The sequence below is a fragment of the Ambystoma mexicanum genome, chromosome 6p (assembly GCF_040938575.1).
Source record: "Ambystoma mexicanum isolate Mex_15411 chromosome 6p, UKY_AmexF1_1, whole genome shotgun sequence".
NCBI lineage: Eukaryota > Metazoa > Chordata > Amphibia > Caudata > Ambystomatidae > Ambystoma > Ambystoma mexicanum.
This window is the reverse complement of record NC_090935.1, coordinates 331,571,665-331,715,843: the sequence shown is the minus strand read 5'-3', so window position 1 is coordinate 331,715,843 and position 144,179 is coordinate 331,571,665.

Below are 144,179 nucleotides of genomic sequence, written 5' to 3'. Positions count from 1 at the left end.
TGTAGCAGGATGCCCTGCCTTCATGGCATCTGCTATGCGGCCTAAAACCTGCCGGAGGGCCGAGACCTCCTCGCAGAGGTGGCTGGTGTTCTCAGAGAATGATTTTGCCATGGAGGCAGTGTTGTCCGTGATGGACCTGCCTAGTGCGGCTAAGTCCTGATGCCACTCCTCCCTGGCCAATCTGTTGTCCTGGAGCAACTCCCACACAAGGGCGGTAAGCAGGTCAGACCGCTGCGGCCCTGTGGGTGCACCTGTGGAGGTAGTCGGCCCCTGGCTGTCCTGCCCAGCCTGCTCAGCCTCCCTAGCCCTGAAAATTGGACTGAAGTGTCCCTCCATCTGGTCATGACCAGACTGCTCCGGGGTGGTGGCGTGCTCTGTATCGAGTGACGATACTTGGGGGGATGCCGGTGCTGTTGGGGTATGGACCACATTCGAAAGATCGTCCTCCATGGGGACCCAGATGTCCTCCTGTGTGTCCTCCACAGTCAGGGTTGCCGTGGTTGCTACCTCCCCAGCCAAACCCGACTCCTCCAAATGTGGTGCCTCGCATGTGTCATCAGGTTGACCAGTGGGTGGAGGTGGTGGTGGTGCTTCACCCTCCACTTGGCCTTGGTGGCACCGGTGCAATGGGTACCTGGGGTGGCTTGCATGTTGGTACACAGCACCCCCTGGGTTGGCCCCTCGAGGTTGAAGGGCAGTTGCTGTCATCCCTGGACCTCTTCCGGGGTGTGGCGTGTGCAGGCGTTGTGTCCTGGCCATCGCTATCATGGTCAGTGCCTGTGTGGGGTTGAAGAGAGGGACGGCATGAGTGATGTTTTGATAGGCATCATACATGCATTTGGGCAATTGCTCATCCACACAATTGGGGGTAATAGGCATTTGTGTTTGGATGAGCACGTTCTTTGATACATGGGTGGTTAATGCAGGCATACGTCGGTGTCACTCATGTTGCCCAGGAGCAGTGCTATCTGACATGCATAGTATTTTGACCATGCAGGCTGTGTGACTCGTGGCATTTCCAACTTTGTGTGGTATGTGTCATGTACGTTATTGCCTTGCACCAGGCATCTACATGTGTCTGTGATGCATCAGCCTACTTTGGTGGGAGTGTGTGTGTTTGGGCGACCATGGCTTGACTCTTTGAACTGACATATTGGTTGACTTTCATCAGAATTGGCATAGCAATGTTTACTTTGGACACTCACCTCCATGCCCGATGTTGTGGCACCATACTCCATCTCACCAACACCTTCAATGACTTACATCCCTATCATGCTGGCGCAGAGGTCCTCCCATGGGGTGAGCTTTATCGGGGAACTGAGACCTCCTCCTGTTCCCCTGACCTGGCTGCGGTTCACAGAGAGGATGTTGCATACCCTTAGTCGCAGGTTGTCCCAGCGCTTGCAACAGTCTTTAATTGTGTGTGGGGTGTTCCCCCCAGCACTGACCTTCTGGGCAACAAGTGCCCAGGTCTCTTTCTTCATTAGCACTGCCTCTCTCTACATGTTGCTGGAGAACACTATGGCAGCAGGCTCCTGCAGTGTGTCCACCAGCATCTGCAGCTCATCCTCATTGAACCGTTCTTTTGCAGGCGGGCAGCTCCCTTCTTCATGGCCGTAGGCATAGTGGTGTTGGAGGTGGATGTTTTGCAGCGGTCCTGTGTGGTGAGGAAGGCAATGTATTGTGTTTTTAAAGATGGCCGCAGTGCTCCTTCCCGTTCCTGTGCGATGACGCTACTTCCAGTTCTGCTTATTAGCAGTGACTGTAAATAGCGGTGACCGTTAATAATGGCCACCGCTATTTACGGTCATCGCAAATGCCGCATTGAACAATGTCGGTAGTGTAATCTGCGCTATGCTTGATGCCGCTAAGGGCATTTTGGGTGCCTTTAATGGCATGGCGCAAAATACCTTACCGGCATGGTGTAAAGCTTGTGCCCGCGAATTCGTAATAGTCCTGTATTAGCAGACTTGTGACAGCACAGACACACTATTTACGCCATGCCGGTAAGGAACGTTACTTACCTCCTAACTCGGAATGACCCCCAATGTCTCTTTTTGTTTTCACAGGGATGGTTGCAGTCTTGGAGTTGCTGCGCCGATGGTGAAGACCACGGTGAGTTATTGATGCGCGGAGCGCTGCTCTGTTCATTGGTGTTAATTGCTAACCTGTGTTCTCTTCTCATTGTACAGGTTGTGGTGATGTTCCGGAGTGATGAGCGATCGAGGCGCTGCTTGCCCAGGTAAGTGCTTTGTTAATGCTGATCTTGTTCCTTCTCCCTTGCAGGTTGTGTGAAACCCAGAGATGGGCGAGGTAAGAGAATTGCAGGGTGCTGCCAGGACTCGCTGCTTGCCCAGGTAAGAATTATTATTAAGACTGTCCTTGTTTCTTTACCTTTGCAGGTTGCAGCGAACTCAGGAGATGGGCGAGGTAATCTAAGCGCAGGATTGATTCAAGACCAGTTGCTTCACAGGCAAGTGTTCTTGCTCATTAATGCTCTTCTTGTTCTTCCAGGTTATTAATGGAATCCGGATCTAGGGCTTCAGGATCGGGCCGCCGGAGAAGCAGGTGAGCAGGAGCTGGACACGGTGAGCGTTACACTGCAGGAGGGCAGAATAACACAAAGCATGTTCTGCTGTTTGGGTGTAGTTTAAATAGGCCAGGTAAAGTAGTTCCTGGCCCAGCCACACCCAAAACACTAGACCGCATGGCTTGGTTCTAAAGAACTGAGCTGTGTAATAGGCGTCCATGTTGGACTAAGGTCCAAAACTGGTACTGCTTTATTCCTGATAATGAACCTGGCACCAAAGGCACCAGGACTGACTCCATGTATGTTTCTGATGGAGTTTTTAGGCTTTTTGGGCCAGTGTGAAGGGCTTTAACCCCACTGCTGCCAGGGGGCTGTTATACCTGAGGGGGTCAGGTGCATGGATCGTGACAGATAGTCTGTTACCTGTGTAGGGGTTGTGTCCCATGATTGTTACTCCCCCCATTCACTTCATCAGTACTGTGGTGTCTCACGGTTGTTGTGACTCGTCTTGTAATTGTGTTAGTTGTTGCACTGTGTGGACATGTTGTGCTGTTATCATTTGCTGTTGTGCCTGTTGTTGAGCAGGTTACACCTGACCCGTCTGCTGGGCTTCTTTTTGGTAATAATTGTTTGGTCCCCCTTTGTAGACCTGTTGTCCCTGTTCACCACATGCATGTGCGCGCTAGATGTCTTACCACGGCATATGTCCAACATGTAGGTGGCTCCCGTGCCTGCCATGGAAATCCCCTTTTGCTATCCATGTATCCCTGCTGTCTGTATTGGGCGTATCCTCGGAACCCGCCCCCCAGGTAGTGTGCCGATGGTCCAAATCCTCTCCCCCTGTTAAAACCCCTTCTCCCACTGTAGTTGTTCGTTTACCCATTGCCCATTGTCATGTGTCCTCCCCCCATGGGTTGTATATATTGTTGTGGCGTTGTGTATTGGGGCAGGGGTGGTAATTGTTGGAGCATGGGGGTTACTTGTGGTTGCTGCATGGTTGCTTATTGCTGTGCGAGTGGTTGCGCCAGTGGGGCAGGGCTTGTTATGAGCACTCCTTCTAGGGCGTATTTTGATTGTTTTTTCTGAACCAATTTTTCCTCATCTGCCTTCCAGTCTTCCTCTTTCTGTTTCATCTTCTTTTGCCATAGTCTACAATGGTGCACTATAGTTAGTTGTATCTCTAGCCACACCTTTGCTTCCATCCCCACCAACTTTTTCAGTTGCCTCTGCACAGGTTCTGGGAGCCCCTGTATTAGTTTATGATAAACGATAGCTAGTGTTTTGTCCCACGGCTCCCACGTTACCAGGCGCCACTTCTCCTGAATTTCTTGGATGTAATTAAAAGGATCCTCATTCTTACACATTTTGCGTGATGTAATCGCCCCTATATCTGATGTGTCGGGGTACTGTACCCTTAATGCCTGCCATACCACGTGTCTACAGTTTGCAAATGGCGACCCGTCGTGCAATGTGTTGCTGATTGTCACCCCGCCCTCTTCCAAATGGCATCTGCTGCGTCGCCCAAAATTGAGAACAAGAGCCCCTTGTTGTCACCAAGCGCTTGCCTGTGCCCTGCTGTCAATTTTTCCATTTCATTTATCCATTTCCCTGCCCCTCCGCTCGAGGAGGGCAGCCTGCACTCAATGTTCTCCTTGTCTGCATGCTTCCAGGGTACATATTGTGACCTTGTGCCACCCCTTTCCAATAAGTCCTCTGCGTGTATTCAGCCAATTCCTCCGGTGTGTGCGCATGCTGTGTTGTCTGTATGTCTTCCGTGTCGTCCTCCATGTTGGACAATTCGTCAAAGAGGTCTATGAGTTTGTGTGCATGAGGCGTGTCTCCTGTTCCCCGGTGTTCCCCACATCGGTATGAATGGCCCTTTGTTGTGCACTATCGCTAGCCCCTCCCTTTTGCGCCCCGGGAGGTCTCTGAGACTGTTGACATATGGCGTGTGTGTGGCTGATGATGTTACTGTCTGTAGTGTACCTTCCCTCCACAAACTTGTACCCTCCTGTCCTGCTGGTATCTCTTCTCTTGTTCTGCTTTCCCATGATGACCCTGTGCCTTTACGTGTGATGTAGAGTTTGCTGAGCCCCTCTCCATTTTCATCGCCTGGTCCTCTGCATGCTTCTTCCCCATCCTCATCACTGCAGAACCCCCCTGAGCATGCAAGCTTTGTGCTTGGGCGTGGGTACCGTACTGTTACAGTTTCCAAGTCTATGTCCACGCACTTACCTGCATTTGTAGTATCCGCCCCTACCTGAGGTGTTGTCACTGATTCACTACCGCGTGTACTCAACTTACTCCCCGCTCCCTGTTCGTATTCTTTCCGCGTTCATTCACCTGGTCATGCATCCTGATTTTCTGCGTCTGCCCTTACCCAACGTAGTTCCCTCATTATTGCGTCACTCACCTCGCCCAGAGCCACCGCATCCCGATCCCTCATACTCCTGTCTCCACTTCCCCTCGCTAGTATGCTGACGATTATCCGGCCCTCTTCGTACTTACGTGCACTTTCTGATATGATCTTTTTCTTCCAGAGTGTAATTTCTCTGTTAGCCTCCTCCCTTTCTTCTTCCCTTCCATTTTCCCGCTGTTCCATACACAATGCCCTTTCTGTGATGCCCTGTATGAGTTCCTCCTCCCGCTCACTTTCTTCTTTCCCTTGCTGCTCCCTTTCTGAGATACTCTGTGTGAGTGCCTCCTCCCGCTCCCTTTCTTCTTTTCCTTGTTGCTCAAGTTCCATCCTCTCTCCCTTCCCAGCTGCACCTGCCTCTCTAGGTCCTTTATTTCAAGCTGCTTAGTTAGTATGCTTTGTGTTCTCTTTAGTTCTGCTATCTTCGCTTCCAATCTTGCTTCTTCCTCACTCTTTGAGTTCCCTTCTTCTCTGTTCCCCCTTTTTACCTGTTCTGCTTCAACTCTTCCTTTTGCTTTGATCGCCCCGCCTCCTTTCCCGTGGTTGTACCCTGTAGCTTGAAAAGCACCTGTGCTGCTATCCATTCGTCTGGCCCTATTCCTACTAACTCAAGCTGTGCTTTTCTTATGCCGTCATCATTCATCTGTGTCCCTTCCATACCTACTGTGCCTTCTTTAAGTGACGTGTTTCGGTAGTGCTCTCCTGACGCATATGGTGGAGGGTTGTATGCAGGGCTTGAATATCCCTCTTCTGCTGTCAACTCTGGGAGCTTGGCTGCTTCCTTTAATTCTATAATAGGGTATAGACCTTCTGTCTATTCCTCGCTCTCCTCAGCGCTGTCTGCGACACCGCTGGTAGGGGCCTGAGGCAGAGTGCACCCCTGTCCCTCACCCTCCTTTTCTTCCTTTACTACTTGCACGCTCATCATCCCTGGGCTCTACCCCTGAAACATCCTCCAAAGCTGAAAAATGTCTAGATGATTTGTCAGCTTCTTCCCCTTGTACATGTTATGCAATTATGCTAGCAGTGAATGTTGAGTTTCCTTGCAAAAAACTACCATTGAGCGGCCAAGCAATTCTTATTCTTTCCTCTGTACCTTCAGTCCATTCTACACTATACTTTTTTAGTTTTTCACATGCATGGGGCAATAGCAGGCCTCAAACTCACAATTAATTTGTATACAGGAAGATAAACTTTCTGATGATGCTGTTTCTTTCTTCCTTACTTGAGTTTCCCTGTATATGCCTCTGATTTATGTGCATTGGGTCTACATATGTATTGTTTGTACTAGCACAGTTGTGTATTAAGTCTTGAATTGTTAGCTAGTTATTACATATTTAACATTTCACAATCACCCCTGACATCTTGCTACCAACATAATAGAAAGAACCCCTTGTAGGTAGGAACTTTTCGTCAACATTATTTTCACATGTGATGCCATCAGTGATGTCATCAATGATATGTGTGATGTCATATTTGATGCCCTGGGTGTTAGTCTTAGCACTGCACGTAGATGCTGTGAGGTATGGTTGCTGAGCTTACCATAATGGTTGAATGAGTAGTGTTTTTTGGTTTTACTGTGAAGTATAATATCCCTTTAACAAAGTTTTTTTACTGAATGTACATATATATATGTGGCAGGGAATGAAAACAAAGGGGTTAAACATGTGATGTCGTCAGTGATGTCATCAATAACATTTGTGATGCCATCTTTCATGTTCTGGGTGTTAGTGTTAGCAGTACACAGTGGTGATGGCAGGTATGGAGGCTTAGTTTACCATAACTGGCGAATTTCAGGGGTTTTTCGGTTTTAATTTGAACCATAATGGGGAGATCGAATTTTTTTTTTTTTTTTTAATGAAGTACACAGGTTTTTGGTAGGGCAACTTAACCATAACGTCCCCTCAACAAAGTTTTTATTGTAGTGAATTTTTCAAGTTTTTGGAAGGGGAAATTAATCATAACATTGGGCCTCATTAGGACCCAGGCGGATTTCGCGGTGCTAAATGCACCGCGAAGCATGGCGGAAAGCCGCCGATAGCGCCATGGGGGTTGGCGGATTTACCGCCCCATTCCGACCTCGGCGGAGCGGTAAATCCCCAATCCCCATTCTGCCCTTCCCCATTCCCATTCTTGCCCCATAGGGTATAATGGGAGTGGGGAAGGAGTTAATTACGCCACCGTAAAATACGGTGGCGTAATTAACAACGAGGTCCCGTAGCGCCATGGTTTTCTCCGGCTGGTAAAACCAGGCGGAGAAAACCTCCATGGCGCTACGGGAACTCGTAGTATGGCGGAGAGGTACGCCATGCACTACGCTGGCGTAATACCCTCTCCGCCAGGGTCCTAATGAGGCCCATTGTGTCAATGAAGTTGTTGCGCTGAATATACACTGTCATCATGTGATTGTGGAAGATATGTAGTGTAATGTACATGCTTGATGTACATTTAACATAGAACATACAGAACCCCCTCCCTATTGATATTAGAAAGGGACGGACTGAGCGCCTGTTTGCCGACAGGTGGCGGACGGGATGAACATTACCCAAAGATGCAGGAGGTATCTAAAAATGTACTATTGTCTTACACAACAAATCTGCAACATAGAAGGACATAAAGACATTATAAGTAGTAATAAGTAAATATGGAAACCTAAAGGTGTGAAATGAAAACGACACATTTAATAACCATGTAGAATGAAATGGATGGTACCATAAATAAAAAAGGATGCCTCCATTGTAAGCACTTCACAGAAACTCCGCGGCCTGGACCGACAGTGGACGGACGCAGTAGGACGAAGGAAAATTACATCAAAATAGTGAGTGAAGGTCAATTTGTTGTATGTGTGTGTACTTTTCTTAGTATGTGGTGCAAAAATAATAATATATTTCTGTTGTTTTGACACAGAAATGTCTAGAACTTTGGAGTGGCTCGAGGAGAATTTTCCACATGGGGAAATGTCTGAAGACAGCGACAATAATGGTACACACTGCTCTGCGTAGGCAAAATACTGATCGGTATTTCATAGGCATTTAATATATGTATATTTTTTTGTACAGACCAGGAAAGAAAAGAAGAAAGGACAACAAACTAGACAGAAGAAGACAGGATGAAAAGGATTGAGCAGAAAATTGATGTACTGAATGATAAAAGTTTAAGGGAGTTTGTGGAGGACTGTGTGAGAGGAAAAGTATGTTACCATTGTCCCACCTGTACCTGCCCCGCTTCTCCATTCCCTAGTGAACCATCCCCAAACCTTCAAGAAGTAAATAGACATTTTGACGAAATATCCATCCCTTCTTCCCCTCAGAAATCTTCTTCTCATAACCAGACCATGTTGAATACTAATTCCCCTACATTTGTGGCAGTATCTGCTTCCCCCGCTATTTCTTTGGATTGAAGTGTGTGTGTTTGTGTGTGTTTGGAATGTTTTTTAGTAGTTGTATTTTTAGAGTTTTGTTGATTTTTTTTTTAAAAGACTTAAAATGTTCACGAACAGCACGCCTGTTCGACTAATCCGCAAGGAATGGAATGTGGGTGTTGTAAAGGCAGTACACCCACCCTTACTAATGTCAAGTAAGATGGAGTTGATATTTGACCGCAACATCTGTTCAAAGTGTGCGCACATAAACAGAAAGGGGCGTCCTAAGGACATTATACTTCGCCATGCCGCTTACAAACGAAATGAAACATGTTCGTAGAACACACCAGGTGTCCGGGATGGTTGTAAATGAGCAAAATGGGAGTGTGTTAAGGACAGTATACCTGTCTGTATCGTCCGCAGCCAAAATGGTGGAGTCCGTAGAACAGGCGCGGTGGCCGGCAGGTTCTAAGTCAAACAAAATGGAGTTGTGCTAAGGACACTGGACCTGTCCGTACAGTTAGCATATCATTTATGCACATGCGCAGTACAACCATAAGTATAGTGAACATCGCGGCTGTCTCCTAACTGTCTGTCTCACTTGTGTCGCACTTTGAATTAGTTTGAGAACCTGAGCACTGTCCGTAGGACATTTGCGCGCATGCACATGTTTGTTACTCTGCATTTGCTGTCTAGCGGACTCCCATTTCTGTCACGGATGTGTTCAGGACGTCATCATGTGACCGCACCCATGCAGAGCGTGTGGACTAATCTGCGAAGTTTGTGTGCTTCCGCAGCAGTACAAAAGAACGTGTAGACACAAGGCACAATGTTGTAGAGTGTAAAAATATAATTTCACATATCCCAGTCAATAGTTTACCTGAGGACTTGTGTCAAATTTTCGTACTACTTTGCAGGGATGAAGACGGTCACGAGGCACACCCCTTCACCCCTATAAATGGCCACAACCCCTAGCGCATCTTCATTGTCCTTCTAGCTATAGCAGATTGAGGTTTAGTGTCTTTACTGCTGTAGTGACCAAAAGGAAAGTAATCGGCATGGCTTCCATGGCTGCTGTTGGTTCATTAGCCTCTGCACCATCCCCAAACCCGGCACCACCACCATCTCCCCAAGGTCCTGCAGAGAGATATACGGGTGAGGATGTAGAGAGTGAGGAAGAAGAGGATGAAGAGAATGAAGTGGAGGAACTCCGCACTAGGAGCACTCACCGGGAGTCGTGGGTGTGGCGGTTGTTTTCCGTTTATGGGAACGTACCAAAAGCATGTGCGAACCTGCTGAGGTGTAACCAGTGCGAGGAGGTGCTGAGTCACGAGACACCTGGTGCATACAGCTTTGGTACGACAACCATGAAGCAACACCTCAATTCGTTCCACACTGCGGACATTCGCAAGGCGGTGCCATGTGAAGAGCTTAGTCGATTGAGTTCCTCCACAGCATCCTCTGAGTCCGATCCTCCCACCACAAGAGACACTCCTGTGGGGGAGTCCCTCCCTCCAGCTGCCTCACAAGTCATTCGCAATACTGTTGACCCTTACCTTTCAAAGGTGACAATAGTGTGTATTTATTGTGATGTAGTATTCCGCAGGGGGGAGAATTTTCGAAGTGCTTTTGAAGCCACGGTCACGGAGCACCAGAAGATCTGCTCCTTACCTAAGTGTAGCTCACTTTATATCTTTCTCTGTCCACTTGCCCTTTCTTATCCCCGTGGCTGCTGTCCCTTCCTTACCCTTCTTTGGCCTCCTCTCCTAGTGTGTCATGTGCTGAGAACCAATAAATGAGAAAACAACAAAAATTACAGAAAAGGTTCTTTTCAGAGCCGCCTTTCTCAGTTTAACAATAGAACTATGAAGTGACCATTGTAGACCCCCACGAAGTTGCGGACGTAGGGAAAAAAAAGGAGGGTGTAAGTGGAGCAAACACAATGAAGTATACGCTGGGAGTAAGTGGTGGCTCTGAAAAGAGCCTTTCGGTGGTGTGTTGTGTGGGTCAAAAACTGTGGATTGGAGAAAACAGATTGTCACATAGGTTATTGTGAATCCAAAAGAAGTTGCAATGCATTTTCTACATTCCAAAGAAAAATCTGATTGCGAGCATATGTGAGATGGACTCCATCTCTGCGGAAAATGAAAGAGCTGCGAAACAGAATGTTTTCATTGTGGAATGAGGACATGCCAGCATCTCTTAAAAAGGCACAAACAGCCTTATTCACATTGCGTCTCGCTTTCTCCATTTGTGGACCAAAAGCAGTAGAACGCAGCCCTATTTGTCTTTGTGCAATATGAATAAAAAGTATTTCACAATTTGGAAACATGTCCATGAGCTTCGCAAGTCCTTCCTTCATTGCAAATTGCAAAGAAATTCCAGAGACATGGCCTAAACTGTTTCCTCCGCAATGAATGATAAGTATATCTGGAGGATGCTCTGTCAGTAAAGTAACACAGAGAGGTACCAAGTCCAGCCACCTCATGCCACGCACGCCATGCCAGTGCGCTTCCACATGAGGAAATCCGAGATCTACAGGTAAACTGCAGCTTTCTGCATGCACCTTCAACCAATGTATCCAAGAGTCTCCCAAAATCCAGATAATCTGTTTGCGAGCACGCAGAGCCATGGCTGTGTGGTCTCCTGTCAGGGAGAAGATTGTTTTACTAAATCTCGCAGTTCAGAACACACCCACTAACTTTATTGACCAATCTCTAGGTCCGCTCATTTTCATTTGCATGCGTCTCCACCCCAGAATTCCCGTTGGTGATATGCACTGGCTGCAAACAACCGCCATATCCGTGGACATGTATAGGGTCAGAGCGTGACGACGGTACATTAAAGTATTATTCCCATTTTTCCCCTTTAAGGTGGGCTCTGAAAAGAGACTTTTTTTTTTGGGCAGATACCTTACAGACATCTGTTATTTTGTTTATTTTTTTGTATTTTTGTCCTTACTTTACTCCTACAACCATTACAGAACATTCTCTAAAGCAAGACTTACGTTCCAAAAGAACATTGCATTTCTCAAAGAAGATAGCGCAACACCATCTGCTTTAAAGTAATCCGCATTACTTGGAACAATGTTTTCGTGGCTGCAGAAAAACATACCAGCTCGTAACATAAACGCACGCATGCCGCAATTAATGATACACCTCCCAATACTTTGATCTGGACAGAAAAAATAATTGTTGTCGCATTGTACTTTAGGGAGTAAACCAGAAAAAATTACTTTCGCAGTTGGAAAGATGTTCATGAGTGCGTCAACCAACTGTCCCAAATCTGCCAACAAAGTATGTGCAGTCACGTAGCCCAAATGGTAAGCACTGTAGTGCAAAATTACCACATGAGGAGAGGTCATCGTACGGATTTGTCTGCAAACTTGTAGAATTGCAGCAACATTGGCATCAGTCACAACATTGAGCACTTCAAAATTACTGTTGATAATTCTGAATGGAAGTTGCATATCATTGCAAAGCACCTACTTCAGAAGCTACTGTGCAAGTGTTGTGAATTTCTACGTACAGCTCCATGCATGCGCACATGCATGAGTATAGAGTACAGGTATTTATATTTCAATCGGAGAACATGTGCAACCTTTATGATTTAATGTAAAACAAATTAATGATGCTAAATGTGCATAGGCAATACATACCAATGCTCCCCCTTTTAAGTGCAAGATGTCCGATTTATCATTGACAAACCGCATGACTTCTTACTGTCTTCTGCATAACCTATACAAACGTTGCAAGGATGCCTATTTAGGTCGAAACTCGATTTTGCATTAGGAAATGTCGGAGTTGTATACTGTGTACGGCCTACAGTAATGCTACTTACAATGTACTCGTACACTACACTGTCCAGTATACAAATGGCCATGCACATCAATGTGTGCCATTCCAAACAAAGCTTTCCAATCTTTACGTCAGTTCCTCAATCGGTATGTAAAAGGTAAAAACAAAAGTAAAATGAAAGTGCTGCAAAATATGGATATGTGTCCAGTGAGCAAATACACAGGACTACAAAGACATTCATTAGACTGCATTTCTGGATCTATTTGCAAAAGCACCTTCCATGATATCAAAAGGATATCAATACATCATTCAAGTGTAAGAAATAGTAAAATATACTATGCAAAAGCTCCAGCTTCAGAATTAGGCAATTTAAATAACACGCTTCTGCATGGTACACCCAAATACTTACAAAAAGAAATTGACTGTATTCAGAGAAAGTATTTTGGAAGTGAAAGCCACTTACATAATGCAATAGTTTTAGAACATAGTAGCAACAATTCAGCACATAGCAACCTTCTATTACACACATACAGAAAAGAAATAGTAAAATTTAAAAGGTCATCGGCTGAAGTACCAAGCCATGTTTGTATGTGTTGCCGCAGAACCTTTTACAAAAGGAACACAAAAAATGTAGACATTGCATACAAAATAGAAGACAATGAAGACTCGAAATGGTTTGAATTAGCTCTCTACCTTTTAACAGAAAACAAATATGAACTAACTGAACGTCTAATATGTTGCAGTTACTGTACTACAAAATAAGACAACAACCACACTCCTTCACGTGCTATAACAAATAATTTGGAATTGTTCCCACTACCAAAAATCCTGAAACAACTCAATTTGTATGAGAGCATAATAATTCAAACAGTTCACCCATTTCAAGCAATTCTACGCCTTCATCCAAAAACAGCAAAATGACCTTCCTCTGAATTGGTGAAAGGCATTTGTGGCAAAGTAGTTTATTTGCCATTAGATCTAACAGAAAATGTACACACTCTAGGAGTGAAACGTTCAATAGGGCATTCTTTAATAGTCTTGGTAAATGGTGTACCAACAAAGGACAAAAAAAAATTGCAACAACTGCTGGATTTACATAAAATTAGACAAGCATTGCAATATCTAAAATACAATAACGAGTACTGCAAGGAAATAAATATTGATGAAAGATTAAGGGAAACAACTGAAATAATTCCAGAGCCATCAGAAACTGGACAATTCGAACTTCTAGATCCTGCTACAGTATCCACTCTTTTGGACCATTACACAATTCATCCATTGCATTCCAATAAAAGCATATATGATGCACTAGAAACGTACCAAATGCGACAAACCAAAGGGTCACCAATGAGTATATGGGAAAAAAGTATAGAAGCACGTGCTTTTCCACTGCTATTTCCTACTGGAAAAGGTGGAAGATACGATGATAGACCCACTCAGATTGGAGCATCAGAAGACCGCTCTTTACGAATGTATTCACAAGATCCCAGATTTAGACAAAATGTGAAATACATATTCCAGCTACTCTATGAAAGTGAATTAGCAACACATTGGGCCTCATTACGACCCAGGCGGTAAGGGGTTTACGGCAGCGTTAACAGCGCCGACCCTTACCGCCTGAGTACGAGGTCCCTTAGCGCCATGGCGCTTTTAACACCTGCTTTTAGCAGGTGTTAAAATCCATGGCGCTAAGGGACCATGGAGTTAATTACGCCACCGTAATTTACGGTGGCGTAATTAACGCCTTCCCCACTCCCATTATGCCCTATGGGGCAAAAATGGGAATGGGGAAGGGTAAATGGGGATTGGGGACTTACCGCCCCGCCAAGGTCGGAATGGGGCGGTAAGTCCGCCAACCACCATGGCGTAAACGTAGTTTACGCCATGGTGGTAAAGTCACGGCCCAGGCGGTAACTTACCGCCTGGGCCGGAATTGCAGACATTTTGAAATCTGGAACCTACTTTCAAAATATGTCAGCTATACAGTTAATACAAAAGGTACACGAAAAAGATGAGGTTTTACAAGCAAGTATAACAAATTTGTTTGCAAACATGCGTGGTACAAAGGAATACTGGTTTTGATGGCACGGAGACATGCGTTGTATGATCAGAAACCTTGGACCACCGACTTGGTTTGTTACGCTAAGTTGTGCAGAATATGCATGGGAAGATTTAGATGAGTTCCTACGCATAGCAAACAGCAACATAAACAACATAGATATATTAACACCTGGAGAACTTTGCTCTATAGATCCAGTTAATGTGTCAAGATATTTCCATCATCGTTTCATTGCCATGCTACACTTTATTTGCAATAAAAAGGTTCCTCCCCTTGGAGAAGTGCAACACTTCTTCTGGAGAAAAGAATATCAAGCGAGAGGAGCACCACATATTCACATGCTGTTATGGATCAAAGGGGCACCAAAATTTGGTCACGACAGTGATAGCACTGTTTTGCAGTTTATCCAAAAATATGTCACTTGTGAAATCCCTTCACAACAGACACATAGTGAGCTGCATGGGCAGATTTTACAATTTCAAAGACACAAATGTGGCAAATATTGTTGCTGCAAATACAAAAACAAAGGTAAATACTACACCAAATGCCGCTTTGGTTTCCCTAGACTATTTACAGAAACAGATGAAGTCTTCAGTTTGACATAGTGTTAAAGATAAATCACCTAAGAACACGTATTACATAAAAAGAAGGGAAGAATCAAAATATATCAATGATTACAATGCAATCATTGCCCTCTTATGGAATGCAAACATAGATGTGCAGTACATTGTAGACAATTCAACTGCTGTTGCACGATATGTTACAGCCTACTTAACAAAAGCAGAAAAAAAGAGCTTCAAGACCTCTGGGATGACCTAGCATCAGAAAAAATATTATCACAGAAATTGTACAGCCTATGCATAAAAATGCTCTCTCATAGAGAATGTTGTGCCTATGAAGCAGCAGATCATTTAACCGGTACTGCATTGTATGGTAAATCAGACAACATAGTATGGCTAAGTCTTGGTCCTTCAAAATCTAGAAAAAGAGTGCTGAAATCAAATGAGGAAATAGAAACAATTGCCAGAAATGATCCCAACAGCCAAGACATTCTAAAAAACAATTTACTGGACACATACTATCCTAACAGGAGTAGTACTTTTGAAAGCATGTGTCTATACCACATAGCTCAAAACTTTGCATACAAAAATAATGTAAAACCCGATGAAAGCAAACGTAGATATAGAATGACTGATTGTTAAGGGAGCTTAGTGAAACTTACCAAACGAAGCTTAATTAATCATGTAAAATTGTTATTAAAAACTCCTCAACAGAAAGAATTATATTACATGTCTCTGTTACAACTTTTCAAACCATGGAGAAAAGAGGAAGACATACTGGAAAACTATGACTGCTATGAAGATGCTTTCAAAGCAAATGAATGCGCTATCACTGATGTGACCTTTACGCAGTACAAAACAATGTTACACAATGAGCAGCAACAGGAAGAAGAACTTCAGGCCCAACTAGATAAGGACTCTTCCGACAGTAGTCAACCTTCTGTAACAGGAAGTCAAGAACCACTAGGACAACCACTAATAGCAAATGAGGCTGAAGTAACTCTGGCAGAAGTAGAAAACACCATGTATCAGTATCAAGAAGATACAGAAGACTTAAATGTACAACAAGCAAAACATAACAAATATCAGCGCACCATTTTTGAAGACATAACAAAACAAATTGTACATGGTGTACAACACAAAAATAAAGAATGTACCTGCCAAAATTACAAACCTTTACTGCTGTACGTGAGTGGTGAAGCTGGATCAGATAAAACATTCTTAATCAAAATCATCTGCAAGTTCCTTCAACAATTGACAAACAACAAACTGTCAGCTGTTGTAACGGCCCCCACAGGTTTAGCTGCCTACAACATAGGCGGTGTCATTTTACATCGATTACTACTGCTTCCAGTAGAGCATCAAAATAAATTAGACTATTAAAAACTTTCTGCAGAAGCTGCAATGGAATTACGCAGAGTATTAAAACAAATGCAAATGTTACTAATAGATGAAGTGAGCATGGTCTCCAACCTACTGTTGATTTGATTCACCTCAGATTACAAGAAGTACTTAAAAGTAACAACGAAGAAGTCTTTGCAGGGAAACACATTATATTTTTGGAGATCTTCTATAATTGACAGCAGTGAAAGGTGAACCTATTTTTAAAACCTTAGGCCACAAACTCTGCCGGAGAACTGTTGGTAGCATAGGTAATGTCAACCTTTGGCAACATTTCCAATACAGAGAATTAACTGAGAACATGCGGCAATCTGCAGATCTCACTTATGTCAACATCTTAAAAAGTATTAGAGTTAGTGTACTTTCGCAAGAAGCACAAGTTGTATTGAAAAACCGGCACATTCATGCACTTTATGGCGATAATGCATGTGCAACTGATGTAATGGAAGTAATAGGGCACACAAATGTCAATTGTATGGCCTTAATGCCAACTCTTGCAAGCTGTTTCAAATTCAATGAAACAATGTTAAATAAAGAAATACAATCAATAATGGCAATTAGCGCCACAGACAAACTAGACAGTACCCATGTGTGAGCAAGCCACAACAAGACTAAATAGTTTAGAAAATTCAATCTCCAACACAGCTGGGTTGGAAAAAATATTAAAATTATGCTTAAATTGTAGAGTAATGCTTAAACGTAACCTTGACGTCGAGCAAGGGATAGTTAATGGAGAACTTGGTACAGTTGTTGGCTTTCAATCATACCCACGTGACAGCAACATTCAGTTTGTCAATATTCGCTTTGATACATTTTCAGAAGTGAAAAGGATTGGGCGCTCAATTGCTCAATTCCTTCTCTTCAAAGACATCTATGTACGTAGAGAGCAATTTTCTCTAACTCTTGCATATGCAGTTACCATTCATAAATCCCAAGGTCTTACCCTAGACAAAGCATTTATAAATATAGGAAACACAGTCTTTAAAGAAGGCAAGAGCTACGTAGCATTACCACGCTTACGTACACTTGACAGTCTATTGCTAATGTGCTTTGATGCAAGTAAAGTGAACGCTGATATTCCTTGCATTCTAGAATACAATAGACTGTGTTCACTGTACACCCATCATCTGAAACAATATCCTTTTCCAGATAAAGTAAACGTGGTAAAAGAAAACTAAATGAAATAGAAATGCAACAGAATCCAACAGCAAATTCCTCAAAGAAAAGAAGCTAAAGTTTCAGCAATTACCACAAACAAAGAAGAACCTATTAGGGAATGTAAACCAGGGCCGTCGGCAAAGAAGGAACAAAAACTCTGAAAAATGCACTCAGATACAGAACTAGCTGGTCCATTCAAATTTGCAAATGAAAGTGGGGTAAGTTGCTATGCAAATGTAGCAATGAATATTCTATTTCAATTGCCACCAATTGTTAGCAATATTTACTTGCACAGTACAGACCAATTGTGTTTGCAAATGTTAGTGCTTCATAGAAATGCAACAAGCAATCCTGACAACACTTACAGTGTTCATGGAATGCGGCAAGAATTGGACGACTGTGCTGGAATGGTGAGATTCACTTTGAACTCACAAGAAGCTCAACAAGAATGTATAATGTACTTACTATTAGTATTGGAAAACAAAAGCATACCTGTAAATGAAATCTTCCAGATTTCGTACATGTGGAAACATACATGCACTCTCTGTAGCAATGTGATACAGGAAGAAATCCCAAATGAGCGATTTGTGTATGTTTCCATACCAAATTGTGAAAGCATTCCATTTCAGCAACTTGTACAGAATGCAAACCATGGCAGATTATGTACTATTTGCAATTCAGGCAATCGCTCCACTTTACTGATACAATCAGATAATGCCTACATAATACTTATGTTTCTACGTTATAATGCAGATGGTACCAAAAACAACTGCAAACTGACTGGATTCACACACGGTCAAGTGTCACTTGGAAAGAAAACCTTTACAACAATAGGTATAATCTACCATGCAGGAACTACAACCAATGCAGGTCACTACACTGCATACATTAAAACGAAATGTGGATGGTTTGAATGTAATGATAGCACCATTACTCTAAAGCAAAGATTGCCAGCTAATCTTACAAATGCGTATTTAATCTTCTTAAAGCCACAATTTAATAAATAATGTGTACTTTAAAATTGCCAAAAAACTATGTGAAAGACTACAAACAGTTAGAATACGCCAATAGGTGTCTAACTGCCCAAGAGGATATAACAATGACACAAATAAATGGATATCACAGATTTGTAGGAACAAATTCACAGTTAGAATACGCCTACAGTTATCAAACTGTTGTTAAAAATCAGAAGGAAGGCAACAAACATAACATTAATCAGAAAGATGAAGGAAATAGTATATAACAACGACACAAATAAATGAATATCACAGATCTGTAGGAACAAATGCACAGTTACAATACGCCTAAAGGTATGTAACTGTTGTTAAAAATCAGCAGGAAGGCAACAAACATAACATTAATCAGAAAGATGAATGAAACACTCAAAGGAAATAAGGAAGTAGTTAGTACCATATCAAAAGTTGTTTTTATTTAAAAATCCGACAAGGATTTTTATTCCCCAGACCCAAGGATTAGAAAAGCAAACACAGAAACTGAGCACAATGCACAGTACACTGGTTTGTAAACTAAATATGAGGGTAAAAAAAAAGTTCAACTGTCTATTATGCAATGTAGTAAGTTTTCATAAAATGCAAAGACTAACATACCTTTTTCTTTTGTCACAGAAATTAAAAAAGGGATACTTCCGCGAAGTACGAAAAACATTTCAAAAATATGGTTCTCTCAAGGCTGGACTACTGTAACAGCCTCTATCTTAATCTGCCTGCCTCCACTCTCCGCCCTCTGCAACTTATCCAGAACAGAACTGCGAGACTTGTCCTTGGCCTCAAGCCCAGGGACCGTATCTCTCCAGGACTGAAATCTCTTCACTGGCTCCCAGTGGCTGCGAGGATTAAGTTCAAAACCCTCTGCATTGTCCACAAGGCCTTCTGGGGCCTGGGGCCACAATACCTTCAACTCTCTCTTCCTAAATATCTGCCTTCACGAGCCCTTCGCTCATCCGTCTCCAACTCCCTCATGGTCAGCCGCTTCTCGAAGCAATGAGCTGGGGGTAGATCTCTCTCCGCAGCAGGGGCCTCCCTCTGGAACAGCCTTCCTGCCTCCCTGAAACTTGAGGAGAACCATCTCCGGTTCCGGAAGCACCTCAAAACCTTCCTCTTCGCTTCTGCCTTCTCTCTCCCTCTCCCCTGCTAAACCTGCTAAACTCCCCACTGAAGTTTGCACTAAACCTGCATCTGGGCCACTCTGTGACCTCGGTCCAGGGCCCAGCCACTCTCCACTTGCACTGCCTCCCTGGCTCCCCCTGCACTGTGGGACTGTCACTGCATCCCTACAGCCCCCTTCCCAGCACTTGCTCTGCACTTACCTCGCACTTGCCACCAGCTGGCCCTTTTATTATTATTTATTATTTTATTACGCTACTTACCTTGTACTGCACTTTCCCCCCCACCTCCTCCCCCTGCACTTTCTCCTTTTCCCCTTACCTCTGCACTTGCGCGATCTGAATCACACCTGGCCTAGTAGGATCGTTTGTCTGTCTTCCCCTTGTTTCCCCCCCTCCCTGCCTCGTCGCGCCTTGAAACACTTGTGTATAGGCGCGTTACAAATACCATATCATATCATATCATATCATATGTGGATTCTGAACAAAGTAAGGAGTAAGTATACTGGCAGTCATTTTCTACACATGCAAATCTACACATCTAATCTATGGTAGTAATATGCTGCAGTGGCTGGAGGCTGCCCCTTGCATCTTCAGTGTCTAATCTATGACCTACGCCTTATGACCAAAGTACAAAGAGTATACTTCCTAGCCACAACCATTGCTGAATATTGAAACCATGATCCTTGTAAACTAGCTACTTATAAATTTACTGTTGGGACCATCGTCTGCAGCCATGCAGCCAAGACATTAGGGCGTGCACACAACTAGCGCATTACACCACTCCCATATTCACTTCTAACTCCACTGCTTATGACTTCAGTCTTGGGTGCATGGCCTTTGGGCATGCAGTCAAGACTCTGGGTCCTGGCCAGAAACACCACATCATATTGGAACCATTGTGCCTTCTCATTTCACTATATACAAAGTTCGTTTTGGGAGCATGGCCTTTGGGCATGCTCCCAAAATGCTACGCCCTCCCCACAACTTAATGATGTTGCATAGTACAAGTGTACCAATAGCTGTGATATGTTGCAGTAGTTTGTAGCCACAGGCTACAGAAGTGAGTTTGAGGCAATAGAATTATCAATGAATGGGTGTAAAATGCACAGTTGCTTACAACTGCAGTTCTTATTACTCTGTTCAAATACTCTGCATCCTGGCCACTAATACCACACCATATGACATCCATTGCGGCATATAAGTACACTACATACAAATGTGTTTTTGGGGGAATGGCCTTCGGCCATGTACCCATCATTGCAGCCCCTCCCCACAGCCTCCTGAGTGATGCACTACCACACCATATCACACCCATTGTGCCTTGTAAGTACACTAGATGCAACTGTTCTGTTTGGTGCACAGCCTGCGGCCATGCATTCATGACTACAGACCCTCCCCATGGCCACCAGACTGATGTTGAATACTAGGGGTGTCTCTGTAGCTCTGAAATGCTTCACTGCTTGTGGGTAGGGCCTATAATCGTAGGTGTATATTCATACATTTCAATATATGGTTGTGAAGTGGCTTATAACTGCAGTGCTTACAAGTTTCCTTTTGGGTGCATGCTTGGGTGTATCGGCCTGCATCCATGCACCCAAAAGTAAACATCTTGGCCAAAACCACTGCACTAGATAAAACCCATGTGGGCTTGTAAGTGAAGAGGTTATAGCCTTTGGCCATGCACTCAAGACTGCACACACTCCCCACAACCAGGCAAACGATACACATTACTGTGGGTGTATCCATGGGTGTGACATGCTGCAGTGTGTGTGGCCAGGGCCTAGAGTTTTGGAAGTTTTGGAAGTAAGCCCAACAGCCATGCATCCAAGACTCTAGGCCCTGGCCACAACCACCATAGCATGTGACACCCATGGCAGTGTACTAATGAATACAATACCCATAGGATTTCAATGTTTCCTAACACCACGCGTGTCCTTACAACAGTTACAAGTTGCCTGTGCACTGCACAGACTGAAATACTGCCCTTATTGGACCCCTCATTTTCTGTGCGTACAAGAAGGCCATAGAAAATACATCATGAAGAGGTTCTAACTTTGTTATTGGGTGCATGGCCTTCAGTCATGCACCCAAGAGTGCAGGGTCTCCCCACAACCACCTCAGTGATGTGTGGTAGTGGGGTTTCTTCTATAAGTGTGGTATCCTTCACTGCTTCTGGCCAGAGGCTTCACTCATAGCTGTATGTCCATAGATATTACATGGGATGGGTGTGCAGTGGCTTGCACATCCAGTACTTACAACTTTGTTGTTGGGTGCATGGCCTTTGGCCATGCACCCAAGACTGCACACACTCCCCACAACTTAGCAATCGATATGCAATACTACGGGTGTATCCATGGGTGTGACATGCTGCAGTGGTTGTGGCCAGGGCCTACAGTCTTGGAAGTAAGGCCTTCAGCCTTCGGCCAAAGGCCATACATCCAAGACTCTAGGCCCTGGCCACAACCACGGTAGCATGCCACACCCATGGCGGTGTACTAATGAATATAATAATTCCCATAGGAAAAAGTTATGCAATTATGGCATGTTGTCAATTTCAATGTTCGCTACCACTACACGTCTCCTTACAACAGTAAGAAGTTTCCTGTGCACTGCATGGACTGAAATGCTACCGTTATTACACCCCTCATTTTCTGTGCGTACAAGGTGGCCATAGAAAATACATCGTGAAGACCGACCCCCAGAACAAATGCATTGATCACCCATGTCTTATTGTCTGAACCTGTCCCAATGCTCTGTGACACAGCAAAAGAGTTTTATAAATATAACATGTGTACGCTGGTTGTTGCTCCGCTATCAGCGGATCCAAGATGTCGGGTGCAGCCAAACAATCTGACGCAGAACACATCTCGCAGCTGCCAATCGGCAGAGACGTTGTGTGTCCGCGGTCTTGATGTGAGCCCATTAGCCAATCGTTATCTTGTCCGCGGAATGAACAGGGAAGTGTGACCGCGGAGCGGACAGAGATATCACACATTTTTGGAGACATACTTTTTGGTCGTTTTAAAGAAAAATACTGCACGGATTGTCACCAAATTTACAAAAGCACGCTTTCTGGACCAAGCCCATATACCTGCCGTGAAAATCCGTCCAGCGGTTTGGCCTATTCAGTCATTCAGTCTATGGGGAAAAAGACGTTTTGGAATCCCCCCTATAGCTTTCCTCCCCTGGACCAAACATCACCGAACTTTGCAAAACAATTCAGAGTGGCCTATATACTGTTTTTGCAAAGTTTGGTGAGTATTTATCCAGGGGGAGCTGAGTTATCAGCCACCCAAAAAGTGCTCTTCCTATGGAAACAGCAACTTAACCATAACTACACGGCCACTACATCTCAGAGCCATCAAGAATTCTGATCCGGCGTACCCTATGGCCAAACACTTCAAACTAGAACATGACAATGATTTGAAACTGTTAAGTTTCTTCGCAGTGGCTTATGTGCCTGCTCACCCCAGGGGAGGTGACCGTGTCTTGAAATTGAGACAACTCGATACCAGATTCATTCTGGATTTCGACACTAAGTTTCCGAAGGGTCACAGTGTAGATGAGGAGCTGTACACTTTCCTGGTACTTGATTTTTTGTTTGCTGTATACACATAATTTTTACCACTTTGATCGTGTTTTCTTTCTCTGTTGTTTCTCGTTCCTTGATTTGTATGTCCATTTGGACTTCTACTTTGTGTTCCTGCATGGTCTCTTTAGTTCTGGGATGACTATTTTATTTTTCATCCTTTTATCCAATTGTGCTCTATTTTTTGATTTAGCTGCGTACTTTGCAATCTATGGGGAGTGGCGCACATTACATTCTTATCATTCTTATCCGACGTTGCGGTTTATATGCAGTCCCTTTACCTCTGTGGCTTTTTGCTTATTGTTCTTTTTCGCTGTTTTTTGATAATTGGTCCTGCTAGCTCTAGCTTTTGATCCAATTATGCTATGTCATCCTCGGGCCTTGAATGTTATGTGTTTACTGTTATTTCCAACTGTGGCATTTTACCATTAGGAATGTTCCTGCTGCTCATGCACTTGCACTTTAGTATAGCGTTGCAACTATGAGGCTTGATTGACACATTGTTGTCCTGCTGCTATCTACGCACTTTATCTAGGAACTTTTCCTGTACTTGCACTTTATATCACACATAACATACGCCCTCATTTACTATTATAGCAGTGACCCTTAGCTATTGCAGTAGCCTAGGCTGGGTCTCTAATGTTCGATTATGGGTGTATTATTATTATTTCCCATATATGTTGAGGTGTGCCCAAGCTTTATTATCACCTGTGCGGTTTTACTGTAGCACTTTAGCTCTGTGTCCTTTTTTGTTTTTATTCCACAGCCCTATTGTAACTCTTAAATCTAACATTTTGTGTATATAATTGGGTTGTCTTGTCAGTATCCACACTTCATTGTGTACATACTTGTTATGGTCTCGGTCATGCCTCTCTTATGCTTTGATGGTTTTTATATTGTATGATTGTCATCTTCTTACCAACTTATTGCCAATACGGGGTATTCTTTTTTACTATGTGCATGTACATTGCAATCTATGGATTATTTGTTATATTTGATGATATATTTAAAAGCCCTTTTCAATGACTATGTATATTTATTTTACAATTGGTATTCTGTTGGGGCTGTTGATTTTAACTCTATATAGATTTTGCTCTATTATAACATTTGCTGCACTGTTACACATGTACAGACTGTGACTGCACTATGTACTTAGTCTGCAGCTTTACTCCTCATTTCTAAATCCGATGAGGGTATGTTTCAGTACTTGTACCATTTGTACTATATCTCTCCATGCATTCTTACCCCCTTCCATCATGTCCGTCCGTATTTCCTTACACAGCCATGGTCTATTGAAGTCACAGACATAGTAAAATGACTGCTTTCCTCATGTGTATTTGTAGTAGCCAATTTTTCCTCCCCTCACGTGATCAAGCGCTCAGTGTAGCGCGAAACGCGATGTCTGCAGACTGTGCACCACGGCGTCCTGTCTCTGTGTGTTGTTTTGTACAATATATTTTTCTTTTAAAAAAAACATTAAAGGCACCCGTATTTTCCACACGGTGTCTTTTTGTGTTTTGTCTAGAATTTTGGAGCCTGTTACGAATGTCTGGCCCGCGGGAGTGCAGTTCGTCATTTCCTCCCTTTGTTCGATATATATATGTATATATATATATATATATATATATATATATATATATATATACCAATGGTACCTGGCCCTTAGTTTGGGACTTCCGACTCTCCGCTGTTAGTAGGAAGATAAAATGTGCGTTAAAATCCTCTTAATCACTTCAGCATCTATTTCTCTGTTGTCTTGCACTGGGCTGCCGTCCTCCGACACACCCCTCTGGGCTTCTAGGTCTGCCTTTGACCCGTGGCATGCGAGGTCCCCTGAGACCCCGCACTTGAGCAGCGTGCTCTTGGGCCGCCCCGCCCTCTCGCGGTAGCCGCTGCTCGGCACGCCTGTGTTGTTGTTATTGTTCGAGCCTCTCCTCTCCTCTATTGCCTCACAGCCTGCACTGCGTTTCTTCATACCATCCCGCCCAGATGGGTGGTACTGCTACCCGGCACACCCCCCTCGAGGACCTGCCAGCGTTCTGCATGTGCGGCCAACTGCTCACTTGCACCCCGCACTAGCCGCTGGCTGCTGCTCCAATCTTCATTAAAAAAACACTATATCCTATGCAATACTCTATGGGTGATGTCACCAGCTGACACAACCTACTACGTACACACAGTTTGAACATGTAATGTGCGCCACTTTCCCATTAAAAAAAAACACAATCCCCACAGCTGTCTTTCCACTACGTCTGGTGCGTTGTATCCATTAATCACCTTTCTCAAAATAGTTAATCTGCACATGCTGCGTCGCCACGCGTGTGATACGTTCCCTCTGCAATCTGAGAGAGACTCTAGCTTCCTCCTGTGGGAATCCGTCATCTAGTCACCGAGCTAAAATACACTCCATCCAACACGTGGGGACTCATTACCCCACCCAATATGCTCATCAACACAATAAGGGACTAACTCTGCTCCGTTCCCTACTACAACTCACGAGCCGATCACCACCGATAGTCCAAATTTCACGACAATGTAAAACAACCCGCCACCCTATTTACAATTCCTGCCCCCACCCACACAACACAAAATTGCTCATGTGTGGTCCATACTCACATAAGGCTCCCGTTTCAATCAGCTCACCACGTCCCCTCGTCTGGACCGCGTCTGGACACTCGCCAACCATGGGAGGGAACATTTTGAAGTCGGCTCCCGACGGTCAATCTCCGGTTGCACAATCCAGTCGTCTCGCAATCCCGTGATGGTCCTGCAGTCCTCCAAGGGGCAAAGGCGGAGGGGGCCGCTTTTCCGGGCCACCTTATGACAAACGATCTGGTGGGGCCTCTAACGTGTTAGGGTAATTTCTAGTGGTCGGCAGAGCCGTACCCGGGGTCCGCGGACCACCAGCTCTCGTAAGACCCTAACTCCTTCCGTGTCCAAAAGAAGTAAAGGGGCCACATAAGAGCAATTAGTTACTGCAGTTTATTACAAGAAAAATGGTAGGGACAAATGCATGGAGCGTAGCTACCAGTCAACTTCTCATCCTAGTCGGGCTCGCAGGCCCGTTTTATACCTGAGTGACGTAACAGTTTTTGTCACCTGCGAAAGCTCATCCCTGAACCTATCGCCACTCTGGGTTGGTTCCCAGAGTGGTAGGTTCAGTATAGGACCATATAGTGGAAAAGGTTATTGGTGGATAAGAGATCAGGTGGTATGCTTGGTTCCTCCCCAGAAATTGTTACTTTGAGAATGATACATGGAGAGAGTTAGTGATTGGTTATGTGGTATTGTTGTCAGTGGTTAGCCCCCGTGTCGTAATTGGTCCATCAGCAAGCCCCCAAGCCTGGGACCATCATCGTTCCCAGCCCGCGATGTATCTGGTGCTGGCAACAATATATGACTATATGTCAGTGAAAGACAATGGACAGGTTCTGCTACTGTAATTAGAGTGCTCCTTTCCCATCACCGCCTGTGTCTGAGTTGCTACGACTTTGTTGCAAGAGGGGTCCCAGACTTGGGACACCAGTGCTTCTTCAGTCTTCAGGACTTGGCATTGTATCAGGTCGGCCTGGTCACGTGTTGAGAGACCGTGGCTAAGGCAAATTACTGGGATTTAATTTGAAAACAAATGCCCACAAGAGTAACGGAGAAAATCGAACCAGCAGAAAAGGGCGCAATCCGCCTATTTAAGCTGGAGCAACAAGACCTCAAAAAAAACAATTTAATCCTAAACCGGCCAACCATCTTGCAGATCTTGAAAAAATCTAAGACTCTCAAGGGCGTGAGAACAAAAGATCTGGTACTGGTCGAACCATACCACAAGGGCAAGATTGCGAAATCTTACTTACACGTAAAAGCTGAGAGTATCACACACATGGACAAATCGGTTTTCGAAGACCTCTCATCGATGGGATTTCGGCTGACCGAACTAACAAAGCCGCAGCAAGAGGAGCAAGTCCAAAAAACAACAACAGTCAACAATCACAGAATACATTACCATTCCAGAACAGAAAAACGGTATTGTCAAAATCGGTGGAATAGAAGGAAAGAGGACGAGATTTCTCGAGACGACCAGAAACACCGCCGAAGACCAACACCGTTTGACCAGGAAGGAACCTGGAGGTACGAGAGACCAAGCTCGCACCCACGAAGGGCCTCGGAATATACCAAGCGACCGTACGAAACGAGACCAAACAGAAACAATGGGAAAAAGGCTGAACCATCAAAAGCAAATAGGTACGACAGTGTAGAAACACCAGAGAGGAATTCTGCTGATAAAACAAAGGACACTCGCCCAATGAGAGGCCCGTGGGACTGGTTTACATCTACCTGGTCAAAGAAAGCTGTCAAATAGCAACAAAAAGGGCCGAGCCTCGAGGGAGAGAATGCAGCGACGCCCTCTAAGAAACGGCCCGACAAAGACCAGTACATTGTAGGATCCTGGAACACCAGAGGACACAACCACTTAACAACGCCCGGAGACGTGAATCTGGGGGCCTTTGACATTCTATGTCTGCAAGAGATGTGGTTACTGGAGAAACCAATGCTGGATGGATTTTGTTTGGAAATCTCTGCTGCAGTTAGGGGTCCTTTAGGAAGACCATCATCGGGCCTGTTAACAGCCATCAAAAACGGCTTAGGTCTAGACCCACCAAAGAAATGGAGAGAATCTTACGAAATGCTGGTGACCTTGTCCACATGGTCCCCAGACACGGGGAAAAGCATGAGGGCCAAAAGGAACGCCTTGGCAATCATAAATTGCTATTGGAACCCGCAGCGTACGCCAGCGAAAGTCTTCTGTTCCTCTATGAGTGCTACCATTGATCAACTTTATGAAGAGTTTGACGAAATTGAGATTATGATATGCGGCGACTTCAAGGCCAACTGCAATAAAGCAACTGAGAGAACCTGGAAGACCTCAACACTGGAATGTGGAAAAGCCTGGTTGGAAGTAATCAGTTCCAGAAACCTACAAAACATAGCGAACTTGTTTCCAAATCAACAGAATTTACCTACTTGGGAAAGGGGAGCATCAAAAGCAACCTTAGATTACATTTTCACCTCGTCAGCCCTGGCAGCAAACATAGTCAGCTTTAAAGTGGTAAAAACGACCAACAGCGACCATAACTTACTCACGTGTACGTGGGGCAGTCGGAGACCACCGAAACTCGTATACAAAACCAGGGTTGAAACTAATGTTCAACAAACTCGATTACGAATAACGGAAGCCAATATCCAACAAATAAAATCAGCTTGGGAAGAAAAAGTAACAGCAAACCACCGTTATAAACTAAGCGAGAAACCAAACTACCTTCCTCTCCTTGCACCCTATCAAAAACCAACAGGAACTAGAAACCCAGCGGCCTTTCAACCCAGCCATGCATACAACAAAGAGCTGGTTGAACAAAGGAAACTAGGCCGACAACTAAAAAGGAAGGCAAGGAAATCAAAAGCTGAACAAGACTGGGCAAATTGGAAACGTGAAAAAAAAAGATACACAACCTGGCGAAAACAATCTAAAGCAACACAGCACCAGTTGGACGCAGAAGAAATGATGAGAAAATTATCAACCAATAAATCCAGTGACTTCTGGTCCCTAATCAAAGAGAGCAACTGGGCATCCAATCTAGCGCCGACAAATGCAGTCTCAGAAGAAAAATGGATGGAATATCTATCGAGAGAGTTCGATAAACCCAAGACATCGGTAGAGCTCCTGGAAATAACAAAAAACACAACATGGGTGTCGACATCGAACCCAGAAGACATTGAAGCAAAAATAAGAAACCTCAAAACATCCAGAGCACCAGGTCCCGATGGTCTCACAAACATAATGCTAAAGCAATTCCCGAAGGAATGGTCAGAACTAATTGGAATGATATTTAGCATTTGTGAACAAACCCACGAAATTCCGGAGTCTTGGTCTAAAGCAATCATCGTTCCGATTTATAAAAAGGGCTGCCGGGAGGATCCCGTGAATTACAGACCGATCGCGCTGCTAGATATCCTAGGAAAGATCTTCTCCTCTCTCATCTTGGACCATCTGAGGATATGGGAAAAATCGGCAGAGTGCAAAGACATCTTACAAACGGGCTTCCAAAAAAATGGAACAATAGCAATCAACATCTTGATAATAAACATCTTTAAAGCAAAAGTCAAAGAAGGGGCGCCAAAAATCTACTTAGCTTTTGTAAACCTGTCAAAAGCATTCGATAAAGTGGACAGAAACATGCTATGGAAAAAATTGGAAGCCTGGAAATGCCCCAGATCACTGCTCAACCCACTAATAGCGCTCCACATAAACACAACAGTAAGAGTAAAGCTTAACCAACAGGGAACCTTATCAGAAGAAATACAAGTGGAAAGGGGTGTAAAACAGGGTTGCCCACTTGCTCCTGCACTCTTTATCGACTATCTGGGGGACCTGCAGTACTCAGAAAACAAGATCAGAACGTTTCCACCTAAACTAGGGAAAACCACAATTCCTCGTCTCCTATATGCAGACGACGTGATTCTAATTGACCAGACGAAAGTGGGCCTGCAGCGGAAACTGACAAATTTGACAAAATACCTAGAGGAAAATCATTTGGAGATAAATACAAACAAAACAAAAATCATGACACTGGAGAAACAACAGAAAAGTACTACAACAATGGAGTCCTGGTTTTTAGACGATACAAAAATCGAAAAAGTAAACAACATCAGATACCTGGGATTTGAACTAGATAACACACCAACAGACAAAGCAATGCAAGTTGCACTCTGGGATAAAGCGAAGAGACTGACAGCGCAAATGAGAACGTTGGACAAGAAATTTGGTAAATTTACGCTAACCCCGGCAATACATTTCTATAAAATGAAATTGGTGCCCGCGCTGACATGTGGAACGGAAGCATCATTGTGCATCCCGGAGAACATCTGGAACAAAATAGAAGGCATGGTTTGGAGAACCGTTCTGGGGCTTCCCAAATCAACCGCAATAACGGCTATCAGAAGGGAGCTTGGATTAATATCCTTGGCCTCGATAGTCGACGTTAATGCAATGAGACTATTCAGAAAAATCATCCTTGCTGACTCCCTGCCAATCTATGCATTGATTAAAGAAGAACTTGACACTGGAAATTGCATTTTATTCAAGAAGTGGGCAGAATCTAGAAAGGAAAGGTTGTCTGAAATACTGTGCACGGAAACAGACCTAAAAGAAAATCCAGACAAAATCAAACGGAAACTCGAAGAAAGGGATTGGATCAAAACAATAGAGGCAGCAACAGAAAATAAACTATTACAACATCTTCCACCAACGTTCAACAAACCAAAGGTTCCAATGAAATACGTGAGTAAATTCCCGGACAAGAAAAAAAGATATTTGTTTATGAAAGCAAGACTAAATTTACTACAAACTAAACAAATACTCGCCATTCGAAATATGGCAGAAAACCAAGTATGTCGACTATGTAAAAACGCAGACACTGTGGAAACGATCAGACACCTAATTTTAAACTGCCCCTGCACGAAACAGAATAGAATCACCTACCTATCACTGTTGATCACGAATCATTGGATGATTCAAGAAGAAACTTTGTGGAACAGACTCATCGCCGGTGAAGCCACTAGGTGGACAATAGCCATGACAAATTTACTCGAAATGGCTTTCAAACAGATAAACGAGGCCCGGCCCACGGAACCTACTGAAGCAGAGCATGGCTAGGGGAACCACCAGTCAGATGACTTTGGAGGTCTCCCACAAGCACTCTAATAAGTCGGATCTGTGAAAAGCCATTGTCGAGAAACTCATTTTCGAGGAATCCAAGAGGAACAAATCGCAGGACAAAACTGTGCCACACTCCTTTGACAAAATTACAGGTTTTTCCTGAATATAAGTCAAATAAATAAAATAAAAAAAAATAAAAATTGTATTTTGCTTAGGTAGCTGCAGCAGTGGCAGGTGTCACCTTGGCTTGCAGAGCGCAGAATGTGGATTGTAACATCGTAACCTTGGCTGCGGTGGCTGCAGCGAGGGGCTGTTTGGCGTGCTCGGCACCTTGTAGCTCCATTTGAGCTGCTTCTGGCCTGTTGGCTCTGGTCTGAGGCCTAGTTTGGCTTGGTTGGATAATGTTGTGGCATAGGGTCCTGTAAGTGATTTCAATCCGGCATACACCCAAGTCAACGCCTAGCATGTAATGCACAACTGAAATCCTTATTTATTTTTGTCTAAAAGTTCTTCATTCTGAACGATATACCACTCATATCATGCCCTTCTCCTGGAACCCCCCCGGTCACACTGAACCGGGAATCAGGCTGGTTTGCAAAGGTAAAGATTTATTTATGTATTTAAAGTTGTATCACAATATGTCTTAATAGGTACACAACACTCACCAATTGGGTGAGGTAACATGGAATAATATCTTTAATACACAAGGAGTAACAGTGAGAAAACAATTCAGCACAGAACATAATACTTGTGTGTTGTTTCAGATATGATATCACTGTGGTTAAAGGTTCCCCCTGCACACCCCTCAACCCCGCAATAGGCAATGTAAAGAGATAGAAGGAGAGAGCAGGTATTCAGGAATGGCAGAATTCAAACAGAATATCAATCCCCCCTTTCAAACACAAGAGAAAATGGAATTGACTGTCAAGCTGTCAGAATGACTTTTAAAGTTATCCTTAGAATGGACTGGGTAAACACTAAATGTGGTCAAAATAACTGAAATTGTTAGAAATTCTTATGGGAGCTGCTTTGGATAGTTGCACACAAACACAAGCAATGATTTAATACCAAGAAACAATTTGAAATCTTAAAATTGGAGTTGGAGGCAATTAAAAGCTGTTTTACACGTGTAAAAATTTCCCAAAATGAAAATTTGCGGCAAACTTTTCACTGCACGATAATCGCGATAACGGGAGAACCGTATTGATTTGGAATGCAATTTAAAGTTGTGGATGTTAGCTACAAGCCAACGTTAACATTTTGTTTCTAGCACAAAAACTGAGGGAGTTATGGACGGTAGAGGTTTTGCACTTTTAAAATGACAAAAGGGTTCCTTACGCTAGAGGATGACTATGAACAAAACGAATACCACACAGGAACACAGCCACTTGATCAGAATGACTGCCTGCGGAGGAAACTCGCCTTCTTCAGATGAGAAAAGATCAGCACAAGATAGTTTTAACATTACTAGTTGTGGGGGAAGATAGGATGGTTTGGATAGAGAGTTCAGACAATTCAAAAATACTCCTAACAATACAGGTTCTGAATACAAGATAGGATGGGTTTAGGATAGGGATTGACTATGCAAAATACATATGCCAGTGACACAATTCTTTCTATAGATACTCACTAGATATGTTTTTAAATGGAACTGTCAAGATTCTGGTCAGGGGATAGGATCTGGTTCAGGACAGACGGCTGGGCTCATCGGACTGGGCAGTGTCAGCAAGGCGCCCTGGTCATGGCATGGCACAGGACTGGACTGGATCTGCTGCACTTGGTTCTGAAAATAATTATTTTCGGCAGGCAAGCAGTACAGCGCAGCCCGGCTGTATTATGATGTTTCCCCTTTGGTTTGTGGGGTTCTGGTTCTGTAATTTGATGCCTAGCTGAAAATGGTTCAGCTATGCAATGGGTTTCTGCTTTGCCAAGTTTCTGGAGTCTGGACAATGAAGATGTAGAGTTCAGCAGCAGGGTTCTCCGCCAGCATCGGGATAGTGGGTGTGTCTGTCCTTTTGAGTGGTGAGCTGTGTCTATGTATGCTATGATAAAGGGGGGTGTGGGGCAGTTTTTCCTAAGCTTGTACCTTTTGACAGGTGATTGGGTTAGAGTCTACTCTCTGCCTTGATAGGAGGAGAGAAACAGTGTGTCACCTTTATGGTGTGATTTTATGAGGCTGAGAATCCACCCCACGCCCCTGGAACACAAAATCTACTTTTGGCACAATACATATTTCCACATGTGCAACCTCTATAACAATCACCTATACAGATTACATATTTTCCATAGCAGCTACTCCTCAAAACCCCGTAGATGTGGGATCTTGTCTCCGCTTTTCACAGAATGTTGCCCTTCTCATCAGGAACACAACATCTAATTTATAAGCACATTTCTACAAGTATGCCCATTTAACATGGGCATAAGTGTATAAAGATTCATACTTCTGGCAGAAATACATTTTGCGTAAAATCACCTTTCTTGCTGTTTCTTTCCACAACATGTCACACGATTTTGCCGCCTCTTGAAACGTGCAGACAAAATTTAGATTCACAAATCTGTTACTTTTATATTTTTCACAATTCTAAACAGTAAGTTATCCGTCTTTTAAAAAAGTGTTCTTTGTTAATGTTCAGCCCACAGATGGTTGCTTGGGTCTGCCTCTTTTTGCCAACCTGCAGTCCAGGAGCAGTCTCCTCCCTGCTTGCTCTTGGCAGAAGCCATTTACGACTGTCTTCACACCTCGCATTTCCTTAGTAGCAGCTGGTCATTGTTCCTCATGCCTCTGTAAACCAGGTTCTTTCCCAATCCCATAATTAGAGCTTTTGTGTGATTTCCTGCTGGGGGGAAAGACCTTCCTTTTGTGAGAAAACCTGTTATTCCAGTTTGGTAGCTTCAGCCAAGCTTATTTTAACAGTTAATTCTGTTGAATTTTTCCTTAGCTTAAAACAAACTTGTTGTAGCAAATCACAGCTAGAATACCTATTCAAGATTTTAAACCATGGGATTAAAACAATTACAACATGGGTTACTCTCAGTAACAGGCCTCTTAGATTGCAAACATTTGATTTTCAGTTTATACATGTTAAGGTTTAATCAGGCAGGCTCATGCCAGCTGTCATTCAGGTGGCCCAGGGTACTGCACCCAGAGATTTTTGACAGATCCACAGACAGGCTACTTTTACTATGGAAATCTCTTTATGCTTTCAGCTTTTCAGACCCGTATAAGTTCACAATGATTTCTTAAACTAAGTGAATTGTAGCACCCAGCAAGAATTTTGGATGTTTGAGGGTGTTCAGTACCAGCATTCTCAAGTTTCAGCCACAAAGAAAAAGGGATTTGAAGCCAGATTCTGGGTTTCATTTAGCAAAGAACTGCCTTTTCCTTCTGTACCCATTTTCACTGATTGTGGAGCCCAGTGACACATTTCAGGAATGAGAGCTCTGTTCCACCACTGACAACATGCGTGGCAGATTGGGCAGCCATCTTTTTGTGCGTTGCAAAGTGCAATCTCCAGAGGTTTTGGCGCGCACAAGGGTTTTGCGGTCATTTTGCTGTTTTCTGGCACCATCATAACACAGTGATGCAGCATAGCGGAGCAAAAGTTGGTCAAAACATCCCACAGAGCCCCCTCTCCTGACTTGAGTTTGACCATCCGTCAAGGGGAAGTTGGGAGATTGGGATGTTCTTTCTTTCTTGGGTCCAGGTGGAAAAAGTCATCTGCTTCTCCCATCAGTGCTGGATTGGCATGCTCTCCTCGCCGGTTCTGGATGGGAGTATGACTCTGGGCTCTTTTGGCCTTTCCTCCAGGTCCCCAAGTGGTCCTCCTTGGTAATTAGAAATTCTTGGTTCCAATGAACAGAGCATGGTTATGGAAATTTCCCCACTACTACTCATGTAGTGGGGCAGCTGCATACATTGAATACAATCTAGAATATTCCCTGCCTGTATTTACAAATGGGTTTAACAGGTGGATTCTTCTAGGTTGCCGGAATGTCCCCCTCTGGGTTTCCGGTTGGCTCCTCTATTTGCCGCAAAGTATGCCTAGGATGGCAACTCTTCAGCTGATTTATGTGGACCCACTTATCTTCCCCTTCTGCCAAACTGCCGGATGCAGTTTCTGTAGGCGGCTGGTGAGATTCTGTCCACAATTTCAAAAGGACCCCACCAAGTTGGGAGGAATTTGCGCTGTTTGGCTTCGTTCCTTTGGAAATTGTACAAGTAGACCTGGTTTCCTACTTGGTATTCTTTTTTAGTTGTCTTAAGGTCATAGTGGGTCTTCATACTGTCTGCAGATCTCTCTAGATTCTGCTGAGCATAGACAAAAGCATGTTGAAGGTGTTTTCTCAGATTCTCAACATACTTATGAGTTATGGCAGCATTTATCAAGGTCTGCTCTTGGGTTCTGTAGAGCAGATGCTGGGGTAGCACCATCTTTCGTCCAGTCATCAGCTCAAATTGAGACATTTTTGTTATAGAAGAAGGGGTAGATCTGATGGCCATCAGGACAAGGGGTAATCGAATGTCCCAACTTGGCCCAGAATCTGCCACAAACTTTTTTAATATGCTCACAATAGTCTTGTTGTATCTCTCAACTCCACCACTAGAGGCTGCCGGTAGGCAATGTCTAGTTTCCTTTTGATCCCAAGTATCTCCCAAATCTTTGTCATCACCTTGCTAGTGAAGTGACTGCCTCGGTCTGACTCAATCCTTTGGGATAGTCCAAAAAGCGAGAAGATGTGATTGATCATCAGGGCAGCTGCTGTTTCTGCCTTGCAATTTGGGGCCGGGAGACATTCCACCCATTTAGTGAACAAGCATGTTACAGTCAACAAGTACTTGTTCCCCTAGAAGAGTGAATCACAGGCCCGATAAAATCGACTTGTAAATGTGACCAAGTTAGTGTCATCCCCCTCTTTTGGAGGGGAGCACGGTGTGAGAGTGATGTTGGCTGAAATTGTGCACCACCCATTCCAGTATTGGTCAAGGTCCTGCCCCATGTGTGGCCAGTATGCAACCTCTCGCAAAATTTATAATGTCGTATAAAACCCCCGATGATTGGCTGTGGCTGCATCATGGGCTTGACTTAGCATCAGGCTTCAGAATGAGGTAGGGACCACCCAATGGTCATGGCCAGCTAGGAATCTCCTTACCAAGAAACCGTCTTGGATTCGGAACATTTTTGAACATTTCATCAACACTCTGAGGTCCTCTTTCCCAATGTAATCGGTACCCATCAGGGGAAAGTTCTCAGGCTCCTCAATGTGTTGATAAAACTTACCAATTATTGGATCCCCTTTTTGAGGCGTAATCAAATCAGCATCTGGGGTCTCCTTATTCCATTGTGCAGTTGAGAGTTCATTGTGAGCATTTGTCTGGGACCTAATGATAGCAGTGACCTGATTTCCCCCAAAAGGGACTCGATCTCAAGTAGACCCCCTTGGATGGCTCTGGTTATGACCAGCTGATCAGCTAGGTCATTTCCAGTTTTGTATGGTCCCTTTACTTTAGAATAATCCTTGATCTTTTTCCAGTAGATGGTCATCCCATTCGAGGTGACCAGATCATCAATATTTTGTATTAATTTCCTATGTTCTAAAGGTTTATCATTAGCACATAGCATGCCTCTGGTTCTCCCTTAACCAGGTGCTCCGCGAACCCGTTCCGTACATAATCTGAATCACTGATCATGACCAGTTTGTGGAGTTGGTGTTGGACAGCAGTGAGGATGGCTTGATGCACAGCCATCAGCTCTGTCACTTGACTACTTCGGGGACCAATTTTGTACCCAGCGCAGGGTTCTGGGGCATCACTCACCCATGCATTCCCTACGCCGGCCACAATTTCCTTTCCCCCATTCTCAACATGGTCGGAGGACCCATCCACATAGACAGCGGGCATTCCCTCCCACTTGTCTTCTTCATAGACTTTGTGTGGGGAAATAAGGTATGCCTCCATGTTGTCCTTGATTTTAAGACTTAAGTCCTTGAGACAGTTTTCTCTGGCACAATCATGCAAGTCAGCCAGACCTTGCGCGAGGGGACTCTTCTTCTTTTGGCCATATCTGACCTCCACAGGAAAGCCTTGCATTGACAGAATTCAATTCAGGAATTACTCACATTTCTGGCCCAGATTCTGTCACTTTCAAGATATTGCAAAGGTTGGTGGGGAGTCTCCACTATGATGTGTTCCCCGTGGATAAATGGGCGATAATCCTTTAATGCCCACACCGTTGCCAGGAGTGCCTTTTCAGAATCGTTGACATTTTTATCCACAGAGGATAAAGTCTTACTCGAATAGGAGATTACCATATTGACCTTGTCATGCTTTTGATATAAGACTGCAGTCAAGCATGTATTTGAGAACCCTGTCTCCAAGAAGAACTCTTTGTCTTCGACAGGGTAAGCTAGGCAAGGTACTTATGAGAGGCTTCTTTTGAGTTGTGTCACTGCCTCGGCTTATTCTGGACCCCACTCCCACTTGACCCCCCCCCCCACTTCAACAGATGGATCAGGGGTCTTGTGATCTCTGTGTAATCCTCAATGAACATTCTGCTGTAATTAGTTAGTCCAAGGAGGCTCCTCAGTTCCCACAGAGTTGTGGGGTCATTTATTTTCTGGAGGGCTACTACTTTTTTTTCCCAAAAGTACAGAAGACCGTGAGGAGTTATCTCATGCCCCAAGAAATTGACACAGGGTCTGCACCACTGTGGCTTTTGAAAAGAGAGTTTTGCTCCGGCAGCCCTCAACTGTGTCAGGACATAACGGATCTCCGCTATGTGTTCCTCCACAGTTGAGCTTTTGACTAGAACATCGTCTACATAGGCCAGGTTACCCCTTTCACCCAATTCAGGCATGGCCTTATGTAGAAAGATGTTAAATTCATTGCCGGAGTTGATGTATCCGAAGGGAGTCCAGGTCCAAGAGTACTGCTGCCCCTCAAAGGTAAAGGCCAGCTTTGGTCCTCCCTACTCATAGGTACAGTCCAGTACCCATTAGTCAGGTCAATTGCAGTGAATACCTTTGACCAGTGGATCTGGGCCAGCCCTTGGTCTATGTAGGGAAGAGGCCATCGGGAAGTATGTACCCATTTGTTGAGCTCCCTCCTGTCAGCAGAGAGTCTCCACTGGCCGTTTGGTTTCAAAATCCCCAGCACCGGATTGTTGAAGGTGCTGTGGACTGGACAAATTATCCCATGGGACTCAATGTTCTTAATTATTTCAGTAAGGGAATCCATTGATGCGAGAGGCAAGCGATATTGCTTCACAAACACTGGAGTCATTCCACTGTCTGTGGGAATTGTTGTTGTGTGGATGTCGGTGTGACCACAGTCATATGAGTCCACCGCAAAGAGATCTTGAAAATCTAAGAAAACTTGTTTCAATTTTTGCTTTTGCTCTAGAGTCTCGAAGGCATAAGCTAGGTTGACTCTCTCTTCAACCATCTGCCTGAAGCCCGGAATGACTTCTGGTTTGGCTATCTCAGCGGCCTCCTCCAGCTGGCTGGAGAAGTCCATGGTCAAGGTATTGACTTGGACTAATGGCTTCAGGTGAGGAAGACAGTCCTTGTGGACTTGAAAGATAACCTCATCCCTCCTGAAGTCACAGGTCACATCTTCCTTACCAAAAGGACAGGAAGAGTACACTAGGAAATTCCCCCCATGCCGGGTGAAGATCCTGTCTGGTGTTGTGTCATCGTCGCTATCACTGTCAAAACAGTCCTTGGGGATTGGTCCTAACTGCTCATTACCTAAATCTATGGAAAAATGTTGGCCATCAACCGCCATTCCAATAATGGTGCCTGCGCCTAGAGTAATACTCTTTAGGTTGCTGTTATCCACCTCTATTGGAATGGTGTTGTGTTCTATGTTGACTAGTGGTGTTGGGTTTAGCCCCAACCCTTGCTGTTGGAAATGAGCATTAAGATGAACATAGGCGTCAGGATTTTTCAGTTTCTGTCCTCTTTTAATTTTTACTTCCAGTGAGAATTGTCGGGTCCATTCTGGGATGGTGACTTCCTCTCCAATATGGCATCAGTTGTGCTGACCGAAATGCTTTCTCTGGGTTATCAAAGTCCATGGGATTACTCGCTAATCGGGACCAGGCTTTGAAGTTTATTAGGTCCACACTAATGACAAAGCGAGTGAGAATGTCACTGACTAAATAAAATGCAGCAGGGACATCTCACACGAGCCAACAAATATGGACTATGCTCTTGTTGCCTATGGAGATTTTGAGCATACACCTTCAGGAGATGTTTGGAATTGGGTGTTTCCAGGTCCATTTCCCATTTGTCTAATAGTTTAAATGTGGGAATGTCTGGATCTTTTGGGAGTTTGCGGAACATGGCTTCACTGATGAAGCTCTTATCTTTGTTCACAAACACTCGGGCGACAACAGAGTCCTTCCCCTCATTTAACTAAATAGGGATGAACAACTGTTCTCCAATTTTCTGAATAGCAGCCAAGCTTTGAGCTGATTTCTCATCTTTTTGGACTGTAGGAGTGGGATTTTCTGATTGTGAATTTGTATAGAATTTCAGAGTGTTTCCTTCCAGTGTGGAATGCCACCTTAGACTGGAAGGAAGGTTGATTTTCAGAAATAGAGAGGACCACCCATCACTAGTTTGCTGACCTACTGCAATTACTGTCACGTCTGGGATTTGATTATTCCGGAAGTGGAAATCAATTTGTTCAGGTTTTTGTTCAACCATGTGGCATGTGCCATTTAAACTAACATGGTTGATACTCTGTTTTAATTTTATTGGTCAGTTAGTCTGGGTCCAGAGGACCTTGTTTACACAATCTATAAGGGGAGACAATTACGCAGGATGTCATTCCCCAGTAAACAAGGTGTGCCCTCTGGAGTCACAACTATGACCGGGTGCTTCACCTTGTGTCGCCCAATTTTAATTTCTAAATCCACAGTCCCCTTGACAGGAATTTCCTTCCAATCGAAGTTCTGAAGTTGTCCAGGAATAGGGGTGAGAGGAATTTGGTATTTCTCCCCCCTTCCCAAATTCAGCTGATCAAAAAGGCCCTTTTTTGACAGAAGGGTAGCTTGGGATCCACTGTCCACCAGTGCCAAGATTGTACACTGCCCCTGTATTTGGACTGGTGCATAAAAACTTCCCTCCTTTTTCTCAAGGGGGCAAAGATAATGCACATTTTTTGGCCAACTGGTGGGTTAATTTCCTTGCTTTGGATACCAACAGAGAGGTGATTTGGGCACGATTTTGTTTGGGATCTTGGGAACTTGTAAGAAAAAGGTGACAGCTAGATATGGGGGAAGTTTTGGACTCCCCTGGTTCTGATTCTGGGCTGCCCCCCCTTTTTGGAGGCAGTCACCAGAATGGGTTTGAACAAGGGGATTTTCGTGCTGGCCATTCTGGGGTTTGATGATGGGTGGTTTTAACTCAGTGCCCATATCAACCCAGTCTGGATTTGGATCGTTTGGGACCCATTTTTCTTTGGGAAGAGTTCCCCCATCCCTGAAGGAGAAGATCCTTTTCCTAGGATCCTCTGAGGACCCCTCTGTTCAAACTGGAAGATTTGCACCTCCTCCACAAAATGGGCCTTTGTAGGCTCTTTATTTCTCCTCCCCGCCCTCTATCCCTTGGGTTACAGACTTTCGGGGGCAGGAGATTTTGATTCTGGATCCTGGGTTTCCAGGGGCTTTACACAAGTGGAGAGGGAAGCTTCCTCTAAGGCTTTACACCCCCATTCTCCCTGTGCCTCCTCTCTGGGAACAGGTGGGTTGTCGGGTTCTTCCCCCGTCATTGTTCTGGAGCACCAGACCCTGGATTTGAGGAGTTCTGGGCCGCCATGCTCCTCTGAGGGTTCAGTCGAGCCCTTAGCATGCCTGTGCCATATTCTGGAACTGGCGCTCTAGTTGGGACACCCGCTCTGGCTGGTACGGGTTCCTCGGACCTACCCTGGGTTGATCCTGGGAAGGGTAACTATCCCTTCTCGCATAATACCCCTGGTTAGGATAGTTTGGGTACCCCTCCACCCTTGGCCTCCCCTCTCCCGGAATGGGCTGTCTGGGCTCAGGAAAGTAGGGAAAGAAAGAAGGGTTGTTTGGGGGGTTGAAGTTTGTCGGGTTCTGGGGAAATACAGAATCCCATAGAACAGCTTCCTTCCCTTTCTGCTGAGAGTGAGTGATCCTAGATGCATGCAACCCTAGTCATGTTCACCCCTTAACCAAAAAAGGGCGAATAACCATGTGATTATCAAAAATACACATTTTAATATTTATCAAAAACACTTAACACATTACAATATATTTTTCTAAAACAACACAACAATATCTTTAAAACACACGCTAAAACTCATATCAGTGTGTGTTCATATTCTACAAATGGCAAACACACAAACATTTCAAATTCGTTTTTTGTGCCTAACTGGAGGGTATGTCTCTATTTAACCCTCTACTGTTATTAATGATACCCTTCTTAATTCATACGGGAAAAAGAAACTGCCAACACTTGAAGAATGTGTTTCTAGAACCAACATGAATCTCAAAAATAAACACAGGATTAAATCCCCATTGTATATCCTGTCGGTGCTGTCATCAGGGCACATCATTTTTGTTATATACTGGTTCTCACGTATATCTTCACGTGCCAATTGCCATAGTTTCAATGTTTCTCTTGCTGGTTCTCCAAAAATCGACCAACGTAGCACTAGTAACCATTCTGTATTAGCTACACGGTTCCACCCTTCACTCTTCTATTCCTCGAATGGGCGGGGGCGCTGCACGGAGTACCTGTCCACTGTCCACGATGTTCACGTTATATTCAACTCAGAGTTATGGGGAAATCAGCTAAAGCGGTGATTTGGCGCATCCTTAAATCCGGGAGTAACAGTGCTACCGCCAGATTTATGGGCTAACACCAAACTCGTGATGAGGCCCTAAATGTGGTCAAAATCGCAGAAATTGTTAGAAATTCTTATAGGAGCCACTTTGGATAGTTGCACACAAACACAAGCAATGATTTAATACCAAGAAACTATTTGAAACCTAAAAATTGGAGTTGGAGGCAATTAAAAGCTGTTTTACACGTGTAGGAATTTCCCAAAATAGAAATTCACTGCAAACTTTTCACTGTGCGATAATCGCGATAATGGGAGAACCGTATTGCGGTTTTAGATGTGATTTAAAGCTGACGTTGACATTTTGGTTCTAGCACAAAAACTGAAGGAGTTACGGACGTTTTAGTCGAGGTTGTTTTTTTGAGATATGCGCAAGAATGGAAAAGAGGAATGCACTTTTAAAATGACAAAAGGGTTCCTTACGCTAGAGGATGATTATGAACAAAACGAATACCACACAGGAACACAGCCACTTGATCAGAATGACTGCCTGCGGAGGAAACTCGCCTTCCTCAGATGAGAAAAGATCAGCGCAAGATAGTTTTAACAGTACTAGTTGTGAAGGAAGGTAGGATGGTTTGCATAGAGAGTTCAGACAATTCAAAAATATTCCTAACAATACATGTTCTGAATACAAGATAGGATGGGTTTAGTATAGGGATTGACTATGCAAAATACATATGCCAGTGACACAATTCTTTCTATAGATACTGACTGGATATGTTTTTAAATGGAACCGTCAGGATTCTGGTCAGGGGATGGGATCTGGTTCAGGACAGACGGCTGGGCTCATTGGACTGGGCAGAGTCAGCAAGGTGCTCTGGTCACGGCACGGCACAGGACTGGACTGGATCTGCAATGCACTCTGGTCACAGCACGACACAGGAGTGGACTGGATTTGCCCCACTTGGTTCTGATAATAATTATTTTCAGCAGGCAAGCAGTGCAGCGCAGCCCGGCTGTATTATGATGTTTCCCCTTTGGTTTGTGGGGTTCTGGAATTTGAGGCCTAGCTGAAAATGGTTCAGCTATGCAATGGGTTTCTGCTTTGCCAAGTTTCTGGAGTCTGGACAATGAAGATGTAGAGTTCAGGAGCAGGGTGCTCAGCCAGCATCGGGATAGTGGGTGTGTCTGTGCTTTTGAGTGGTGAGCTGTGTCTATTTATGCTATGATAAAGTGGGTGTGGGCCGGTTTATCCTAAGCTTGCCCCTTTTGACAGGTGATTGGGTCAGAGTCTACTATCTGCCTTGATAGGAGGAGAGAAACAGTGTGTCACCTTTATGATATGATTTTATGGTGAGGCTGAGAATCCACCCCACGCCCCTGGAACACAAAATCTCTTTTTGGCACAATACATATTTCCACATGTACAACCTCTATAACAATCACCTATACAGATTACATATTTTCCATAGCAGCTACTCCTCAAAACCCTGCAGCCGTGGGATCTTGTCTCCGCTTTTCACAGAATGTTGCCCTTTTCATCAGGAATACAATATCCAATGTATAAGTAAATTCATACAAGTGTGCGCGTTTAACATGGGCATAAGTGTATAAAGATTCATACTTCTAGCAGAAATACATTTTGCGTAAAATCACATTTCTTGCTGTTTCTTTCCACAACATGTCACACGATTTTGCCGCCTCTTGAAACGTGCAGCCAAAATTTAGATTCACAAATCTGTTACTTTTATATTTTTCACAATTCTAAACAGTAAGTTATCTGTCTTTTAAAAAAGTGTTCTTTGTTAATGTTCAGCCCACAGATGGTTGCTTGGGTCTGCCTATTTTTGTCAACCTGCAGTCCAAGAGCAGTCTCCTCCCTGCTTGCTCTTGGCAGAGGCCATTTACAACTGTCTTCACACCTCGCATTTCCTTAGTAGCAGCTGGTCATTGTTCCTCATGCCTCTGTAAACGAGGTTCTTTCCCAACCCCATAATTAGAGCTTTTGTGTGATTTCCGGCTGGGGGGAAAGACCTTCCTTCTATGAGAAATCCTATTATTCCAGTTTGGTAGCTTCAGCCAAGCTTATTTTAACTGTTAATTCTGTTGAATTTTTCCTTAGCAATCACAACATGGGTTACTCTCAGTAACAGGCTTCTTAGATTGCAAACATTTTATTTTCAGTTTATACATGTTAAAGTTTAATCAGGCAGGCTCCTGACAGCTGTCATTCAGGCGGCCCAGGGTACTGCACCCAGAGATTTTTGACAGATCCACAGACAGGCCCCTTTTGCTGTGGAAATCTCTTTATGCTTTCAGCTTTTCAGACAATGATTTCTTAAACTAAGGGAATTGTAGCACCCAGCAAGAATTTTGTATGTTTGCGGGTGTTCTGTACCAGCATTCTGAAGTTTCAGCCGCAAAGAAAAAGGGATTTAAAGCCAGAATCTGGGTTTCATTTACCAAAGCACTGCTTTTTCCTTCTGTACTCCATTTTCACTTATTGTGGAGCCCAGTGACACTTTTCAGGAGTGAGAGCTCTGTTCCACCACTGACAAAATGCGTGGTAGATTGGGCAGCCATCTTTTTGTGTGTTGCAAAGCGCGATTTTCAGAGGTTTTGGCGCGCACAAGGGTTTTGCGGCCATTTTGCTGTTTTCTGGCACCAGTGATGCAGCATAGCAGAGCAAATGTGGGTGAAAACATCCCACAGAACATAGGGCAGGGGGGTGTGGGGCATGGTGTGGTTCCTTGTACATTGGTCCATCTGTAGAGTCTTAACCCCAGGGTTAGTAGCATGAAGCCTCTGCAAGCATATACACAAACTCTTCTGGCGTATTGCTTTTCTGCAATGCGGTTGCTGGCCTATGTGGAAAATAATAACGATACATGTCTGTGAGTGTGCGTGGTCCGCTAAATCATAGCACTGAGTGTGTTCTTCGTGTGAATTGGTGTGTGAATGATCCAGGTGCGCGGCAGCACATGTGTTTCTGTCTATCGCGGCTATGCCGTCATTTCTTCTCTAACGAAGGCAGCTTAGTTTGCAAAGCGTTTAGTCAAGCAGGTCCATGCAATCAGTCCCAGCTCCGTCTTGGTTCCTGCCACGTATCTTGGGCTGCATGTGGCCTGGTTTCACAGGTGGAGCATGGTCACGGCATGTGGTGGCATTCGGGGCAGTGGGCACAGGTGCAAACTTGTGTGGCTGGTTGTTCCCTAGTTGTGACGTCATCTTCCAAAGTTTAGGCGTGGCTTGAGGGACGGGACACTCCGATTTTTCCTCTTCACCACATTTCTGCAACACTTTTATATGAGGAAGAAGCCTGGTAGACACGGCTGATGAGTGGAGAAAGAAGTTCATGGGTGATAGCGGTAGTACAAATCATGCAAGATGTCTTAACTAAATCGGAAAAGACATAACCGCGAAAGATAACCTAAAAACAACATGACAAACAGAAAAACCTCACAGAACAGACCACAAGTGACACAACGAAGAAAGAAATAGAACCACGAAACATAATATTGACTGTGCCAGCAGAGATTTTAGAACTGTAGATAAAGACTTTATTTGCCATCGTTTGAATATCTCATAAAAACCGATATGCGATTAAAACAAGTAAAAAATATATATATTACACGGCCACATTAGTGGTTGTCTAGTTATGGTTAAGTTGCTGTTTCCATAGGAAGAGCACTTTTTGGGCGGCCTATGACTCTGCTCCCCCTTGACGAATCCTCACCAAACTTTTGGAAAATAAGTATATGGGCCACTCTGCATTTTATTGCAAAGTTTGGTGATGTTTGGTGCAGGGTGGGGAATAGTTATAGGAGGGTCCCAAAACGTCTTTTTTTCCCATAGACTGAATGGGGGAAAAACTTTGTGCACGCCTACACGCGAAAACCGCTGGACGGATTTTCACCAAATTTGTGGCAAGGGCAGGGGCTTGCTTCCGAAAGCGTGCTTTTGTAAATTTGGTGACAATCCATCCAGTAGTTTAATTTAAAATGACCAAAAAGTATGTCTCAAAAAAGTGATATCTATGTCTGCTCCGCGGTCAAACTTCCCTGTTTGCTCCGCGGACAAGAAATTGATTGGCTAAATGTAGCGTCATGTCCGCGGCCATGTGGCACTTTCACTGATTGGTTGTGAAACAGCGTGAAGTGCGTGAGATTTCTTCGCTGCCCCGGCCATCTTTTGTTCATGTTTTGGTGTACGCGGATATCGCAGGTAACACATAGAAAACAAGACACCAATGCACTTGTTATACTTATGAAATACTGTTTCCGAAGGTGAGCTTTGATTATGCTGGGATGGGATGTGGCAGCACAAACTCAAAAAGTGGTGTTTTCTTGTCACTAAAGTCATACAGTATAGTGGAAGTTGGTTCTCAATGTAAGGTGAACAATTACTGTGTCTGAGTTACAATGTATTTAGAATAATATTGTAGTCAGACTGGCATCCTACATTTTGAAATCTGAGGCCGCCACATGGACTGCTTGATGCAAACAGCGGTTCTGGAGGTGTATAGGAGTAGCGGTTCTCATGACTGGATTCTCATATGTTGTTGCAAAGTGAGAATGTATTTGCATTCTGAGTGAAGGACACTTGATTTGCTTTTTTGGTTGCAAGCTCAGTAGGCCCACACATCCGAGTGAAGACATAAGGGGCAATTGTTTTTTGACCTTGAGTGAAAGGGAAACTTCAAAAGGAATGAAAGGAATGACTGGTTGGAAAAAATAGGATGTGATAAGGTTATGTTTTAAAAACGTTTGTACGAAACATGAAATATCAGTTCACGAAAACTCATTGCTGCGAACACATTGCTGTCTCACTTGGCCAAAAACAATGGAGCCAGTAAACATCATGGGCCTCATTACGACTCAGGCGGTAAGGGTTTTACAGCGGCGTAAACAGCGCCGACCCTTACCGCCTGAGTACGAGGTCCCTTAGCGCCATGGAGGATTTAACACCTGCTTTTAGCAGGTGTTAAAATCCATGGCGCTAAGGGACCTTGTTGTTAATTACGCCACCGTAATTTACGGTGGCGTAATTAACGCCTTCCCCACTCCCATTATGCCCTATGGGGCAAAAATGGAAATGGGGAAGGGTAAATGGGAATTGGGGACTTACCGCCCCGCCAACCTCGGAATGGGGCGGTAAGTCCGCCAACCACCATGGCGTAAACGTAGTTTACGCCATGGTGGTAAAGGTACGACCCAGGCGGTAACTTACCGCCTGGGTCGTAATGAGGCCCCATGTAAGTTTAATTTTGACAACTCTACACCAAACCGCATTTTAATTTTATATTACCAAAACACTAATTGTGACAATATAACTGCAGTATTATCTTTCTGCGCAGTTGTAATTTTCCTCAAATAACGGAGAGTGCAGAATCTATGCGTTTGCAGAGTATGTCTAGAGTCACCTTTGTTGACCGTTAATATTTCCTCTTTGAAATGTTATGCTTGGCCACATAGCTTTGTGTATCACTTTGCATACTCTTTTGCTCTTGTTTAAAATCACGAGATGTAATTTTTTCTTGCTTGTCCATTCATTTTGGCTCCATAACTGAATTACCATCTCACTGTGTAGGTGCCATTTTTTGAAACCATACAGCGACTCCCCTGCTCATTGTCGCCATTTGTAGGCTTTCACTATATTTACCCATGGTCAACGCTAATATTTCCTTAAAATGTCATGTTTGATCACTTCAATTTGTGTACTACTTTCCACAATGTTTGTGTCTTTTTTACATTTTTTGCTAAAGGTTGGGTATTGATACATATTTTCTCTTACGTTTTCCGCCTGCCATACTGTGATTCCAGATGCTGAGTGAAGCTTCTTTGGACGCCAAATGCAACTTCTCGTGACCGGCTGCTTGTCCATTAAAATGTTGTGGGATGACTGGCCATGCCTCCTTTGTCCCTACGCTGAACTAGCTATAAGGAGTAACATAACATTGATTATTGTGGTATAGGGCAAGAGTCATGGCGCTGTCTTGGAAATCAATGTGCAAACAAAGCGGGTGCTTTAACAAAAACGCATACTGTGCGTATGGGAAAATAATTACGTCTGCCTCACCATGAACATTTTCTATGACGCCTTTAGAACCATTGTTACAATGTAATTGCAAATGGGATTAGTGCAATGGTCTCTGACAGTTTGTTTGTTTAATAAAAATACTTTACAAATTCTAAAATGTTAACGTTTTCTTTTAAAATCCAGTATATCATTTCAAAATGTAAGGTACTACGTTGGCTGACCGGATTATAACTAGAAATCCTATTTTTCCATAGCACACGTTCTTGCTTTGCAAATCTATACTATGTCCTTTGCTGAGAAATATAAAGTACATGGAGTGTATGATATATATTTTTTTTTAATATACTTACACTGTGAAAGGTGGTTCTTAACGGAACATTTACTTTGCTAACGGATGGCTTTCTTTTTTGGCAGGACAGTTAATATGCAATTTGCGAACGGAAATAAGGAAAGAGTCACCAAATGGAAATATGGGGGTGTAGGTGGATGGCGTAAAAATATTGTGCGTTTGTTATTTGTAAGGTAGGGGCAGTGTTTGTCATGCTCCTTCATTACAGCAATGCTGCTGTTTCTTGGGGAGGAGGGATGGCCTTAGCTCATGTCATTTTCAGATAACTAGAACTTTTCCTAAAAGTCTGTAATGTGTACTACATTGTTAATGGCTGACTACCAATACGTGTTGGCGCTGTGCAAGGGAAATGTTGCAGGTGGACGTTCCTACATCAATATAAAATCTGTTTCCACACTGTCCACTGACGAATTTCAGGGGTTTTTCGGTTTTACTTTGAACCATTATGTTCCATTAGCAATGTTATTTTTTTAGTGAATTGCATAGGCTTTTAGTAGTGCAACATAACCATAACGTCCTCTTAACAACGTTTTTTTTTAGTGAATATATATATATATATATATATATTATTTTAATGTCTTTATTATTTATAACTTTATATAGCGCAAACCAGGAAAGTGCATCAGAGCACTGTACATAATTCCATATTTAATAAATACATTAAACCAATACGTACTGTGAAGAATCCCCAGATGTCGTCACTTCTCGCCTAGGGGAAGCACCTTTCCATGAGGCCAGAGAGGTGAGGCTGCTACCCGAAAGTCCCCCGGGGGTGCTACTCTGCAGGAGTATCTCATAGGTGAGGAAGCCCCCTATGGGATTAGTGACAATCCGGGGAGAACATAGTATCCCCATAACCCACCTAATCTTAACTAGCCTCCCTCTCTAAACCCCTACAACACCATCTCTAGTGTTCCTATCTGTTTCCTTAAAACCAGTAAGGCAGGGAATACTGGGATGAGGAAGAGTCTAACTGAGTCACTAGGAGTCCCCAAGATCAGTACTGATATGAATAAGGTTCCAAATGACTCACTAGGAGTACAAAAGATCAATACTGAGATGAAGAAGAGTCAAGGAGACTCACTAGGAGTCTTCAAGATCAGTATTGAGATGAGGAGGAGGTGTGGAAGAATAGAGAGCATGTCTGTGAATCATACTGAGCAGTCTAGTCTTTGTGGAATTCCTATTGGCCAAGACAAGAGTAAAATACAAGAGGGAAATACAGACTCAGATCCTCCCTGGAGGAACCAGAAACTGCTGTGCCAGTGGTCAGGAGCTGAGCGAAGCAATCACAGACGGGATGCTTACCCGCCAGCAGAGACGCTCAGGGGAGATTCACTTTGGTTGGGTAATTTCTGGGAGCAGCAAACCGAAGTGCCAGCTGATCGAGAGAGCTGGGGAGTGTGGTCCGCCTGGGATGCAACGCCGGAAAGCAGAAACCCGCTGAAGAGCCATCGCAGAAATCAAAGGCAAGAGAAGGCCTCCAAACGGGGGTGAGAGGTCCAGAAGCAGCTGACAGAGACCGGTGAGCAACCAGGGAAGGGTTGGGAAACTGGGAGGCTCACTGGGAACCTCAAGACTCTATACAGCAATGGGACACAGTGCAGGGGACCCGCAGCCAGTAAAGAGTGTCCTCCAGAGCCATCCTCTTTGTTGCAGTCACTGGGAAATTGGAAGACCAGAAGTAGTCTGGAACTCAAGAGCAAGAAAGCAATAGGGGTTTGGGATCCAAGAGCAAGAATCAAAAGGGGTCTGGGACCCAAGGCCAAGATGCCAAAGTGGTCTGGGGTCAAAGGGCAAAAAACCAAAGAGGACTGAAATCCAAACAAGAGAGAAAACAATACTACATGGATGTGGGACCCAACAACCCGTACGACCCGTAGGATAGTGAACCAGGTACCAAGCCACAGCGGTCTGGGTCCTGAAAGCAAGAAACCCAAGGGGTATAGGACCCAACAAGAGGAAGAAACCAATATGACAGGGGTCTGGAAACTGACAACTACAATATCTGGCAGAATAGTGAAGCAAGTACAAAGCCAGAGGGGTCTGGAACCTGAAAGCAAGAAACCCAGGGAGAGTCTGGTACCCAAAAGTGAGAGAAGCCAATATCACAGGGGTCTGGGACCCGATGACAACAATACCTGGCAAGATAGTGAACCAGGTACAAACAGTTAAGAATCAGGAGAAGACCAGGGTAAGAGAGATATACCTACCCTTTTCTTTAGTTGTATATATAGTGTAAGGTTCAGAAATAGGTTTTGGACACAGGACAGTGGACTCTTTGCTTTAGAATGACATCCGGACACACTCCTTAGTATTTTTTGAGGCAGGGAAACCCCTATTAGCACTAGATTCAGACAGGGTGTTCTCTTTTGTTTTACTACCAAATAAAAGTCTATTGCCAGACAAATCTATTCTCTTCAAAAAACAGAACTCCAATAGCATGCTTTAAGTTATTTCCCGAATCTCAAATACACTGACATTGATAGGTAAAGCATTTTAGAAAGATACTGCTGCACCAGAAATAGTCACTTGCATGGTAAACAAATGCCTGCATTTACAGGCTTCTAGTCAGAGAGACACCTGACTATGGAGGACTCTAGTGTTACTTTGGTTCAAGAAACTGACTGATCTGGTGTTAAGGAAAAACCTCACTGCTTCTATGCATTGGGCATATTCTATAGAATTTTTAAGCGTTTCAAAATTGAATGTTGCCAAGGTAGAATGTCTACTAATTGATTTTGGCAAGGATGTCTATGGTACCCCTTGTGTCAGATGGCAATGAGGTGACATATTCTTTGAGGCAGTCATCAATGTATTAAGATATTTTCTTGGTGAGATGTTCCTGAAATGATAAACCTACAAGTGTATATTAGGGAGTAAATACAGTGATGCCGTAATAGATGTTAGATAGTACAAATATTATTGAGTGCATCTTCCATGATCCAATCCTTTAATCTGCATCTCTTGATGGTTGTTTGGTATTTTAATTAGGGTACGCTTATCTGTTTTAGTGTTCATCGCAATGATATTGCCTCACTTTCAGTCTCTCACAGCATAATTTGTTTGCAGTCAATGAGGATGTGTATAACATGCTGTGATTCTGATATCAGGTTATCACTGCCCTGATGTGGGCGGTTGTAAACGTTAGTGTCCAGCTCCATTGTTTGTTGTTCCACAATTTTATGGACTAGGTCAATTGTGTTTCCTACAGTGAGGACCAGGGTAAACACTGATTTTAGTTTGTAGTTAGTGCCTGGGTTTTACTGCAATCGTGATCTTGTGATACATACAAATGTTGTTCAGGCTAGTTATACATTGGATGACATTTCTTTCAGTCACCTGTAAAGTAGCAGTGTACTATAATGGTGTCACAAGCCATGGGAGGAAAAGTAGCACTGGCATTCAAGCCATTGCTGCATTTGCTGCACTGTGAGGGATGGGAGGCCATATGGAAAGAGGGCAGATACTTCATGACCCAGGAAAGGAGGCAGGGAACAGGATCGCATCAGGGCAGACAAGGAGGTGTGCATCAGTGAGATATGGGAGCAGAATCCCTTATAAGGTATTCTACTCGAAGCAAGGGGGACCTAGAGGAAAGGAGGATTGTGGGGGAGTAATGCAGTTGAAAGCAGGTTATGGTGGACAAAGTGAGAGTGTACCTGGCATGGGTCAATGGACCGGCAGTTAAGTCAGGGGTCAAAGGGGTAAGCACTTGGATGATAGACAGACTAGTTCAAGTGATGGAGGCAAAGAAAGGCTAAGCTGGGGAAGAAGTAGAAAAGATTGGGGATCAAAGTGTGTTGACCATCATTCAAAGCAAAGCAATGTAGTACATCTATGTAAAATGTGTGATGTAAAAACAATCGACTGACGTGATTCAGGAGGCCTAGAGTAAGACAGCTGTAGAGTTGCATGTTCATCGCACCTTTGAATCGTTTGTATGCCAGGCCCACCTATGGCAGATTAGTAAACTAGGGATAAAGAGAGTTAAATGTTGGCAGCAGCTCAGTAAGCTTAGTTCAGTTGATGGAGATTCAGGCCTGTGCCTGCTGTTGTCTTTGAGAGACAATGGGGATAGGTAAGTGCCAATCTCACATTAGGTAATTGCCTCTGAAATGCCAGCAAGATGGGTACATTGATGGTCCCGTGTCAGAAGGGTGCTGATATATTTCTCTCATGTCTAGCAAAGAGTCAGCCACCAGCATGTAGATTGTGCAGACAGTTTGGTATGTGAGGAACAACAGTGATCTTCGGACAGATTTAGTCACATGTCAGACCAACACTTTTGGGATGCTTGTGGGCTGTAGTCACGTGCTAGGCAATTGAGTTGGGAAGACATTGGTCACATATTCAGTTATTGGGCCTCATTAAGAGTTTGCCAGTGCGGTAATAACATACCGGTAATTCCATTTACAGACATGTCACTGTACCAGCAAGGTCCAAGTTTACCGTGGGGTAGCCAGAGTTACCTCCAGCCAAGAGCCGGAGGTAATTTCACCACCCCACCAGTAAAAATAGCTGGACATTCTGGAGCCAGAAATATCTGAAAATCCGCCGGACTCCATGGAATGGGTATTTATCACTGTTATCAGCACTCGAAATCCGGCAGTAATTTCCCTGGATCGAGTGCTTGTAATGGTAAAACAAGTTGCCGGTATCCTGGCAGTATAACAGCCAGGATACCGGGAACCGCATAATGAGGCCCAATTTGTTTCTGAAAGGCTGGCCTGTTTGGGATACAAGTGGGCATGTGCTAGACTCATGTGACAGAAAGGTCAGCAGTGGCAGAGTCAGTTACTACACAGAAAGAACTGTAAATCTGTCAGCAGATTGAACACACAATTACGAGTTGGCAGTATTTCAGCAGTAAATCCAATGAAATAACCAAATTCAGTTGCCATTACAGCCACTAGGTTCTGTGGGTTTACCATGGGATTATAACTGGTGGAAGGGCGGTGTAAAAGCCCTTTTTGTGGAGTCCATAGAACTCCATAGAGGTTTTGGCAGAATTACCACAAGCAGTAAATCCACCACCATAATTCTGCTGATTTTTGGTCTAAAAGTGGAGGATTTACCCCCACTTCAAGGTCAAACTTGGAATATAGAAGTGCAGTAAAAATGGTGGTAGTTCTGTTGCTGGCAAAAGAAAGTGGCTAGAAAGGAATTACAGCCACTTTTTTACCAAACCACTGAACTCGTAATGAGGCCCCTGCAATAGTAACAAAGCTGTGCACATGGACAAGCCAGGAGATGCCTGTGAACATCTCAGATTTGCACCTGCTTCCTGATTCACAAATCTTATACATGGGGCAAATGGCATAAGGCATCAGAGATGTTCACAGGCATCTCCATATGTACTCCATTACAAACCTGTTTGAAACATCTGTGCCTTTGTGTATTGGCATGGAATAATTTCAATTGCTGTGGTATGCGCAGAAAGTTTGTTGCTTGACACAATTTACTCGAGCGTGGCTGGTTGTTGGAAAAGAAGTAGGGGAATTCCAGGTAGGACATCATGCAGATGTTAATTATGTTGCAGAATTTGGTGTCATTCCAAGGCAATCTTTCAAAGGGCTCCTGATTCTAGGTTGCACTTGACGACGAGTCACCAGCGTTTGATTTTCTATTTACATGGTGAATAAGGCGGTGTAGTATTGACATACCTGGAAATCCCGATCTGAAATCATGTTTAAAAATGTTTGAAAGGGTTGTGATTCCCCGGAGCTGGAGTAATGCAGCGGACACAACAGCAGTACTAAGAAAAGCAGACACAGCGCTTATCCTGTATGGAGATCTGTCACGCCATATTCTGTTTGTAATGTTGCAGAAATTGACAAGATCTCTCATTTTAAATTTGACTTTGTGCACGATAGCTATAAAAGATAAATGGAATCAGTCTTCCAAGAAATAATCTTTGATTGACTTCTTAAATGTATCTGATAAGGGGATTGACCTAGCAGAGGAGAAAATGATTATAATATGACCTCTGTGTCAAAGCTGGTGTTCCTCGGCAGATGTGTGTGCCATACATATTTTATTGTAGGTCTATTCATAAATACAAATGTGTCACCAGTAATAGGGTTTTAGTGGAATATCTCTCTAAAACCCTGAAATAGCACATAAATCAATACATGTCTAGTGTAATAGTGTCATAATATTATGCAAAGGACATGGATTCAAATTAAATGAACTGGCATCTGTGGGCAAGGAACTGTGCATTACTCCTGATATTAGATTGTTTATTTGCATTCTGTATTTATTTGTTAGAATTGAAATGTGCTTCCCCCATAAGAACTGTACAAAAAGCATATTGATAGCTGGAGGTGCCTTATTGTTGGGTGCTGTGCATAGCTGTGACATAGTAGGGCATTAACAGATACATAACATACAACATTAAATCCAATGGTAATAGTGGTTTGGGATTATTTTGGGGGTGATAGCACCTTACGACACTCTACAAGCAAACCCTTTAAAATTCTCACTAATACCACATGACTGCTTAATATGCAGTTCAACTCTCTAGCCAGGAATGTTTAATGCACCAGACCTTCTGTTGACTGACTTCTAACTTTAGAAATTACATCAGAAAAATGTAAAGGATTATGAGTACGTGGGCCATACCATTTTGGAGAAAGTGAACAGGTGAACTTTGTAAAGAAATTCATGGCTTTTGCGTCCAATATGTTTTCTTTGATGTCTATATTCGAGTTGTAAAGGATGTCACTCAGAGACCGGAAGTACAATTAACCTAGCTTTTGACAGGTGCACATGTGATATGATATGATATGATATGGCATTTGTAACGCGCCTATACACAGGTGTTTCAATTGTATGTTGTTTATGATCCATTCAATGTCCCTTTTCCACCACCTATGTTGAGCCCATGGACCAGAAATTATGGGGTTATTATATTAAGGCAGACATGAAGGATGCAGAGACAACCTCTGCCAAAATAATGCATGCAGTCTTCCCACTATCCCCACCTCCCTCCATTGTCACTTTTATTCCCACTCCATAGAATCAGAAACTCGGGATGTCAGAGAAAATTATGTATTGCCCTACTGTGAGGTCACATTAGGGAGATATGACTTCCAGATTCCACAGGCATGATCTAATAGCAGGAGCAAACGGTATCTAAAACCGTTTTTCTGTGCTAATAGCTTCCTATAAAAGCCATACACAACAGCATCACTGCTGACATATTTTACTGGTGACTGCTCTCCCACTGTCCCACTAAAATCCCCCACCCTTTTCTTTCTAAGATTCACATGCAGCAAAGTCACCAATAGTGGCATATGGGTGCTCTACAAGACCACCTAGATTACATTGTGGGTTTGATCCTGCTCATGTGCGCTATTGACCACTTCGTGATTTGAAAATAAAATGTATACAATGAAGGAAAATGTTTGGTGGCTGTGAACACACTATTCCCACAAACCACCCACAGAGTTTGTAAAGATTAAACAGTGGGCCTCATTCCGAGTACGGCGCTAACCAATGGCGCTATTAACGCCTTGGTTGACGCCGTACCCGGACCGGCAGCGCCTTGGTGGATGGCGGAATTACCGCCCCATTCCAAGGTTGGCGGGGCGGTAATTCCCCATTCACCAAGGCTCTTCCCCATTCCCAAATGAGCCCCCATAGGGCTCAATGGGAATGGGGAAGATGCAAATAACGGTGACCGTTCATTACGGTCACCGTTATTGGCTTGGAGGCCCCTTTGCGCCCTCAACTTTAACACCTGCTCAAAGCAGACGTTAAGGGCGAGGGCGCAAAGGGAACTCGGAGTATGGCGGTAAGGGATCACTGCCACCGGTCTCGTTACCGGTGGCCGCTATCCCTTACCGCCATACTCGGAATGAGGCCCAGTGAATTATGGATTAGGGAAGGTGACTCACGCTCAGACTGCTAACAGTTGTAGGACTGAGTAATGATGAGAAAATATATCACTATGACAAATCAAATAGTGTAAAGCCGAGATTTAATTTTCTGTGATGTGCAGCCGACGTGTGTTTCGACCACCTGGTCGTTTTCAACACCAATTTGGCTAAGCCAAAAGTAAATATCATTCGAATGGTTCAAGGGCACAACTAATAAAGCACTTATGTTGGGGCCTCAAGAGGGTATATTATCAAAACCGGTATTGTGTCGCATGACAACATACTTGCATGCCGCTCATAAAGGAAAGATGTTAGAGAAAAGGTTAGAACTCTGGGAAATGTACCATAGTGAGAAAGAAGATCTAGGTATAAGGGAGTGGATGCTTAATCAGAATAAAGGAGAAGATGTAACTGTAACGCAGTGGGCTTTTCATGAATTGAGACCAAACTTCACTTCATTAGTAGCACTTTTATTATGTCTTAGTGCCAGTTATTATGATAGTACAAGAGTTCGTATGTTAGTTAAGTACGGAGCAAAGAACACCCACCAGCCCCTTCATCAGAGCTCACTCTCTTTCTCCAACCGTCTTCTCTAGAACTCTCACTGTAACATTCCACTGCCTCACACTTCCAGCATCATGACATCATCATTCTGATGACAGCACATAGTGTAATGTACCCATTGCCAGATCCTCACATATCTCCCCTCCTTATTACTGATACAAAAAGGAATGTGTAATGTCTGATCTTTACATAGATGTCCCCATGAAGTTACTACTTTATGAAACTGACCTGATAAACTGGATGTAATGTACTTGGAATTGATTAAAGGACTTACAGTGCATTAAAGATGGCAGAGTCATCTTTGGTGAGGGCTACATCTTTACAAATGTGTAATGTACAAGTCGTCAGAACTTTACATATCTCCCTTCCTTATTTCTGATACAAAAAGGAATATCAATATACTACTCTCCAAATCTATGCTGCCTAAAGCCAAATCTCTATCCTCTTCCAAATCTAACTTTTACGATTTCTACTAAACCCTCAACAAACTGCGGGCCCTGCAGTAAACATCAATATAGAGACCGGCTCTATTCTTCTCTATCTCACAACAAAACCAACTACAACTACATTTGCCACCAACTATAATTCCTGCAAAAACGTCACCCAAATTGGTAACAAACTCAAGAAGAAACCCAATATCTCTCACTCACTATCCCAGTACTCCCCAAAACTACAATGAGGCTCAAACTAGATCCCTAAAAACACTTTGAATGTGAAAACAGAAACACAACATTTCTAATTAACTTTCTGTGCTCAGTGATACTCACCCCATAGTCCTCTTGTTATCTTGGATGCACAACAAGGTTATACTGAACTTCTAAACTAGAGTACCACTCCCCAAACATAACACCCTGATAATCTAAAGACTCTGGGCCTCATTACGACCCAGGCGTTAAGGGTTAACGCCGTCGTTAACCCTTAACACCTATTCTGATTTTAACGGCTGCTTTTAGCAGCCGTTAAAATCCATGGCGCTAACCTGCCATGATGCTAATTACGCCACCGTAATTTACGGTGGCGTAATTATCGCCTTCCCCACTCCCATTATGCCCTATGGGGCAAAAATGGGAATGGGGAAGGGAAAATGGGAAATGGGGATTTACCGCCCCACTCACCTTGGAATGGGGCGGTAAATCCGCCATCCACCATGGTGGTAAAGTTGGCGCAATTAGCGCCTGGGTCGTAATGACCCCCAGACACTCATGTCCCACCATACTCAGCCCTGAGTAATCCTGTTTGTCATACTACTAAATCATTGAACCTATGCTACCTCCAAATATGGCGATTTCTCTAGATGCATATATCACCCAGTACCTCTTAAAAAATGTCAAGAACCATAACGTAACCAACACCTGAACCTGGGAATCCGATGATACCAACCAATATACTATTTTATAAATAGTTGAAAAATTGAAGAACACATGTCTTGCCAGAAACGCGACCTTAATGTCTCCCAACACCCCGATATTTTCACCAAGAATATCATTATTTCATAAATCACTTTGCTCCATTCACAAGTCACTTTGTTCTATTCACCCTTAGTGATACAACACTTGTTTTAGTGCAACATAACAGCAAAATTTGCACAGCTGTGTTTTAAAGTCTCTGAATTTCTCGACGAGCTAAAAAGAGAAAAAAGTTAAACCGGAATCTTTTTTTTCATTAGTTTCATTTTTCCATCAAATGTCCATGAATTGCTCGACGAATTTTCAGTTTCTACACATTTCCACTTAAAGTAACTTTTGTAAAATAGAAAGCATTAAATCCCATCCTCGTCGCCATTGTAACGCAGTGGGCTTATCATGAATCGAGACCAAACTTCACTTCATTAGTAGCACTTTTATTATGTTTTAGTGCCAGTTATTATGATAGTACAAGAGTTTGTATGTTAGTTAAGTACGGAGCAAAGAACACCCACCAGCCCCTTCATCAGAGCTCACTCTCTTTCTCCAACCGTCTTCTCTAGAACTCTCACTGTAACATTCCACTGCCTCACACTTCCAGCATCATGACATCATCATTCTGATTACAGCACATAGTGTAATGTACCCATTGTCAGATCCTCACAGTAACATCTTCAGCCCCTATTTTATCTCCTGAAAAGCAAGATGTAAGGTTTGAAAAAAAGGGATTTTATCATTTAAAGGAATTAAAGGCAGCTGCGGGGTATGTTAATCTAATGTATAACAGTGAAGACACCTCAGAAGAGAGCAGGAATCGAGAACGCAAAAATATATCAACACGCGATGAAGATAAACAGCGTGATGAGAGAAAAGAAAGACAAGACAGACAGAGATAGAGGAAAAGGCAGAAAGACAGAAGGGAACAAAGGAAGTAGCTAAGGGCATGACAACAGTTCAGAATGATTGGATGGGAGGACACATATTGCTCAAACTAGACAATGAGGGCTTTCATGGAGTGCGGGAAAGAGGAAAGGGAAGAACGAGAGAAAAGAGAGAAAGAAGAGATAATATACAAAGAAGAAAGGGACAAAAATGGAAGCGAAGGTAGGAACGGTAAAGGTGTGAGATTGGAAAAGAAAAGGAGACATTTGAAGAGGGGAAACAAAAAGAGGTAGAAGCCCAAAGATTGAAAGTAGGTAGGTTGCAACGAAGGCAAGAGGAAGGGGTTTTAAGGGAACTAAGGAGAAGTAAGGATGAAATTAACAGCAGTAGGGGTTAAAGAGTGCAGGAAATAGAACATGTATGCCGCAGAAGCATAGTGCCTATTTAAGCACAAGAACAATTGGAAGAAGAAAGAGGGTCACAACAGCCCAGAAGGGAGCTGCGAGGAATGTCACAATTAGCATTGGCTCGTGGGCGGGATACACAAGACATAGAGAGCAGAGGCTTGGGAAATGATGTAGGCAAATGAGGGACAGAGGAAGATATGAGACTCAAGAGTATACTGAAAGTTCCCGATCAAAGGGAACTGAAGGTGAATCAAAGGACATCATAACAGACAATCATAGAACCATGTCATTGAGCAGACTAGATCTAGATGATGTAGAAGAAGATAACAGCCACACAAGCTGGGGCATAATGATGTCAGATGAAGACAGAGAGGAGAATGGGAGAGTGCAGAGAGAGGGTGGATGCTCATTTTCAAGGGAATTGAGCATAGATAAAGGGGTAAAATGGTCAGATTTAGAAGACTGGGAATGGAGACTAACATTTTACAGCTGTCTAACTTCCCGATCCACCAGGAATTGTCCCAGTGGCACTGGGAAGTCAGGTGCTGGAAAATTGTTACGAGTCCGGTGGCAACCCACCGGAAGCAACGGCAGGGTTACCGCCAGACTCGTAATGAGGCCCATTAATGTCTTCTAGCTCCTCACTGTGAATGCCAAAAGCAAACTGTATTAGTTGCAAGTGTTGTTTTGCAGCTGAGAAGTGTGGCGATATCTGCTGGTATCATATATATTTTCCCTGCCATCTTGACATCGTTGTGTTGGAATTTTTTCCTCGTTATGCCTGCAAAGGGGATTGCCATGTCCCCTCCTTGGTGGGCCTGAGTCAAGGTTGGCAGTTTCAATCGGCATGGGAGAATATTAAATCAACACTATGCAGCATGGCTGACATGTCTATCAGGCTTGCTCCTTAGGGCAGTCATTAGAAACACTTTGTTTTCATCTCGAGAGACTTCTGGGTCTTCCAATGGAATTGCAGCCCCTTGTTCTATCTTCTTTCTGTGGGACCAAGGTTCCCTTGTCAGTAATGGGTTGTTTCCAACACACTTTAGGCAACCACACTTTGAACATTCAACTGCTCCAAGGGAGCTACAACCATAATGCATTACATTTCCAGTGCAGTAATCGCAGGGTCCCGGTCCGTTCAGTGTAGTTTGTAGCTTCACTTTGTGGTGATTATCATGGCTGTAATCTTGCTTCTTCCATGGTAGATGCACCTTCATCCATCTGTCACACATGTTTGTGAATATGTGGCAGAGGCCAAGGTGCAGAATGTGTTGGAGCGAGAGGCCCAAATCTCGGAATACTTTCCTCCTCAGTTTATTCAAGCAGAAAGAAGCCTTCTATTACCTGCACTTGTACGTTATCTGTTTCATCCACTATACTGCACTTAGAGGTGAGATGCCATAGTCGAACGTGGAAGGCATCAATGGGCTTGTGTGCCTGGCAGATCTGGGTCCTTTTAAAGGCTACGTTGGCCTGTAGAGTGAAACATTCTGCCAATCTGCACAATATAGGAATTGTCTGCTGGTGTGAGCATTGCAAATGTTTTGTGCATATTTACAGTTGTGCCGAATAACAGGGGGCAACTTGTCACCTCGTCATCTATTTATTTGATGGTGGCAAAGAACATTGGATGATGATTGCTAGGTGCTCCTCCCACAGATACCATTTTGGGCCTAAAGATCGGATACCCAGCACCTCGAATTCTGGTATTGGGGCTACCATGCTAGGTGCTCAAACCACTGATCTTGGAGCTGCTGGTGGAGGAGGGAGTGTTTGGTTCCCTCCTTTATCCCTCATTCCAGCTTCAAAGCTAGTTGGTGTTGCCTGTGGGCTCAGCGATGGATGCTGCCAGGTGGGCTGCATGAGGCTACATACAGAGACGAAGCCAGGATTGTCTAATATGTGGGGCCTGAAACTAACGTAGTTGGGCCCACCCCATGGGAAGGGCTTTTGTTCTGCTCCCAGCCGAATGTTCAGGAGCAAGGCCCCCGAAGGCGGCTCGGGGGCATTCTTCTGCAGAGAAACTTGCATTTTAAGCACACTTTACAATCCATTTGTAGAGTAAAACATGAATAACATCCATTAGATGCCAAGTCATCAGCAATGCACAGGAGCATTTTCCAATGCATTTTCATTATAACTTTGCTCACTCAATGCCAGTATTCTGCCATTGTAAACACATGTTCATGTGTATGTTCCTCATACATGTTCATGCTGGTGCACCTATATATGTCAGTATTCCCACATAAGAACATACTATTTGCTTTGCCCATGATGCCAGTAACGTACTATAACAAAATATTTTCATGCTGGATATGCTAAAATATGTCAGTATCCCCACTTAAGAACATACTCCTTTTGGATTTGACTTGATGTCAGTAAATCAAGCCTTGCCTCAAAAAGTGAACTTGTCTATGCTGGTGACAGAGATGCCCCTACCCATGTAAGAACACTCATCATGGTGCATTTGCTCCCTAACGCCAGTACAAAATGCCTTGCCACAGTAAAACGAAAATGTCCTTTCTGGCTGCACAAATGCCCTGCCCAAGGTAATGTCACTCATCAAGTTGGCTTTGCCCAAACATGCCAGTAAAACATGCCATAGCCCTCTAAGAAAATGCCCATTTTCCAATGCCCACCTGGGCTTCAGCCGCTCCTATGCACTCAAAAAAACACACAAACACACATATTCGTACACATTCAGACACATTCTAAAACCAGTCACGCATCTATATATCTTCTCTGTCATTCACAAGATCACCCAGAAGATTCACAGTGCATTCTCATTCACACACACACACACACACACACACATACACAAAATAACACACTGCATTAATCCATACGTAAGCACTGTTGTGTAGTGAAACCTCCTATGTGTATGGCCCTTTTAAGGGGTTAGGTCCCTCCCGCAGGTAGTGCCCTTGTAAGATGGGCCATGACGTCGTCATGGCCCCAGCTAATAAAAGGGAAGCCCTGCAGGTACGTGGGATAACGGCTGCAGACACCATGACCAACTAATCTGATTGTGCCTCCCTTATTGGGGCCTGCAGGCCCGCCCTGGTTAGACAGGGCCTGCAGGCACGTTGCCCTGGGGACCCCCTGCAAAGCAGGCTGGACTGGCCCACATTAATCAGCAGGGTCAGTCCTGCCACCTACTGAGGCACTGAAGCCTCCCAAGTGCTGGTGTCCCATAGCACTGCAGGGTGGGCTGGTGCGATGTCCATGGCCAGCCCCCACCCTTCCGACCTCAGAGGCACTGGGCCTCCTGGTGCTGGTGTCCCATAGCATCATAAGGGGGTGCTGGTGCGATGTCCATGGGCAGCTCCCGCCCTGTAACACGCACTTACAATGACATCCCTAGACACATGCATATGCCCAATTACAGACACCCTTTGCATGCATGTACTCATACATACACGCATACCTAAATGCAGACAATCTTTGCATACATACATACATCCAGATAAAAATGCTTTGTTTTCTACCTGTTTCCCTCCAGACTTGATATGATACCGCCTTCTCAGCTGCTCTCTGGGCTTCTGGCTCCTGTGCTCCATGCAGACAGGAAACAGGAAGCAGAGAGATCTTCCTGGCTCCTGACATGCATAGAGGAGCCAGAGTGCAGCCGCTGGTTCTCAGCTGCGACAGTAGAATCTGTAAATACCAATACAGGCTGCTAAATGCATTTGAAGATTTTGGATGGACCTTGCAGGCTCAGGCCCTACCCTGTCTACGCCTCTGTCTACATAGGCGTGCAGTATATGCTGCAGAAATAATGAATGTCAACTCCATGATCTACTCCGAGGCCTTCTTCCCCACCAGTGCGTTGGAGGTTTTTCTTATATTCTCGCAGTGATAAGATATTTTGTCACAGTGTGTGTGAGTGTGTGCATGCCAGCGTGCGGACTGTGACATCCCACTATCACAAGGTCCTCTCACCTTCCCCCCGTGGCACCTGGGGAGCTGCAACTGGGAAGCCGTTAAAGCCTGTTCCCTCAAGGAACCTCTATTTAGAATTGACATCCTGCATGGTAGCTCTTTCCAGTTGATGGAGGTAGCCACCGATTTTGAAAAAGCATCATGCACCAATGTGCAGTGGACACACTTATGAGTAATCATAGGCCTGAGCTGTGCCCCAGCAACATGTGCCTAGAGGCCGATGGATCACCTCAACACATAGTCGGATTGTGAACCAACTTCAGTAATAATGAGCCAGGCCCAATTGTCACTTCCATAAGAGCCCAGGATGCATCCACCTAAGCAAGATAATTGCATAGGTAACACATATGAAATCTTAAAATTGTAAGCAATTTGTATGGGAATGTTAATGTGTTTGTGAGTTCTCACAAAAGATTGATTATGTCTAGTTTTGAAAAGCCATGCAACAAATTACCTTCTTTGCGTGCACGAGGGTCTCATAATTAATCATAGCTGCAGTTGAATTAACAATAAGCCTACTTGTAAAAACAATTGTAATTAACTGTCTTAGTGGTAACTGAGTGAAGAGAAACTATCTTTGAATGGAGTAAGTCTGCATAATGTAAACTCTATGGAATATTGAAGATAAAGTGGAATATGTTTTGCAGAATTTCTGTAGCAAATGAAAGTATGGATGATGCGATTTTTCAAAGCAATTTGGGAAAGACATCTAAGAGACGCTTTAGCAGAAGTGAAGAGTCCCTTGAGCCATACTACAGGACGAAAGTACAGGTCGTTTTGTTGTTTTAATTATATGGTAAAATGATACTCCCTTCCTAGGATGTCACCATCTAGGGGGTGGCATTGTGAGGAATTGCCACCTGGCAAGGATGTAAAAGGCCTGGCTTATTTTATATTTATTAGTTACTAAAATGATAGTCCATTTCAGGAATGCAAATCTCCTCCACAGATTTCCCATTCATAAACTCAATGCCAAAAGCATAATGTACACATGTGCTCGGCAGCCTGATCTGCAGTGCCCGCTCTACAGTGACCAAGAGCAGGTTCAGGGTTCTCAGGTGCCCTCTTGACAGCTGCAGTGACAGCCACGTTTCCACAGAACAGGGCCTGCATTTAAGATATGCACCCTTGTGCCAAAAACGACATAACTATGAGAATGATGTCCAGGTGGCACACTAAAATGAAAATACAAGCCATACCTGAGTTTTGAGTATGGTGCCCAGTATGGGAATACTGTGGAAAGAAATCCTGAATCCAAAAAAAAGTCAACATTTTCTTTTTGCACCTTTCAGCACAATTATATGTGGCGGGAGACCCGCCACTGCCCCAACTCCCCTCAAATTGTATAATTCCCAAACCCACCCCCCACATGTATTTGCGCCAAAATGCAAAGTAAGATTTTCTGTATTTTGGGATTCAGAAATTTTGGGCCATAAAATTATGGGGCAATACCGTGGCCAGAATCTCTCATATTAATTCAAGCCACAGCAATTTGATGTCACATATGTGTCAGCCTTTGTGCTCAGTACATCTATGGAAGGGTTTTGTGTATTCACCCCAGACAGGCTGTTATTGCTGTTGCAAGAAATACTGTAGACATGTGTTTTGCCAATATTGTTCCTTTCAGGCAGGCAACCCCGTCCCCAGAGAAACAGTCAGTCCACAAGAAGCTGCCCTTGGGCACAGGAATCAAAAGGCACAACCATGCACAAAAGGACTAGTCTTGCGCCAGGGTTCTACATACTAAAAGGCCTTTGATTCTATTGAGAAGTGATGGGATTAGTGTAGACAGAGGGAGTTCCTTACAGCTGGAGGAAAGTTCCGCCATCTTGTTTCTCTCTGTCTCTATCTTTCATTCCTATCCTCTCCACTTCCTGTAGCACACAGCACTTTGGGAGTGATGTCAGAAAGCAAAGTCCACTTGTTCCAAGGACAGGGATTGGACCCTTAAAGCAGGCTTGCTTTTGCCCAATCACCTGTAGAATGTTCCCCTTAAAAGAAGGGGTCTTCAACCACTTCTTTGAATCATCTCTGGTCTTCAAACCTTCAAGGAGGTTTTGTTGGGCCCTTTTGGGAGAGCAATCCTTACCAAAGCCCCCCAGTTGTGAGGTGAAGGCAGGTGTTGAAATGCAGAGGCAAGCTTTTCCCCCCTAACCATTCCTAGGGCCCATTTGAGTGAGTTTCTACTGGGTCAAGACCTGCCTCTCTGTTAGCCAAACTGCTGCCCAGGACCTCTCCATGCAGAAGGACCCCTGAAGGTGTGTGCCATGCTCCCTCATGTTTTGGAGCCCATTTAAAGGACTCATCCTGTCCCTGAGACCCTGGAGTGGGACCCAGAGCAGCTGATAGCCAGGACAGCCAGGATTCCTGTATTTTTATCATCAATCCTCTGTGTCCCTTGATTCACGGCCATTTGACTCTGTTCAAACACACATGACTCTCCAGGTACTGCCTTTGGCAATCACTGATCTTTGAACCATTTTCCTAAATGTTCAACCCTGTTAGTCTCTGCACTACAGTATCTGAAAGCACGTTGTTGCCTCAGCTCAAGCACAGAAGTACTGCTGCATCTGCACAGCTCGAACCTCCAGCTTCTTTATCGCCAAACAACTTGTCAATTGCACACACCCTGGTGTTCTTCCCAGGTGGCGTCTATCGAGCCACTCAATCGAACCGATGAACCTGCGCTTCCTGTCATTAGCCCATCCACTGTTGAACATCAACCTCTGAGCCGAACCTGGTGACCGCCACAATCTGCATTGCTTGAGTAACATTTTGAACCATAGCCTCCTTTAGTTTTACCCCCTTCTACATCTGCTCGCCACTGGACCATCGCGACTGCACATTTTGAATCACAGCGAAACGCCGAGCAGATCCGAGGATCCTGTTTCACCGTTGTTGAACTGCCAACAAACTACAAATTGGGAGTTATAGGTTTAGTTTTCTCTGATCTGGGAGTTCTCTGGCTTATATAAGGTTTCCACTTGTGGTACAGTGGGTGGTGTTCAAAGTGTTTGTATGAATCAGTGATAGTTGGTTTTGAGGGAAGAGGTTGGCTTGGATATGTTGTTGATGGTTTGGGGCTGGTCTCCTTGGTTGTGGTTAACTGCAGGGCCCACAGTTATTGTATGGTTTGGCTAGTGTTAGTACATATTCATGTATTAGTTGAGGGGAAGCTTTTGGGCTCTAACTTTAGGTTGTTCAAATTTTCAGTTGATTATTCTGGTTGTCTTTACTGTAAGGGAGGGAGGTATATAGTGATCTTAAATCCATGTAGTGATGTTAATACATATTGCTGCTTAATGTGATGTTCATACATATTGCTACAGGTGATCTTAATACATATTGCTCAATGTGTTGAAGCAGCTCATAGTGTGAGGTTATCAGGGTAGAATGTTATGTAGGGATAGAATGTGAAGTACGAGAGAGTTCTCGAGGTGACGGTGGGTGCCAGCTGACATGGGGCTGGTAGAAGTCTTAAGCTCTGAATCTAATTTATATCCTGTCATATGTAATCTACATGATTTGGTAGTAAACGTGCTTAAATCAACTGAAGGCTCATTTGTGTGGTCCACCATAACTTAACATATAGCTTACCACAAAAGGCAAAGAATGTGTTCTTGTTTTATTTATATAACTGTGTTGGCTCTTGGTTTGCAGAGGTTTGAGGGCTGAGTGGGCATTTTAGCTTCTGGTCATCCTTGAACTCCTGCAGGGCAGAAGTCAATTTTGCACAGGCATAGGGTGTTAGATTGGCCATACAAGGTGCCAATTTAACCCTCCCAACCAAAACATCCCTTCAACAGTAGCACTCTTTTAATTATTACATCACATGAATACAAACAGGCTTGAATTATGCTTCACCGTTGATTGAAGATCATTTGGGGGTTATATGTGATGTTAGATTTCCTTTTACTGTTATAAAAACTAAGGCCCTTTCCTTAAAACTATATGTTTCAATGTGGCAATGTATCTCTTGAAGATTCTTTGACATTCATAGTTTTATATAATGCCACAGTTTTGCATTGGAATCCCCCGCCTACTGATCACAGTTTGTGGTGAGATGTTTTACTGCATTTCACTGTGGTAAGATTGGTACAGGTTAACAGGTTAACAAATATGGGTTAGGGTAGGTTGCTGCTGTAAGATGAGGCAAATCACCTCCTGCCGTCACATGTGACAGATCTGTAAGGTGTCTTGGGAGGCTAGCTCAGGGGCAACGTGCTTGCCTTGGAAGCAACACCACATGGAGCAACACAGGTTCGATCGCCAGGTCTACACTTAAAACCTCTGGGTATTAAGCGCGTTATAAATAACCTATCATATCATACATCACCCGCCCAGAAGGGATTGAGGGATACAGGACACAGGAACATGAACGGACTTGGAGACATTGCCCCACTGCACAAAACAAGTGCATGGAATAGTCAGCTAATTATGCAAAGCAGTGGTCGAAGTGTAAGAAAAGAAGTAGTGGAACTATATTCTCTGCTGGCCTACCCCACTGCCTGCAAACCCCATCACCGCGCCCCCTCCCAGTGGCAAGCCAAACGCACAAACAAGCACATGTATTCAGTGCAGTGCACTGAAGTGCAAGTTTCAACTTCTTCATATACTTTTATTTGAAAACTAAAGCATTCCAGAACGGTTTCTTTTTAAATTAAAATATAGGACCAGGATTTTTTTTTTTTAAAGTAGAGGAGTACCGTTCCCAACTGCTCCCACCTACTTCAACGTACTTTAAAAGCATGTAGAGTCTGAGTATTCAATGTTTCTGCCGAAAAAAAACAATTTTCTGGAAAGGGTCATATTTACTGAAGTATCTGACTGCAATTCATCTGAGAGCAAAGCGAAATTTGTGCCCACCTAAAACTCCACAAGAACAACATCACTCATAGACTACAGGCACAATTGATGAACTGCAAACATTACTTGTGTGACTACAGTAAATAATTAGAAAAAGTTAAATCCATAAATCTCAAACAAGAATAAAACATCTCTAAAGCAATTGAGCAAAGAAACACAGCGCCATGATTGAGGACACAGGAGAAACTGAAATTCTGGCAGGAACAAAGACAATCCTGGAAGGGAACGTCAATGCAGAGCCAACGCTTCACACCTGCAGGCTTTGTTAACGTGCTGCGTGAAACAGCCTATTTCACAATGTACCTTCAGCTCTCTCTGCCTAAATAACTTCCTTCTCAGGCTCTTCGCTCATCCGCCTCCAACTCCCTCAGGGTCTGGCGCTTCTCCAAGCAACGAGTTGGTGCTAGATTTCTTTCCTTAGCTGGGGCCTCCCTTTGCAACAGCTGCCCTGAAATTTGAAGAGAATCATCTCTGGTTCCGGAAGCACCTCAAAACCTTTCTCTTTGCTTCTGCTTTTTCTCCTCCTCTCCCCTGCTAACTTCCTGGCTGAAACTACACTGGTTACCTGGCCACCCACTGATCTCGGGCCCAGGTGCCCTCCCCCACCAGTCACACACCTGCACTGCCTTCCTGGCATCCCCTGCACTTAGGGACTGTTTTCTGTATCCCTACAGTTCCACTACCAGCACTTGACACCTGATGTCTGCACTTACCCTCGCACTTGCCACCAGCTGGCCATAATTTACTTATTGTTTATTATTCTTTATCCCATTTACTGCACTTTCTCCCTCCCCCTTCCTATGCACCTGCGTGATCTGAATGACATCTGGCCTTGTAGGATCATTGTCTCTCTTCCCTCTGTTCCCCCTTCCTTGCCTCATCTCGCCTTGAAACACTTGTGTATAGGCGCGTTATAAATGCCATATCATATCATATCATATCATATCATATCATGGAAATGTTTCCAAAGTCGTAAGTTGTTTTTTCTCGCATTACCCAGAGACAGGTGTGGCTGAGTTCTTCCTCATTTGAGCCACAAATGGAGAATGCGAGGCGCAATGTGAACAATGTTGTTTGCGCCTTTTAGCGCAATGTTGGCATGTTCTCCTTCCACAATGAAAACATTACGTTTCACAGTACCAACATTTTACGTTCAGATGGAGTCCATCTTACTGATGCTGGCAATGAGCTGTTTCTGTGTAATAACCAAAATGCAGTGCAGCGCTTCTTGCAAGTATAGCAAACATTTCCCCAGAAGGTGCTTACCACTTCAAACCTTTCAAACACAAACAGCACAAAAAGGCTCTTTTCAGAGCCATCACTTCCTTTTGGGAATGCGTGCAATGTTTGTGAGGGAGCCACAGCTCAAATTTTTTGTCGCTCTGTCTGCAGAGCTTATAGGTTGCGCTGTGACATGCATCATTTCATTGGCATTCTATTTTTGAACTGTGAAAGGTGGCTTTGAATTGAGCCTTTTTTTTTTGTTTTTCCCTTTCTGATTGTCTGTGCTTTTCTCTTGTTCTTATAACGCACGACACAGAATGAAAGGAAGGGAAGAGGGTTAGGGAAAGGGCACCAACCACAGGAATAAGAAAGGGCAAGTAGAGCAGTAAGATGTTGGGTGCTCCTTACTTAGGTAGCGGGCACTCCTTGTCATGCTCCCGGACCGAGGCCTCGAATGCACTTCGAAGTTGCTCTCCCCTGCAGAGTACCGTATTGCAGTACATGCACAATACAGTGGCCTTTGAAAGGTACGTGTCTGCTGCGGTGCCTATGGCCTGCAAAACTTGTTTAGGGATCTGCTGCCCCACTGGAGTGTCCCTAGTGGTGGCAGGAGCAGAAGCCGAGGATGATGTAGAGGAAATTAACCTACTGCCTTGTTGGAAGCAGACAACACTCCCAACTGCTGCCTTGTGGTTTGAGGTGAGGTGCCGCCGCATGGAGGTGGTGTTGTAGCTATGCAAGACAGGTTTTCCATGACTAAGTAATGTGTTGCACTCAGTGCATCTCAACTGGCTTGCACGAGATTTGGGCACGTCTCCTACAGTGGTAAACGGTTTCCACACCCACAACTCTTGCTGGCTGTATGCAATGGGGAATTCCTCTACTTTATCCTCGTTCTCCTCTTGATCTCTATCTACATTACCACACCTGTTACCTTGTCCAGGCTATTCGGAAGGAGGTGGTGGTGGTGGTGAGGGTGAGGGTGTGGGTGCTGCTGAGTTGGAGGCAATAGCAGGAGCCATGGTTGCTGGTAGTTGCAAAGGTAATATAGCAGAGCAGAATTGCTCGCAAAGCAATTTAAGCAATTAGCAACGTGCACCACTGCTCTGCTCTGGAAAGCCAAACACAAAATGCAGAGAACTTGACCTCTGGGGTGTGGCCTTTTATAGGGCTTCTGTGGAACACGTGTACAAGGGCTGAGTGTAGGACCTCTGCACGGGTGCACTTTCATAATTACACTCCACACATTGCAAAAAACAGTACTTTTTCAATGTCCAGAGGCCCGGATCGTGTCTCCCATGGTGATATCGCAAATATTCTCTATTGGGATGGCTGTCCGCAGGATGCATATTGGGCAGAATACTTTGTGCGCATGTGTATAGGTGTCCTACGGATACCGTTGGGATCCCTGGACTAACTCACAGTGCTACTCACGTGCACCATACATTTTCGAACAAATTGGGTGTTTGTAGGGTACAGCAGGTGGGATGTTGAGGTGCACAGCTACCCGCAGCACGTGGGTGGCCGCTTCCAAGTACTAAAAGTATGTAACATATTTCCTTGGATATTTTGCACAGGGGCGGTGTTACTAGGACAAAGAGGAAGAGATATGCATGTGCGTACTTGTACAACAGACAAATGTGCACTCCAACACCTTATTACACGTGGTTCACAAGATGCTGACATGCGGCTCGTAGTAGCGTCCTACGGAAGCCTTCATTGTGATTGCAGATAGGCCGGATAGGTGCGGTGTCCATAGGGCACCTCCAATTTGGTTACTTGCTGGCATCCCCAACAGTACTCTACCCCACAGAGGCGTAACTTAACTTTAAAAACAAATGAAACATAACATGTACACTCACCAACAATTTACATATGATCCTTTATTTCCACATATTCATAGATACTATTAGGAAAGAGAAGGGGTAGAAGAAACGGATACACATGCAAGGGAATTGAGGATTTTGTACAAGTTGGTTGTGAGGGGAGGAAGGGATTGAGGTCTCATCGTAACGTCTCTGATGACACAGAATTTGCTGGCATAACGGGCTGGGAAATGGGGAAGAGGTACATGTGCAGGTGGGGCAGTGGTATCTTTTTTTCTCCATTATATGTCCTTCTTCGAAATCATTTAAGGAAGAAAAATTGTTCATCAATTCGTCCATTTTGGCATGCAAGCTATCCAGTTTTGTATTTGCAGCCTTTCCTTCACTTCCTGTGGCCGTATGCTGTTGTGGAAGAGGTGCCTCTTGTGGTGCATTGCTTTCCCTTCCAGTATGTTCTGTTAAAGAAAAGAAAATGTGTTTGGTGTACATGAAGTAATATATATTATTTGTTTTACTTTTCACACTGCAGTGCCTACCAATGGTGTTACTGTCGTCACTCAATTCGTCATGAGGGAAATTATCTTCCAGCCACTCTAGGGTGCTTGCTATTGCTGCGTAAAATAAACCAACATCATGATTTTCTACTATTGTACTCTGCAAATACTGTGCAATTATAAGACTGACTTTACTGTACTTACCATGTTGAAGTGACGTTCTGATCTCAGCACTCTGTAGTTCTTAGTCTGGCAGTTTGTTCTTTGTTCCTATGTAAAGCAGCACAGCGGTAACATTGTTCAAGGCAGAAGTTACTTTTCTTGTTGGTACATTACATTATGGTGTATACCCTATACCTTTGCTCTGTTTCTTTTATAACTACTGAGTTGGCAGACTTACTCTATTTTTCCTTGCAATGTATGTACATGGTGCTGTTTGTATATGTCCCTTGACTTTGCTACATGGTACCAGTATGTAAGAGAACCCCAGCGTTCCTGAGCAGGTTGGATGCTACCCGATGTCCGCAAACAGACACATAGTCCGTGACCACTGTTCTCATTAACATGGAGCCAGTGGGTTCAGTATGCTGTAAGGGGTACATCAATACAAAGTAAGGGTATCCTGGAAAAAACATATGAAATTCAGTGAAAAAACGTTGTTAAAGGAACGTTATGGTTAAGTTGTGCTACAAAAACCTATCAAATTCAGTGAAAAAGCTATGTTAAAGGAACATTACAGTTACTTTGCACTAATAACAACCTATCCCTATTGTGGTTACTAGTAAAACAGAAAAACCCCAGAAATTCACCAGTCATGGTAAGTTAAGCAACCATAACTCGCACCACCACTGTGCACTGCAAGGACTACCACCCATGACATCAAAAATGGCATCACAAATGTCATTGATGACATCACTGATGACATCACACACCTCGCCCACCTTCCTTTTGTTGACTGAAATATCTAGGGCAAGTGGTTTTGTCCCTTTGACAATATTTTTTCATTGAATTTCATAGGTTTTTATTAGGGCAACTTAACCATAACGTCCCTTTAACAATGTTTTTTCATTGAATATGATATATATACATAGAGGAAAAAGAAAGACTGAAACACAGCAAGTATTGCCATGCATGAAGTTAATTAGTGAAGGTCTGAACACTGTATGTTAACACTGCTGTTTTTTGGGTAAGTATTGACAGTCTGAATTGATTTGTCACCATGGAAGAAACACTGTTTTTACACCTATGCAAAACATTGCTGAATAGCAAAAATGAGGAAATATTCTAAATGGCTCCAAGGCACAACTAATAAAGTAATAAAGTAATATTACGTTGTGGCCTCAAGAGGGTTAATTTTCAAATCTGGTATTGTGTCGCATGACGACATACTTACATGCCTCTCATAAAGGAAAGAGGTTAGAGAAAAGGTTAGAACTCTGGGAAATGTACTAGAGTGAGAAACAAGATCCAGCTGAATGGGAGTGGATGCTTAATAAGAATAAAGGAGAAGATTGAATACCTTCAGCCTCTATGTTACCACCTGAAAAGCAAGATGTAAAGGTTGAAGAAAAGGGGTGTTATACTTTAAAGGAATTAAAGGCAGTAGAGGGGTAAGTTAATCCAATGTATAACAGTGAAGACACCTCGGAAGAGAGCAGGAATTGAGAACGCAAAACAATATCAACACACGATGAAGATATACAGCGTGATGAGAGAAAAGAAAGACAAGACAAACAGACAGAGATAGAGGAAAAGGCATAAAGACAAAAGGGAACAAAGGATGTAGCTAAAGGCGTGACAACAGTACAGAATGATTGGATGTGAGGATAAATATTGCTCAAACTAGACAATAAAGGCTTTTATGGTGTACGGGAAAGAGGAAGGGGAACAACTAGAGAAAAGAGAGAAAGAAGAGAGAATATACAAAGAAGAAATGTACAAAAAATGTAAGCGAAGGGAGGAACAGTAAAGGTGTGAGATTGGAAAAGAAAAGGAGAGATTGGAAGAGGAGAAACAAAAAGAGGTAAAAGACCAAAGATTGAAAGTATGCAGGTTGCAACGAAGGCAAGAGGAAGGGGAGTTAAGGGAATTAAGGAGAAGAAAGGATGAAATTAACAGCAGTAGGGGTTAAAAAGATAAGGAAATAGAACATTTATGCCGCAGAAGCATGGTGCCCATTGAAGCACAAGAACGATTGGGAGAAGAAAGAGGGTCACAACAGCCCCAAAGGGAACTGCAAGGAATGCCGCGATCAGCATTGGCTTGTGGGCAGTATTCAGAATAAACAGAACAGAGGCTTGGGAAATGATATAGGCAAATGAGGAACAGAGAAAGATATAAGAATCAAGAGAATACTGAAAGTTTGCAATCAAAGAGAACTGAAGGTAAATCAAGGGACGTCATAACAGATGATCATAGAATGATGTCCTTAAGCAGGCTATATCTTGACAATGTGGAAGAAGATAACAGCCACAGGAGTTGGGGCATAATGATGTCAGATGAAGAAAGAGAGGAGAATGAGAGGGATCAGAGAGAGGGTGCATGCTAATTTTCAAGTGAACCAAGCTTAGATAAAGGGGTAAAATTGTCCGATTTAGAAGACAGTCCTATGGGGCTCAATGGGAATGGGGAATAGCATTTTCCGGTGCCTAACTTTCCGATCCGCCGGGACTTGTCTCAGTGGCACCGGGAAGTCAGATGCCGGAAAAGTTTTACAAGTCTGTCGGCAACCCATCGGAAGCACTGGCAGGGTTACTGTCAGACTTGTAATGAGGCCGATTAATGCCTTCTAGTTACTCACTGTGGATGCCAAAAGCAAATTGTATTAATTGCAAGTGTGGTTTTGCAGCTGGGGTGAATGGCCATATCTGCTGGCATCATATATAGTTTCCATGCCATCTTGATAACGCTGTGTTGGAATTGTTTCCTTGCTATTCCTGCAAAGGGCATTGGCATGTCCCCTCCTTGGTGGGCCTGAGTCATGGTTGGACCTCAGCATTGCAAATTGTGAGCTGCACGTAATGTTTACAGAGGCCCCAGTTCCGATCGACATGTGAGAATATTAAGTCAACACACTGCAGGATGGCTGACATGTCTATCAGGCGAGCTGCATAGTGCAGTCTTCAGAAACACTTTGTTTTCATCTCCTGAATCTTCTGGGTCTTCCAAGGGAATCACAGCCCCTTGTTGTATCTTCTGTTTCTGGGCCAAGATTCTCTTGTCAGGAATGGGTTGTTTCCAACACACTTTACCAAAATGGTTTGGCCAACCACACTTTGAACACTCAACTCCTCTGCATGAGGTACAGCCATTATGCAGTAAACTTCCAGTGCAGTAGACGCAGGGTCACGGTCCTTTCAGTATAGAGCTTGTAGCTTCACTTTGTGGTGATCTATCATGGCTGTAATCTTGCTTCTTCCATGGTAGATGCACCTTCATTCTTCTATTACCTGCACTTGTACCTTATCTGTTTCATCAGGCGAGATGTCATAGTCAAGCGTGGAAGACATCAATGGGCGTGTGTGCTGCTTGTCGTGCCTGGCAAATCTGGGTCCTTTTAAAGTCCACATTGGCCTGTAGAGTGACACATTCTGCCAATATGCAAAATCTAGGAATTGTCTACTGGTGTGAGCATTGCAAATGTTTTGCGAACATTTATACTTGTGCAGAATAACAGGGGACAACTTATCACCTCGTCATCTATTTATTTGATGGTGGCAAAGAATGATGATGGTTGCTGGGTCCTCCTCCCACAGTGACCATTTTGGGCCTAAAGATCGGATACCCCATACCTTGAATTCTGGTATTGGGGCTACCATGTAAGTGCTCAAACCACCGATCTTGGAGCTGCTGGTCGAGGAGTGTTAGGTTTCCTCCTTCATCCCTCATTCCAGCTTCAAAGCTAGTTGGTGTTGCCTGTGGGCTCAGCGATGGATGCTGCCAGATGAGCTGTATGAGGCTACATACAGAGAGAAGCCAGGATTGTCTAACAAGTGGGGCCTGAAACTAACGTAGTTTGGCCCACCCCAAGGGGAGTCTGCAAAGGGAAGGGCGTTTGTTCTGCTCCCAGACGATGGTGCAGGAGCAAGGGCCCGCAAAGCCGGCTTGGGGGCATTCTTCTGCAGAGAAACTTGCATTTTAAACACACTTTCTGTGACAAATTAGGTAAAAGACCACACAGTTTACAAACGATTTGTAGAGTAAAACATGAATAATATCCATTAGATGCCAAGTCACCAGCAATGCACAGGAGCATTTTCCAATGCATTTTCATTATGACTTTGCTCACTCAATGCCAGTATTCTGCCAGTGTAAACACATTTTCATGTGGGTTTTCCCCATACATGTTCATGCTGGTGCACCTATATATGTAAGTATTTCAATTTAAGAACATACTGTTTGCTTTGCCCATGATGCCAGTAACATACTATAACAAAATATGTTTATGCTGGATCTGCCAAAATATGTCAGTATCCCCACCTAAGAACATACTCCTTTTGGATTTGACTTAATGTCAGTAAATCTAGCCTTGCCTCAAAAAGTGAACTTGTCTATGCTGGTGACAGAGATGCCCCCACCCAGATATGAACACTCATAATGGTGCATTTTTTCCCTAATGCCAGTACAAAATGCCTTGCCACAGTAAAATGAAAATGTCCTTTCTGGCTGCATAAATGCCCTGCCCAAGTTAATATCACTCATCAAGTTGGCTTTGCCCAAATATGCCAGTCAAACATGCCATAGCCCTCTAAGAAAATGCCCATGTTCCAATGCCCTCCTGAGCCTCAGCGTCGCCTGTGCACTCAGAAACACAAACAAACACACATATTCGTACACATTTATACACATTCACCCACCAGTCACGCATCTATACATCTTCTCTGTCATTCACATGATCACCCAGATGATTCACAACGCATTCTCATTCACACGCACACACATACACAAAATTCACACTGCATTAATTCATACGCACTCGCTTACAAAGCCATCCCTAGACACATACATATGCCTAATTAGAGACACTCCTTGCATGCATGTACTCATACATACACGCATACCCAAATGCACACAATCTTGCACACTTACATACACACAGAAAGAAAATATTTTTTTTTCTACCTGTTTCCCTCCAGACTTGACATGATACCCCTTTCTCAGCTGCTCTCCGGGCTTCTGGCTCCGGTGCTCCATGCAGAAAGGAAACAGGAAACAGAGCGATCTTCCTGGTTCCTGGCATGCACAGAGGAGCCAGAGTGCCGCCACTGGATCTCAGCTGCGACAGTAGAATCTGTAAATACTAATACAGGCTGCTGAATGCATTTGAAGATTTTGGATGGGCCTTGCCCGCTCAGGCCCTACCCTGTCTACGCCTCTATCTACATAGGCGTGCAGTACATGCTGCAGAAATATTGAATGTCCACTCCATGATCTACTCCGAGGCCTTCTCCCCCACCATACGTTGGAAGTTTTTCTTATATTCTCGCAGTGATAAGTTATTTTGTCACAGTGTGTGTGACTGTGTGCATGCCATCGTGCAGGCTGTGACGTCCCACTATCACAAGGTCCTCTCACCCCGCCCCCTGGCACCTGGGGAGCTGCAACTGTGAAGCCGTTAAAGCCTGATCCCTCTAGGTCCTTCTATTTATAATTAATATCCCCTATGGTAGCTCTTTCCAGTTGATGGAGGAAGCCATCGATTTTGAAAAAGCATCATGCACCAATGTGCAGTGGACACACTTATGAGTACTGATAGGGCCGAGCCGTGCCCCAGCAACATTTGGCTACAGGCCGATGGATCAACACATAGGCGGCTTGTGAACCAACTTCAGTAATAAAGAACTTGGCCCAATTGTCACTTCCAAAAGAGCCCGGGATGCATCCACGTAAGAAAGATTAATTGTATGGGAAACAAAATCTTTTTATTGTAAGCAATTTGCATGGGAATGTTAATGGGTTTGTGAGTTCTGACATAAGATTGATTATGTCTAGTTTTGAAAAGCCATGCAACAAATTACCTTCTTTGCGTGCACGAGGGTCTCATAATTAATCATAGCTGCAGTTGAATTAACAATAAGCCTACTTGTAAAACAATTGTAATTAACTGACTGAGTGGTGACTGAGTGAAGAGAAACTATCCTTGAATGGAGTAAGTCTGCATAATGTAAACTGTATGTCATTTTGAAGATAAATTGGAATATGTTTTGCAGAATTTCTGTAGCAAATGAAAGTATGGATGGTGCGATTTTTCAAAGCAATTTGGGAAAGACATCTAAGAGACACTTTAGCAGAAGTGAAGAGTCCCTTGAGCCATACTACAGGACGAAGGTACAGTTCGTTTTGTTGTTTTAATTATATGGTAAAATGATACTCCCTTCCTAGGATGTCGCCATCTAGGGGGTGGCATTGTGAGGAATTGCCATCTGGCAAGGGTGTAAAAGGCCTGGCTTATTATATGTTTATTAGTTAATAAAATGATAGTGGAAAGTCAATTTCAGGAATGCAAATCTCCTCCACAGATTTCCATTTCATAAACTCAATGCCAAAAGCATAATGTACACATGTGCTTGGCAGCCTGATCTGCAGTGCCCGCTCTCCAGTGGCCAAGAGCAGGTTCAGGGTTCTCAGGTGCCCTCTTGACAGCTGCAGAGACAGCCACGTTTCTGCAGAACCGGGCATGCATTTAAGATATGCACCCTTGTGCCAAAAACGACATAACTATGAGAATGATGTCCAGGTGGCTTACTGAAATGAAAATACAAGCCATACCTGAGTTTTGGTTATGGTGGCCAGTATGTGAATACTGCGGAAAGAAATCCTGAATCCAAAAAAAGTCAACATTTTCTTTTCTTTTTGCACCTTTCAGCACAATCATATGTGGCTGGAGACCCCCCACAACCCCTACTCCCCCCAAATGATATAATTCCCAAACCCACCCCCCACATATAATTGCGCCAAAATGTGCAGTAAGATTTTCTGCATTTTGGGATTCAGAAATTTTGGGCCACGAAATTATGGGGCAATACCGTAGCAGGAATCTCTCATAGTTATTCAAGCCACAACAATTTGATATCACATATGTGTCCGCCTTGTGTGTGCAGTACATCTGTGGAAGGGTTTTGTGTATTCACCCCAGACAGGCTGTTCTTTCTGTTGCTAGAAATACTGTAGACATGTGTTTTGCCAATAGTGTTCCTCTCTGAGGGCAGGTAACACCCTCCCCAGAGAAACAGTTAGTCCACAAGAAGCTGTCCTTGGGCACAGGAATAAAAGAGCACAACCATGCACAAAAGCACTATCCTTGCGCCAGGGTTCTGCATACTAAAAGCCTTTGATTCTATTGAGAAGTGATGGGATTAGTGTAGACAGAGGGAGTTATTTACAGCTGGAGGAAGTTTCCGCCATCTTGTTCCTCTCTTCCTCTATCTTTCATTCCTATCCTCTCCACTTCTTGTAGCACACAGCACTTTGAGAGTGTGTCAGAAAGCAAAGTCCACTTGTTCCAAGGACAGGGATTGGACCCTTAAAGAAGGCTTGCTTTTGTCCAATCACCTGTAGAATGTTCCTCTTAAAAGAAGGGTTCTCCGACCACTTCTTTGAATCATCTCTGGTCTTCAAGCCTTCGAGGAGGTTTTGTTGGGCCCTGTTGAGAGAGCAGTCCTTACAAAAGACCCCAGTTGTGAGGTGAAGGCAGGTGTTGCAATGCAGAGACAAGCATTTTCCCCCTATCCATCCCTAGGGCCCATTTGAGTGACCTTGTGCTGGATCAACACCTTCCTCTCTGTTAGCGAAACTGCTGCCCAGGACCTCACCATGCAGAAGGACTCCTGAAGGTGTGTGCCATCCTCCCTCATGTTTTGGAGCCCATGTATAGGACTCATCTTGTCCCTGAGACCCTGGAGTTGGACCCACAGCACCTGATAGCCAGGACAGCCAGGATTCCTGTAGTTTTATCATTAAACCTCTGTGTAACTTGATTCAAGGCCATTCGGCTCTGTTCAAATCAACAGGACTCTCCAGGAACTGCCTTTGGCAATCACTGATCTTTGAACCACTTTCCTGAATGTTCAACCCTGTTAGTCTCTGCACTACGGTATCTGAAAGCACGTTGTTGCCTCAGCTCAAACACAGAAGTACTGCTGCATCTGCACAGCTCGAACCTCCAGCTTCTTTATCGCCAAACAACTTGTCGATTGCACACACCCTGGTGTTATTCGCAGGTGGTGTCTGTCGAGCCATTTAATCAAACCGATGAACCTGCGCTTCCTGTCATCTGCCCGTCCACTGTTGAACATCAAGCTCTGAGCCGAACCTGGTGACCGCCACAAATCTACATTGCTTGAGTAACATTTTGAACCATAGCCTCCTTTAGTTTTACTTCTACATCTGCTTGCCAATGGACCATCACGACTGCACATTTTGAATCACAGCGAAATGCCGAGCAGATCTGAGAAGCCTGTTTCACTGTTGTTGAACTGCCAACAAACTGCAAGTTTGGAGTTATAGGTTTAGTTTTCTCTGATCTGGGAGTTTTCTGGCTTATACAAGGTTTCCACTTGTGGTACAGTGGGTGGTGTTTGTAGTGTTTGTATGAATCAGTGATAATTGGTTTTGAGGGAAGAGGTTGGTTTGGATGTGTTGATGATGGTTTGGGGCTGGTCTCCTTTGTTGTTGTTAACTGCAGAGCAGGGTAGTAAATGTGCTTAAATCAATGGAAGACTCAGCCTCGTTTGTGTGGTCCACCATAACTTTACATATAGCTTATCACAAAAGTCAAAGAACGTGTTCTTGTTTTATTTATATAACTTGTTGGCTCTTGGTTTGCAGGAGTTTGAGGGCTAAGTGGGCAAATTAGCCTCTGGTCATCCTTGAACTCCTACAGGGCAGAAGTCAATTTGCCACAGACATAGGGTGTTAGATTGGCCATACAAGCAGCCAATGTAACCCTGCCAACCAAAAGATCCCTTCAACAACAGCACCCTTTTAATTATTAAATTATATGAATACAAACAGGCTTGAATTATGCTTCACCGTGGATTGAAGATCATTTGTGGGTTATAGGTGATGTTGGATTTTCTTTTACTGTTCTAAAAACTAAGGTCCTTTCCTTAAAACTATATGTTTCAATGTGGCAATGTATCTCTTGAAGATTCTCTGATATTAATAGTTTTATATAATGCCACAGTTTTGCATTGGAATCCCCCGCCTACTGATCGCAGTTTGTGGTGGGATGTTTTACTGCATTTCACTGTGGTAAGCTTGGTAAACAGGTGAACAAATATGGGTTGTGATATGGTAGGTGGCTGCTGTAAAATGAGGCAAATCACCCCCTACCGTCACATGTGACAGATCTTTAAGGTGTCTTGGGTGGCTAGCTCAGGGGCAACGTGCTTGCCTTGGAAGCAACACCACATGGAGCAACACAGGTTCGATCGCCAGGTCGACACTTAGAAACCTCTGGGTATGTTATAAATAGCCTATCATATCATATCATACATCACCCGCCCGGAAAGGATTGAGGGATACAGGACACAGGAACATGAAAGGAGCTGGAGACATTGCCCCACTGCACAAAACAAGTGCGTGGAATAGCCAGCTAAATATTCAAAGCAGTGGTCGAAGTGTAAGAAAAGAAGTAGTGGAACTGTGTTCTCTGCTGGCCTACTCCACACCTGACAAACCCCATTGCCACACCACCTCCTACTGGCAAGCCAAACCTGCAAACAAGCACACCTTTTCAGTGCAGTGCACTGAAGTGCAAGGTTCAACTTCCTACACTTTTATTTGAAAACTAAAGCATTCCAGAACAGTTTCTTTTTAAAATAAAACTATAGGACCAGGAAAACTTTTTTTTTTAAAGTAGAGGTGTACCGTTCCCAACTGCTCCCACTTACTTCAACCTACTTAAAAGCATGTAGAGTCCCAGTATTCAATGTTTCTTCCGAAGGACACAAACAACACAATTTTCTGGAAAGGGTCAATTTTACTCCAGTATCTAACAGCAATCCATCAATCATAGACTACATGCACAATTGATAAACTGGCAAGCATGATTTGTGTGACTACAGTAAATAATTAGAAAAAGTTATTTCCATAAATCTCAGACAAGAATAAAAACATCACTAAAGCAACTGAGCAAAGAAACATAGCCACCAGGATTGAGGACACAGGAGAAACTGGAATTCAGGCAGTAAAAAAGACAATCCTGGGAGGGGGCGTCAATGCAGAGCCAACGCTTCATACCTGTAGGGTTTGTTAACATGCTGCGTGAAATAGCCTATTTCACGATGTACCTTCAGCTCTCTCTTCCTAAATATCTTCCTTCTCAAGCTCTTCGCTCATCCGCCTCCAACTCCCTCAAGGTCAGTCCCTTTCGAAGCAACAAGTAGGTGGTAGATCTCTTTCCTTAGCAGGGGCCTCCCTTTGGAACAGCTGCCCTGAAACCTGAAGAGAATCATCTCTGGTTCTGGAAGCACCTCAAAACCTTTCTCTTTCCTTCTGCTTTTTCTCCTCCTCTCCCTGCTGACTTTCTGGCTGAAACTGAAACTGCGCTGGTTACCTGGCCATCCTCTGATCTTAGACCCAGGTCCCCTCCCCCAACAGTTGCACACCTGCAGTGCCTTTCTGGCAACCCCCGCACTTAGGGACTGTTTTCTGTATCCCTACAGTTCCAGTACCAGCACTTGACACCAGATGCCTGCACTTACCCTCGCACTTGCCACCAGCTGGCCATACTTTACTTATTGTTTATTATTCTTTACTGTACTGCACTTTCCCCCTCCCCCTTCCTATGCACCTGCATGATCTGAATGACACCTGGCCTTGTAGGATCATTGTCTTTCTTCCCTCTGTTCCCCCTCTCTTGCCTCGTCTCACCTTGAAACACTTGCGTATAGGCGTGTTATAAATGCCATATCATATCATATCATCAATTTGTGAGTTATTTTTTCTCGCATTACCCAGAGACAGGTGTGGCTGCGTTCTTCCTCTTTTGGGCCACAAATGGACAAAGCGAGGCGCAATGTGAACAATGCTGATTGCGCAATTTTGCGCGATTTTGGCATGTTCTCCTTCCACAATGAAAACATTACATTTCACAGTACCAACAAGTTTCGTTCAGATGGAGTTCATCTTACTGATGCTGGCAATGAGTTGTTTCAGCGTAATATCCAAAATGCAGTGCAGCGCTTCCTGCAAGTATAGCAAACATTTCCCCAGCAGGTGTTTACCACTTCAAACCTTCCAAACACAAACAGCACAAAAAGGCTCTTTTCAGAGCCATCACTTCCTTTTGGGAATGTGTGCAATGTTTGTGAGAGAGCCACGCCTCACATTCTTTGTTGCTCTGTCCGCAGAGCTTATAGGTTGTGCTGTGACATGCATCGTTTCATTGGCATTCTATTTTTGAACTGTGAAAGGTGGCTCTGAATGGAGCCTTTTTTTGTTTTTCCCTTTCTGGTTGTGTTTGCTTTTCTCTTGTTCTTATAACGCACGACACAGAAGGAAAGGAAGGGAAGGGGGTTAAGGAAAGGGCACCAACCACAGGGATAAGAAAGGGCAAGTGGAGACAGGAAGATGTTGGGTACTCCTTACATAGGTAGGGGGCACTCCTTGTCATGCTCCCAGACTGAAGCCTCGAAAGCACTTCGAAGTTGCTCCCCCCTGCAGAGTACCGCATTGCAGGTCATGCACAATACGATGACCTTTGAAAGGTATGGGTCTGCTGCGGTGCATATGGCCTGCAAAGCTAGTTTAGGGATCTGCTGAAACACTGGAGGGTCCCTAGTATTGGCAGGAGCAGAAGCAGAGGATGATGTAGAGGAAATTAACCTACTGCCTTGTTGGAAGCAGACAACCTTCCGAACTGCTGCCTTGTGGTTTGATTTGAGGTGCCGCCACACGTAGCTGTGCAAGCCAGGTTTTCCATGACTAATCTCACCTGGTTTGCACAAGATTTGGGCACATCTCTTACAGTGGTAAACAGTTTCCACAACCACGACTCATGCTGGCTGCATGCAATGGGGAATTCCTCTATTTTATCCTCATTCTCATCTTGATCTCTATCTACATTACCACGCCTGTTCCCTTGTCCACGCCATTCGGAAGGAGGTGGTAGTGGTGGTGAGGGTGAGGGTGTGGGTGGTGCTCAGTTGGAGGCAATAGCAGGAGCCATGGTTGCTAGTAGTTGCAAAGGTAATATAGCAGAGCAGAATTGCTCGCAAAGCAATTTCAGCACGAAGCAATGTGCACCGCTGCTCTGCTCCAGAAAGCCAAACACAAAATGCAGAGAACTTGACCTCTGGGGTGTGGCCTTTTATAGGGCTGCTGTGGAGCACTTGTAAAAGGGTTGAGTGTAGGACCTCTGCACGGGTGCACTTTCATAATTAAACTCCATACATTGCAAAAAACAGTACTTTTTCAATGTCCAGAGGCCCGGATCAGGTCTGGCAAGTAAGGGCCCACGATCAGCATGGGTGCAGTCCCGTGGTGACATCGCAAATATTCTCTATTGGGGTGGTTGTCGCCGGACGCATATTGGGCGGAATACTTTTTGCGCATGTGCAAAGCTGTCCTACGGATACCGTTGGGATCCCTAGACTAATTCACAGTGCTACACACATGCGCCGTACATTTTGGAACAAGATGGGTGTTTGTAGGGTACAGCAGGAGGGATGTTGAGGTGTACAGCTACCCGCAGCATGTGGGTGGCCACCTCGAAGTACTAAAAGTATGTCACACATTTCCTTGGATATTTTGCACAGGGGCGGTGTTACTAGGACAAAGAGGAAGAGATATGCATGCGCGTACTTCTACAATAGACAAACGTGTGCTCCAACACCTAATTACAGGTGGTTCACAAGATGCTGACATACGGCTCGTAGTGGCGTTCTATGGAAGCCTTCATTGTCATTGCAGATAGGCCGAGCAGGTGCGGTGTCCATAGGACACCTACAATTTGCTCAATTGTGGGCATCCCCAACAGTACTGTTCCCCACAGAGTCGTAACAGAACTTTAAAAACAAATGAAAACTCACATGTACACTCACCAACAATTTATATATGAACCTTTATTTCCACAGATTCATAGATACTGTTAGGAAAGGGAAGGGGTAGCAGAAACGGATACACATACAGGGGAAATGGGGATTTGTACAAGTTGGTCGTGAGGGGAGGAAGGGATTGACGTCTCATCATAACTCCTCTGATGACACAGAATTTGCTGGCATAATGGGCTCGGAAATGGGGAAGAGGTACACGTGTAGGTGGGGCAGTGGTATCTTTTTTTCTCCATTATATGTCCTTCTACGAAATCATTTAAGGCAGCAAAATTGTTCAGCAATTCGTCCATTTTGGGGTGTAAGATATCCAGTTTTGTATTTGCAACATTTACTTCACTTCCTGTGGCCGTATGGTGTTGTGGAAGAGGTGCCTCTTGTGGTGCATTGCTTTCCCTTCCAGTATGTTCTGTTAAACAAAAGAAAATGTGTTTGGTGTACATGAAGTAATATATATTATTTGTTTTACTTTCCACACTGCGGTGCCTACCAATGGTGTTACTGTCATCACTCAATTCATCATGAGGAAAATTCTCTTCCAGCCACTCTAGGGTGCTTGCTATTGCTGTGTAAAATACACCAACATCATACTTTTCTACTATTGTACACTGCATGTACTGTGCATTTATAAGACAGACTTTACTGTACTTACCATGTTAAAGTGACATTCTGCTCTCAGCACTTTGTAGTTCTTAGTCTGGCAGTTTGTTCTTTGTTCCTATGTAAAGCAGCACAGCGGTAACATTGTTCAAGGCAGAAGTTACTTTTCTTGTTGGTACATTACATTATGGTGTATACCCTATACATTTGCTCTGTTTCTTTTATAACTACTGAGTTGGCAGACTTACTCTATTTTTCCTTGCAATGTATGTACATGGTGTTGTTTGTATATGTCCCTTGACTTTGCTACATGGTACCACTATGTAAGAGAACCCCAGCTTTCTGAGCAGGTTGGATGCTACCCGATGTCCGCAAACTGATGCATAGTCCGCGACCACTGTTCCCATTAACATGGAACCAGCGGGTTCAGTGTGATGTACGGGGTACATCAATACAAAGTAAGGGTATTCTGGTAAAAACCTATGAAATTCAGTGAAAAAACGTTGTTAAAGGAACGTTATGGTTAAGTTGCGCTACTAAAAATCTATCAAATTCAGTGAAAAAACTATGTTAAAGTGACGTTATGATTAAGGTGCCCTAAAGAAAAGCTATCAAATTCAGTGAAAAAGCTTTCTTAAAGGAACATTACAGTTACTTTGCACCAATAACAACCTATCCCTATTATGGTTACTAGTAAAACAGAAAAACCCCTGAAATTCACCAGTCATGGTAAGCTAAGCAACCATAACTCGCACCACCACTGTGCACTGCAATGTCTATCACCCATGACATCAAAGATGACATCAAAAATGTCATTGATGACATCACTGATGACATCACATACCTCGCCCACCTTCCTTTTGTTGACTGAAATATCTAGGGCAGAGGTTTTTATTAGTGCAACTTAACGATAACGTCCCTTTAACAATGTTTTTTCATTGAATATGATATATATACATAGGGGAAGAAGAGAGCCTGAAACACAGAAATTATTGCCATGCATGAAGTTAATTAGTGAAGGTATGAACAGTGTATGTTAATACTGCTGTTTTTTGGGTAAGTATTGACAGTCTGAATTGATTTGTTACCATGGAAGAAACACTGTTTTTACACCTATGCAAAACATTGCTGAATAGCAAAAATGAGGAAGTATCATTCTGAATGGCTCCAGGGCACAACTAATAAAGCACTTATGTTGGGGCCTCAAGAGGGTTTATTATCAAAACCGGTATACTTACATGCCTCTCATAAAGGAAAGAGGTTAGAGAAAAGGTTAGAACTCTGGAAAATGTACCAGAGTGAGAAACAAGATCCAGCTGAAAGGGAGTGGATGCTTAATAAGAATAAAGGAGAAGATTGAATACCTTCAGCCTCTATGTTACCACCTGAAAAGCAAGATGTAAAGGTTGAAGAAAAGGGGTGTTATCCTTTAAAGGAATTAAAGGCAGTAGAGGGGTAAGTTAATCCAATGTATAACAGTGAAGACACCTCGGAAGAGAGCAGGAATTGAGAACGCAAAACAATATCAACACACGATGAAGATATACAGCGTGATGAGAGAAAAGAAAGACAAGACAAACAGACAGAGATAGAGGAAAAGGCATAAAGACAGAAGGGAACAAAAGATGTAGCTAAAGGTGTGACAACAGTACAAAATGATTGTATATGTGATGACAAATATTGCTCAAACTAGACAATAAGGGCTTTCATGGAGTACAGGAAAGAGGAAACGGAAGAACTAGAGAAAAGAGAGAAAGAAGAGAGAATAAACAAAGAAGAAATGGACAAAACATGTAAGCAAAGGGAGGAACGATAAAGGTGTGAGATTGGAAAAGAAAAGTAGAGATTGGAAGAGGAGAGAGGAGAAACATAAAAAAGGTAGAAGCCCAAAGATTGAAAGTAGATAGGTTGCAATGAAGGCAAGAGGAAGGGGAGTTAAGGGAATTAAGGAGAAGAAAGGATGAAATTAACAGCAGTAGGGGTTAAAAAGGTCAGGAAATAGAACATTTATGCTGCAGAAGCATGGTGCCCATAGATGCACAAGAATGATTGGATGAAGAAAGTGGGTCACAACAGCCCCAAAGGGAACTGCAAGGAATGCCGCGATCAGCATCGACTCATGGGTAGGATACAGAATAAATAAAGCAGAGGCTTGGGAAATATTATAGGCAAATGAGGGACAGAGAAAGATATAAGACTCAAGAGAATACTGAAAATTCCCGATCAAATGGAACTGAAGGTAAATCAAGGGACGTCATAACAGATTATCATAAAATGATGTCCTTAAGCAGGCTATATCTTGACAATGTTGAAGAAGATAACAGCCACAGAGTTGGGGCATAATGATGTCAGATGAAGAAAGAGAGTAGAATGAAAGGGCTCAGAGAGAGGGTGCAAGCTGATTTTCAAGTGAACCAAGTGGAAGCACCGGCAGGGTTACCGTCAGACTTGTAATGAGGCCAATTAATGTCTTCTAGATACTCACTGTGGATGCCAAAAACAATTAATTGCAAGTGAGGTTTTGCAGCTGGGGTGTGTGGCCATATCTGCTGGCATCATATATAGTTTCCCTGCCATCTTGATAACGCTGTGTTGGAATTCATTCCTTGCTATTCCTGCAAAGGGCATTGGCACGTCCCCTCCTTGGTGGGCCTGAGTCATGGTTGGGCCTCAGCATTGCAAATTGTGAGCTGCACGTAATGTTTACGGAGGCCCCAGTTCCGATCTTCATGGGAAAATATTAAATCAACACACTGCAGCATGGCTGACATGTCTATCAGGCTTGCTGCATAGAGCAGTCTTCAGAAACACTTTTTTTCATCTCCTGAGTCTTCTGGGTCTTCCAAGGGAATCACAGCCTCTTGTTGTATCTTCTGTTTGTGGGGCCAAGGTTCCCTTGTCAGGAATGGGTTGTTTCCAACACACTTTACCAAAATGGTTTAGGCGACCACACTTTGAACACTCAACTCCTTTGCTCGAGGTACAGCCATTATGTAGTACATTTCCAATGCAGTAGTCGCAGGATCACGGTCCTTTCAGTGTAGAGCTTGTAGCTTCACTTTGTGGTGATCTATCATGGCTGTAATCTTGCTTCTTCCATGGTAGATGCACCTTCATCCTTCTATTACCTGCACTTGAACCTTATTTGTTTCATCCTCCAGAGTGCACTTCAAGGCAAGATGTCATAGTTGAGCATGGAAGACATCAATGGGCGTGTGTGCTGGTTGTCGTACCTGGCAAATCTGTGGCCTTTTAAAGTCCACATTGGCCTGTAGAGTGAAACATTCTGCCAATATGCAAAATCTAGGAATTGTCTACTGGTGTGAGCATTGCAAATGTTTTGTGCACATTTATACTTGTGCAGAATAACAGGGGACAACTTATCACCTCGTCATCTATTTATTTGATGGTGGCAAAGAATGATGATGATTGCTGGGTGCTCCTCCCACAGTGACCATTTTGGGCCTAAAGATCGGATACCCCATACCTTGAATTCTGGTATTGGGGCTACCATGTAAGTGCTCAAACCACCGATCTTGGAGCTGCTGGTGGAGGAGTGTTAGGTTTCCTCCTTCATCCCTCATTCCAGATTCAAAGCTAGTTGGTGTTGCCTGTGGGCTCAGCGATGGATGCTGCCAGATGGGCTGTATGAGGCTACATACAGAGACGAAGCCAGGATTGTCTAACAAGTGGGGCCTGAAACTAACGTAGTTGGGCCCACCCCAAGGGGAGTCTGCAAAGGGAAGGGCGTTTGTTCTGCTCCCAGACGATGGTGCAGGAGCAAGGGCCCGCAAAGCCGGCTTGGGGGCATTCTTCTGCAGAGAAACTTGCATTTTAAACACACTTTTTGTGACAAATTAGTTAAAAGACCACACAGTTTACAATCGATTTGTAGAGTAAAACATGAATAATATCCATTAGATGCCAAGTCACCAGCAATGCACAGGAGCATTTTCCAATGCATTTTCATTATGACTTTGCTCACTCAATGCCAGTATTCTGCCAGTGTAAACACATTTTCATGTGGGTTTTCCCCATACATGTTCATGCTGGTGCACCTATATATGTAAGTATTCCCACATAAGAACATATTGTTTGCTTTGCCCATGATGCCAGTAACATACTATAACAAAATATTTTCATGCTGGATCTGCCAAAATAGGTCAGTGGCCCTCATTACGACCCTGGCGGAAATCGAAAAACGATGGCGGAAATGCAATACCGCCATCGAATAGCGCTCGGTGCGATTATGACCCGTCACCGTAAAGTACGATGCCATTAGCGACACCGTAGTGAACGCCAACGCTAACTGCACCAAGTACGCGCGCGCGCGCCATGCCAAACCGTAATTAGCACCATGGCGCAAGGGTACGCGAATTCCGACCCTAGCGGACATGTACTTAACGCCATCAGGCACGGCGGAAAGTACCATTCCGCCATGGTGAGAAGTACGGCATCGCGAATCAACCGTAAACGGCCCCACTGAGTGCCTGTACACCGCTCCCTGGCCACATAGTACAACTCCCCGTAGGTGCAACGAAGTCACAATGCAACCAGTGAAATGTACAAGTCACCCATGCATGCCAACGAACAAAAGAATCACAAGAGGGGCCAATGGGAGCTGCAGGGCACAGATGGCACGAATACAGAAGCTATTCCAATGGACATGACCTCAGTCTCCCACCATGAAACGCACGCAAACACAGGCACCTGTGACCAGCAATATTCCGATAATCACATCATTCCACCAATCCACCTGGCTGACCGGCATCTGTTACACAAAACCTAATCCCCCGCCCCTGAGCATGACATCATTCAAACAGTCATATTGGCAGCCCTCACCCCTGACCTCACTGGGCTTCGTAGGCAAACACGCCCAGCACAGTACCACGCAACTATACTCCGAAGCTGGAACCCAATGCAGATCTCCTCACAATACATCGCTCCCCAAATAGGAATATGCCACATCACTTGCAAAGAAGAACGCCACACGGCCCAAATCAGAATAGAAATTTAATGCACAACAAATTCACCAAGCCCATACAGCCATTAGGCCATGAACTCCAAAACACATTTCACCATTGTGGGCTGCATCCGCAATAAATGACCAGCTACTTCTTGTGTGACGCCCTGTTCCTTCATGGTACACAGGGGCTACATTCTCGTACGAAAAGGCAACATGGAAGCGCCTAGAACCGCAGGGCCGTCCCAATAGGGAGGCACTAGTCCAGCTGAAAGGCCGAAATGTTGCTCCGAGCCACTAGTACTGCGTAAGGGCATGTGGCCCATTAGCGATCGTCCCATAAGATCGTAATGCTGCTCCACTGATTAACACGAAGCAGCAGGTGTCGGGAGTAAAACCCATCTGCAGGAGTGGCATACAGATGGCAGTGGCAAAAGGGGAGGAGATACCTATCAACCAAAAGAAAAGAAAAAGAATAGAATGGCCATCAGAACTACATTCGAACAACTCACTTCAATGACCACACTAGATCCACAGCCATATGCATGCTAGCCCACTCCAAAGGATCATCACCACCCCAAAACCACTTGCGACTCATAACTATCCATATCGAGGTGAAAACACCATCACAAACGAGTGTACCTGTGCATGCGTCTGTGAAAACAGAATCCATCAGATGGGATTGGTAACGTGCATGGACACAAGTGTCTGAAGGCGCGTCGAGACAGGGAGGGCTCAACAAGGCCAGATAGACGATGGTCCCACTATGGCAGCCCTGCATCACATAGCGCAGGGGAGGCGGACAGATTCCAAGAAGCCCTGTACATGGCAAACACCGTATCAAATCATCTGTCCATGCATCCATTCATCATTCCCTCATCCCGTAATGAGAACGCCTGTTTCCATACTCACATAACATGTGAGAATTCCATTGAGTCTGTGCGTTATGCAGCCTGAAAAATCCACTGTGCCCCAGCCCGTAATTCCAGTGTTGTGAAGTAACATGTATTTGGGAACGTCCGGCCTCATCATCCACTTCGCTATTGCGCATCCCAAACTATTCATATCAATCATTGCATCCTCGCCATGGCCCCTGTCCCAAGGACACTGAACAATAGAACGTTATATTTGCAGTCAGACCTGTGGGCATCTCCTCGCCGCTAGCTGAAGACCGAAAGCGCCGCCCTTCGAATTCCTCATTTGCAACATCACGTCGAAAAGGCATCTGTGGCCGCTTGAAATCACAAATTAATCCATCTAGTGCGGCTGTGTGTGAAAATGGCAACTGCCTTCACTCACAAATGGGAGGCCCCGCCCGTCGGTGAACCTCGGTACAGTGATGCATGAGGGTCCACCGTTACTCGAGTACTACGTTCCACTGACCCTTCACAAGTCTGTTCGCGACTGCAAAGAATGCATGTGAAACAATGGGACCATAGCCGAATGAACATATCAACCAATGTTACACGGCCATCGGGTACTAATACATGATTGTAATAGCAAGATGCCATTCCTCGAATTGCAGCGTTGTGTGCGGGACGTGCTTGCCCAAAGGGGAGAGCAGCTTGCACAGGTGGAATGAATCACCACAGGTGGAGGCCATACAGCCTGAAAACACATAAATTGCACACCCAGTCTCCTCCCACAACCACACCCACTCTGAAATGCTACCGGCAGGACTCGCGATGTTGGCCCTGGGGGACCTGATAGCACTGCAAGTACTCCAACTCCAAGAAGAAGACGAACACCAACTACAACCGGCCGCACGGAGGAGACGCAGGAGGAGGAGGAGGGCAAGGCAGGGCCAGCAAGGGCTGCCAGCACAGCCACTACCACCACGCAGGCAGCCCCCAATCCCACGCCTCCGAGCACATCCGTTCAACCTCACTGCTGAGCAGATCCACACCCTCTACCGTTTGGACCGGGACACCATAGCCGCCATTGTGGACATGACACAGGCTGACCTTGTCAGCATGATAGATAGCCCAACCGCCATCCCACCCCTACTGAAGGTGGTGTCTGTACTCCACTTCCTGGCCACAGGCACCTACCAGCACACAGTCGGACAGTTGCATGGCATTTCTCAGCCACTGTTCTCACGGACACTATTGCAAGTGCTCGATGCCCTCCTGCAGCACGCAGACGACTACATCTCTCTACCACGCTCGGAGCAGGAAATAACCAACACAAAAGTGGGATTCCATGCACTTGGCGGCATACCGGGTTGCATTGGTGCCATCGACTGCACCCATGTGGAATTGGTCGTCCCACATGCCATGGAGGCCCAGTACCGCAACCGAAAACAGTTTCATTCACTGAATGTACAAATGGTGTGTGACTCCAACAGGATCATTACACATTGTTGTGCCCGATTCCCTGGATCAACCCATGATTCTATGGTCTTGAGGAACTCTACAATACCACGCTACATGGAGCGACACGCAGGGAACAGATCCTGGCTACTCGGTGAGTCTCATTTCATGCATGATGATGTGGGGTATGTGATGCGGCAATGACCTGGCAGGAAGGGGGGGGGTGCGTACGTAGCAATGGCATTCCACATAATTCGTTTATCGTCCACATACAGGTGATGCCGGATATCCACTGAAGAGATGGCTCCTCACACCAGTCCGGAACCCACGGGACCAGCATGAGGAGGACTACAACCATGCCCACTCACGTACCCGTGTAGTCATTGAACAGGCATTCGGCCTACTGAAGACCCGTTTCCGGTGCCTCAGCAGGTCTGGCGGGGCACTCCTGTACCGCCATGAGAAGGTTGCAAAGATGGTGATGGCATGTGTCATGCTACACAACATGTGCGTACGTAGAAATGTGCCCATGCCCCCTGACGCAGAACTGCAAGCACCTGAAGATGGTCATGATGAGGGTGGGGATGTGGCAGCACCTCAAAGAGTCTGCGAGGCACAGGAGGGCCGTGAAATTCGTCAGCATCTCATAGATGCATGCTTCTAGCACTCACGCCTGGTGGCTGATACATGGACACGGGACTCGTGGCACTGTGTGTGTCTGGTACATGCACGATATGGACTGTACGCCTATGATGGCCTAGTACACAAAGATCATTGTCCACACATCTCATTGTTTGATCGTGCATTGTTTATGGCATATGTGATATCATGTTGAACACCCTATCGACCCGCCACCCAAGTGAGCCCAACACACCCCCTCCACCCTCCTACCTCCCCCCCGAACACCAGTGTCCAAAGATGCTCATTGTCAGTGGGCAGTCGCTATTGCAAGCCCCCTCTGCGGGTATCAGGGGCACCCCTGCCTGTGGAGCGCAGGTTCCTCCCAGATCTACGTTGGGGGCTGCCCTGGATGGAACTTGCAACGGATGATGTCTCTGCCTGCTCACGTCCATGCATGTCCCTAAGGGTTTGTGAGAGCTCAGTGAGCACACGGCGCACTGCGGCAAGTTCGGCACATACGTCTTTGGACGTCGCATGCAGTTCCCCCCTCAGGCTCTCGGTGCTTCTCTCCATTTGGACTCTCAGGCTCTCGGTGCTACTCTCCATTTGGACTCTCAGGCTCTCTGTGCTACTCTCCATTTGGACTCTCAGGCTCTCGGTGCTACTCTCCATTTGTGCCCTAAGTGTCTCAGTTGATGTTTCTATGTCTGCCTTAGTGCCCCCACATCCATCGGCATGGTCCTTGAGGAGCGTGGCCAGTTGCTGCTGTTGCACGATTAACTGGTCGAGGGACTCTTGCCTCTGCTGGGCCATGGCCATTTGCGGTGGTGTCACAGAGGGGCTGTTCGCCTCATGTTGCCCTGCCACAGGGCTTGTGGGGGATGGCCAGTCGTCATCTTGTGGGTGCCCCTGCGTGGTATCCTCATGGTGTACGGGATGGAACAGACAGGGGGATTGGGACAGGTCATGGATGGATCTGACTTCGACATCCCCGTCTTCTGTGTCGGAGCATGCTGCCATTAATGGGGTGTCACCTATGGTGCTGCTGCCACCAGAGGCAGTACCTTCTGTGGCATCCATTGGGGGGACCTGTGGTGGTGCTGTTGTGGGCATGCTGGCTGCTGGGGTGCCTGTTGATGTTCCCTCCTGTGTGCTGCCACTTGATATGTGCTGCTGCCGTGTCTTGATGCGTGCAGCTGAGGTGGAGGGTCTTTGGCCGTCGGTCTTGGCCCTCTTTGCAGGTGTGCTGGTAGGGGTGTCCTGGAGCTCGTCGTTTGGATCGGACCCTGTGGTGGAGTAAAGGAGGGCGAGCGTTATTAATGGGTCTGTGGGAATTGGAATGGCAATGTATCACATGCATTGGGGTGGTACCTGAGGGTGATTTGGGTCGGGGCCTTGGAGGTGCTTTCATTTGTGTGTGGAGTGAGGGTGCAGTTGTTTGGCAGCCTGCAGTTAGGGTGTGCCTGCTGCACGTGTAGTGGGTGTTTTTGGGGTTTTTACTTATTTATGTATTTATTGTGAGTTTTAAAGTGCGCTATCAGGCCAATGTGTGTGGACGTTCTCCTGGCCATGTGTTGCTGTTGCGCTATGTGGACACATGTGAGTCACATGATTGGACATTGTGGATTTGGCATTGTTTTATTTGGGCCACCTACCTGATTCTTCGGATGTCTGCACTCCTTTCTCCATCCCTCCGACTCCCTCTATGCTCTCCATTCCAATGGTGGAGGCACAGATTTCTTCCCAGGGGGTCAACTTGATGGGTGATTCCGATCCTCCCCCGGTGGCTGTGGCAATGTTGCGGTTGGCAGAAAGTATGCTACGGACGCGTATCCGCAGGTCGTCCCACCGCTTCCTGCATTGCTGTGGGTTGCGGGGTGCGGTCCCCACCGCACTTACCCGCTGTGCCACCAGGGCCCATATGGCCTTCTTGTTCGCAAGTGCCGTCCTGGTCATTTGCGTGGAGAAGACGGCAGCAGCATTCTCCTGGAGGGTCTCTGTGAGCACGGTGAGTTCCTCACGGGAGAAGTGGACCTGCCGCTTGCGGTCGCACGCTTTCTTCGCTACTTTTCCCATTTTTCTTGGTTTCACTAGGGTGGATGACGGGTTGGGATGTGTCTCAGGGTGGTGTTTTTAGTGGTTGTGTGTATTTTGTGGTTTTATAGGTGTACGGGGTGTTGTTTCCCGTTCCGGGCCCATGTTTTTACTTCCGTTTCCGTATATTTACGGTCACCGTACTTTCCGGTTGGCGCTCACTGCGGTGTCCGCTATGATGGGTGGCGGTATTGCACCTAGGGCGCCGTACGGCGGCGGTGTGGGCCGTTTTGGGGTCATTTCCGCCATCGCGGACTTTGCACTTCCGCCATGGCGTGGTGCTCGTGCCCGATGGGTCGGAATGGGCCGCACTTTGCTCCATCGTGCAATGGCGGAAACGCTATTTACGCTGTGGCGGTCCGGTCAGTCACTTTCCGCCAGGGTCGTAATGAGGGCCAATGTCAGTAAATCAAGTCTTGCCTCAAAAAGTGAACTTGTCTATGCTGGTTACAGAGATGCCCCCACTCATGTAAGAACACTCATCATGGTGCATTTGCTCCCTAACGCCAGTACAATATGCCTTGGCACAGTAAAAAGAAAATGTCCTTTCTGGCTGCACAAATGCCCTGCCCAAGGTAATATCACTCATCAAGTTGGCTTTGCCCAAATATGCCAGTCAAACATGCCATAGCCCTCTCAGAAAATGCCCATGTTCCAATGCCCTCCTGGGCCACAGCCTCACCTGCGCACTCAGAAACACACACAAACACACATATTCGTACACATTCATACACATTCACTCACCAGTCACTCATCTATACATCTTCTCTGTCATTCACAAGATCACCCAGAAGATTCACAGCGCATTCTCATTCACACGCACACACATTCACAAAATTCACACTGCATTAATTCATACGCACGCGCTTACAAAGCCATCCCTAGACACATACATATGCCCAATTCACGACACTGCTTGCATGCATGTACTCGTACATACACGCACACCTAAATGCACTAAATCTTGCACACTTACATACACACAGAAAGAAAATCTTTTTTTTTCTACCTGTTTTCCTCCAGACTTGACATGATACCCCTTTCTCAGCTGCTCTCCGGGCTTCTGGCTCCTGTGCTCCATGCAAACAGGAAACAGGAAGCAGAGAGATCTTCTTGGTTCCTGACATGCACAGAGGAGCCAGAGTGCAGCCACTGGTTCTCAGCTGCAACAGTAGAATCTGTAAATAATAATAAAGGTTGATAAATGCATTTGAAGATTTTGGATGGGCCTTGCCCGCTGAGGCCCTGCCCTGTCTACGCCTCTGTCTACATAGGCGTGCAGTACATGCTGCAGAAATATTGAATGTCCACTCCATGATCTACTCCGAGGCCTTCTTCCCCACCATACGTTGGAAGTTTTTCTTATATTCTCACAGTGATAAGTTATTTTGTCACAGTGTGTGTGACTGTGTGCATGCCATCGTGCAGGCTGTGACGTCCCACTATCACAAGGTCCTCTCACCCCGCCCCCTGGCACATGGGGAGCTGCAACTGGGAAGCCGTTAAAGCCTGATCCCTCAAGGCCCCTCTATTTAGAATTGATATCCTGCATGGTAGCTCTTTCCAGTTGATGGAGGTAGCCACCGATTTTGAAAAAGCATCATGCACCAATGTGCAGTGGACACACTTATGAGTACTGATAGGGCTGAGCTGTGCCCCAGCAACATGTGCCTAGAGGCCGATGGATCAACACATAGGCGGCTTGTGAACCAACTTCAGTAATAAAGAACTTGGCCCAATTGTCACTTCCAAAAGAGCCCGAGATGCATCCACGTAAGAAATATAATTATATAGGAAACAAATATGAAATCCCGTGGTCGTAGTGGGCAGGTGTGGTAGGGAGCGGGGCTCCTCTACTTCTTATGATGAAGTTTTATCGTTCCTATACTTTTATTTTAAAAAGAAACCGTTCCGGAACGGTTTCGTTTTAAAATAAAAGCGTAGGAAGCAATTAAAACTTGCACTTTGAGTGCAGTGCAGTGACCATTCCCTTAACCTGCAGGCGCATGCATTTGGGGGTTTATATTGTGCATGGGAGGGGGTGTGGCGATGGGGTTTGCGGGGAGCAGTGCAGACCAGTAGGGAACATAGCTCCACTACTTCTTTTCGTACAATTCGACCACTAATGAAATCTTAAAATTGTAAGCATTTTGCTTGGGAATGTTAATGTGTTTGTAAGTTCTGACATACGATTGATTATGTTTAGTTTTGAAAAGCCATGCAACAAATTACCTTCTTTGCGTGCACGAGAGTCTCATAATTAATCATAGCTGCAGTTGAATTAACAATAAACCTACTTGTAAAAACAATTGCAATTAACTGACTTAGTGGTAACTGAGTGAAGCAAAACTATCCTTGAATGGAGTAAGTCTGCATAATGTAAACTCTATGGAATATTGAACATAAAGTGGAATATGTTGTGCAGAATTTCTGTAGCAAATGAAAGTATGGATGATGCGATTTTTTCAAAGCAATTTGGGAAAGGCATCTAAGAGACACTTTAGCAGAAGTGAAGAGTCCCTTGAGCCATACTACAGTACGAGGGTACAGGTCGTTTTGTTGTTTTAATTATAAGGTAAAAAAATACTCCCTGTCGCCATCTAGGTGGTGGCATTGTGAGGAATTGCCCTCTGAGAAGGGTGTAAAAGGCATGGCTTATTTTATGTTTATTAGTTAATAAAATGATAGTGGAAAGTCAATTTCAGGAATGCAAATCTGCTCAACAGATTTCCCATTCATAAACTCAATGCCAAAAGCATAATGTACACATGTGCTCGGCAGCCTGATCTGCAGTGCCCGCTCTCCAGTGGCCAAGAGCAGGTTCAGGGTTCTCAGGTGCCCTCTTGACAGCTGCAGTGACAGCCACGTTTCTACAAAACAGGGGCTGCATTTAAGATATGCACCCTTGTTCCAAAAACTACATAACTATGAGAATGATGTCCAGGTGGCACACTAAAATGAAAATACAAGCCATACCGGAGTGTTGGGTATGGTGGCCAGTATGTGAATACTGCGGAAAGAAATCCTGAATCAAAAAAAAAAAGTCAACATTTTCTTTTCTTTTTGCACCTTTCAGCACAATTATATGTGGCGGGAGAACTCCCACAGCCCCTACTCTCCTCAAATTATATAATTCCCAAACCCACCCCTACCTATAATTGTGCCAAAAGGCACAGTAAGATTTTCTGCATTTTGGGATTTGGACATTTTGGGCCACGAAATGATGGGGCAATACCGTGGCCAGAATCTCTCATAGTTATTCAAGCCAAAACAATTTGATATCACATATGTGTCAGCTTTGTGTGCCCAGTACATCTGTGGAAGGGTTTTGTGTATTCCCCCCAGACAGGCTGTTCTTGCTGTTGCTAGAAATACTATAGACATATGGTTTGCCAATATTGTTCCTTTCTGAGGGCAGGTAACCTCCTCTCCAGAGAAACAGTCAGTCCACAAGAAGCTGCCCTTGGGCACAGGAATCAAAGGGCACAACCATGCACAAAAGGACTAGCCTTGCGCCAGGGTTCTGCATACTAAAAGACCTTTGATTTTATTGAGAAGTGATGGGATTAGTGTAGACAGAGGGATCTCTGTACAGCTGGAGGAAGGTTCTGCCATCTTGTTTCTCTCTATCTTTCATTCCTATCATCTTCACTTCCTGCAGCACACAGCACTTTGGGAGTGATGTCAGAAAGCAAAGTCCACGTCTTCCAAGGACAGGGATTGGACCCTTAAAGCAGGCTTACTTTTGTCCAATCACCTGTAGAATATTCCCTTAAAAGAAGGGGTCTCCGACCACTTCTATGAATCATCTCTGGTCTTCAAACCTTTAAGGAGGTTTTGTTGGGCCCTGTTGGGAGAGCAGTCCTTACCAAAGCCCCCCAGTTTTGAGGTGAAGGCATGTGTTGCAATGCAGAGGCAAGCTTTGTCCCTCTAACCATTACTAGGGCCCATTTGAGTGAGCTTCTGCTGGATCAAGACCTGCCTCCCTGTTAGCCAAACTGCTGCCCAGGACCTCACCATGCTGAAGGACCCCTGAAGGTGTGTGCCATCTTTCCTCATGTTTTGGAGCCCATGTAAAGGACTCATCTTGTCCCTGAGACCCTGGAGTTTTATCATCAAACCTCTGTGTACCATGATTCAAGTCCATTCAACTCTGTTCAAACCAACAGGACTCTCCAGGAACTGCCTTTGGCAATCACTGATCTTTGAACCACTTTCCTGAATGTTCAACCCTATTAGTCTCTGCACTACGGTATCTGAAAACACATTGTTGCCTCAGCTCAAACACAGAAGTACTGATGCATCTGCACGGCTCGAACCTTCAGCTTCTTTATCGCCAAACAACTTGTCGATTGCACACACCCTGGTGTTCTTCCCAGGTGGCCTCTATCGAGCCTCTCAATCGAACCGATGAACCTCCGCTTTTCTGTCATCAGCCCGTCCACTGTTGAACATCAACCTCTGAGCCGAACCTGGTGACCGCCACAATCTGCATTGCTTGAGTAACATTTTGTACCATAGCCTTCTTTAGTTTTACCCCACTTCTACATCAAATCACAGCAAAAGGGCGAGCAGATCCGAGAAGCCTGTTTCACCGTTGTTGAACCGCCAACAAACTGCAAATTGGGAGTTAAAGGTTTAGTTGTCTCTGATCTGCGAGTTTTCTGGCTATATAAGGTTTCCACTTGTGGTACAGTGGGTGGTGTTTGTATTTGTATTTGTATTTATTTGTATTTATTTTATTTGTATAGCGCACCAGGCCCAGGGGCAACCGGGCGCATTACTTAGCTACAACATGATAGGGCATACAGATCAATAATAACAGAGGTTACAGGTATAAAAATAACAGTGAGACGACAGAGCAAATTATATTTACAAAGGATACGGATATGTACAAAGTTACACAGTGAACCCAAGGCTAGAGGTCTTGGGCAGACATCCAGGCTTTGGTTAGGTGTTTGAATCTAAGGAAGGAGGGCTCTGCTCTAAGCTCATTTGGGAGCGTGTTCCATAATTTAGCTGCCATAATAGGGAAGCTGGTTCCACCTGATCTTTGAAGGTTGAAATGTGGAACAACAAGGCAGTTAGTTTGAGCCATTCTACAAGGTCTGGTGGAGTTGTGGAGCACAAATCTGTTGGCCAGGTAGCAGGGTGCTTGGTTGTGAAGGCATTTGTGGGTAAGAGCAAGAGTTTTCAGAGAGATCTGATGTGGGACTGAGAGCCAGCGAATGTTGTGTCTGGTGTCAGAGATGTGTTGGCGACTGGAGATGTTGAGGGCTCCTCTAATAGCATTGTTTTGAACAATTTGCAACTTATTTAGGTTGCAGCGGTTAGTGCCCAGGTAGAGTGCATTACAGTAATCAATCTTGGAAAATACAAGAGTCCTGGCCAAGGTAACACAATTGGCTGAAGAGAGAAAAGAGCGGCTAGCTGTGATAAGCTTGCACGTATATGCAGCTACGGAAGATACTGAGTTGGTTTGTCTGACCAAGGATAGAGTAGAGTCGATATAGATCCCTAAGGTTTTGGTGTCCGTGGCAGTTAGGATAGTGTTACCATCAATGGTGAAGGAGTTGAACGTAGGGTCAAGTTTAGTAAGTTTAGTGGTGAGCCAAGGATGAGGAGCTCTGTCTTTTCATCATTTAGACAAAGTCTGTGTTGCGCCATCCAGGCTTGGATGACCTGGTAGATGGCATTGATGGCGAGGGAATCCGCTATGTAGTCGCCTGAGTTTGGTATCAGGATCTGGGTGTCGTCAGCATAGTTGGTGTAGGTGACACCCAGATAGTCCAAGATATCAATTAGGGGTTTTGTGAACACGTTATACAACATGAGTGAGACACAAGATCCTTGTGGCACGCCACAGGAGAAAGGTGAAGGCAAGGCGTCTGCTAGTGGAGAGAACACGCGCATTTATCTATTGTCTAAGAAGGAGCTAATCCAGGTTGTGGCTTTATCGGAAAAGTGTGCAGCTGATTGAAGGTGATGGCATAGTATTTGGTGATTGACAAGATCAAAGGCCGCAGAGAGGTCCAAGAGTAGTAGAAGAGCATGTTTGCCCTTGTCTTTTAAATCTTAGATCTGTGTTTTGAGATCTATAAAGGCAGTTTCAGTGCCGTGACGCGTCCAAAACCCATATTGCCTGAGTCCCAAAAGTTTGTTGGATTCAAGGTAATCTTGAATTTGTAGGTATGCGGCTCGATCCAGGATTTTTAGTAAAAACGGTACCGTGGTGATGGGCCTGTAGTTGGTAGGTATGCTCGCGTCCAGTGTTGGTTTTTTCAGGAGAGATATAACCCACGCATCCTTTAGGTTGTCAGGTACAACCCCAGAGCTAAAGGATGAATTGATGAGCGAGGAGATGAATGGAGCGAGGTCATGAGCTGCTTCCTTGATAATGGGCACCGGGCAGAGATCACCTTGGCAATTGGAAGGTTTAAGGCTGATGATTATCTTTTCCACTTCAGTGATGGAAAGTGGAGGAAAACTGAATGGAGAATCTGGGATGGAATTAGGATTAGGTTGTAGGTTGGATTGTAGGCTAGTTTGTTTATTGTTAATTTTGATTTGGAGAGAAGCAATCTTGCCAATCTTGCCAAGGAGAGCCTCTTGGATTTTGGTGCACCAAGTACTATCTTTTGTGCACGTATTTGGTGCCGTGACAGGCATTTCAAGTTCTTTTAGGATTCTGAACAATTCTTTGGTCTTGGAATTAGCTCGCTCGATGTGTTTGTTATAAGTGTCTTTTTTTCCTGGAATATGGCTTCCTTATATTTAAGGGTAGCAAGGAAGAGGCAGGATTTGTTAGGCGCGGACTGATTGCTTTTCCAGTGTGATTCCGGAATTTGTTTTTCTTTGAGCAGAGTTCTAAGCTGGGGTGTCAACCAGGAATTGAGGTGGGCTCGAGGTTTAGGTTTTCTCAATTTAGATGGGGCGATGATGTCTAAAGCTTTTTGCATAGCTTGGTTAAAGGTGTCAACCAAAGCAGTGGGGTCAGAGCATGAGCAAGCCTGATCATTGAGAACTGGAAGGATGAGAGGGAGAAGTCTGTTGCAGGTAATGTCATGTTTATTACATGTGGCGATAGCAGGCACAACAGTTGGAGTGAGGCTGATAGGTTTGGACAAAATGTTAAAGGTAATTAAATTGTGGTTAGTCCACGCACAAGGTTGGTTGGAAATGATATTGATAGGGCAGTTGTGAACAGCTAGCCAATAAAGGATTCTACCCTTAGCGTGTGTAGGTTGGTTAATATGCTGCGTGAATCCTGCATTTGTGAGCATGTTATCGATAGTCATGGCAGCAGTGTCTTTGGGGTCAGTAACGCCAAGGTTAAAGTCCCCTAGTATCGAGATTTGGGAGTTAGTTTTTGTGTTGAGGGTGATAATGTAGGAAAGGTCCTTAGCAAAGGTGGATAGCGGCCCTAGTGGCCGGTACAGTAGATGGAAAGTGATGGTGTGGTTAGGGGTGATGGCTAGTTTGGCTGTTAGTGCTTCCATAGAGGAAATTTGATGGACGGAAGAGAGGTGGAAGTTTAGAGAGTTTTATGGATGATAGCAATGCCACCACCTTTGGACTGGTTTGAATTGCGATCATGTCTGATAATGTTGTAACCTGCAGGGATGGCAAGAGAGAGTAGTGGGCCAGAGGCTGAATGAAGCCAAGTTTCGGTGATAGCCATGAAGTGAAGGTCAAGAGTTAGATTGAGGTCGGCCACTTCTAATGCGTGTGCATTGAGGGATCTGACATTGATTAACGCTCCCTTAATATTGCTGGTATCAGGGAGGTTAGAATGTGATGTGGGTAAGTGTGGCAGAGGTGTGGTCGAAGTGGTAGTCTGAGGGTAATTATTGAGACGCACAAGGTGGTAAGAGGCGTGAGCCAAGTCTGGCATTTCTCATGGTGATGCAGCATGGTTGGTTTGGGGTAGGTCTGGATGCAAAGTGTTGGAGCCATAAGGCTGGGTTATTAAGGTGTGGGTTGGTGTGGTGAGCGATGAAAGGCATGGTTATGGTGTTTTGAGGGTAAGGGTATGGTATTGGGTCAGTGGGGTAGATGGATACAGGCCCACCAGTATAGAATGTGAGGTAGAGTAAGATGGGCAGTATTAGTCCAAATGAATTGGAGAGGGGAGTCTGATGCAAAAGAATAGCTATTAGGCTGTTTGGGGGGGAGTATGTTGGCATAACACAATCCTAAATACAGAAGCCTGCAAGAAGTGCAGAGGGGTAATTAGGTACAATTGAAAATGACAGACAGTTCAACTGGAGTAGTGCAATAGCGAACACACATAAGTTAAGCTTTAATACCATTTACTTCAGTAACAGTAAATTTGGGTCCTGAGCAATCAGAGTGGGTCAGCAATCAGCTGTAGGCGTACATGTGAGTGATTATCCAGTAAAAATGCAAGTAGGCTGGAGGCAAAATATATGCATAACAGTCAAGTACATTACCCCATATGGCATATAAAACAAAGGAAGCTACAGGTTATAGTGGACACGTGGATGCCAGTGAGGGGACTTACAAAGCCATTTGTGATTCGATACATTATATTATAGCGTAACGTGCCAGCGTATGATGATGGGACTAACACCAGGGAGAAGAGTCACAGGTATGATGCCCCATATGGAGTGCAGGAAATAGTACAGGATACCAAGTTTCGAGGGCTTCCTCGAAATGGCAGCGGTGACAGAGCAAACGTCCCGTGTAAGCTGGTCAGCCCACTGGTTGGCCCAGGGACACTTCCGAAGAGGCTTGCATGCAGGGTTTGATGAAGGTGCCGAAAATAGTTGGTCCTACTACCGCGGAAACTACACGGTGGCGAGACGTCCGGATTGTCGCATCCGAACCTTCCAGCAAAATGAACTGAACTGGCGAAGTCTGGGTCTGCCTGCGTCGGGGACCCGTGAGTAGTCCATACCCCAACCGGTGGCCTCTAGCGCAGGAATCCATTTCTTTTCTGCCGCTGTTGCGAAATAGCGGCTCCATCCCGCACTCTCACCCTGCCTCTGCCCGCAAGTGGAGGTCTTGCTTGAGTAGGTGGGACTTGTTCTTCATCGCCTCATCCACCTTCCTGAACTGTCAGAGACCCTTGAAGAGACCCTATTTTGTCTGTTGGCACAAGCGCGTGCCTGTACTATTGAGCATAAGGCTCCTCTCTTCGTAGGGCTTGGACTGCCTCTTAGTTAGGTGTATTTCTGATGTCGAACTGGTTCTAATGATTACTTGCACTGCCTGTTTTCCTCCCCATCTAGGAGGTCCACATATTTCATGCTTTTAACTCCTTAGACCCCTCGGTCTTGTATATATATTGTATATATATTGTATTGATTGTAATGTGTTGGTTTACTTCAGTATTATTGTGATTCTTTGCTATGGTCGATGTTACAAAGGCTTTGTAATAAATGTGTCTATATTTTTAATATAACACCTGTCTGGAGTAATTTGTAAGTGTCCTTGCTTTGTGTGCTCATTGAGGTCTTTCAGTCAACCTCACCCCTTTTGGGTCTTAGTCTTGACCGCCGCCATCGCTACCCTGATTGGTCTGGCTTGTCCAGAGGTTACCCTGTTCCAAGAAACTAGGCTGGCCTTCTGAACCTCTGCCCCTCCCTGCTTGTAGGAATCAGTGATAGTTGGCTTTGAGGGAAGAGGTTGGTTTGGATGTGTTGATGATGGTTTGGGGCTGTCGCCTTTGTTGTGGTTAACTGCAGGGCCCACAGTTATTGTAGGGTTTGGCTAGTGTTAGTACATATTCATGTATTAGTTGAGGGGAAGATTTTGGGCTCTAACTTTAGGTTGTTAAAATGTTCAGTTGATTATTCTGGTTGTCTTTACTGTATGGGAGGGAGGTATGCAGTGATCTTAAATACATGTAGTGATGTTAATATATATTGCTGCTCAATGTGATGTTAATACATATTGCTACAGGTGATCTTAATACATATTGCTCAATGTGTTGAAGCAGCTCACAGTGTGAGGTCATTAGGGTTTAATGTTATGTAGACATAGAATGTGAAGTGCGAGAGAGTTCTTGAGGTGACGGTTGGTGCCAGCTGACATGGGGCTAGTAGATGTCTTAATCTCTGAATCTAATTTATATCCTGTCACCTGTAACCTGCACGATTTGGTAGTAAACATGCTTAAATCAACTGAAGACTCAGACTCGTTTGTGTGGTCCACCATAACTTTACATATAGCTTACCACAAAAGGCAAAGAACGTGTTACTGTTTTATTTATATAACTGTGTTGGCTCTTGGTTTGCAGAGGTTTGAGGGCTGAGTAGGCATTTTAGCCTCTGGTCATCCTTGGACTCCTGCAGGGCAGAAGTCAATTTGTCACAGGCATAGGGCATTGTATTGGCCATACAAGCAGCCAATTATCCCTCCAACCAAAACATCCCTTCAACTGCAGCACCCTTTTAATTATTAAATCATATGAATACAAACAGGCTTCAATTATGCTTCACCGTGGATTGAAGATCATTTGGGTGTTATAGGTGATGTTATATTTCCTTTTACTGTTCTAAAAACTAAGGTCCTTTCCTTAAAACTATATGTTTCAATGTGGCAATGTATCTCTTGAAGATACTCTGACATTAATAGTTTTATATAATGTCACAGTTTTGCATTGGAATCCCCTACCTACTGATCGCAGTTTGTGGTGGGATGTTTTACTGTATTTCACTGTGCTGAGCTTGGTACGGGTAAAAAGGTGAACAAATATGGGTTAGGCAAGGCGGCTGCTGTAAGATGAGGGAAATCACCCCCTGCCGTCACATATGACAGATCTGTAAGGTGTCTCGGGTGGCTAGCTAAGGGGCAACATGCTTGCTTTGGAAGCAACACCACACGGAGCAACACAGGTTCGATCGCCAGGTCCACACTTAGAAACCTCTGGGTATTAAGCACGTTATAAATAACCTATCATATCATATCATACATCACCTGCCCAGAGGGGATTGAGGGATACAGGACACAGGAACATGAAAGGAGCTGGAGACATTGCCCCACTGCACAAAACAAGTGTGTGAAATAGCCAGATAATTATGCAAAGCAGTGGTCCAAGTGTAAGAAAATAAGTAGTTGGACTAGGTTCTCTGCTGGCCTACCCTGCTCCCCAGAAACCCCATCACCATTCCCCCTCCCACTGGCAAGCCAAACCCGCAAACAAGCACACCTGTTCAGTGCAGTGCACTAAAGTGCAACTTTTAACTTCTTCCTACACTTTTATTTGAAAACTAAAGCATTCCAGAACCGTTTCTTTTTAAACTATAGGACCAGGAAAACGTTTTCTTTTTTTAAAGTTGAGGAGTACCATTCCCAACTGCTCCCACCTACTACTTCAACCTACTTAAAAAGCATGTAGAGTCTGAGTATTCAATGTTTCTGCCGAAGGACACAAAAACCACAATTTTCTGGAAAGGGTCATATTTAGTTCCAGTATCTGAGAGCAATCCATCTGAGAGCAAAGCAAAATTTGTGCCCACCTAAAACTCCACAAGAACAAAATCAATCATAGACTACAGGTACAATTGATGAACTGGCAAGCATGATTTGTGTGACTACAGTAAATAATTAGAAAAGGTTACATTCTCAGACAAGAATAAAAACATCACTAAGGCAATTGAGCAAATAAACATAGCCACCATGATTGAGGACACAGGAGAAACTGGAATTCTGGCAGGAACAAAGAGAATCCTGGGAGGGGACGTCAATTCAGAGCCAACGCTTCACACCTGCCGGCTTTGTTAACGTGCTGCGTGAAACAGCTCATTTCATGATGTACCTTCAGCTCTCTCATCCTAAATATCTTCCTTCTCAAGCTCTTCGGTCATGCGCCTCCAACTCCCTCAGAGTCAGTCACTACTCCAAGCAACGAGTTGGTGGTAGATTTCTTTCCTTAGCTGGGGCCTCCCTTTGGAACAGCTGCCCTGAAACTTGAAGAGAATCATCTCCGGTTCCGGATGAACCTCAAAACCTTTCTCTTTGCTTCTGCTTTTTCTCCTCCTCTCCCCTGCTGACTTCTTGGCTGAAACTGAAACTGCACTGGTTACCTGGCCACTCTCTAATCTCGGGCCCAGGTCCCCCCCCACCAGTCGCACACCTACACACTGCCTTCCTGGCAACCCCCACACTTGGGGACTATTTTCTGTATCCCTACAGTTCCACTACCAGCACTTGACACCTGATGTCTGCACTTACACTAGCACTTGCCACCAGCTGGCCATACTTTACTTATTATTTATTATTCTTTATCCCATGTACTGCACTTTCCCCCTCCCCCTTCATCTGCACCTGCATGATCTGAATGACACCTGGCCTTGTAGGATCATTGTGGGTGGTAGATCTCTGTCTTCGGCTGGGGCCTCCCTCTGGAACAGCCTCCCTGCCACTCTAAAACTTGAGGAGATCCATCTCCAGTTCCGGAAGCACATCAAGACCTCCTCTTTTCTTCTGCCTTCGCTCCCCGTCTCCCCTGCTGATCTGTTCTCTTTTGGCACCGTGCACCTGGCCACCCTCTGTCTTTTGGGCCCAGGTACCTGCTCATCCTGCCACCCTCCCGCCCTGCCTCCGGGCCACCCCTTGCAATGGGGTCTGTATCTCTACCCATACAGCCCCCCCTTTTTCTTCTGGCACTTATCAGACCTACCCTGTCTGCTGCCTTAAACCTAGCACTTGCAAATTGCTGGCTGAATTACCACTGTTTGTTGCCTTTATTATTTATTTATTGTTATTTATCTATTTCTCCTCTGCTTCGCACTTTCCACTTCTCCCCCCTTCCATGCACTTTTCCCCTCCCCCCTCTCCCATGCACTTGCGCGTTCTCAATGTCACTGGGCCTAGTAAGATCGCTGTTTTGTTCTCCCCTGTTCCCCTCCTTTGCCTTGTCGCGCTCTGAAACACTAGTGTACGAGCGCGATAGAAATAAAATATCAATCACTCAATCAATTGTCTGTCTTCCCTCTGTTCCCCCTCCCTTGCCTCATCTTGCCTTGAAGCACTTCTGTATAGGCGCGTTATAAATGCCATATAATTTCATATCATATCATGGAAATGTTTCTAAAGTCATGAGTTATTTTTTCTCGCATTACGCAGAGACAGGTGTGGCTGCGTTCTTCCTCATTTGGGCCACAAATAGAGAAAGCAAGGAGCAACGTGAACAATGCTGTTTGCGCCTTTTTGCGCGATGTTGGCATGTTCTCCTTCCACAATGAACACATTACGTTTCACAGTACCAACATTTTTCATTCAGATGGGGACATCTTACTGATGCTGGCAATGAGCTGTTTCTGCGTAATATCCAAAATGCAGTGCATCGCTTCTTGCAAGTATAGCAAACATTTCCCCAGAAGGTGTTTCCTTCCAAATGCAAACAGCACAAAAAGGCACTTTTCAGAGCCATCACTTCCTTTTTGGAGTGCAATGTTTGTGAGGGAGCCATGCCTCACATTTTTTTTCGCTCTGTCCGCAGAGCTTATAGGTTGTGCTGTAACATGCATCATTTCATTGGCATTCTATTTTTGAACTGTGAAATGTGGATCTGAATAGAGCCTTTTTTTCCCTTTCTTGTTGTGTTTGCTTTTCTCTTGTTCTTATAACGCACGACACAGGAGGAAAGGAAGGGAAGGGGGATTAGGGAAAGGCCACCAACCACAGGGATAAGAAAGGGCAAGTGGAGACAGGAAGATGTTGGGTGCTCCTTACTTAGGTAGGGGGCACTCCTTGTCATGCTCCAGGACCAAAGCCTCGAAAACACTTCGAAGTTGCTCTCCCCTGCAGAGTACCGCATTGCAGTACATACACAATACAGTGACCTTTGAAAGGTACGGGTCTGCTGTGGTATGTATGGCCTGCAAAGCTGGTTTAGGGATCTGCTGCCCCACTGGAGTGTCCCTAGTGGTGGCAGGAGTAGAAGCAGAGGATGATGTAGAGGAAATTAACCTACTGTCTTGTTGGAAGCAGCCAACCCTCCGAACTGCTGCCTTGTGGTTTGATTTGAGGTGTCGCTGCATGGAGGTGGTGCCGTAGCTGTGCAAGCCATGTTTTCTATGACTAAGTACTGTGTTGCACTCTGTGCATCTCACCTGGTTTGCATGAGATTTGGGCACGTCTCCTACAGTGGTAAACAGTTTCCACACCCACGACTCACACTGGCTGCATGCAATGGGGAATTCCTTTACTTTATCCTCGTACTCCTTTTGAACTCTATCTACATTACCACGCCTGTTACCCTTGTACAGGCCATTCGGAAGGAGGTGGTGGTGGTGGTTGTGAGGGTGAGAGTGTGGGTGCTGCTGAGTTGGAGGCAATAGCAGGAGCCATGGTTGCTAGTAGTTGCAAAGGTAATATAGCAGAGCAGAATTGATCGCAAAGCAATTTCAGCATGAAGCAATGTGCACCGCTGCTCTGCTCCGGAAAGCCAAACACAAAATGCAGAGAACTTGATCTCTGTGGTGTGGCCTTTTAAAGGGATGCTGTGCAGCACTAGTACAAGGGCTGACTGTAAGACCTCAGTACGGGTGCACTTTCATAATTACACTCCATACATTGCAAAAAACAGTACTTTTTCAATGTCCAGAGGCCCGGATCGTATCTGACACGTAAGAGCCCACGATCAGCGTGGGTGCGGTCCCATGGTGACATCGCAAATATTCTCTATTGGGGTGGCTGTCCGCAGGACGCAAATTGTGCGGAATACTTTGTGCGCATGTGTCCTGCAGATACCGTTGGAATCCCTGTACTAATTCACAGTGCTACACACGTGTGCCATACATTTTGGAACAAGGTGGGAGTTTGTAGGGTACAGCAGGTGGGATGTTGAGGTGCACAGCTACTTGCAGCACGTGGGTGGCCGCCTCGAAGTACTAAAAGTATGTCACACATTTCTTAGGATAAGTTGCACAGGAGCGTTTTTACCAGGACACAGAGGAATAGATACGCAAGATGCTGAGATGCTGACATGCTGCTCGTAATGGCGTCCAACTGAAGCCTTCATTGTGTTTGCAGATAGGCTGGACAGGTGCGGTGTCCATAGGACACCTCCAATTTGGTTAATTGCGGGCATCCCCAACAGTACTGTACTCCGCAGAGTCATAATGGAACTTTAAAAACAAAGGAAAAATGACATGTACACTCACCAACAATTTACATATGAACCTTTATTTCCACACATGAATAGATAGTATTAGGAAAGGGAAGGGGAAGCAGAAACGGATACACATAAAGGGGAATTGGGGATTTGTACAAGTTGGTTGTGAGGGGAGGAAGGGATTGAGGTCTCATCGTAACGTCTCTGATGACACGGAATTTGCTGGCATGGCGGGCTGGGAAATGGGGAAGAGGTACACGTGCAGGTGGGGCAGTGGTATATTTTCTTCTCCATTACATGTCCTTCTACGAAATCATTTAAGGCAGCAAAATTGTTCAACAATTTGTCCATTTTGGCGTGTAAGCCATCCAGTTTTGTATTTGCAGCGTTTCCTTCACTTCCTGTGGTCGTATGCCGTTGTGGAAGAGGTGCCTCTTGTGGTGCATTGCTTTCCCTTCCAGTATGTTCTGTTAAAGAAAAGAAAATGTGTTTGGTGTACATGAAGTAATATATATTATTTGTTTTACTTTCCACACTGCGGTGCCTACCAATGGTGTTACTGTCATCACTCAATTCGTCATGAGGGAAATTCTCTTCCAGCCACTCTAGGGTGCTTGCTATTGCTGCGTAAAATAAACCAACATCATGCTTTTCTACTATTGTACACTGCACGTACTGTGCAAATATAAGACAGACTTGACAGTACTTATCACGTTGAAGTGACGCTCTGCTCTCAGCACTTTGTAGTTCTTAGTCTGGCAGTTTGTTCTTCATTACTATGTAAAGCAGCTCTGCGGTAACATTGTTCAAGGCAGAAGTTACTTCTCTTGTTGGTGCATTGCATTATGGTGTATACCCTATACCTTTGCTCTGTTTCTTTTATAAGTAATGAGTTGGCAGACCTACTCTATTTTCCCTTGTAATTTCCGTACATGGTGCTGTTTGTATATGTCCCTTGACTGTGCTACATGGTACCACTATGTAAGAGAACTTCTGCCTTTCTGAGCAGGTTGGATGCTACTCGATGTCTGCAAACAGACGCATAGTCCTCGACCAATGTTCCCATTTACATGGAGCCAGCGGGTTCATTATGTTGTACGGGGTACATCAATACAAAGTAAGGGTATCCTGGTAAAAACGTATGAAATTCAGTGAAAAAATGTTATTAAAGGTACGTTATGGTTAAATTGTGCTATGAAAAACTCAGTGAAAAATCTATTATAAAGGAACATTATGATTACGGTGCCCTAATCAAAAACAGTAAAAACCTATCCCTATTATGGTTACTAGTAAAACCGGAAAACTCCAGAAATTCACCAGTCATGGTAAGCTAAGCAACTATAACTCGCACCGCCACTGTGCACTGCAAGGACTATCACCCATGACATCAAAGATGTCATTGATGACATCACTGATGACATCACATACCGCACCCACTTCCTTTTGTTGACTGAAATATCTAGGGTAGGTAGTTTTGTCCCTAATACAATGTTTTTTTCATTGAATTTCATAGGTTTTTATTAGTGCAACTTAACCATAAAGTCCGTTTAACAATGTTTTTTCATTGAATATGATATATATATACATAGTGGAAGAAGGAAGCCTGAAACACAGCAATCATTGCAGTGCATGAAGTTAATTAGTAAATGTATGAACACTGTCTGGTAATACTGAAGTGTTTTGAGTTAGTATTGATAGTCTGAATTGATTTGTCACCATGGAAGAAACACTGTTTTTGCAACTATGCAGAACATTTCTCAACAGCAAAAATGAGGAAATATCATTCTGAATGGCTCCAGGGCACAACTAATAAAGCACTTATGTTGTGGGCTCAAGAGGGTTCATTTTCAAAACCGGTATTGTGTCGCATGACGACATACTTACATGCCTCTCATAAAGGAAAGAGGTTAGAGAAAAGGTTAGAACTCTGGAAAATGTACCAGAGTGAGAAACAAGATCCATCTGAAAGGGATTGGATGCTTAATCAGAATAAAGGAGAAGATGTAACATCTTCAGCCCCTATTTTACCTCCTGAAAAGCAAGATGTAAGGTTTGAAGAAAAGGGATTTTATCCTTTAAAGGAATTAAAGGCAGCTAGAGGTATGTTAATCCAATGTATAACAGTGAAGACACCTCTGAAGAGAGCAGGAATTGAGAACGCAAACAATATCAACACACGATGAAGATAAACAGCGTGATGAGAGAAAAGAAAGACAAGACAAACAGACAGAGATAGAGGAAAAGGCATAAAGACAAAAGGGAACAAAGGATGTAGCTAAAGGCGTGACAACAGTACAAAATGATTTGGTGTGAGGACAAATATTGCTCAAACTAGACAATAAGGGCTTTCATGGAGTACGGGTAAGAGGAAAGAGAAGAACTAGAGAAAAGAGAGAAAGAAGAGAGAATATACAAAGAAGAAATGGACAAAAATGTAAGCAAAGGGAGGAATGGTAAAGGTGTGAGAATGGAAAAGAAAGGGAGAGATTGGAAGAGGAGAAACAAAAAGAGGTAGAAGCCCAAAGGTTGAAAGTAGGTAGGTTGCAAAGAAGGCTAGAGGAAGGGGAGTTAAGGGAATTAAGGAGAAGGAATGATGAAATTAACAGCAGTAGGGGTTAAAAAGATCAGGAAATAGAACATTTATGCCGCAGAACCATAGTGCTTATTAAAGCACAAGAACAAATGGAAGAAGAAAGAGGGTCACAACAGCCACAAAGGGAACTGCAAGGAATGCCGCGATCAGCATCTGCTCGTAGGCAGGATACAGAATAAATAGAGCAGAGGCAAATGAGGGACAGAGAAAGATATAAGACTCAAGAGAATACTGAAAGTTCCCGATCAAAGGGAACTGAAGGTAAACCAAAGGACGACATAACAGATGATCATAGAATGATGTCCTTAAGCAGGCTATATCTTGAAAATGTTGAAGAAGATAACAGCCACAGGAGTTGGGGCATAATGATGTCAAATGAAGAAAGAGAGGAGAATGAGAGGGATCAGAGAGAGGGTGCATGCTGATTTTCAAGTGAACCAAGCGTAGATAAAGGGGTAAAATTGTCAGATTTAGAAGACAGTCCTATGGGGCTCAATGGGAATGGGGACTAGCATTTTCCGACGGGACTTGTCTCAGTGGCACCGGGAAGTCAGATGCTGGAAAAGTGTTATGAGTCCGGCGGCAACCCACCGGAAGCACCGGCAGGGTTACCATCAGACTTGTAATGAGGCCCATTAATGTCTTCTAAATACTCACTGTGGATGCCAAAAGCAATTGTATTATTGCAAGTGCGGTTTTGCAGCTGGGGTGTGTGGCCATATCTTCTGGTATCATATATAGTTTCCCTGCCATCTTGATAACGCTGTCATCTTGGAATTCTTTCCTTGCTATTCCTGCAAAGGGCACTGGCCTGTCCCCTCCTTGGTGGGCTTGAGTCATGGTTGGGCCTCAGCATTGCAAATTGTGAGCTGTACGTAATGTTTACGGAGGCCCCAGTTCCGATCGGCATGGTAGAATATTAAATCAACACACTGCAGCATGGCTGACATGTCTATCAGTCTTGCTGCATAGAGCAGTCTTCAGAAACACTTTGTTTTCATCTCCTGAGTCTTCTGGGTCATCCAAGGGAATTTCAGCCCCTTGTTGTATCTTCTGTTTGTGGGGCCAAGGTTCCCTTGTCACGAATGTGTTGTTTCCAACACACTTTACCAAAATGGTTTAGGCAATCACACTTTCAACACTCAACTACTCGGCGCGAGCTACAGCCATTATGCAGTAAACTTCCTTCCAGTGCAGTAATCGCAGGGTCACGGTCCTTTCAGTATAGAGCTTGTAGCTTCACTTTGTGGTGATCTATCATGGCTGTAATCTTGCTTCCTTCATGCTAGATGCACCTTCATCCTTCTATTACCTGCACTTGTACCTTATCTGTTTCATCCTCTAGAGTGCACTTCAAGGCGAGATGTCATAGTCGAGCGTGGAAGGCATCAATGGGGTTGTGTGCTGCTTGTCGTGCCTGCCAAATCTGTGTCCTTTTAAAGTCCACATTGGCCGGTAGAGTGAAACATTCTGCCAATATGCAAAATCTAGGAATTGTCTGCTGGTGTGAGCATTGCAAATGTTTTGTGCACATGTATACTTGTGCAGAATAACGGGGGGCAACTTGTCACCTCGTCATTTATTTGATGGTGGCAAAGAACATTGGATGATGATTGCTAAGTGCTCCTCCCACAGTGACCATTTTGGGCCTAAAGATCGGATACCCAGTACCTCGAATTCTGGTATTGAGCTAGGTGCTCAAACCACCGATCTTAGAGCTGCTGGTGGAGGAGGGAGTCTTAGGTTTCCCCCTTCATCCCTCATACCAGCTTCAAAGCTAGTTGGTGTTGCCTGTGGGCTCAGCGATGGATGCTGCCAGATGGGCTGTATGACGCTACATACAGAGATGAAGCCAGGATTGTCTAACAAGTGGGGCCTGAAACTAACATAGTTGGGCCCACCCCAAGGGGAGTCTGCAAAGGGAAGGGCGTTTGTTCTGCACCCAGACGAAGGTGGAGGAGCAAGGGTCCCAGATGCTAGCTTGGGGGCATTCTTGTGCAGAGAAACCTGCATTTTAAACACACTTTCTGTGACAAATTAGGTAAAAGACCACATAGTTTACAATTGATTTGTAGAGTTGATCAATATATATATAGATCACACTTTTATAAATATGAATAATATCTGAATAACACACTTCTGAATATGTATGCAATGATCAGCAATGGGTAATATTACAATATCAACAATCTCTTTAATCAATTAGGAGTAGGAATAGGAAGAATAATGTAGCAGAGAATAACTTTGTATGGTTCAAGCAAATGCAATGATAGGAAAGAATGCCCACACAGAAATAAACTTGATATGACTTCAATCAAAGACAATGTGACCACTCTTTCCCCCCGTTATTATTCACTCCCCCCAATATGCAATATGAAGAGATGGAATGGGGGCACACAAGTTTCAGGAATAACAATCAACAATTGCAGTTTCAATCCCGATTCCCCCCCAGCAAGATTAGAGAGAACAGTGATGATCTTAAAACAGGTCAATTGCTTTTAATTGTGGTTGGACATGAATGGTAAAAGGCTAAAAATTATGTTTATTCGCTAAATGAGATTCAGAACTAGTGAGAGTTGCTTTGGATTGGTTCAGGAAAACATGAGCAATGATTGTTGAAGGATTAGCAGATTGAAAACGAAATTCAGAAGTTAAATGCAAGAAATAGCTATTTTTATATGGAGTGAAATTGAGCCAAATGCAAATTCGCGGCAACTTTTCAGCGCGCGAGAAATGCGATTACGGAAAAACTATAAGGAGTTGAAATGTTGTTTTGGGTTCGTTTGAAAGCTGAGGATGTCGTTTCTAGGGCGTATGGTTCAAAAGTTACAGAGGTTTTAGTGAAGGTCGATTTTTCTCAAAAAGGGTCACGATTTTACAAATGGGATTGCGCTTTTGAAGATTTACAAGAATGGGCTTATACTAAGGGGCTATGAAGATGCAAGATACCCAACAGCCAGCCACCAGAGCAGCGGCGCCTCCGCTCTGACTTTTGTCTGCCAGGACATTTGACTTTCTTCAGAAAATATATTTAGCGCAAGGATGATTTATCGCTACAGTTATCACAAGACTATATAATGAGAAGGATTCAGGATGGACACAAGATTCTATAATGCAGTTCTGGATAGGTTGAAATTGATTGAATAGGATTACTTTAAACTAAGAGATGACTATGGACAGTTCTATACTAAATGCTCACTACTATGGCTTTGGAATGGAATGGGCCCATCAAAGATCTGGTCAAAGGGTTGGCTGGGACTCGCTCACCACCGAACAGGTCTCAGGCACTTGGTTCTGCTCTCAGCAAGGCACTCGGGTCTGCATGGCCTCTTGCACTGGACCTGACGGGTTCTGGGTTACAGCACTGCTCTACCAGTTTGGATCTCTGGGTTCTAGCACAGGTTCTTGGCCAGAAGCAGCAAACAGCTCAGCCAGGCTATTGGATTTTGTGGTTCCCCTTGAAAGTTGGGGTTAGAATCAGGTTGCAAAACGATTCTAAAGGCCTGCTGAAAAGGGTTCAGCTTTTTGGATTGGCCTTTCTGCTTCAGAGTTCTGGAGTCTGGTTCTGGAGTCTGGATCTAGGTTCTGGAATCTGGATCGTCCTGCAGGGTGCTTCGCCAGTGGATCAGTTGATGAGTGAATGTCTGTCCTTTCTGGGTCCTCAACAGTCCCTATTTATCTATCTTCCAAAGGGGTGGGGAGGATGATTGTACAATGGCCAACCCTCTAAGGATCTGATAGGTCAGAGAATTCCCCCTCTCCTGATTTGAGAAGGGAACATTGTGTCATGATGTGTCAGAGTGACACTGTGTTTATGGTCCAAAGAAAAAAACTTCCCTTTGTGTCTAACCAGAAAATCTACTTTTCATAAAAAACATATTTCCAATGTCACAAACTTGTTGATAATGCATATTTACATTACAGATTACTTAAGGTACGCTTCTGTCAAAGTCTCATATTCCTACGAGTTTTGGTTCACAAATGGCAATTTTTCGCGCTTTTGGTTGGTTACACATTTTCGCATCTGTACAATTTTTTACACATGCATGCACATACCATCTGGGCATACTTCTGTAAATGTTCATCTTCATAGCATAATCACAATAGCTACAATATTAAAATGTTTGTGGTTCAGTCTCAGAACATCACACAGATTCAGATCAGTTTTAAACCGTGAGCAATCTTTTCATTTTAATAACCTCTAAATTCCATATTTTTACCAGTTCAGTACAATTTGTTATAAGTCTTTTTCTTAAACATATATTTACTCCAGTTTCAAATCCACATTTTCAGTCTGGTCCGCCTCCAAGGTCTTGGCTGTGCTAGAGAGTCACATGAGCTTGTCTTCCTGTTGGGCTTGGTTTCTGTCATGCCAATTTAGCATTTTCTTTCAGTTCAAGGAACCCATTGTCTCATTCCCAGAGCAGCAGAGGAAGTCTCCTCCCCTTCTCATTAGCAACCCCATGAGATATTCTCTCCTTTTGGTGGGAAGGAACAAGATGGTGTGTTCTCAGTGGAGGAAAACCTCTTTGAAGTTAGCTGGATCAGGTTACCTACAATACATTGTGACATTGTTCCTTGTGAAAAATTTAAGTTACACATTTAAAAATAAGCAAACATATCTTCAATTCCAGTCTTTTTCAACATGAAAATCAATGTGTGGCACCCTATCTTGCATTTGATGGAAGTCCCTTCTTTGGCATATTTAGCTTTTGAGACACAAGTTTCACCTGGCAGATTTAGAGATCGCCAGCGTCTAACAGAGGCCAGTGACGGTATTACACCCCTTTTTGACATATTTCTTTCCAGCAAGTGTCTTTAAAAGTGGATTTTGTTCTGATAAAATATACTTCTGCTTACATTATGTTTATGTGGATTCTTGAAGTAGAATGATGTTCAACACCCCACAAGGAGGTTGGATCTTTTGGATGGTTTGTGAGCCATGAGTTTTGCAAATTTGACAACCAAGAAAAATGGATTTCCACACAGCTATGTGTTTATTTTGCAATCATTTTGCTCTGTGGGTAGCCAAATGATGGGTTTTGGCAGTGGTCTCCTGTGTTACCACTGACCATTTGCCTTTGTTCTGCTGATCTGCTTACCAACTACCTCTAGATCTGTTGACCTGTAGCCCAATGTGTCCTCGCGCAACATATCTCCATAGCCTCTAAACTCAATTCTGTACTTAATCTCCAAACGCATGTCACGTTTAATCTAAGTGCTATTCGGAATGTAGGTGCTAAGCTGAATCTAGGTATTATTTTGAACTAAGTGTTACTCTGAACCTAGATGTTATTCCCAATCCAGGTGCTATCCTGAATCTATGTGCCACTCTGAATTCATGCGCTACTCCGATCTACTGCTGAGCTAATTTTAAACGCTTGCTATTCTTGATCCTAATTGCTAATCTGCACATCTGCGCTACTCTAAATCTAAGGGCCACTTTGCATGCCTGTATCTGATGATTTTCTGGCAATTTTCATATAACCTATACCTGTCAATTCTAGGTGCCCTCTGGCACACATGCATTTTAGTGTGTTCTGGGACAGTCAATCCTAGGTGCATTCAAGGACAGTCTACTTGCTAGCCATCGTGCCTTAATCTATTGTGTCACTGTTCCTGCCCATTACCCTGCTACTCTGAATCTGACTACTTGCCTCCCCGCCCATACCGACCCAGGCGGCTCCCAATCCACCGCAACCCACTCTACTGCCATCTAGTCGACCTCACCATACCATATCCAGGTTGCACACTGACCACCAATGGCAAACCTCCTCTTAGCCATTCTCACCTTAACGACTACACTCGCCTTGCTCCACCACAACAACATCACCCGCCACAAACCTCGAACACAATCACACCTAACCCAACATCCTCCATACACCTCGACTATGGGTTTCTTCGAGTCCCAACACACTGACCAGCCTAACGGCACCCTCAGCCCCATAGAATGGATCCGCCGATTTGCTGCTCCACCCTCTCCCTGGAACCCATGCACATTGAAAGACAGAAACCTGAGACTCGGCTCTCGGTTCATAAACCCTACGACACTCACCAAAAAGCACTCCCCTCTTCCCGCGCACATTCAAGCTAACACCGCTCAAATTCTGAACATCAACCAAACAGCCCCCCTGAGCACATCCAAACAGCTGCTGATCAAGGGCGCCCTATCAATGCCCGCTCCCTGGTTGCCCATGCGCTAGATATCGCAGACTTCATCTCTGCCAACAACCTGCACTTCCTGGCTATCCCTAAAACCTGGCTGCACCAAGCAGCAGGCCCAGCGCTATCCATCGCCATCCCAGAAGGCTACTCAATACTGAGGAAAGACCGGGACATAGGCAAAGGAGGAGGAGTAGCCTTCATCGCCAAAACATCCCTTGGCCTCAGATTAACCCCACCACCTAGCTTCCGGTCTGCAGAACTTCTGTCAGCCAAGCTTCAACTCTCAGCTACACAAACTGTACTATTACACCTCCTCTACAGACCCCCAGGCCCCATCACCACATTCGAGGAAGAGATATCTGACCTCTTGACCACCAACACCAAAACAGGATCGCAAATCATCCTCCTTGGCGACCTCAACCTCGGCCTCAGTGACCCAAACGATGCCAATGCACTCTCCCTGGAAAGCACCATCTCCCAACTAGGGTTCAAGCTCAGAATCACAGACCCCACCCACAACAAAGGCAGGACCCTGGACTGGCTAGCGGATCTGAACTGCTCTACGACCATCACAAAAAACGAGCAAACTGCATGGTCTGACCACCACGCCATCTCCTTCTCCATCCAAGGGAAACCACAACCAAACACTCCTACTCCCATCATCCCCCAAGCCCTCAGCAGAAATAACCGCAACATTACCTTACAAAACCTCAGCCCACTCTTAGACAACATCCTTACCCCCACAAACTATGTCAACCTAGATGCAGAGAAACTTGCTGACCTATACAACAAAACGCTAGAATCAGCAGTTGACACCATCGCCCCACTCAAACCCACCAAAGCCAAACCGGCAGCCCACATGAACAAATGGTTCACACCAGAGCTAAAAATCCTCCGAAACTCCAAACGAGCTGCAGAAGCCACCTGGAGAAAAACGCCCAACCCCTCCAACAAAACACAACTCTCAATAGCAGCCACCACCTACAAAACTGGCATCCTCAAGGCCAAAAAAGAGACATATGACTACAGAATTGAGAGCGCCAAATCCAAAACAAAAGAGCTTTTCAATATCCTCAGGGAACTCGAATCCCCCCCCCACTCTGGCAGAAACCTGCGTGAAAGATGCAGACTGGTGTGAGAGGATTCAAAAAGCACCAGCAGACAAACAAACAAACAAACAAACCATCCACCGTCCACTACTCCCAAAACACCTACCTGCCCCACTTCTCCTTCTCACCAGTATCCTCTAAAGAAGTAGAAAGCATCATTAAGGGCCTCAAACCCTCTAGATGCCAAGGGGACTCATGCCCAGCTCCCATCATCCAGAAAGGCGCCAACATGCTGGCCCCCTTCATAACAGCCCTATCAACGCATCCTTCAAATCAAGCTCAGTGCCTAGCACCCTCAAGGAGGCCTGGGTCATGCCACTGCTAAAAAAAACTAATCTAGACCCCAATAACCCAACCAACTACAGGCCAATCACCACCGTTCCCTACATCCTAAAGATCTTAGACACAGTGGCCTACCTGCAAATACAGAAGCACCTGGAAGACAATAACCTCCTGAGTCTCAGACAATCCGGTTTCAGGCCAAGGCACGGAACAGAGACACCCCTACTGGACCTAAAAATCCAGATGGACGAGGCAAAGGACAAGGGTAATCTAGCCATTCTCTTGCTGCTAGATCTATCAGCAGCCTTCGACCTCGTCGACCATCAGATCCTCACGGAACATCTGATGATGTCAGCGGCCTTCTCTAATCAGGCGACTGCCTGGATCCAGTCCTTCCTAATCAACCGAACCACCCGGGTCTTCTCCCCGGGGGCCTCAGCACTCCCTGTCCCCATCACATGCGGCGTCCCTCAAGGCTTGGCCGTCTCGCCGACCCTATACAATATCTTCACTAAGCTATTGTTTGACCGCCTAGACAACCTGGGTGTCACATACACAAACTATGCTGACGACACCCAGGTTCTCATCACACTATCAGGGTGCTATGACGAGGACTCCACCAAAATCAACAATCTATACTTCAAGATCCAAGCCTGGATGGCAGAGCACGGGCTATGCCTCAATGATGAGAAAACTGAGCTCCTTCTTGTCGGCTCCCAACCACGGCTAAACAAACTAGACCCCCGTTACGCATCCATCAACATAGACGGTAACCTAATCACAGTTGCCAAAGAAATTAAACCCTTGGGGTTTATCTAGACTCCACTCTCTCGCTCAAAAGACAGGTAAATGCCACAGCCTCATCCACAGTTTACACAAATAAGCTTATCAATGCCTGCAAACCTCTCCTTTCTGCCTCCAGCTGCATTACGCTAGCCAGAGCACTAGTGCTCTCAGAAATTGACTACTGCAATACACTCTTTCTCGGCACGTCAGAACGCAACCTGAACAAACTACAGGTGCTTCAAAATAATGCCCTCAGAGCCGCCCTCAGTATCCCACGACACGCCCACATCTCCAGCATCAGGCAAGATGCTCACTGGCTACTGGTACGAGACAGAATCACCCTCAGATCCCTCGTCATTGTCCATAAATGCTGCTCCAATGATGCACCCAAATACCTGGCAGACAAGTTCCACAACTACACCTCAACTAGACCAACCAGAACGCCATACTCACATTGCCTCTCCGTCCCCAAATTCGCCCTAAAAAAAGCCGGCGGCGCCAGCTTCCCGGTCCTAGCTTCCAAACTATGGAACGCTATGCCGCTAATCCTCAGAACAGAACCCTCCTTTTGGACTTTTAGAGCCAAAACTAAAACATGGCTTTCCAACAGAAACTCTGCCTAATGTACTTCCTCTCCGCATGTCCCTGTCCACCAGCCTGTAACCTGATCTTCCATAACCTGGTCTTCCACACTTATTGTTGTTATTTCAGTCTTGTATTATTGTATATTGTATATTCCTGACATGTTGTAACTGCATCTAAGTCTTGCCATGTTGTAACTGCATCTAAGTCTCCGGCGCCCGGTTACCCCAGGGTTCGGCGCGCGGTATAAATAAAGAAATTAAACTAAACTAAAAGTGGATGGCGGCCTATTTTTCAGATTTTTCCTGCGCACTTCTGGGTGATTTTAGCAAGCTGAATGCTTTCCGGCGTACATTTCTGATGTTTCTAACACAAGCAATGCACAGTAAGGTTGCAGGGCCTGGACTAGTGGGGGAAAACCACCACATACTCCTTTTGTATTTGACTTAATGTCAGTAAATCAAGCCTTGCCTCAAAAAGTGAACTTGTCTATGCTGGTGACAGAGATGCCCCCACCCATGTATGAACACTCATCATGGTGCATTTGCTCCCTAACGCCAGTACAATATGCCTTGGCACAGTAAAAAGAAAATGTCCTTTCTGGCTGCATAAATGCCCTGCCCAAGGTAATATCACTCATCAAGTTGGCTTTGCCCAAATATGCCAGTTAAACATGCCATAGCCCTCTAGGAAAATGCTCATGTTCCAATGCCCTCCTGGGCCTCAGCCTCGCCTGTGCACTCAGAAACACACACAAACACACATATTCGTACACATTCATACACATTCACCCACCAGTCACGCATCTATACATCTTCTCTGTCATTCACATGATCACCCAGAAGATTCACATACACAAAATTCACACTGCATTAATTCATACGCACGCACTTACAAACACATCCCTAGACACATACATATGCCCAATTCACGACACTGCTTGCATGCATGTACTCATACATATACGCATACCTAAATGCACACAATCTTTGCACACATACATACACACAGAAAAAAAAATATATTTTTTCTACCTGTTTCCCTCCAGACTTGACATTGTTTCCCTCCAGACTTGACATGTTACACCTTACTCAGCGGCTCTCCAGGCGTTTGGCTCCTGTGCTTTATGCAGACAGGAAACAGGAAGCAGGGAGAGCTTCATGCTTCCTGACATGCACAGAGGAGACAGAGTGCAGCTCCTGGTGCTCAGCTGTGACAGTGGAATCTGTAAATGACAATACAGGCTGCTAAATGCATTTGAAGATTTTGGATGGGCCTTGCCCGCTCAGGCTCTACACTGTTTATGCCTAAGTGTACATAGGCGTGCATTACATGCTGCATAAATAATGAATGTCCACTCCATGGTCTACTCTGAGGCCTTCTTCCCCACCAGTGCATTGGAAGTTTTTCTTATATTCTCGCTGTGATAAGTTATTTTGTCACAGTACGTGAGTGTGTGCATGCCAGCATGCAGGCTGTGACGTCCCACTATCACAAGGTCCTCTCACCCCGCCCCCTGGCTCCTGAGAGCTGCAACAGGGAAGCCTTTAAAGCCTGTTCCCTCAAGGCCCATCTATTTAGAATTGTTATCCTGCATGCTAGCTCTTTCCAGTTGATGGAGGTAGCCACCGATTTTGAAAAAGCATCATGCACCAATGTGCAGCGGATACACTCATGAATAATCATAGGCCTGAGCTGTGCCCGAGCAACATGTGCCTAGAGGCCGATGGATCAGCTCAACATATAGTCGGCTTGTGAAGCAAATACAGTCAGAACGAACCTAGCCCAATTGTCACTTCCAAAAGAGCCCGGGATGCATCCACGTAACAAAGATGATTGCATACGAAACAAATATTACATCTTAACATTTTAAGCAATTTGCATGGGATTCTTAATGTGTTTGTTAATTCTGTCATAAGATTGATTATGTCTAGTTTTGAAAAGCCATGCAGCAAATTACCTTCTTTGATTTGCGTGCACAAGGATCTCATAATTAATCATAGCTGCAGTTGAATTAACAATAAGCCTACTTGTAAAACAATTGTAATTAACTGTCTTAGGGGTAAGTGAGTGAAGAGAAAATACCCTTGAATGGAGTAGGTCTGCATAATGTAAACTCTATGGAATATTGAACATAAAGTGGAATATGTTGTGCAGAATTTCTGCTGCAAATGAAACTATGGTGTATGTGATTGTTCAAAGCAATTTGGGAAAGATATTTAGGAGACCCTTTAGCAGAAGTGAAGAGGAGCTTGAGCCATACTACAGAACGCGGGTACACGTTGTTTTGTTGTTTTAATGATATGGTAAAATGATACTCGCTTCCTAGGATGTCAACATTTAGAGGGTGTCATTTTGAGGAATTGCCATCTGCCAAGGGTGTAAAAGGCCTGGCTTATTTTATGTTTATTAGTTAATAAAATGATAGTGGGAAGTCCACTTCAGGAAGGCAAATCTGCTCCACAGATTTCCCTTTCATAAACTGAATGTCAAAAACATAATGTTCACCTGTGCTCGGCTGCATCAGCAGTGTGGTCTGCAGTGCCCGTTCTCTAGGTGCCAAGAGCAGGTTCAGTGTTCTGAGGTGCCCTCTTGACAGCTGCAGTGACAGCCACGTTTCTGCAGAACAGGGCCTGCATTTAAGATATGCAACCAAAAACTACATAACTATGAGAATGATGTCCAGGTGGCACACTAAAATGAAAATACAAGCCATACCTGAGTGTTGGGTATGGTGGCCAGTATGTGAATACTGCGGAAAGAAATCCTGAATAAAAAAAAAAGTCAACATTTTATTTTATTTTTGCACCTTTCAGCACAATTATATGTGGCGGGAGACCCCCCACAACCCCTACTTCCCTCAAATTATATAATTCTCAGACTGCCCCACATATAATTGCGCCAAAATGCACAGTAAGATTTTCTGCATTTTAGGATTCAGAATATTTGGGCCATGAACCTGTGGCCAGCATCTCTCACAGTTATTCAAGCCACAACAATTTGATATCACAAATGTGTCAGTCATGTGTGCCAAGTTCATCTGTGGAAGGGTTTTGTGTATTTACCCCAGACAGGCTGTTCTTGCTGTTGCTAGAAAGACTGTAGACTTGTGGGTTGTCAATCTTGTTCCTTTCTGAAAGCAGGTAACCCCCTTCCCAGAGAAACTGTCAGTCCACAAGAACTGCCCTTGGGCACCAGAATAAAAGCCACAACCATGCACAAAAGGATTAGCCTTTCACTGGGGTTCTACATACTAAAAGGCCTTTGATTCTATTGAGAAAGAAAGGGGTTAGTGTAGACATAGGGAGCTCTTTACAGCTGGAGGCAGGTTCTGCCATCTTGTTTCACTCTACCTCTATCTTTCATTCCTATCCTCCTCACTTCCTGTAGTACACAACCCTTTGGGTGTGATGTCAGAAAGCAGAGTCCACTTGTTCCAAGGACACGGATTGGACCCTTAAAGCAGGCTTGCTTTTGTCCAATCACCTGTATAATGTTCCCCTTAAAAGAAGGAGTCACCGACCACTTCTTTGAATCAGCGCTGGTCTTCAAACCTTCAAGGAGGTTTTGTTGGGCCCTGTTGGGAGAGCAGTCCATACCAAAGCCCCTCAGTTGTATGGTGAAGGCAGGTGTTGCAATGCAGAGGCAAGCTTTGTCCTCCTGACCATTCCCAGGGCCCATTTGAGCAGGCTTCTGCTGGAACAATACCTGCCTCTCTGTTAGCCAAACTGCTGCCCAGGACCTCACCATGCAGAAGGACCCATGAAGGTGTGTGCCATCCTTCCTCATGTTTGGGAGCCCAAGTAAAGGACTCATCTTGTCCCTGAAACCCTGGAGTGGGACCCACAGCACCTGATAGCCAGGACAGCCAGGATTCCTGTTGTTTTTTCATCAAACCTATGTGTACCTTGATTCAAGGCCATTCAACTCTGTTCAAACAACAGGACTCTCCGGGAACTGCCTTCACTGATCTTTGAACCACTTTCCTGAATGTTCAACCCTGTTAGTCTCTGCACTACGGTATCTGAAAGCACGTTGTAGCCTCAGCTCAAACACAAACCCAAAAAGTCACCACACCCACCCACCTTAAAGGGAGAATATTGGACTGGGTAGCGGACCTTAACTGCTCTGCCACTATCACCTCCATCCTGCCTTTAGCATGGAAAGACCATTCTCCGATCTCCTTTCACTTATCTACTATTAGACCCACTCCACTGGCTCGATCACGAGCGCCACCATGCCCAACCAGAAGCAATAAAAGTATTAAGGGAGAAAAAATTATCCCCGCCATACTGCCTACTCTCAATGCACTGCCTGATAATCTCGACCCCAGCAGCCTAGTTCAGGAATTTAACAATATCATGCTCACCACATTGGATAAAATTGCTCCTATCAAACTCAGACCGAGCAAACCCATAGCCCACCTAAACAAATGCTTCACCCCACAACTCAAAGACCTTCGCACCTTAAAGAACAAAAGTGAAACAAATTGGAGACTATGCCCCTCTAGTGAGAATAAAGCTAAATTAACTGCACTTTCCTCACATTACAAGAAAGAAATCTGCCAAGTAAAATGCGACTCCTACGACAAACTCAAGCATGAAAGAACTCTTCTGCATACTCAAAGAACTAGAGTGTCCTATTGCTATCCCGGACGTCTGCACCAAGGACAAATCCTGGTGTACAGGAATACAACAAGCCTTAGCGCATAAAATTGACAGATTTCAGAATAAAATTCAACTAAAAAAGAAGGCTCTAAACTTACTGCATTCGCCTAACACTCTCCTGCCGGCACATAATACCACATTCCACTTCTCTAAAATGTCCATCCTAGAGGTAGAAAAAATTATCCTATCTTTGAAGCCCTCAAACTGCAAAGGCCATATCTGCCCTGCACAGCTAATAAAAGATGCTGCTAGAGAACTCTCCCCATTTATAACCAAACTGATAAATGCCTCATTTGCTACAGGTACTATACCTGCCAACCTCAAGCAATCCTGGGTGCTACCACGCCTCAAGAAACAGACACTTGATCCCCTCATTCCTACAATCTACCGGCCTATTACCACGGTACCATTTTTATTAAAAATATTGGATAAGGCCGCCTACACTCAAATCCAGAAGCACTTAGAATTGCAACTCCTGGGCAACAGACAATCTGGCTTCCGTCCACTGCATGGAACTGAGACTGCCCTAATCGACCTCAAGTCCCAAATAGACGAGTTGAGAGGCAAAGGAAGGACAGTGCTCCTGCTCCTACTCGACCTCTCTGCTGAATTCGACCTGGTCAACCACAAGGTCTAATGTCGGCACCATGACTCTGCAGCTCACTTCTCCGCGGACTCTATCAAGTGGATCGAGTCCTTCCTGAGTGAGAGGACCATGAGAGTCTTCTCCCCCTCAGCATCAGCCGATCCTACATCTATCCTATGTGGTGTTCCCCAAGGATCCTGCGTCTCGCCTACCCTCTACAACATCTTCACTAAGCCACTGTTCGACGATCTGATACCAGCTCTGGGTATCACCTACACTAACTACGCAGATGATATTCAGATTCTCTTACCACTTTCTGGGGATTACGGTACAGACATGGGCCTAGTGAACAAGGTTTACCTTATCATCCAAGCATGGATGGCCACTCACGGTTTATGCTTGAATGATGATAAGACTGAACTAATAATATTGGGTTCGCAGGCCAATATCAAAAAATTAGGTCAAGAATATTCATCCTTCAATATTGACGGCAATACTATTAAAGTCTCCAAGGAAGTAAAAACCTGGGGATTTTACCTGGACTCCACGCTATCCTTTGACAAGCAGGTCAAATCCCTTACCTCGGCTACGGCTTACACATGCAAACTTCTTAGAGCTGGTAAACCGTTCCCCTGCGACAATAGTTGTCTGATCCTGGCTAGAGCTCTTATACTCTCTAGAATCGACTATTGCAATGCCCTCTACATTGGGGCTAACAAATCTACTATTCAAAAACTCCAAACGCTACAGAATAACGCCTTAAGAGCAGCCCGTGGCATAAACAAGAAAACCCACATTTCTGCCTTGAGACGTCAACACAAATGGCTCTCCACATCCAATAAAATACTTCTAAAAACACTCTCTTTGACACAAAGCCTTGAACAATGCGGCCCCTAGCTACCTTATAGACAAACTCCAGAGAAGAACTTCTCTCAGACCAACTAGAAGTGGGAACACCAATTGCCTAAATATCCCCAAATACAAACTTACTACCAATGGGGGTAAAGGCTTCACTGTTAAGGCTGCCAAAAGCTGGAATTCACTGCCCCAGGAGTTGAGAGCTGACCAACCATATCCACTCTTCAGGAAACACTTAATAAAACACATCACTGCCACCAATCCTTAGCCTCCCATCACCCTCTCCCCTCAGGACACTAGCCTGCAATTAAGAAAACTGTCTATCTTAGTATATTCTTTCTTTATGTATATATTGTAGCCTGTGTATATGTAACCATATAAGTTTTATATCCTTAGTGCATGTACCTTTGCTTCAGTCCTTTTGTTCATATTGTATATTTCCTGTAGTCATGCAAAAATTGTTCATCTTGCTATATGTAAATTCTGTAACCTGTGTATACGTAACTATGTAAGCCTTGCATTTCATTGTCATTGCGCCCTTTTAATTACGAGTCTGGGGCGCTTAACAAATGAATAAACAAACAAACAAACAAACATAAGTACTGCTGCATCTGCACTGCTGGAACCTCCAGCTTATTTATTGCCAAACAACTTGTCAATTGCACACACCCTGGTGTTCTTCCCAGGTGGCATCTATCGAGCCACTCAATCGAACCGATGCACCTGCGCTTCCTGTCATCAGCCCGTCCACTGTTGAACATCAACCGCTGAGCCGAAAATGGTGACCGCCACAATCTGCATTGCTTGAGTAACATTTTGAACCATAGCCTTCTTTAGTTTTACCCCACTTAAACATCTGCTCGCTGCAGGACCATCGCGACTGTACATTTCGAATCACGGCGAACCGCTGAACAGTACAGAGAAGCCTGCTATACAGTTGTTGATCCGCCAACAAACTGCAAAGGTATTATTGACTGATATTTCCCCACAGATCCATTTTGAGCCCTAGAGATTCACTAGGTCACATAAATGCCCTTTTTGCAACTCAAGAACATATTCTTTTCAACAATGTGGTTTTCATTACCTTTTCTCCCCCTGCCTCTTTACCAAGAATCTTGCATCTTGCTAATTTGCATAGTCTGTGCTCTTACTACAGGGATGTGTTTTGTAATGTTTCACATTTCGTTATTGCATATGGTGTGTTTAATGTATATATATTTGTACAGAACGTTGATTGAACATTCCTTTATTTTGGACTGTTATTCTTTGAAGTTTGGGTTGCTACTGTTTCACATTCACACCCCTCTTGAGAGTATAGACTACCACAAAAGGCAAAGAACGTGTTCCTGTTTTATTTATATAACTGTGTTGGCTCTTGGTTTGCAGAGGTTTGAGGGCTGAGTAGGCATTTTAGCCTCTGGTCATCCTTGGACTCCTGCAGAGCAGAAGTAAATTTGTCATAGGCATAGGACATTAGATTGGCCATACAAACAGCCAATTTAACCCTCCCAACCAAAACGCCCCTACAACAGCAGCACCCTTTTAATTGTGACATAATATGAATACAAACAAGCTTGAATTATGCTTCACTGTGGATTGAAGAACATTTGGTGGTTATAGGTGATGTTATATTTCCTTTTACTGTTCTAAAAACTAAGGTCCTTTCCTTAAAACTATATGTTTCAATGTGGCCAGGTATCTCTTTATGATTCTCTGACATTAATAGTTTTATATACTGCCGCAGTTTTGCATTGGTATCCCCGCCTAATGTTCGCTGTTTGTGGTGGGATGTTTTACTGCATTTCACTTAGGTAAACTTTGTACAGGTAAACGGGTGAACAAATATGGGTTAGGATAGGTGGCTGCTGTAAGATGAGGCAAATCACCCCCTGCCGTCACATGTGACAGATCTGTAGGGTGACTCGGGTGGGTAGCTCAGGGGAAACGTGCTTGCCTTTGAAGCAAGACCACACAGAGCAGCACAGGTTCGATCCCCAGGTCCACACTTCGAAACCTCTGGGTATTAAGCTTGTTATAAATAACCTATCATATCATACATCACCCACCCAGAAGGGATTGAGGGATACAGGACACAGGAACATGAAAGGAGCTGGAGACATTGCCCCACTGCACAAAACATGTGCGTGGAATAGCCAGATAATTATGCAAAGCAGTGGTCGAAGCGTAAGAAAAGAAGTTATTATGATTTTTTTTGTTATTAAGTAGTGGAACTATGTTCCCTGCTGGCCTACCCCGCTCCCCACAAACCCCATCGCCACGCCCCTTCCCACTGGCAATCCAATCCCCCAAACAAGCACAGCTGTTGAGTGCAGTGCACTGAAGTGCACGTTCCAACTTCTTCCTAAACATATATTTTAAAACTAAACCATTCCAGAACGGTTTCTTTTAAAAATATAGCTACAAGACCAGGAAAATTAGAAAAAAGTAGAGGAGCACCGTTCCCAACCGCACCCACCTACTTAGACCTACTTAAAAAGCATGTAGAGTCTGAGTATTAAATCACGGCTTTCTGCCGAAGTACACAAAAAACACAATTTCTGGAAAGGGTCATATTTACTCCGGTATCTGACAGCAATCCATCTGAGAGCAAAGTGAAATTTGCGCCCACCTAAAACTCCACAAGAACAACATCAATCATAGACTACAGGCACAATCGATGAACTGGCAAGCATGATTCGTGTGACTACAGTAAATAATTAGAAAACGTTACATCCATAAATCTCCTTCAAGAATAAAAATGTCACTATGGCAATTGAGCAAAGAAACATAGCCTCCACCATGATTGAGCACACAGGAGAAACTGGAATTCTGACAGGAACAAAGCCAATCCTGGGAGGGGACGTCAATGCGGAGCCAACTCTTCACACCTGCAGGTTTTGTTAACACGCTGCGTGAAACAGCCTATTTCACGATGTCAACAGACAGGAGTACCAAGGAGAATGGCTAATCCCCCACACTAACGTGAGATGGGGGTTTAGATTCTATTAAAGACAAGGAGGCGATTATTATGCATAACAATGTTTACTCTGAAACCACAGCAGTAAAGAAAAAAACTTTTACAAACAAAAAAGTTGTAAAGAAAACAGAACTAAATAGAGTTCAATGTCAATGTAAGGGAGCTTCCCAATCCATCATGGAGGACAGGTCATGCCCTGCAGGAGACCAATGAGCAGGGACCCTTCCTTATATAAGTCCATTACTCTAAACCCAACTCCTCTTTCTGTCGCTGTCTTGAACCAGACGCCCACTGCCCAGATCCGATGATAAATGATGAAGGAAAATCCATCGAAATTCTCCACCAGTTGTAACTGTGAGCCGCACTCCTGATCAGAAGCTCCGCTCGTAGCTGTAAGAACAACAAGCGAGAAGGGTGGGTGGATGGGAAGACAAACAAACCAAAGAATGTTCTCTCTTGAAACACCTGTGTACATGCATGTCATAACTGTCCTATCATATCATATCAAGGGTGGGTGGGTGGGATAATAATCTCCTCCTTGTCTTTAATAGAATCTAAACCCCCATCTCACGTTAGTGTGGGGGATTAGCCATTCTATGACAAGACAGGAGGCTCATATTATGCAAGTTCAAAGTCCTTGCATCCCATTAGTACAACATGATCAATACAATATAGACAATATAATAAAATAATAGGAGAGGAAAATGTTTTAAATGCTTTCATTAGATCAATCAGCTGACCGCAAGAGAATTGCCCAAGACTAGGCTGCCCGAATAACTGTCTTATAAGGCATAGCCAAATCCACTGCCAGAAAACAACTGGAAGATGTGCCAATCCCAGCATTCCTTACAGGCTACCAAAACCAACTGGTTAAAAAAGAGGGGGAAACACTGAACAAAGTTTTCCGATACTAATAGGTTAGGAAAAAAAAACCTGGAATAATAAACTCCTCTGTTGTCCAATCAAACATATAAAACACTTAAATTCATACCATCTTTGGGAACCTAGATAGCAAACCAAAGAAGATAACCACTTAGCTCTATTGGAGATAAAGAAAAAATACCCCTTAGGGGTGAAAGCTTTGTAGGTTCCATCCCATACATGAAAGGACGATATCGCATTAGAAACAGGGCATGTCACATAACTACAATGGGGAACCATGTGGGAAAGGGAAAGACCAATCTTCATAAAAAGTAAAATGGGGGAAAAAAGGTAATTTTATTAATCTGTAATAGGACGACCCATCCTGGGCGGAGCTGAAAAGCAATAGACTTAACACACATTTGTATTCAGACATATGTGTATACTAGAGAAGGTATGTCTTCTGGAGGCAGAAGCAGAATGAAAGAGAGGGCCCCACCTGAAAAGCTAAACATGCCAAACCGCCAAACGGAGACCTTGAGACCTCCTGAGCTCTTGAAGAAGGACTCTGCTACCATGACAAAAAGGCAGATATTTACAAAACCTGACCCTTTAGAGACCAAACCTGACAAGGAGAAAAAATGTATCTTACATCCAATCACTACCATTATAGTGCTATCTGAACCCCCTTGTAGATGTGCCCGGTGCTTGAACCTTGTTCCCTCCTCCATGGTTAATAAATCCAATAGAGGATCATAAACTAACCGAAGGAGGACCCCTAAATTCCAAAGTCTTAGCAAAGACTCTAAACTGCAAAGAACTGATCACTAAACAGATAAAATGAAGTTGCTCACCAGAAGAGGGCTAGCCTCTATTTTAGCCAATTTGAAGAACATTGAAGCTCCCAGTACTCTGAGCTGGCACCTTATTGCAAAAACAATCTCCTGTGAAAAACCCCAAAAGGTCTACCTGCCATGCAGGTGACTAGGAGAATCAAGTAACTAAATATATCCCAGCCCTCTGGGAATCGCACTGACAGACACCTTCTGATAGTTAATGTAGAGACGCATTTTGATAAAGGGTCGTAACTTGGATGGGATATTAGTAGCACTCCCAGACCCCTCTATCCCGCCAAGAGATATTGAGCCTTCCCAAGGAGGAGAACCCTCCCCACTTATGTAAGGAAAACCTTGCAACCCAGACGAAGGCTACTCGGAGGACCACTCTAAAGCCCCGCTTTACACCCTTAAAATAACTACACACTTGCACTTCTAACCAACCCCCTGACCGTGGAAGGGGCTCCGCTTACTTATTGAAATACCAGGAAATAGCGCAAAGAAAAGTAAACTGACGGGAGGGAAATGCTCAGTGCGAGCCTGCACTGGTCATGAGTCAGAACTCCTGAAACCGGAAAAACGCAAACCATCAGGTGATACTCCAAGAGGTGTAATATTATGATGCAATCTCCCCCAAGGATGGCGGGAAGGGGAATGAGGGGGGAAAGGACTCTAGGATAAATATCATACCCCGTAAATGAAAGGTTGTGAAAGAATACTGGGACCACTGTCCCTTCAAACCCTGAGGTCTGAGTCTCTGCATGTGTGTGAGGCTGACTGGCCACTTATGGGAATCAGGGGAAGGGAAAAAAAAATCAAAACACATTGCCCATATCAAAACAGCACTTGTATAGTGCTACGAAACCTCAGGAATACGGATGTTGCTCATCACTACTACCCACAGTGTGTGGTGTGAGAAGTTCACTTATCAATTGGAGCAGTATGAAAGATTAATTTAGACTTTTCCAAATTAGGAACCTGCAGCAATAGGGTCAGTATGGATGTGAAAACCAGCACTCTATTGGCTGCACTATAGAAAAAAAAGAAAATATAATATATACTGAAAGAGGCTAAACAATTCTCTTGAGGTTACAGAGGCCTGCTTGTGCTTCTCGAGCAGAGGAGACATTTTAACGCACTGCTAGACGGTTAGCAGAACAACAGGTCAAGCTTTGGGAGGAAACCCATGGGCAGGCGCCAGAAAGTTATCATTTGGCGACTCGTCACTCTGATACTAGCAAGTGTTTCCAAAACTAATTAGAACATGGTTGCCCAACCTGCCTTGCAACAAAAACTGAACAGATATCCCTGATCTGATCTTTTCTCCACCAATAATCTAAATAGTATAATGAATGTCATAATGGGACAAATAGTAAGGGAACCATGCCACCGCTAAAGAGAGCATCAAGCCCTGCAGACCTCCATAGGGACATAACGCATCATTTTTTCTTCATGTCGAGAAATGTTTTCATAGCTTAAGCAACAAGGGTATTGGGTGGTTCAATGTTATTGGGGAAAGCAAAAACCTAAGGAAAGGACTGAGTTGTCCTTAAACTAACTAAGGTAAAGAGTGACAAATTTTAACTAAAAGACGAAGGTTAACACTCGAGTGATGGCTAGAGGGGAAGGTACAACCCCCCACATGAGTCTGTTTAAAACTACCTCCACACACTCTTTTCTTTAAAGTACTTAATAAATAAATAAAGTAATATAAAACAATAATATCAAACAATATACAAAATATATATAACATATCCAAGGAAGAGGGGTTATGCCCTCACAGGGGTCCGGACCCCAGGCCCTTATAGAAGCTGATACCTACTGAGCTATGCAGGCTACTGACCATTCTGAAAATGCAAATGTGTTCCAGTCATCAGTTAAACCTATTGTTTAGCAAAAAGTACACTGAGCAAGTGCGTCTTAAACTTCTCACCCTAGCAGGGTGTGGCAACCAGCAGTACACGAGGGAGCACCTCGCAGTAGAATCCAGGCAAAGCCTTAAACCGAGCAGGTTATGGCCTGCTTACAGATAAAACAATGACATCTGCCATATGCAGCACATAGACAAAGCTGCCGACCTTAAAGGAGGAATACACTGAGCAAGTGCACCTCCAACTGCTCGCCCGAGCAGGGCGTGATAACCAGCAGTACACGAGGGGGTAACCTCGCATTAGAACTCAGGCAGAACCTGAAACCGAGCAGGTTATGGCACACAAACAGTTAAGCTAATCACCAACGCCATATGCAGCATACAAACAAAGTTTCCAACTTTAAGCGAGGAATACACTGAGTAAGTGTACCTCAAACTCTTCACCCTAGCAGGGTGTGGAATCAGAAGTATACGAGGGGCCACCTCGCAGAAAAAAAACACAGGCAAAAACTCCCACCGAGCAGGTGACGGTACCTTTCCAGGGAGGATAATGACATCTGCCACCAGCAGCACTTAAACAAAAAACTGCCAAGTTTAAGGGAGGAATACACTGAGCCAGTGTACCTGAAACTGCTCACCCCAGCAGGGTGTGGAAACCACAGTATACGAGGGGTTAACCTCGCCATAGAATTCAGGCAGAACCTGAAACCGAACAGGTTATGGCACCTACAGTGAAGGCAAATCACCTATTCCCTGTGCAGCGCTTAAATAAATAAATAAATAAATAAGAAAATAAATAAAAACAGCAGATTGGCAGCGTATGAGGCTCTTCAGTAGGCGAACTGGTGTTAATATAAGCTGAAAATATCAATTTAAACACAAAATAAAATATCAATTTTTAAATATATATATATACATGTAAATACATATAGATCCATATGTGTACACTGCCAATGGCAGGCAGCGAACCCAGGTCCCTCTGCATGTTAAACCTGCAACCTTCCCCTTGAGATATGTCGCTTGTGTGCTGAAACAGAAGCCTTCCTGAAACCATATATACATATATATATATATACTAATGAAAATAACAAAGCCCAAAACAAAGAAAACATGGAGACGTTCAATTTAAAAGACAGAGGACACAGCTGCATGTTGTAGAAATGCTCATTAAAGAGCTTCACCAACGAAAGGAGGGCCTAGCGAACAAGCTTCCAGCCAGGTCCCAAGAACAGGCCTATCCTGTGAGCACCTGATTTCATACGCGAGCAGCGTATAAATAGAAAAACACACACGCGACGCATGTGAAGTGAATGAAACTAGACGGAGCTGCTTTACAGCCGTGACATGCATCGGTAAGAAGTTGAGCTTCTTAAACAGACAGCGCGCATCACCAACGAACATGTGGGCAATGCGCGCTGGCTCCGGGGACTGGAGGAAGCCTCACAAAGATAAACAAACTCCCACTGAGGGGATAAGAATTTTAAGAACATGTGGGCACTGTGCGCTGGCTCCGGGGACTGGAGGCAGCCGCGCAACGCTAAACAAACTTCCCCTGAGGGGAAAAGAATTCCATGCGTCGCCGCCTGATTTTTATGAGGCAGGCGAAGTGACTCTAATTACAATGAACACGTCGAGAACGCCGCCCAGGGCAGGAAGAAAAAACAGACACTGCACAAGTGGAACGTCCCCAGCGGAGCGCCACAATGTCTCAATGTGACCTGGAGGTCAGCGTTTGAACGTGAACATGGCACTCAGCCAATTACCAATATTACATGAAAATAATGATCCTTTCACCGGCACAGTGCAATAAATCACCAAACTCTTTCAATATACATAAATAGCATAAAATAACACTCTAAACTCCATACATTCAACACTAAGGCAAGAACTAGGAGGAGTGACTTAGCTGTGGATTTCAGCAGCAAAGAAAGAGGAGTTGGGTTTAGAGTAATGGACTTATATAAGGAAGGGTCCCTGCTCATTGGTCTCCTGCAGGGCATGACCTGTCCTCCATGATGGATTGGGAAGTTCCCTTACATTGACATTGAACTCTATTTAGTTCTGTTTTCTTTACAACTTTTTTGTTTGTAAAAGTTTTTTTCTTTGCTGCTGTGGTTTCAGAGTAAATATTGTTATGCTTAATATGAGCCTCCTGTCTTGTCGTAGAATCCCCATCAGGTCCATAAAATGGCGGCCGGCTGCTCAGAGCCTTGCGCTTCTGAAGTCCATGCACCCCGTGAGCAGTGATTAGGTGGCTGCTACGTTCTGGATTTTAGGAATAGGGTCTCCAAATACCTTTAAAACATATCATTGATCACAATTGAATGAGTCGCATTTTATCAGTGCTTTATTGGTATCAAATCAGTGTTTTCATGTATGTGTTTGAGTGATGAGGGTTTATAGAGACGTTTGCACGGAAGCTCTGAAACGGTTGCAGATGGCAGTTGAAATCTACGTCTTCTCTCGAGACTATTGATAATATTTAAGACCCTCATGGCACATTTTTTAAACTTAATGTCCATGATGTTTCTTTTCTCATTCAGAACTTCACATTTTCAATACATTGTGCGCAATAATGCGGTTTCTGCAGAACGTATTTCTGTACGGATTTATTTACATCACGCTGGCTTACTGTACGTTTTTATTTTACCAACCAGAACTGACAATATATTTGTCAAGTGAAGAACCTACATTGTGAGTGACCTTGGGCGAATCCTTTTGTCAGACTGTGACTTATCTGCTAAAGTTATGGCCTGCAGAAGAAATCTACTTTAAGTATCAGCTTTTCGAAAAAGCCGCCATCATAGAGTAACAAATGGAAGCTTTGCTCAGGATGCACAACAAAAATATCACACCGATATTTCTATGTTGGGTTGCTCTGTAAAGCGCTTTGGATTAAGGCGCTATATAAATAACACATCATTATCATTATTATTATTATCATGGCATTTTTATTGCAAATTCCCATGATGCACTACAGTATCAAACACTAATTTGACTGCCCGTGATGTCAATACTGCATTGAGACCTCCGGCAATGTCAATACACAGGCACATTAGTGGGCGTGCACGTCTTTCGCCCGCACAGGGCTTTGCACATCCAAGGAACAAACCTGCAGCCCCATGTTTTGTGTGAACAAAGCAAACACCTGAAATGTGCAGTAGGTGGGTCTAGGCAGTAACTGTATCATGTCGCTGAGAAATCTTTGTTGCCAGAACTCAGTTTGAGAGTTTTGACAAATCGCGCAAGTATCTCTCACCATCCATGACAGAACCCGAAGTGTTCTAGTGCTCAACATCTCTCTGTAACGTTATCATTGGCTGCTTAATCACCTTTGAGGAGGTTATTTCCGTCTCTTATTATATACTGATTATTAGAGTTCGTGGGACATAGTGTGAAAACCTTTTTTGGCCACAAACCTCGGATGCACAAAAAATTATGGCAGACATGCGCACGAAAAAGAAACACAGTATTCTCAGAAATGTGCATATCTAAGATGCACAAGCACATAGAACATGCCCAAAAGGGGGGCTACACGCTCGCAGAGGGGGGGAACGCAGTTAAATAAGCCTGACATGCTTGCAAGAAAGGAATGACCAGCAATAACCTAATCACAAACGTTGAGCTCAAAACCTTATCCAAAAAACACCATTTTCTCAAAAAAGAGTGGAGCAAGGTGACCAGGAATATACAATCACATCAAGTGTGACATTTCACACTTTCCATCTTCCACCGAAGACACCAGAAGTGGATGGCACACTTCATGAGATGGGCATATGCACAATTCCTGCTCACTGGAACAGCATCCTGGAGCATCATACGAGGGCAGACAGCCCATAGTTTCACTGGCAGGCGAGCAGGATATGAGCAGCTACTGCATCTGTCCAGATGGCATGGGTCATGTGAACATCCTAGAAGGGAGGTTTGACAGCACCCTCAATGAACGGCATGGATAGAGCACACTCACTCCCAACGATAACATTCAGACACAAAACGCACAACCACTTGCAATATATGCATACCTACAAAGATATACCACACAAGGCTGAAATGCAGTAACTTCTGTTGAGTATCTTCACACCAGACCACATTTGGAATACGACACAAAATAAACACTGGGAACCCAAATGTGAAAAAACAAAAAGTATGCACAACGTGTCTAGTGAGCATGGTGTGTGCTCCTGGAGAGGGGTTTCCCAAAGCCATCTCCGCCACAATTAGGGGCCATTGCAGATGAGTGTTGCTAGTTGGGAACACCAAATACAGCAACCCCACAGAAAATATACCCTTTAGGGATGAGTGGTGGACTTTTTAAGTAAAAAACCTGACCTCAAATGAAACGGAATAAATTTAATGTTGCTTCATTTTGAGGACAGCCTTTTATGACAAAGCAATAGTAGTTTTCTTTAAAACTTTTTGTTTCTTGAAAGAAACTATTATGAATAAAATTGCCCAAATCCCAATGTGAAGACACGATATCCAAGGGAACATTTGGGTACTCGACCACCCTTACGGTCCAGTACGTGGATACGCTAGTTGGGAGGATACAGTGGACTGTATTGAACTACAGCTGGATGCTGTCATCATTTCTGCTAAGTAACCCAAGGGCGAGGCAGCAATGTCTCTCTGCGGGCAGCTAGTAGAAGCCTCCAAGTTGCATGCTGCAGGCTGCGTGGTAGCTGGTCCAGCTCCTCGCAGATTGCTCAGTCGGCCTCACATCAAGAGCTAGCCTGGTGGCAGATCCCTCCTTGTTGGCATCCGGCAGCCTATCAGCAGAAGTCGACCGCTCCCATGTCACAGTGTCTATGAGTGCTGGTTCTTCTCCTCTGCCCTCATCTTAGCAGACATGCAAAAGTGCTCTAGTGACCCCACAGTGCCCACCCCAGACAAGGTAGGAGGTCCTTCCCAATCAATGTGGTTGCGTTTTGCCATACGGTATGGTCCGCCATGTCATCAGTCTTTAGAGGAGGCATCTCCTTTTATGTGTCCTCATTCCTTACAGCACCTACAGCAGCATTAGTGTGACTGATAGAATACTGACTTTTTGAATGCCTTAACCCTCTGTCTGCCTATCTAGCAGCACCCTGTCCCTGAGATCCCAGAGTTATCAATGACTGGAGCAGTTACACTGGGATTTGTAATTGCTCTCCTGTTTCCCCAGAAGCTGTGTCCATTCCCGCGATGCCAACTATTATTTCTTGGTGGATCATTGCAGACGCTGCCTCCTTCACAGTTGTTAAGGTAGTAGTGTATGTGGCTGGACCAATCCCAGTCGCTGTGTTTAATGTGTTTTACTGATGAATGTTTCACAGCAGATATTTTGACTGCACTTGTTTAACTGCTTTTCTCTGCAAAATGTGGTGGAAGATCCTGCGCATCCCCTTCTTATCCCTCTGACCCCTCAAACTCTCACCAACCAATATTGCCTGGCCCCAAACTACCATCTAGGTTTTGCAGTACAAAAGGGCGAACAATCTGTAGTAAAGAAAATGGTCAGAGAATATTGGTGGGTAAAAACCAATACTGTCCACTTGTCACTAGCATGATATGATATGATAAGTAATGATAAGTCATTTATAACGTGGCTGTAGACAGGTGTTTCTAGGCATGACAACACAAGGGAGGGAAAACAGAGGGAGGACAAGACAAATGATATTAATAGGTCTTGTGTCATTCAGATTGTGCAAGTGTGACAGCGCAAAGTGCAGGGTGAAGGGAAAGGGGAAGTGCCAGAGGGAGGGGGGAAGTGCAATCAGGGCAGCATAGCTCTGTGTAAGTGCAGCCAGGGCAGCATGGCTCTGGATAAGTGCAAGGAGGTAGGGGACTGTAGAGGTTACAGTTGCAGCCCCCTAAACGCACGGAGGCCCAGAGGCAGTGCAGTGGAGACTGATCACGGAGGAGCAAGGTACCCAGAGAGATCCTGAGGGTAGCCAAGCAACCATTTGGCACAGCTTAAAGGTAGGTCAGCAGGGGATGGAGAGAAAGAAAGCAGAGGCGAAAAGGAAGCTCTTGGTGGTCCGGCTCAAGTTTTAGAGGGGCAGGGAGGCCATTCTAGTTGGAGGCACCTACAGTGGGGAGACATCTACCCCCACTCTCTACCTAGAGAAACATCCGACCCTCAGAGAGGCTGGAGGTAGCTGAGCGAAGGGCTCGAGGTGGAAGGTATTGGGTAAGAGAGAGTTTGATGTAGTACAGGTCCCGTCCCCAGAAAGACTTGTGGACAATGCAGATGGTCTTGAACCTGATCCTTGCAGCGACTGGGAGCCAGGGGAGAGATTGCAGGACTGGAGAGATATGGTCCCTGGACTTGAGGCCAAGTATATATCTCGCAGTCCTGTTCTGAATTAGTTGCAGTGGGCCGAGGGTAGAGGAAGGCAGATTGGGAAAGAGGCTGTTGCAGTAATCCAGCCTAGAGAGAACCTGGGCACTGGGGACAGTGAGCTTCTGGGGGAAAGTGAGAGAAGGAGGAATACCTCTGAGGAGATGCAGCTGGAAGTGGGACTTCATGGCAAGGCCCATGATGTGGGAGAGAAGGAGAGAGTGGAATCAAAGATGAAACCAATGTGTTTTCCTTACAAGAAGGCGAGGGAAGAGGGCCCAAGGAGGGCAGCCAGAGTAAGAGAGGGAAAGTGGAAGCAAGGGTCCCAATTAGAAGGATCTCCATCTTACTGGAATTAAGTCAGACATTGTTGGAGGTGCACCAATCCTGAATTGCAGATAGACAGTCAGGAATGAGGAGTGAGAGAGGAGAGGAGGCTGAGGGGAGCCTGAAAGAGAGTGAAGTGGCATCCGCATAACACTGAAATGTAGAGGAGACGGTAGAGGTCAGGTGGGCCAAAGTGGTCAAGAAACATTGAAGAACCAGAGTGAGATACTAGAGCCCTGAGGAACACCACATGTGGAGAGAGAGGTGATGGAGAGAAAGGACCCAAGTTGGACCTGGGAGGGTTGGTCCCAGAGGAAGGAGGTAAACCATTCCAGGGCCTGATCTGTGATGCCCAGGTTCTCATGGAGTCGCTTGATCAGGATGTCGTGATTGACTGTGTCAAAGGCAAAGGAAAGGTCAAGGAGGATGAGTACAGAAGGAAGAATTGAGTGATGCTTAAAGAGCAGATCTCCACGGGTGGTCAGGAATGCAGTTTCCGTGCCTCTGGCTGCTCCTAAGCCAGACTGGTGGTCATGGAGGTATCCAACAGATTCAGTCTGGAGAGTAAGCTCTCTGGTCTGCCAGGTTATCTTTACATCCCCCAGTTCAGCTTGACCTTCTTTTGGGTCTGGTGGGCAACAACACAGCATTGATATTCATTGTGTGCTACATCCACAATGTAATTCGTACTGCTATGGTGGCTGTGGTGGATTTCGACAGCATGCAGGAGAAACAGACTATACTCATGTTGGACACGTAATCGGTTATTAAATCCACATCATAAGTGGTGTATTTCTTTTATCTCCTGCTCTTCTCCGCATCCTGGCTAACCTGATCATCCTTAGACGCCACGTTTTTTATCCTGGACATTGTTTAATCCTGTACAGACTCTGCAACTTACACACACATGTGCTGGGAAGCTGCATCCGGGTTTATCTGTGTGTTTAAGGTAATTGTGCACATTTTGCACATTTTGATGCTCTGACACTTAATACATAATGCATGTGATGATATTAAGGCATGAAATATGTGCATCTACTGAATGGGCACAACACATGTGCATCGTTTCAGATGCACCATTGTATCGACTATTCTCTACTACTTTTGCGCCACATAATGTGCTGTGTTTTGGGTATTTCTATTTAAATAGCTCACAGAGTGCGTACAGAGGAGAGGTACTGAGTACCGGCAAGTGCCTGCCCATTCAATGCACTGGGCTGCCTGATTCTCTCTTCTCTGCGCACTGTGCCCCAGAAGGCTGGGACACAGTACAGCACGCTTTTGTGCGCCACTTTTTGTGATCTATGCTTCCGACGCGACGCCACGGTACACAGAGTACGAGCGACTGAATCAATGCTAGAGTCATGCCCATCTCTGGAGTAGCTCTGGTCCTTATGGAAGGTGAAACAGAATTAAACTAACATGAAATCCTAATCTATCAGAGCTAGACATCTCTCTTTCCAGGGTGCCTACATACAACAGGCTGTGCGCAGTAACACCTGAATAATAGTGCTCTGGTTTAGGAGCACACCATGTATGGACAGCGCCATTTTAGTCCCATGTCTCAGCAGTGTGCTGTGATGAGATAACCACGTGAGTGAGTCTGTAAGTAGGTGGTGTCATGGGGGTCAAAGAGCGTTGGCAAACGACTGGACTACCAAAGAATATTTACAGTTTTTTATTTTGTCAAAACAACACAAACTTTCAACCTGAAGAAGTCTTGCAAAATGTCCAAGCATTGTTCCCACTTGTGTTCAGGGTGTTTGCTCGTCTTTGCCATCTAGATATTTGCATGCTGTCTATGGCCCCGTCCTCTCTGCCAACTGGTCATAAAACTTCACTAAAAGCGCAAGTCCGCCTTGACTCTTCTCCAGTGGACACTTGTCTGTTGCCTTCACCAGATGTAGGTACAGCTCTAACTTTTCCAGGTGTTGGAGTTGGAGCCAGGGGACCTGATAGCACCCTCTACTTCCCAGACTTTTCTCCACCTACAGACCTGCACCCCATGCCGGGCCTCCTTCTCTGTCCCTTACTGTGCTGAACTCGCCGCCTTGTTCTCGTACCTCTTCTGCTCTTCACACCTGCCCAAGGGCAACCCAGCCTCCTCATTCATTCATACACTTGCTGTTTTCGGCACCACCTCCTAAAGTTTATTCAGCCTACTCCTTGATACCACAACCTCCCAATACTACCACCTTCTTGAGTTCTCCACCACCTCCTCCAGAATTTACCAGCTCCGGCTGCCTGCTTCTCTCCTCTGTACATGCTCTGTGTGTCGCAGCGCCGGAACCCCGGGGAACAGCACAGTGTGCTTTTGTGCACAACCTTTTGTGACCCAGGCATCCGGTGCCACAACACACAGACTGCAAGCGACCGAATCAATGTCATGGCCATATGTGGTGTGGCTTTTGTCCTTATGGAAACTGTATCAGAATTAAGCAAACACGAACTCCTAATCTAACAGAGCTAGGCATTGCTCTTTACAGGGGGACGACATATAACAGACTGTGCGCAGTAACACCTGAATAATCGCACTTCTCTGCCATAGGTGCACAGACACATCAGGATTAGGAACACACCATCTATGGGCACTGCCATTTTAGTCCCATGCATCAGCAGTGTGCTGTGATGGGATAACCACGTGGGTGAGTCTGTATGTAGGTGGTGCCATGGGGGGCCAAGAGCATTGGCAAATGAATGAACTCCCAAAGTATATTCATGGTATTTTATTTTTTCAAAATAACACAAAATATCAACCTGAAGAAGTCTTTAAAAATGTTCAAGCAAAGTTGTTCACCCTTGTGTCCAGGCTGCTGGCTAGTCCTTATCGTTTAGATATTTCCAGGCTCCCGTTGCTCCCGTCCTCTCTGCCATCTGGTCATAAAAGTTCACCACAAGAGCAAGTCCGCCTTGACTCCTCTCCAGTGGACACTCTTTTGTTGCCTACACCAGATGTAGGTACAGCTCTAGTTTTTCCAGGTGTTGGAGTCTGAGCCATGGGACCCATTCGAACTCTCTACTTCCCAGACTTTTCTCCACCTATAGACCTGAAACCCTTGTTGGGTCTTCTTCTATGCCCCTTACTATGCTGAACTCTCTGTCTTGTTCTTGTACCTTTTTTTGCCTCTAACACTTGCCTAAGGGCAACCCACCCCCTCATTCATTCACACTATAGCTGTTTATGGCACCACTTCCTCAAGTTAAAGTTAATTCAGCCCTTTCCTTGGTA